Source organism: Panthera pardus, unplaced genomic scaffold (genome assembly GCF_024362965.1).
Source record: "Panthera pardus isolate Hobbes unplaced genomic scaffold, ASM2436296v1 HiC_scaffold_4, whole genome shotgun sequence".
Classification (NCBI taxonomy): domain Eukaryota; kingdom Metazoa; phylum Chordata; class Mammalia; order Carnivora; family Felidae; genus Panthera; species Panthera pardus.
The window spans coordinates 19412558-19533793 of record NW_026526969.1 but is presented as its reverse complement, the minus strand read 5'-3'; the positions used below and the strand labels follow the sequence as shown (position 1 = coordinate 19533793).

The 121236-nt window shown below is 49.6% G+C and overlaps 6 protein-coding genes, 3 long non-coding RNA genes and 1 pseudogene across 17 annotated transcripts; 6 read left to right on the top strand and 4 right to left on the bottom strand.

Moving 5' to 3' along the window:
• Window positions 1-3456: 3456 nt before the first annotated feature.
• Window positions 3457-5864, top strand: CUNH16orf90 (chromosome unknown C16orf90 homolog). Of its 5 annotated transcripts, none has more exons than XM_019468414.2 (3): window positions 3461-4263; window positions 4777-5127; window positions 5532-5864. In XM_019468414.2, the coding sequence occupies exons 1-3, from the start codon at window positions 3924-3926 to the stop codon at window positions 5687-5689; spliced, it is 849 nt and encodes a 282-aa protein (XP_019323959.2). In that variant the 5' UTR covers window positions 3461-3923; the 3' UTR covers window positions 5690-5864. The 5 variants fall into 5 exon arrangements, with proteins under 5 accessions (XP_019323958.2, XP_019323955.2, XP_019323959.2 ...); XM_019468415.2 differs by having other exon boundaries at window positions 3461-4293; window positions 5391-5648; XM_019468412.2 differs by having other exon boundaries at window positions 3464-4293.
• A 3201-nt stretch (window positions 5865-9065) lies between these two features.
• On the bottom strand, window positions 9066-34688 carry NAA60 (N-alpha-acetyltransferase 60, NatF catalytic subunit). 2 transcript variants are annotated; one of them, XM_019468403.2, is made up of 8 exons: window positions 34565-34688; window positions 17331-17446; window positions 15284-15413; window positions 13843-13939; window positions 12571-12805; window positions 11162-11511; window positions 10311-10419; window positions 9066-10223 (listed from the first exon to the last, which is right to left on the bottom strand). In XM_019468403.2, the coding sequence occupies exons 2-6, from the start codon at window positions 17438-17440 to the stop codon at window positions 11355-11357; spliced, it is 729 nt and encodes a 242-aa protein (XP_019323948.1). In that variant the 5' UTR covers window positions 17441-17446; window positions 34565-34688; the 3' UTR covers window positions 9066-10223; window positions 10311-10419; window positions 11162-11354. The 2 variants fall into 2 exon arrangements, with proteins under 2 accessions (XP_019323948.1, XP_019323946.1); XM_019468401.2 differs by having other exon boundaries at window positions 9066-10419.
• Window positions 34689-34845: 157 nt separating this feature from the next.
• LOC109278237 (uncharacterized) lies at window positions 34846-39035 on the top strand. Its single transcript, XR_002085555.2, has 2 exons — window positions 34846-35320; window positions 38749-39035. It is a non-coding gene; the product is annotated as an uncharacterized LOC109278237 (long non-coding RNA).
• Window positions 39036-40272: 1237 nt separating this feature from the next.
• On the bottom strand, window positions 40273-41757 carry LOC128774733 (uncharacterized). The gene is made up of 2 exons (XR_008419164.1): window positions 41528-41757; window positions 40273-40920 (listed from the first exon to the last, which is right to left on the bottom strand). It is a non-coding gene; the product is annotated as an uncharacterized LOC128774733 (long non-coding RNA).
• Window positions 41707-50440, top strand: ZNF597 (zinc finger protein 597). Of its 3 annotated transcripts, none has more exons than XM_019468386.2 (4): window positions 41707-41868; window positions 42056-42152; window positions 42929-43055; window positions 45343-50440. In XM_019468386.2, exons 1-4 carry the CDS (start codon window positions 41708-41710, stop codon window positions 46422-46424), a joined length of 1467 nt encoding a protein of 488 aa, XP_019323931.1. In that variant the 5' UTR covers window position 41707; the 3' UTR covers window positions 46425-50440. The 3 variants fall into 3 exon arrangements, with proteins under 3 accessions (XP_019323931.1, XP_019323933.1, XP_019323932.1); XM_019468387.2 differs by having other exon boundaries at window positions 41794-41905; XM_019468388.2 differs by lacking the exon at window positions 42056-42152 and having other exon boundaries at window positions 41772-41868.
• Window positions 50441-52398: 1958 nt separating this feature from the next.
• LOC128774732 (uncharacterized) lies at window positions 52399-56260 on the top strand. The gene is made up of 2 exons (XR_008419163.1): window positions 52399-54242; window positions 54786-56260. It is a non-coding gene; the product is annotated as an uncharacterized LOC128774732 (long non-coding RNA).
• Window positions 56261-64319: 8059 nt separating this feature from the next.
• On the bottom strand, window positions 64320-71094 carry ZNF174 (zinc finger protein 174). 2 transcript variants are annotated; one of them, XM_019468393.2, is made up of 3 exons: window positions 69951-71091; window positions 68723-68945; window positions 64320-65457 (listed from the first exon to the last, which is right to left on the bottom strand). In XM_019468393.2, the coding sequence occupies exons 1-3, from the start codon at window positions 70356-70358 to the stop codon at window positions 64856-64858; spliced, it is 1233 nt and encodes a 410-aa protein (XP_019323938.2). In that variant the 5' UTR covers window positions 70359-71091; the 3' UTR covers window positions 64320-64855. The 2 variants fall into 2 exon arrangements, with proteins under 2 accessions (XP_019323938.2, XP_019323940.1); XM_019468395.2 differs by lacking the exon at window positions 64320-65457 and adding an exon at window positions 68025-68465 and having other exon boundaries at window positions 69951-71094.
• Window positions 71095-72836: 1742 nt separating this feature from the next.
• Window positions 72837-84475, top strand: ZSCAN32 (zinc finger and SCAN domain containing 32). Its single transcript, XM_053894269.1, is given in 14 exon segments — window positions 72837-73414; window positions 73417-73586; window positions 75750-75915; window positions 78184-78278; window positions 78565-78688; window positions 81161-81163; window positions 81723-81924; window positions 81926-82100; window positions 82103-82285; window positions 82372-82424; window positions 82905-83137; window positions 83140-83208; window positions 83211-83679; window positions 83681-84475. Coding segments are annotated over 14 exon segments (2265 nt in total). The 5' UTR covers window positions 72837-73224; the 3' UTR covers window positions 83814-84475.
• A 10363-nt stretch (window positions 84476-94838) lies between these two features.
• LOC109278222 (olfactory receptor 2C1) lies at window positions 94839-117820 on the bottom strand. The gene is made up of 3 exons (XM_019468397.2): window positions 117646-117820; window positions 112156-112273; window positions 94839-96147 (listed from the first exon to the last, which is right to left on the bottom strand). The coding sequence occupies exon 3, from the start codon at window positions 96096-96098 to the stop codon at window positions 95160-95162; it is 939 nt and encodes a 312-aa protein (XP_019323942.2). The 5' UTR covers window positions 96099-96147; window positions 112156-112273; window positions 117646-117820; the 3' UTR covers window positions 94839-95159.
• On the top strand, window positions 103316-103639 carry LOC128774730 (60S ribosomal protein L36a-like; annotated as a pseudogene).
• Window positions 117821-121236: the final 3416 nt, after the last annotated feature.

The window sequence follows — 121236 nt, the reverse complement described above, 5'->3', positions numbered from 1 at the left end:
CTAGGCGCTCTACGTACTGCTTCACATTTCTTCCTCAACTCCCCTAGACAGAATGTACGGTAATGTTACGAAGCCGGGTCTCCCGTGCCCAGCACATTTCTCTCTGCCATGGGTAAACTTGCTGGCTTCACCGGCGACCGAAGGCCCAGAGAAGCGCCAACAGCATGAAGGGGCGAGGCCCGGGATGTAGCTGAGCGAAAACCCAGGCTGACCACCAGGCGGCGACAGGCGGCTCTGGCGCGACCGCGCCTGCGCAGCTGGCTCGGGCTTCACAACAGGCCGGAAATCGGCCCCGGTCCTTGCAGGCCGGGGATTGTCCTGGCAACCGTGGCTTTTGGGGCGTGGGTGTGGGCGTGAGCCCGTGGAGGGAGTGTGGGGCTGCTAGGTGAGGGATGCGCGTGACACGTGGCCTGGCCGCCGGGAGATCCCGTGGGAGTCCTCCCTGCCTGGCTGCCAAGGTGGGAGGCAGGCGACCGAGAGGGGCTGGGGGCGTGAATGAAGTGTGCCGAGTCCGGAAGGGCGGGCCAAGAGGAGGTAGTGCCACCCTCTGGCCACCCTCCTCCCTGTTGGTGTGGGCGAGGGAACCGACGCACAAAGGCTCGGCCCGAAATAGAGAGTCCCGAAATAGAGAAATAGAGAGTCCGGAAATAGAGCCCACACACCTGGTCGCGCTTCCGTGAAGAGTTTTGTTTTTCCCTAAACGTAAAGCTTAAAATCTATAGTTTTCTAGAAGAAAACTTAGGGGAAACGGGTTGTGACTGTGTTGAGCAAGATCTCTTAGATACACCAGAAGTATGAGCCCTTTAAAAAAAAAAGTTTAAAAAAAAAATACATTGGACTGCAGCAGAATTTAAAACTGCTCTTCAAGACACTTTTAAGAAAATGAAAAGATAGCCCACAGTCTAGAAAAAAATATCCACGAAACACACGTGATAGGAAGATTTGTATCCAGAATACATAATGAACTCTCCAAATCAGTAAGAAAGCAAATCAGTTAGAAAGCAGACAAAAAGGGGGCGCCTGGGTGGCTCAGTCTGTTGAGCCTCCGATTTAGGCTCAGGTCATGACACGTGGTTGAGGAGTTCAAAAACCCTGACAGTGCGACGCTTTCAAAGAATGTGGAGCAACTTGAACTTTTGTATATTATTGGTGAGAATCTGAAACAGTGCGGCCACTTTGCAAAACCGGTAATTTTTTATAAAATTAAATATATATTTAACATATGGCTGGGGCGCCTGGGTGGCTCAGTCCGTTAGGCCGCCAACTTTGGCTCAGGTCGTGATCTCAGGGTCTGTGAGTTTGAGCCCCGCCATGGACTCTGTGCTGACAGCGCAGAGCCTGGAGCCGGCTTCCAGTTCTGTGTCTCCCTCTCTCTGCCCCTCCCCTACTCATGCTCTGTCTCTGTCTCAAAGATAAATATTAAATATATATATATATGGCTGAGCAATCCTACTCCTAAGTATTTGCCCAAGAGAAACAAACAGACAAAAACTTAGGTTCACACAAAAACCTGTACACAAACATTGATCCCAAAACTTGAAAGCATTCAAACGGACATCCCTCAATTTATGAATAGATAAACTGTGATACATCCATATAATGGATTACCACTCAGCTGTAAAAAAAGAAACGAACTGCTATATATATAGGAGGACAGCGCTGAAACTCCAATGCCTTATGCTAACTGGAAGAAGCCGGACTCAAAAGGCTACATAGTGTATGATTCCATTTACATGACAGTCTGGATAAGAAGACAAATCAATAGTTGCCAGGAGAAGGTAGATGCAAAAGAATATTTGGAGGGTGATGGAACTGTTCTGTATCTTTTTTTTAAATTTTTTTTAACGTTTATTTATTTTTGAGACAGAGAGAGACAGAGCATGAATGGGGGAGGGTCAGAGAGAGGGAGACACAGAATCTGAAACAGGCTCCAGGCTCTGAGCTGTCAGCACAGAGCCTGACGCGGGACTCGAACTCACGGACCACGAGATCATGACCTGAGCCAAAGTCAGCCGCTTAACCGACTGAGCCACCCAGGCGCCTCATGAACTGTTCTATATCTTGATCGTGGTGCTAACTATATGACAGTAGGTGTTTATAAATACTTACAGAACTATGCACAAAAAAAGGTCAGTTTTACCATATCTAAAATTGTGTCTCAGTAAGCATGACTAAAATCAAAAAAGCTTTAAAAAAGCAAAACTAGAGTGCCTGAGTGGCCCAGTTAGTTAAGTGTCCGATTCGATTTCAGCTCAGGTCATGATCTCACGATTTGTAAGAACCTGCTTGGGATTCTCTCTCTCCTTCTCTCTCTGCCCCTCCCCCACTCTCGAAATAAAGAAATAACCTATTGTCAATTCTTTGGGGTATATACCTAGGAGCGGAATTACTGGGTTGTATGGCAATTCTATGTTTAACTTGTAGAGGAACTGCTAAACTGTTTTCCCACAGTGGTTGCACCATTTTACATCCCCACCAGCAGTGTAAGAAGGTTCTAACTTCTCCCACATTTTCATTGTCATTTTTTTTTTCTTCTAGCCATCCTCATGGGTAAGAAGTGGTATCTCACGATCATTTAAATTTATAATTCCCTAATGACTAATGATGTTCAACATCTTTTCATGTGCTTACTAACCATTTGTGTATCTTCTTCGGGAAAAATGTCCATTCAAGTTCTTCATCCATTTTCAGATTGGGTTTTTGTTGAGTTTTTAAGAGCTCTTTATATATTCTGGATACTGTGCTTATCAGAGATATAATTCATAAGGTTATCCCATTCTGTAGTCTTTTCACTTCTTGATAGTGTCTTTTGTAGCACACAAATTTTCAATTTTGACGAGGTCCAATTTATCTATTTTTTCTTTTGTTGCTTGTGCTTTTGTTATTATATCTAAGAAACCACTGCCAAATCCAGGGTCATGAAGGTTTACCCCTGTGTTTTGTTTAAATAGTTTTACAGTTTTAGCTCCTACAGGTAGGTCTTTGTTGTATTTTGAGGTAATGTTTGTAAATGATGTGAGGTAGGGGTCCAAGTCCATTCTTTGGGATCTGGCTGTCCAGTTGTCCCAGCACCATTGTTGAAGAGACTATTTTTCTCCTATTGAATAATCTTGGCACCCTTGTTGAAAATCAATTGACCAGAGATGCATAGGTTTATTTCTGGGCTCTCTTTTCTATTCTATTGGTTGGGACATCTATCACTTATGCCAGTTCCACACTCTGGATTACTGTAGGATTATAGTAAGTGTTGCAAACAGCGGTAAGGAATTTTCAAACTTTTTCTTTTTTGGAGAGTGTTGCTGTCTCAACCAGGTTAAACCTTCAGTCCATGAACAAGGATATATATATACATATATATATACACACATATATCCATACACACACACACACACACGTGTGTGTGTGTGTGTATGTTTCCCTTTTTTTCTAGCACTTTTGTAGTTTTCAGTATGTCTTCCACCTCCTTGGTTAAATTTATTCCTGTTTTATTTTTTCTTTGCTACTATGTAAAAATACAATTAATTTTGTGTGTTGATCTTGTGTCCTGTAACTAATGAGCTGAACTTTTTATCTCTAATGGTTTTATCCAAATAGGTTTTGTTTTTACATGTGACTTCATGTTTTCCCTATATGAGAACAGGTATCTGTGTATGAGAAGTTTAACTTTTGAAGAAACTGTCTCCCAAAGCAGTCATATCACTTTACATGCCCCCCAGCAGTGCACAGAGCCCCAGTTCCTCCACATCCGTCCTTACACTTGGTACGGCCCACATGATACCCCATCATCAACTTACAGGGCAATGGACGGTTAGAAAAATTAAGTGACTTTCGCAGCCACCCCAAACCACCTTCTCAGCAGGCTCAAAGCACTGGCTCAGATCTCACCAAGTCTGTGCCCTTAGAGCCTCATTTCCCACCCACGGATGAGCAAACTGACACCCCAAGAGGTCACTGAGGGAGTGACTCTCCGGCCTTCAAGACCTGAGTCTGTTTTGTGTGGCCTGTCCCAAACCAGAAGATCAGGGACCTCCTCTAGGATTCCACCCCCTTCCCTTGCCCTCCACCCACCCTTCCCCTACCCCGGGGCATCACGCTCTCCCAAACTTGGGGGTCCAGGAAGGCTGGGAGTGTTCCGTTTGACATCACAGAGCCGGTTGCCACGGGAGACGTGCAGACCCAGGCAGGGGAGAGCAGAGCCCTGCTGCACAGGAGGCCCAGCAGCTCCTCCCCCACCACGCTGGCCCTCCATGGAAGCCTTGGTCTGTGCGTTCTCTGAGCTGCGCATAAGAGAAGGTGCCAGGCTGCAGGGAGGAGTGGCAGGAGGAGAGATGCCCTCCTGTCCCGACCTGGGCCCAAAGCCACCGGAGTGGCCTCAGGGACATGCATGCTTGGGAGAGGGGAATGGCCAAGGGTCTAGGCTGTGTGATCCTGGACCCACTGTGCAATTTCTATGCTGACACCGGAATGCTCTTTCTAGGCTAGGGGGGCAAAAATGGGTGGTAGAAAGGGCTTGAAAATCCTGAAAAAAATCTTTGTGCCACGGTCTCGGATTTCTCAGACCTCCCTGTCGGATGGGAAAGGGAAGAGGAGTAACATATTGGGTGAGGGTTGGCAGGAGGCAGGGGACTGAGCCTGTTTGGCGGACAGGCAGGTCGAAGCTCGGCAAGCCACGGGTGGTGTCCATTACGCGAGCTGGCCTTAAAGCACGTGACTATGTTCTCCCCTCGTGGCTGCCGTGGCCTGCCAGCCACCACCCTCTTGCTCTTCCCTCTGCAGATGCAGTGAGCTGGGCCCGAGGACATCCCAGCCACCCCGACACGCCACCCAACATCTACGAGGGGGGCCTGGGGGCCCAGCAGCAGTGCCCTGGTGCCCAGGGAAGCAAGCCCAAGAACTTCCGGCTGCGCCACCTCCGGGGCCTGGGTCTCTACCTGCCGAGCCACATGCAGCCCGCCGGCCAGGGTGAGAGCCACTGGCTGGGCCAGCTCATGGCCAGGGGCTGCCTCCCACCGCCCGAGGGTATGGCTTGGCCCCTAGACCTGCCACACGGGACTCTGGGCCCAGGGGACAGCCACCGCTCAGTTCTTCTGGAAACTCAAGTGCCCGGGGACAGCCTGGAAAATCCAGGTGAGGCAGGGCTGGGACAGGAGGGTAAGACCCAGAGAAGGGTTTGTTGGGGACTCAGATGGACCCAGATGGGCCCTTCTTCACTCCCGAGGTTCCTGGGTTCCTGTCCCAGCTCTGCCTTCAATGAGGGACCTTGGACAACTTCGTCCCCACCACCCCACCCCCAACTTCAGTTTGCCTGTTTGTAAAATGAGGGGGCTGAGTTAGACAAGGGTCCTTCTGGCTTGAACCATCCATTTCCTTCTTTCTCCTCCCTTCCTTAGGGCTCTCTTTATGGAGAACTGCTCCTCCTTTCCTATTCTGAAGAATGCCAGGTTCGGGGTGGGGGGTGCGGTGGTCATAGGATGGGCTAGCAGCCTCCCTTCAGTCCCTCCGAGTGATTCCTCTCTGTCCACTTTCTTCAGCTTCCAGTTCCAGCGTGGACCCGGCCAAGGGTGCCCCCTCCCAGCCTGGTCCGCCAGAAGGCTCGGGGCTCAGGCCGAAGAGGTCCTGGGGGGCCTCAGAGGAGTCCACATGTCCCTTGTGCAAGAGAACCCGCTCTGGGGCTCTGGAGAGACCATAGGGATCTGATGGCAGGACTGGCTGTCCCAGCTCGGGACGGGAAAGGAAAGGATGGCTCAGGAGAGGGAGGCAGGTCCAGAGAGGAAGGGCGCAGCCCCCACCAGGAGTCACCCCACAGAGACACCCCAGCAGCTGCCCAGCACCAGAGCCTGGGCCTCAGGAAAACTCAAGGGGGGGGGGGGGAGGGAGGAGGAGGTCCCGAGGGAGGAACAGAAAAAAAATAGAAGCCCTTGCAGCCTGCTCCAACTCAGGTCAGCCACCTGTACCTGGGAGGCCAGGCTGATGGGAGACTTGGGCTCCCAAGAGGCTGAGAAGCCCACAGGTCTAATTTTAATAAAAGCCAAGGCCTGCACCTTCTTGTCCCTGGGTCGGTCTGTGGGGAGGTCAATGCACAGAGTCTCTCAGAGAAGTTGCCAGCTGCACTGAGAGCAAAGTTCTGGGTTGATGCCAGGGAGGATCCAAGGTGCTCCCACCCTTGGTTGAGGAGTGAACACCTTCTTCTGGGTGAGACTCCCAGAAGGCTTCCCGGATGGGCAAGGTCTCGACAGACCTAAACGCGAGGCGTGGGATTCTGGCCGAGGCAGCAGAGTACAAACGAAAGCAGGCCATGTGTAGGGAGCGTGCCAGGAAGAGAGCAAGCTCCCAACCTGGGCAGAGATGCTGGTCTGAACCCCACGCCGCCGCTCACCCAGGCCTTGGTTGAGTTCACTGCTCCGTGGGGAACCCTGGCCGTCCTGTCCCTCCAGGCAGGATGGGCACAGCCCTTCTCCCTGCTGGGCTGGACTCCAGGCACCTCGGCTTGGACCTCTGTACCAACGTGTGTCAGCATCAGCCCCGTTGACATTGGGGCCGGATCTTTGTCGCAGCAGCCATCCCTGCATCGTAGGATGTCTAGCAGCCTCCACCCACTGGATTCCCATAGGACTCTCCTCCCAATGTGTCAACCAAGTGTCTCCAGGGTCCAGTGTCCCCTGGGAGAGACAGAATCACTCTGGTTGAGACCCTCTGCTCTACATCACTAGAACTCAGCCCAGTAGGGACAGGATGGGAGGACCTGGGTTCGTCTCAATGCCCCCCGTGTGGCTGACTTCCAGTCCTGGCAACCCTGCTCGGGCTAGGGCTGAGCTCGTCCCACCATGGGCTCCTGGGTGATGACCCAGGACCAGACCACATGTGATGATGTCAAGGACACTATGGATACCTGGGTTCCTTCCAGATGCAGGGAAATAATCCCTCAGAGCCCCTCCCTGCCCCTGTACCCCGGTCCCACCCTTGGACATTTTGTAGGCCCCTGGTCAGCAGATTCTGGAGACTCAGGTCCCTGGGTGGATGTGCACTTGGGCAGTGGGAGCCTGAGGTGGCAGCAGCGACAGCAGCCCCAGGAGGACTGAAGAGAGTAGGTGTTTGAATCCTCCAGCCGGACTGCGACAGGGACACGGCCGCCTGGCGGACCTACCAGATGAGCCACTGGGCAGTGGCAAAAAGGGCGGCTCCCTGCTGCCCCAGAAGGCCAAGGCCAGGTGGACTGCTGAAGACAGATGTTAGGGAGACTGTCCTGAGCACTGGGCAGAAGTGAGACCTTGCCAGAATCCACGGTATATGGTCCTTGGAGGCAGGGCCCCAATCCCTGCACTTTTGGATGAAGCTGTTGGGCTCAGGGAGGAGCACAGGCTGCCCCGGGGTCCAACTCTTGGGATGTGGTCAGTGGCCACCGTGGCCTCTGATGCACGTGTCCTGGTATTCTCACTCGTGTAGTCCCCACCTGGAATTGGGACTGGCTCTGGGTCTTGCTTCACCAGCAGAATGTGGCAGAAGGGACGTGGTGTCACTTGTGGCCTGAAGGAGGCCTGGCAGCTTCTGGTGTGTGCCCCGGAGGAGCCCCCCATATGATGGGTAACGAAGTCGGCCCGGGGGAGGCCACGTGGAGGGAACCGCGGCCACAGGCACGGCCAAGCTCTGGGCCTCCTGGAGCGGGTCCCTTGGCCCCAGTCGAGCCGCCCCACTTGAGGTCACGGAGACCAGACAACCTGCAGTCCCAGCTCTTCCCTGGGAGAGACATTTGCTGCAATGACAAGCTGGCTCCAAAGAAAAGTCGCTTAGCTCACCTCTCAACGGCTCTTGCCTAAACCTCCCGAGGTTTTCTTGAAAAACACACGGAATAGGCCAAAAACAGCGAAGACACAGTCCTAGCGTCCTGGGGACTCAGAGTTGATGTGAAGGCACATCCCAAACAAGTCGACACTCGTGGAAACGTGCACTGAGTGCCCTGGGGCGCCCCCACCCCATTCCCTGAACAGCTAGGAGGCACCCAACTTGGCCGCCAGGAGTCCCTTCCGGCCCTTTGGACACGCGGTGTCCTCGACACCTGATGTGGGAAGGCCAGCCTGGGAAGGCACAGCTGTTCTTAGGGAAAGGCTCGACCAGAACCCCCACGCCACAAGGAACAGTGATACTCAGCCACACAACTGGGCAGGGACCCCAGGGAGTCGCCTCCCTACTGCTGAAGCTGACCCATCAGAGGAAAGCAGCCGGACCCGCTGGCAAAAATGACCCGGATGTGACCTACCAGCAGCAGGTGCTGCTCAGAGCTCCCCGTGGGAGCATCGACCCCCGTCCCCATCCCAGAGGCTCCCACCCACCCAGCTGTGCAGGCGCCGCAGGCCCTGGCCCCCAGGGACGGCCGTCTGGATGATGCCCACCCCTTGGGGAGCAGTGCACATGTGCTCTGGAGAGTCCACACCTGGGCTGGGCTCCAGGGCCACCGTTCACTTGCTGTGCAGCCCCAGGGTACTTCCCAGGCCCTGAACCACTCTTCCTCATCTGTCTAGTGGAGTGACAAACATGACCCCCTACCCCGGGGTGGGCAGAAGCCCCAAGGAGAGGCTGGTGGGAGCACCTGGTCCTGGGCTTGGCCCATTAGGGACGGGGACACGCTGGCACCCTGCCGCAGGCTGCCACGGTGGGGTGTCCCGGCCCAAGGCTCCCACGAGGCTCCTGTGGCGGGGGCACCGGCCCAGAGTCCCCACCTGACAACCGTGTTGAGTCACCTGCGGAACCTTCTCTCAGCCAGGACAGTGCCTCCCGAGAGGACCGGGCCCAGCTCAAGGCCAAGAGCCGCTCAGAGACCCCAGAACAACAGGCAGCTGCTGAGGACCTTCTGATTGTGCTGAAGCCGGCTGTGCCCCTCAGCTCTAGAACCTCTGCCTCAGGACCGCATTCTCTGGCAGATTACACAAAACAAGTGGCCCTTTCAGCTGGGAGCCATCCTTGGGACAGGGCAGTGCACACGCAGTCTCTGAGCTGTGCTCAGCCACGGGAGCTGAGACCACAGAGGTAGGGCCAAAAGTGCAGCAGGCTGGCACTGGAGAAACAGGATGTGACCAATTAAAGTCTGTTTATTTGTTTGTAATGAGACAAAACACTACAATCTGTTCAACACTGGGCTGGACACTGCAGTGATTGGGGGCAGGGAGGGAGGGGGCAGGGCAAGGCCTCTGAGCTCAATTATGAAAGTCCAAGGCAAAACCTTCCAGAAGACTCTGCCCTTACCCCTCGGGGCAGAAATAAAAATCATACAATCACCGTTGGTTCAGATTAGAGAGGACACTAAACTGGGCCTCAGCATGAAGCCAAGGTCAGTGCACAGGCGGGGATCTCACCCCGAGAGGCACCACCAGTCACGAGGTGGGGAGGGGGGAGAGCGTGTCTCCCGCCCACGGCTTCTCCTCGTCTCGAGGATCCCTCTCTCCTACCTCATGAGTGGAGGTGGCCCCAGACTGTGCAGTTCTGAGGGAAGGAAGCGTGACTGCCCCGGAGGCCCCCCCGGTCTGGCTGTTCCTCCTTCTCCTCTCAGGCCGGCGCGCTGTGGCCACGCCGGGCCTGGCCCTGCTACCCCCTCTCCTCTGGAGAGGAGCTTTGGGGAGCAAGCAGCTTTGGGGAATGGGGGTGAGAGTGACGCCAGAAGCAAGTGATGTTTGCGCGCACCTCCTGGCGCTGATAGCCTCTCCTGTCGCTGCCCCCAGGGGCTGAGGGACCACAAGGCACACGACAACCCCCAGCCCCGAAGGCCAGGTCCCTTTCGACAGACATCCTTTCGGAGCTGCAGCTGGTGGACTTGGGGGACTGGGGAGAAGACCCCCAGGAACCTCCCTGGCACCTGTCCTCAGCCCAGCTCCCTGGGGCAGCCCTGTGCCCTCCGCGACAGTATGAAGCCCCCCGCAGGATGCTGCCAGAGGGCCCGACCTCCCAGCTGAGCAGTGGGGAATTGTTGCGTTATCTGACCTCTCCTGTCAGGGTCTGAGCCCCAGAGCTCTGTGCCTGGGGGAAAAGCCTCCCTGGCCCCGCCCACCGTGAGCCAGCCCTCCATGGACAGGCAGGGGCTGCTCCCCGTACCCCGGGCTTCTGGGAGCCGGTGTTGGACAAGGGTCTGGCACTCCCTTTATCTCACGCCCTCGTTGTTCTGAGGCTCCTCTGTCTTCAGGGTCAAGTCTGTCCACAACACTTGGGTTCCTGCCGTCCATTAGTTCATTCCGGCTCTGGAGGAAGGAACTGGAAGGAATGGGCATCGGAGGGGAAGGGAGCAGTGGAAGGAACAGACCACAGTGGATGCTGCCGCACCTCACCTGGCCAGCGGGGCCGGTGCACGCTCATGGGGGCAGGACCAGGACAGAGGCAGAGGCAGAGGCGGCGGTTTCCACAGGTTACCAGAAAAGAAAGGAGGACTGGAAAAGCCTGTGGAAAAGAAGAGGGGAGCTGGGGTGAAGGCCTCCAGGGAGAGGGCCTGCTCAAGCCTGCATGCCCCGGCCTGGGGCTCCCAGCTCCCCTTGGTCCCTGCACAGATCAGGGCACCGATGAGGACTCAGCCTAGGTGGCCACGGCCCATGTGAATTGGCCCAAACCACCCAAATGCCCTGGGCTGTGTCTGTGGTAAGGGGTGGGTCTTGGGAGTCCCCATGACTCCTGGCTCTGTGGTCGGAGAGGCCAGCTCTCCCTAGCACACATGGCACTCAGGAGTGGCCGTGTATGAGCAGAGCCCTGGTCACGAGGCCCCGCCACCAGGTCCTGTTAGCACGGGCCTGGAAGCACGGCCATGACACTGAAACACTGGATGCTCCTCAGAAGGGGAGCTGAGTGGTTGGGGGAGGGGTAGGAGGGGCCTCATCTGGTACCTTTTTAATTACTGGAACCACATGAACACGTTCTCTTTTTGTAATCGGAGCTCAGAAGTGAAAAGACAGAAGTCCTGGCCAAGGGCTCAAGGACCCTTCTTTCCTTCCTGAAGTTTCTGAAAGTCAGTCAGACTACTTCAGCTCTTGCCACTACTCCCCAACATCCCTGTGCAGCAGGCGCCCACTCAGGCCCTTCTGTTTTTGTTGCGGAAAGAGCCACGGGCTTAATGTCCTGGCACCGCCATCCCCCCATCCCACCGGGTTCGGCTCCCCTGTCCCCACCCCCCCCACGTGCTCCAGCATACCTGTCCAAGACCAGGCATGCCCCACGACGCTCTGCTCCGAGCCCGCGTAGCACCGGGCCTGCAGCTGGGGCAGGCCGACGGGCCCGGCGAGCGGCCACCAGCTCTGTTGCAGAGGACGGAAGTCGGACGGCCAGGAAGGCGGGTTCTGCGGGGTGCCGAAGGGTGGGGCCTGGCGGAGGCCGCCCAGCCGGCGTCACATGGTCCGGCTATACTCGAGGCCACCCTTGGTGGAGATGCTGGACCACGGCAGGAAGCTGCAGAGCAGGCTGTGGGCCTGGCGGTAGAGCCTGTGCGGGATGGAGCAGGGGCTGAGGTTCGCTAGAGCGGAGCCCAGGTGCTGAATGTAGTCCGTGCGGCTCTGTTAAGGAAGATCGACTCGCCCTGCGTGCCCACGCACCCCTGGCGGCACGGTCAGCAGGCCCACGCGGTAAGCCGCAGGCCTGCATGCAGACGCCGCCATTCAGGAAGGAGGCCAAAAGCCCGCTAAGCCGCTGTAGGGTGCTGGAAAGCCTCGTGAGCCGAGCGGCTCCACCGTGCAAAGAAATAAAGGGTGGCACTGGGTCGGAGAGCACCTCCTGGGTGAGCAGAGCTCAGGCACGTGGAAAGGGACGGGGCGCCAGGGGGAGAGGTCTGGCAGGAGAGTGAGTGTCCCAACTTGACCCCGTACTCAGGCATCGGAACGGCAGGGCCCTGGGACAAGGAGGGGGTCACGGTGCCGACCTCCCGGACAGCTGCAAGAGGCCCACGTGCACATGCACGGGGAGCCTGCAGGCCAGGCTTCTCCCTCCTGTTTACGTCCCCGTAAAACGGATAAACCCTAGCCTCGCTCGCCTCATCAGCTTCTTGCTGGCTCACCCTCACACAGCATTCTGGAGCCACATCCTGAACTATTAGGAAGCCTCCTGGCCTCCCAACTGCCCATTCTGCCCAGAGAGGGCGAAAGAGGAGGGAGCGGCGTGTGGGGGTGAGGGGGGACACAGCTCTGGGTGACACGCCTCAGGAAAGGGAGGTCCGAACCCCAGGGCTGCAAACAGCCAGCAATTCTTTTCACCTTGTTTGTTTCCTCCCCTGACTGACAGCACACGGGCCGGGCCCCCTGACGGCAGGGGACCCGCTGTTGTGTTGACAGCTGTGTGCATCTCCTGTGCACCTGGAAAAGGAGGCTCCCAATCGGCATCTGTTGGAAGCATGGATCGTTGGCCAAGGGGGTTAAAACCCACACCTCGTGACGGGTGAAGTCTGAGAAACACTCGAGTACAACCAGATCTAGCCACGGCACGTCCCGTGAGCTTGGCCTCCTGAGTCATGGGAAGGCAACGGCGGCTCCATCTGGTGCATGGGCCCTGGCCCTGCGAGCCACCCTTGTGGCTAGGAAGCCATATCCCTCACCCCTGAGAAGTAAAGGATATAGGATTGTCCAGGGAGGGTGGCCACCATTGATGTAGAGGACGTAGGTGAAGCCATCTTTGAGGACCCCTCGGATGGAGTAGTAATAGGGGAGATAGTGATGCTGCTTAAAGTCTCTGTTTTCGTAGAAGTTTATTGCTGTGTTGTTGGTGGTGAGGACGTGCAGGTAGATGGCTTTGCAGTGGTCCTGGGCGGTGGTTGATATGTGATCCTTTAAGCTCTCGAGTAAGAGGGAACCTGCAGGAGGAGGGACGACAGTCACGCACGGCAGGGCAGGCAGGGAGCAGGAGGCAGATGAGGAAGCGAGACTGCCAGAGATCTCTACAGATCTACAGAGATCTCTGCCACGGTATCACAGACGGAACTCCCGCAACCGCTGTGTCAAAGCCCCTAGAATGCCACGGCCAGATGGGGCTCGTTAGGGGCAGACCATCAGGCATCCGGAACTGCAGATGGGGGTCAGGCAGTTCCCTCAGTGGGGCCGGGCCCATGGCGGAGACTCACTAAGCTTCCAGACATCACCAAGTGCGAACCTGAGTGGAGGGAAAAGGTAGAACGGACAGGCCTGAGTCACAAAGGGAGACTGCTGCCTGCGGGCTTGGGGCAGAGCAGGGGCTTGGAGCGGCACCTGGGGCACAGGCCCCTGCACGTGACGGGCACCTGGCACAGGGCAGCTCGGACTGGCTGTCAATCGTTTTCTACTCTTAATCAGCAACACCTCATGACCTGACATAAACTGTGTGTGTGGTGACCCATTCCCCGACGAGGACATCTGGGAGTGTTGTGAATCTGATCGTTTGGGGGGCGCCTGATGGCTCAGTCGGTTGAGCTTCTGACTTGGGCTCAGGTCATGATCTCGCGGTTCCTGAGTTTGAGCCCCGCATCAGGCTCTGCGCTGACATCGCACAGCTTGCTTGGGATTCTCTCTCCCTCTCTCTGCTGCCACCCCCCACCCCCGCACGCTCTGTCCCTCTCTCAAAATAAATAAATAAACTTTTAAAAAAAGGTCATATTTGGGAATGAAGCCATCACCCAGACGGCCTTTGCTGTTTGCACCTGGCAAGTGGGTGCTAGAAGCAGGGGTCGAAGGCCAATGGGGTGGAGGGAGGTGGGGCCGGGGACCTGCTGGGAGGGGTGGGAGGCCGGAAGTCCACGCAGGACGGGGGGAAGAGCGGGACGAGGGACATTTACAGGCACGTCACCAGCGCATGGGACGTGACTGGACACGGTGGCTGGAGCACACGCCAAACACCGTGAGCACGGCTGTGCCTTACCGATGCCGTGCTTCCTGAACTCCTTGACCACTCCCAGACTCAGAATGTATGCGACCTGTGTGTCAACAGAGAAGTTGGAGGCTAGAATATCTCCATCCTGAAGAAAAAGTCAGAAAGAAAATCAGGTTAACGGCTGAGGGGCCTGGTCCTGGTGCTGGCACATCCCACGGGCCGACTCTCCCACCACAACCCCTGTGGGGTGCTGGGGTAGGAGGGGACAGAGCAAAGATGATGGACAGGCTCCCCCCCCCCCACACACACACAGAGACAAGAGGGTGCAAGGCTTTGCGGCGCAAATGGCTAAACTGAGGACACACACAAAAAGCCGCTCCTCTCGGGGACGTGTGGGGGTGGCAGGACCATAGGGTGTGAGGTTACAGCGGTAACAAGGGAACAACTGCGCGGTGTGGGCACGTACTGGGCACTTGGGACAAGACAGCTGGATGAGGTCTGAAAAGGTTTGTCTCAAGGACCTTACACTGCCCCCAGGTGGTCTCTGAGTAAAGGCGGTGGGGGCTCGAGTGCCCCCCCCCAGCACCCCGTGCGGCCCACACCGGGCAGAGTGACATGGCAGGCCAACCCATGGGTGCTCCTTGGTTCCGGGGATGGCATTTGGAGCCAGGAGAGTCATGAATCCGGCCACCGTGCAAGACGAACCGGAAGCAAAAAGCCCAGGAGGAAGCTGGGATAGAAAGTCACTCCTAACAGAAACTACCTTTGCCACAATCTAGTCACAAGCAAGATGGGGTCCGCTCGAGTGGGTCGGGTCTGTAAAAGGGAGCTGTCCCTCTTCTACTTTTAAAGAAGTAACCGAAGCTGAACAGACAGAACCAATGCAGGTTGTCAGCGGGTTCCTTCCTGTCCTTGGAGTAAATACCCATGTGGGAAACACAGCTCAGTCGCTAAGATGACCAAAATCATTACGCACAATCTTGATCCAACGTGACGACGTGCAACAACGTATTTGTGGCTGTGGCCTCGCACTGTGCGTTCAGAGCAGAGCTTGTGGACACGGGGCCCACAGACCCTCCAGTTCTCAGATCGGGGAGGGGTCTGTGAATCCGGATGAAAGGAAATTCTCCATGTTCCCTAACCTCTTACTGGAACTGACCGTGTCCTTCAACCAACCACAGCAGAGGTGGCAGTTCCATGACACTGCTGCCAGTACAAGTCACAGATCTTTCCAGAGCCCCTGACAACTCCGGGGATTCTCAGGGCATCGCTTACACCCGCCCCCACTTTGAAATGACAGTTGTTAGGAGGCCTGCGGTAGGTCCTTCATTTAACGCGTGGGTGACGGTGCCACGTACACCCCCGAGGCTCATACTCAGTCTGGGCTCCCGGGAGAAAGGGCCACAGAGCAGGGCGCGTGCTTCGGTCACCACCCCCAGCAGGCCCGGCCGGCGACGGGGACCACCAGCTCCTCACCACACATACTCACCTCCTTGTGTATCTTGGTCCTACTTTTTATTTCAGCTACTATCATTCCCACGATGGCGCCCCGGTAGGTGGCGGCGAGGGAAAAGAACTTCTTATTGGAGGTGATATCACGATACCATGAGTCTGGGTACCTGAGGGGGAGGACAAGGTCAGGTGAACACGCTGATGCTGGGCTTCTGGCTGCGGAACCACGGGGGACCCGGGGCCGCTCTGCCCACTGCTCCATGACTGAGAAGGAGTCTGTCTGTCCACCACTCCGTCTACACCAAATGGTCTTCTTAAAGCAGGAATCTGTCTAGACGGCACTGGGGATTTCTGACGGGAAAAATGATTTTTCTATCCTCACGTAAGAGAGGAGAGGAAAAAAACTCCCAATGACGTTCTCTCCACGAGAGCATGACGTGCAGGGGCAGCTGGAAGAGATGACCCTCAGACACTTGGGTCATTTCCAAGAATTCTACGAGACCCCTTCAAGACTGGGGGTGTGGGCCAAGTTCACAGCCAAGTGCATCTGGGTTCACTGCACCTCCCAGGTAGCGATGGGGACGAGCCCTCAAGGGCAGAGTGTGGCCAGGGTTGCCGGGGGCTGTTCACAAGACTCCCCGCCCGGGGGAGCAGGAAAGAGAACATTTTGTGCAAAGGCCCTGGGAGCAGTAATGAAAAGGCAGACTCAGCCACAGCCAGGAGACACAGTCGGGAGGGCTGATGGGGGTGTACATTCGTTTTTTAACTTGGGACAGACAACAAGTAACCCTGAGACGCCTTTCTTGAGACCCAGAGCTGGAAAAGGGTGCCCTACCCTCGCGGTGACATAGCAGAGAGGCCACTGACCACCCACTGGAACGTTCGATGAGACCTGAGCATCGCCCACACCCCTCCCCTGGTCCTCCCCGCACCGTCATCTTCTGACCCCAGAACCCTCGGCTGGTGTGGCAGCTGGGACACGCTGCCACACCACACAGCCCATGGGACTGAAGCTCGCTTCACCGTCATTGGAACCTGAGGCCTAGGGCGCAGGAAGCTGTGAGGAGAGGCAGAGGCTCCAGCCCAGCACGGCTCCACCTGGTGCAGGGTCTGACCCACGCAGGGGACCGCGGGGTGAAAGGACGGCACCCCCGGTGACCCCTGAAGCCGCTGCGCCCACACCCCGAGAAGGCTGACGCTCGCCCTTCCCCTCCCTCCCCGCGCGCGCGGCCGGTGACACAACCCATCAGAGGGCGGGACTCAAGGAAATGCAAGATCTAGTTCGTTTTTAATTTTTAAAAGTTTTTTTTTTAAATGATAAATCCTTGCGATGAGAACCGAGGATTTACTGTCGGCACAGCTCCCCGCACAGTGCTCGCTGCGAGTTCACCCCTGGCACTTACCCAGCTCCCAGCCGGGAGCCTGTAAAATACGAAGTTGCACCTATCTCTCCCACCGCAACCGCTGCACGAGCAGTTAGAGGAGGACAGACTGACGGACAGACGAAGCTGCAGCTGCAACCACCTCCCCACAAACCACTGACAACACCCCGTGACGTGCTGTATGACCTCGCAGGCTTTTATCGTGTACAGGTCTTTAAACAGCAGCAGGATGGGCACAGGGCTGTCTCCTACTCTACTTTTCTCATCTGCCGGCTCATTTGAAAAACAAACACAAAAAAACCCTCATCGACCAACACACCTCTTCTCTTCCACAGGGTTTTCCCCGGCTGAATACTACAGTACTTGCAGGCCCAGAGCCCGACGTGTGCAACCGAGGCCTCACGTTACACTTAAGCTGCTTCTCCGTTTTCTGAATCGTCACCGGCACTGCGCTCGGCAGCTTTTCGGCTAAAGATTCTCCGTAAAGCCCAGGGCGGAACTCTCCGCACAAGGGACACGGTGAGGTGGAGGGAGCCCGATGGCAGGCAGGGCCCGAGGCCTAGCGACAGGCAACGTGACCCCGGGCCGCCACGGCGCTGCCAGGCCGTCCTGGCCTTCGCAGCAAATCTTCGTGCGCGTCCCCCTGCCCGCTCCCCACCCCGACCCTCTGCAGCGCGGGGCAACCGGCGCCGCTCGACTTACTCGATGGGGAACCAGTCGCCGCACAGATGCTTCACGGTGTCTATGTCATCGTGGCAGAGGAGGCGCAGGCTGACCTCGCTGAGGGCGCTGGACGGCACCACCTCTGTCATTCACACCTGCAGGGCGGGAGGCAGCGTCAGGAGGGCGGCCGCACCCCTTCACCGGCCGGCCGGCCCCACCTGTCACCTGTGAGGCAGCAAGACGGGAAAACTAGTCTCATCCCCCGTGGGCGGACGTCTCCTCGTAACCGCACCGAGCGTTTCTGTCCCTCACGACAGTCCCAGCACAGGTGCCAGTTGCCCCCAGGTTGCAGACCAGGACCCGGAGTGCCCACACTTGCCTGCTTCTCCCCAGTTCCTCTTGCCTGTCACCGCCACCCCCCCACCCCCAACCCCAGCCAGCCGTTGCTGAGTCTCTACCACGGAGAGCTCAGGGGCTCACACCCGACTTCTCCTGCCCCTGGCCCCCTCTGGGGCTGCATGGCTAGGTTTCCAGGGGAAGTGGCGCTTGCTGGCTGAGCTGTTCCCCACCCCCCCCACCCCCGCCCCCGCAGACAAAGACTGGGCAGGAAGAGAGCCCGTGAGACAGGCTGAAGTTCAGATCAGGGGTCATGAATTGCTAACAACTCTTTTTATTTTTGTAAGTGTTTTATTTAAGAAAGTTTTAAGTTTATTTTGAGGGACAGCTCATGTTCCCGAGCAGTGGAGGGACAGAGAGAAAGGGAGAAAGAGAATCCCGAGTAGGCTCCACACTATCAGCACAGAGCCCGACGCAGGGATCCATCTCAGGACCTGTGAGATCATGACCTGAGCCGAAATCAAGAGTCAGACACTTAACCGACTGAGCCATCGAGGTCACCCAGGTGCCCCTATTTATTTTACAAAGGATCTTCCATTCCTATTAAAAAAAAAAATTGTTTTGTAAGTAACCTCCACACCCAATGTGACGCCTGAACTCACCACCCTGTGATTAAGACCTGAGCTGAGATCAAAAGTCAGATGCTTAACTGACTGAGCTACCCAGGCGCCTTTAAAAAAAATTTTTTTTTAAGTAATCTCCACACCCAACATGGCCCTTGAACTCACAATCCCGAGATGAAGAGTCACATGTGCTCCACTGACTGAGCCAGCCTGGCGCCTTGCGAACAACCCTTTTAAAAGACCAGGAAAGGGGCACCTGGGTGGCTCAGTCAGTTGAGTGTCTGACTTCGGCTCAGGTCATGATCTTACGGTCCCTGAGTTCGAGCCCCGCGTCGGGCTCTGTGCTCACAGCTCGGAGCCTGGAGCCTGCTTCAGATTGTGTGTCTCCCTCTCTCTGCCCCTCCTCCGCTCACACTCTGTCTCACTCTGTCTCTCTCTCTCTCTCAAAAATAAATAAAACAGTGAAAAAATTTTTCTTAAGTCAGGAAAGTACGTTCAGTCCAGGCTGCTGATGGAGCGGCCTCTTTGTGTCAATTAACGGAAGGGGGGCAGGAAGGCTGGATTCTGACAAAGCGCCTGCATCTCCAGGATTTGCTGACCCCCGGAAAAAGCCTAACCTGCCAACCCAGGTCCAGCAGCCCCACGTGCCCCCAGTGACAGAGCCCGCCCTGTAACCACGAGGTAGAATACACTGACCACTCAGGGTTCTGCCCAAAACGCTGGGCCTGAACTCAGCACACAGGCTTCAGTTTAACGGCACCACGACAGCCAACAAACACGGAATGTGGGGCATCTTACAAGACAACTGGCCCGGTCTCTTCCAGAGATCAGTGTTGTGGAAAGAGAGAGTGTGTGTGTGAGAGAGAGAGAGGGAGAGGGTGAGAGGGAGGAAGGGAAAGAAAGAAAGAAAGAAAAAAAGAAAGAAAGGAAGAAAGAGAAAGAAAGAAAGGGAAGGAACGAAAGTAGACTAAAAAAGACAAGGAGACCCACTACCAAATGCAACGTGTAAACCCCCACTGGGAAAAGAGAACAAATCAAAAGTAACCTGGGGAAATATAAACAGGGGCTGGAGAGCAGACGGTATTGCGAAGCTGCTACTGGCTGTCCCGGACGTGAAAGGGCGTAACTACGTAGGAAGTCTTGGGAGATGCGCACTGAAATACGCTGGACGGAGGCATCGTGGGGTGTGAAACGAACTTGAAGTGGTTCGAGAGACTTCACTACTCAGGAGGCAAACATGGACACGGTGCTAGGAACCACGGGACACGGGCGGCAGATAAGAGACAGTGTGGGAACTTACCGCCCACACATTCCGTTTCTCGACGTGTTCCAACTTTTTCATAATAAATGTTGGGGGACGGGACCCCGGAGAGGACTGTCATTCCCTACCGGCCCCAACTGACTCTAGCAACCGTTCTGTGAGTGTGCACCCAGACAGTCCTGGTGATGCTCAAAGGTCTCGGGGACCCGGAAGTTCAGCCCTCGCCACTCAGCCAGCCCAAGTGAGGGCCTGTGACAATGCTTCAAGGTCACCTGCTCCTGTTGCCCTGACATTGTTAGGGCCCGGTTCCCATGAGACTTCAGGCGTTCCCGTGTGGGTCTCCGGGAAGGACATGTCCTAATGTGCCAACTGCCAGGGCTGATTTCCACTGCCAGGCTTGACCACTGGGACGGTGGGGGTGCCGCTCACCCTCTAAGCCCCGGACACATAACCCCAGCACGCTCTGCTCAGCAACACGGGCCCCTCTGAAGGCCGGCCATGGGACCAGGTGCTGCTAAATAGGCCAAGCGCCAGCCAAGGGCTGGTTGAGGGCAGGAGCCCCTCCGGCTGGGAACGGCAGGGGCTGTGGGGTGGTCTGCAGGGCTGCAGGAGGCAGGGGTACTGTGGCCACACTGGGTTCCAACTTTCCGGCACACGCCAAACTCCCAGGGGTGGGGACCACGCCACCCGACGTGTCCCTCTCGGAGCACTGGCTCGAGTTGAAATGAGAGGGGACTTGCTTTCTCCTCCTCCCTCCGTGTCTTCAACCAGTGCCTGCACACTGCCCGTGTGGGGTCTGCAGGGTGGGGACCCCTCCTGTGGCCCTCCCGGCAGCACCGGGTGCCCTGACGCAGGGATCTGAGGGGGACAGAATGGGACACCCCCTGGGACAAGGAACGGGTTTGTCCCTGCTTGAGGCCTGGTGGACCCCGATAGGTCGTGGGTCAGGCGACAGTCAAGGTAGCACCTGCACCTTAGAAACTGGCGTCTACGGCAGGAGCCCTGCTGGAGACCTGTCACTCAGAAGGGGACAGAGCTGGTCCCTGGATACAAGAGCTTGACGGAGCCCCCAAGAGCTAAGCTGACCCAGAAAAAACCCTCCTTCCGGGCAGGGCACGGACAGCCATTTGTGCTGACATAACAAGGGACACGAACCGTCACCACAGTTAACTTGGGAGGCCTGCTGGGACGAGGCAGCCCCATCTGTGGGTCGGCATGTATCTGAGTTCTCAGAACCAAACACAAAACGAAACCCAAGCACGGGGCGCCCGGACGCCTGGCTGGTTCAGCCGGTAAAGCACACTACCCTTGATCTCAGGGTTGTGAGTTCAAGCCCCACACTGGGCATGGAGCCTACTTAAAACAAAACAAACAAAAAAAACACAAACCAATACAGCAACCAAGCAACAAAAAATATCACCAGACTAAGCAAATCTGACCTTCCCACACTGCTTGCTTTTTTTCTTTCTTGGAATGCGCCTTCAGAAACAAAACTCTGTCCAGCCCGATCTCGGGGTCAACAACAGATCCACTGTTTGTTTGGTTCCTAAACAGTGGGGCTGTTCCAGTCCTCCGCTCGTCCGTGGCCGTCCGCTCCAACCCGTCCTCAATGGTATCCAGGATGCGGCCTGTGGCCCAGAACGTTCCAGTGTGACACCAGGAACCTCATGCCTCTCAACTGGCCAGCCACCTCTTGGGAAATGGACCGGTCAACCGAAAGTGTCAAATCCTGAGTTTTATGAGTCATCCCCGTCCAAAATATAGACTAGCGGTCACTGGATAGGCTGTGGTTCCCCAGTCATCCCAAGCAAAGGGCCGTTTTGTCCCAAAGAACCTGAGTGTACGGGCTTGAGGGGTCCGCCCACCAACGGCAGGATGGACCCCCGCAGTCAGAGTCGGGTACAAACTGCCACTCCCCTGCAGGTTTCTGTACAACCCGCAAAGCAGGGGTAACTCTCCCTTGTCCCACAAAAGGATGGATTCGGACATTGAGCCTGGACTTGTCTCTGGCTTGGCCTTAGCCAGCCAGTCTGAGTTGCCTCTAAAATAGAAAGGGTGAGGCCCCAGAGGGCAGGGCTGACGCTGGAACGAGCCACTGACGCCAACGGGCTGGGAGCTGAAGAGGAAGAGCCCATTAACGTGGGCTGCTGGTGACCACCAGCCGCTAACTAGCACCGTCTGGCCGGTCCAGAGACGTTCCCTTGAACTTTATTGAACATCAATCCTGGTTCAGGGCTGGAGGCACCACACCAGTTCAGGCTCACCTGAACTGGAAAGAGGCTTTCACCTGCTGACCCCCCATTCCCCTTAGCTGGATTCTGAATCCATGCGGTATACCTGTGACACTTAATTTTCTTTAATGTTTTATGTTTGTTTATTTTTGAGAGAGAGAAGGGGGGAGGGGCAGAGAGAGAGAGAGAGAGAGAGAGACGCAGAAACTTAAGCAGGCTCCAGGTTCCGAGCTGTCAGCACAGAGCCTGACACAGGGCTCTAAACCACAAACCGTGAGATCACGACCTGAGCCGAAGTTGGACACTTAACCAACTGAGCCACCCAGGTGCCCCTACCTCTGACACTTTAAAAAAAAAAAAATTCTCCGGCACAACACACAACACACACACACACACACACAAAGTCTCTAAAACAACAACTGAAGGTGCCATTAACCTTGTAAGGTATAAAAATAGTGTTGTACAGAAAATGTCTATATTCATGTTTTATATTTTTTAAATACTTATTTATTTTTGAGAAAGAAAGAGACAGAGTACAGTGGGGGAGGGGCAGAGAGAGACACACACACACAGAATCCGAAGCAGGCTCTAGGCTCTGAGCTGTCAGCACAGAGCCCGACACGGGGCTCGAACTCACGGATTGTGAGATCATGACCTCCCGAGAATGTCCATATTCTTTAAGGCCTCCCGAGAATGTCCACATTCTTTAAGAGATGCATACTGGATATGCAGAGGCAAAACGACAGACTATCCTGTAACTTAATTTAGTTGGAGCAAAGTTAGGGTTAGGGCTAAATGTTAGTAACCGTCCAATTGGATGAGAGTACACGAAGGGACTGTTTGAAAATGTTCCTAATCGAGTAAACGACTTTCCCACAGAGGCGGAGTGTCAGATATAGATGGCAGGTGTGCCAGGCGACGGATTTAAACGCCTCTGGCACCTGGAAAAGCAGCACCACACCCCGCAGGGACGCCCGCCGCCTCTGTGCACCTCCTCCCCCGAAGAGCGAGTTCTCTCAAACCAGGGCTGGTTCACTGACCCACACTCTGGATCCCAGGTGGGTGTGGCGGCCGGTCCAGGGGGTTATGGGCTCAGTGAATACTGCCGAGGACCCGAGTTAAGCAGCCCTCAAACTCCTCTGATGTTTTAAAGAGCGACAGGACACTCACCATGTAGTCCTAGGACACAGGGCACTGTTTTAGGAGCTGGCTTGAAGCTGCCCAAGATGCTATGCATGTGCCACAGGGTCAGTTCAGGGCAACTCCTTCCCCTTCCGGCCAAGAGAACTGGGAAGTGCAGGAAGCCCCGGCCCAAACCCGGAGCCTCTGAGTCACAGGTCAACAGCCCCACATCATCCAAGGCCAACGACAAGCCCTGTCCCTCAGTGCAGTCTTTCCAGAGAAGGCTCCTGAGACGAGGGGCACCCCCCTCTCCCTGCTGCAACAATCTCAGGGGAAAATCCCGGTGGACAAACCCCAACACGTCACCAGCTGCCAATCCAAGTGGCCAAACAGGATGATCTATAAATATCAACACCCCAACAAGGACACAACTCCTCCCCTAAATTGAGCAAAGGAGGGAGGGTGAGTGGGAGTCCAGTACGGACTCACCGAAAACAGCCCTGAAGTGGAAGCAACCCAAACACCTGTCAATGGATGACCACACCAATAAAATGTGGTCTGTCCACACACTGGACATTTATACTGACCCCGGCTACGACAGGGATGAACACTGAAGACCCGATGCTGAGCAGAAGCCAGACACAAAAGGCCACCTATCTCAGGATTCTAGTTACAAGAAATGTCTAGAACAGGCAAATCCAGAGAGACAGGAAGTAGAAGTGTGGTTGCAGAGGCTGGCAGCGCTGGAGGGTGGTGGCTACGGGGATACGATTTCTTTCGGGAGCGGTGAAAATGTCCTGAAGCCGAACGTGGTGACGGATACACAGCTCTGTGAGCGCACTGTAGACACTGAACGGCACTCTCTCAGCAGGTGGAGTGGACAGCATGTGGAGGAGATCTCCATCAAGCGGTTCAAAACAAAACCGAACTAATCCTGACAGGGAATGCTAGAGTCTTTCTGAAGGCAGTCACAGGAGATTCTGGAGACCATCAGAAGCTTTCCAGCCCGCAAGTCAAACTGCAGGGACCCACACCAGTGCCCACTGGAGGGGGCGAGGGGGGACCCAGACCTTGCCACCGTCTGTGCCAGCCCGGTAGGGTGGGGACCCCTGGGAAGACAAAGCTGAAGACCAGGGAGCCCGGCAGGAGATACAGACTTAGAGACGGGGAAGAGCTGCCAGTGCGCCAAGGCCAACCTGGTAGCTTACCCCCGATTTGGGCCGATCCTAATTAGTTCACACTGGAAGGAAAAAAAGTCGGTCATTGTGCAAGAAGCGATCACAGGAAGCTACTGAGTCTCAGCCAAGAATATCTGTGCTGTCTGTGAGTTTTCACAGGGTAGCAGCTTAAACGCTTTTGAGAAAGGAAACATCACACGCACACCCCATCCCACCCCCCAGTGAGAAATCAACACAAACCACAAATCACCAGATGAATCTAAAAATCAACCCTCAGCTCCAACATTTGGCCTGTGCCAGGAAAGTTCACGTCCTCCTCTTTCCAGGAACAGCTCTCTAGACAGTTCATCTGGTGCTGGATGGGCTCGAGCCAGCCCGAAACGGGGTGCCGTGACTGCCTGCCCTCACTGCCCTTGGCAGAGCCCCAGGGATCTCACTGGCCGTGCCCCACTGTGCTCTTGGTCCCCGGCAAACGTGCTCTGAGCTCCCACGGAAAGGAGGTGCGGGACAGGACGCAGTCGGCACACTCCCACCAGACCCTCCAGCACAGCGAACGGAATGAGCGGAGCAAGGGCAGCCAGCAGCCGGCGATCAGGATGGCCACAGCCAGGAAGCCAGGCCTCGACTTGTCAGGTTGCCTGAGGCTGGGGACCTGGGAGGCTGGGGGCGGGGCACTTCCTGAGGGGACAGGATGTGGTCTTTCTAGGTGGCGGTGGTGGTTACACACACAGATGCGCGTACATACACACACGCTGAAACTCATCAGGTGCATTCTGTCGTGTGTGTAGTGAACTTCGATAGAACTGATTTTATTTTATTTATTTATAAAATTTTTTTTTAATGTTTATTTATTTTTGAGACAGAGACAGAGCATGAGCAGGGAGGGGGCAGCGAGAGAGGGAGACACAATGTGAAGCAGGCTCCAAGCTCTGAGCTGTCAGCACAGAGCCCGATGCGGGGCTCGAACTCTCGAACCATGAGATCATGACGTCCGAAGTCGGACGCTTAACCGACCGAGCCACCCAGGCGCCCCCGATAGAACTGATTTTAAAAGATTTTTTAAAAACCCCCTACCGTGAGGCCTGATAGCAAAGGATGACATTCACAATACACGAGCATCTCTCATATCCTGGGATTTGTCAATCTTTCCCTAGTACCCTTGGGACAAGGCTCTTGACCAAAGTGGCAGGATTTGTTCCCAGTCTGACTTTCAAGAAAACCACTGGGCTCCAAGATACACACCGATTTGTGGATTCTCATGTCCTGTTAAAAGTACTTCCATGTTTTCATAAGCCTTCATCTAAAAATAGAAAGTCACTTTCAACTAGGGGAAAATGCAGCATTTATAGTGCCTAGTGTGTCCCAGCCCAACTGACAGCGGGTGGAGAAAAGGACAGGAAGGCAGCGAAAGGGAGAACGCGGCTCACGGTTGTCGGACAGGAAGGAAGGGAGTCGGAGGACGAGCGTAGAGATGGCAGCGGTGCATGCGAGATGCCGGGGTGGCAAGTGGGTGATTCACAGACAGAGAGCAGGACAGGGAACCCACCTCTGGCACCTGAAGGAACCCCCACTTATTCTTCCAGAACCTTCCACCATGCGCCAGTCTCCTATTGCTATGGGCTCCTCTTGGGGCTTATGGAGCAAGGATCCTGGTGATTCACTAGAGAACAGGGGCCCACGGGTGAAGCCAGAGCAGAGGCCCCCGAATCGGGCCTCCATCTAAGCCCTGGGATGCTGGTGGATGTGACACTGAAGCCACAGACACAAAGGCCACATTTCAGCACGCCTCCCTACAAGACACAGGCACATCTACACTACAACAGCAGGGACCCCTTATGCAAGGAACCCAAAGTTCGCTCGGATCGTGAAGCTAAAACATGAAGCTGCGAAGGTCCAGGCTTGTGTGACGATTCTTGCCCAGATTTCCGGGGTCTGCATTCTGCCCCTGACCTCTGGGGGGCAGGGTGGCTGAGTGAAGCAACTCAAGGAGGGACAGAAACCAGATTCTCCAAGATGCAAATGAAGGGCCTGCCTGCTCACCTGCTCTGTCCTTTCTCGGTCCCCGACCACATCCTCAGGAGGCTGTCTGCAAACCCTGTCCTCCTTCTCTGCTGAAATGACCTCCCTGGTCCCTGTACGAAAGGCCACTTTTCCCTGAGGACTCCCAGGTTGTAGGAGAGGGTAGTGTCTGGACACCTGGGCACCGCCTCTGAGTGCTCAGCCAGAGGGACAGAGTGAAAGTGGAGGAAAGGCCACCAAGATGTCCCCAACGTCCGCCGGGGCACTTTCCATCTCCCTTCCACTGCCAAGTGCTGGGAACTCAGAACCTGCGGGCTGAGAACGAACTGTTCCACTTCCCAGAGGGGTTCCAGGCCATCACGAGGTCCACAGGGCACTCCACTCCCGCTCCAGGCAAGGAGGCTGGGACAACCCTGTTTCTGGATGCCCCTTGCCTCGTGCCCCAATGCCCCAGGTCCACAGGGCTTCTGCCTTCTTCAGAGGCACTGCCTCTCGGTCTCACACAAGCCACATTCAACTTGTAAAAACCACCCCATTCTCTTAATGCCTTGGCAGGTACTCTGGCCTCTCCCCTTGCCCTTAGCCGGATATTCGGGCCAGCCATGACCACACTGCACCCATTAGCACTCCTAGAACCTTCCCTTCCTTCTCTTCTTTTACTCCCACTGGTTCAAAAGGGTCCTTCCTCCTTGCCGAGGCTAGACCACCCTCCACTTATGCTCTGGATGCTATGCCCTGTGCTCTCAGACCCTGCAAGGAGGCTGGGGTCACTGTGACCCCAAGACAGCTGTCCTGTATGTGCCTCTGCTTTCTTACCTGCAGCTGCGAAGATGAAATGAGACGGCCCCTTCCCAAGGGCCACCCCACATTCCCGTCCCTGGCCCAGCTCCACATCCCCTCCTGCCCTGCCCACCCACCCCCTACTCTGGGGACTGTGTGTACCTGCTCTTGGACAGGCCTTCCCGCCACCAGCTTCCCTTCAACATAACCCGCGCCGCCACCTTCCTGCTTTATTCCTGACCGTCTCAGGCCGGCTTCTACCCCAGCACACGCGCACAGGGCACAGGCAGCTCCCCCTCTCTGGAAGCCAGCAGCCTCCTTGAGAATCTCCTCTCTAAACCCTCTAAAGCTCACGACTTGGTCCATCCCTTTTCTGAACCCTCAGTCCGTCACCCACGACGAAGTACCACCATGGCCTTTCCTGGAACTCCAGGCATCTTCTCAAGTGAGGCTCGAGGGAAGATTAGCACAAGCTCGCCCACAGCGCGAGCGTTAGACACAGGGCCCTCAGGAATGTGAAATTCTGCAGACGCCAGGGTTATAGGCTTGAAAAACCCAACAGTAATGAGCTAACCTCTCGCCTTTAGGATGGGTAGGGGGACGGAAACTAAGGCAGGGATGGATTCAGGACCCTGCCTTGCAGCACAGCAGTAAAATGGGCTACAGGGTTCAAAGGAGCCCCAAGGGGCAAAGGGAGCACGCTTCACAGCCCAGCTGTTCACACGGGCAGCTGCTCCGGCAGGCTGGGCTCCTCCCAAAACCTCAGTGCAGGAGCAACGTGAATAATTTACAAGGGGACGCAAACAGGCAGCTGGCGTTCCGGTTCCAAACAGCCGCCCTCTAAGAACCCACCTCCTCACGCTGAGGGGAGCCCACAACTCTCACATACAATTTTCTCCAAACGCAAAGTCACGATACTGGAGGATTCCACTTGTAGAACATTCTAAAACCAGCTAAAGGGATCGATGGTGACAGAAATCAGAAAGTGGATGGGATGGGGGAACTGAGAAGGGGCAGAAGGCAACTAGCTGGGGGGATGGTGATGTTCTGTGCCTCCTTCCACTACGTCAAACACATGGCTCTGCTTAAGATCTGGGCAGGGGGTGGGGCATGTGGGTGGCTCAGTCGGTTAAGCATCCGACTTCGGCTCAGGTCACAATCTCACGGTTCCTGAGTTCGAGCCCCACATCGGGCTGTGTGCTGACAGCTGGGAGCCTAGAGCCTGCCTTGGATTCTGCGTCTCCCTCTCTCTCTGCCCCTCCCCTGCTTGCATGTGCACGCTCTCTCTCAAAAATAAACGTTAAAAAAAAAAAAAAAGATCTGGGCGGGGGGCTACACATTAATTATAAGCTAGTGGTAAACATTACAGTCAGGTGCCAAGTTCTCAGCCAGGGGCCAGAGAACTTGGGGTACAGGCACTTGACAGCTGGGACCTCCTCCAGATTCTCAAGGATGAGAAAGCAAAGACAAAAGCCTCTGTCAAGTTCAGAGGACCTCTTGCATTTTGGAGCTTTGCTCTTTAGTTTTACTTTGTGCCTCAAGACGACATAGATCTTATTTTGTCTTAAATTTATTTTTCCATTTTGTTTTCCCTCATGTCCAGATGTGGAGGGCATACGCTCAGACCACCCGAGCCCCCTTGGGAAGGCTACGTTGCTCAAGACAGTCGGAGAGAACCCTCTGGCTGTTCCAAGGGCCTGCATCACAGCAGTCGGGCCAGCGAACTTCCACAAAGGTGGCAGACAGGCAGCCAAAGGACTATTTGCCTTTTGTGTCCCTACTTGGTCGGTGTCAAATCCGGAGAACAAAAGCCCAGATCTACGGTGAGACAATGATGAAGAGGAAGATGAGACAAGACTATGAGCTGGGAGAAAAGGGGACACTGGAACAGGGGGCCAGAGATGTGGAGCCATGAGCAGACCCCATGGTCGCCTCACGGGAAAGCTCCAGATGTGTTTCATCTTCCCAGAACAGAAAATGAGCGTGGAGATGAGCCTCTGCTGCCAGCTCGTACGTTCTCCAAGACCGAGCTCAAGGCTGGAGACAGCAGGCCCAAAGGATGGCCTGGTAAAGAAGCGCTTTTGCCCCGAGGCTTTTTCAGCTGGGATCACGGTAAGAGGCCGCTTGACAAGGTGCACCCAGAGTGTAATTCCCAGTTCTGATCCAGTGAGTGGTCAACTAGTTTGGTTTAACAACAAAAACACCTGTAAATACCACATTTGGGGGGAGAGGAGAAATCAAAGGGTAACGTATTTAAGAATGTATTTAATCTACGTTCTTTTTTTTTTTTTTTTTAAGTTCACTGATTTTGAGAGAGACAGAGCATGAGTGGGGGGCGGGGGAGAGCAGGGGCAGAGAGAGAGACAGGGGAAAAAGAATCGCAAGCAGGCTCAGTGCTGTCTGCGCAGAGCCTGACACGGGGCTTGAACTCACAAAACTGAGATCGTAACCTGAGCCAAAATCAAGAGTCAGATGCTTAATGGACTGAGCCACCCAGACGCCCCCTAATCTGCATTCTTGACTATCACCCAAGACTGGACCCTGTCTAGGGCTCAAACCCAACCAAGACTGTTTGTTTCCCCGCAGGCCACCAGCAATTCTCAATTCTCAGCACTGCCAGGGGCAGTGGTGACACAGACCCAGGTGGTAGCTATTCACTCTGAAAGGAAAAAGTACTCCAATGGGGGAGTCAGGTATCAGTAACCCTGCCCGCCCCCCTCCCCACTGCCCCCAGCAAGCCAGGCCTCCCTGTCTTCCTTCAGCATTTCCACCTCTGCTGGGTTTTGTTGTTGCATGGGGGTTTTTAATCTCCGCTTCTCTGGCTTTGAGTCTAGGATCCTCCAGAATCAAAGAGACGTTAATTATGAAAGTGGGTCAAATTTGGTATAAGTTAACACTTGATCATGAGGTTAACTTATTATTTTTTAAAAGTAATTCGACCTCCTGTCAGCATTTGCCTCTGGAATTATGGCAGACGTCTGTGTTCCACATCACTCATTTCTGCATTACTTGAGCTTTTTTTTTTTTTAATGAGCTTGAACTATTTTTATTTTCAGAAAAAAAACAACTGTCAGATGGTATGTGAAAATCGTGAATATGCTTTTATTAAAATTATCTCATGGGCTTTTTTTTAATTAGCAACAACTGGGAAGTTTTACAGTGTCTCTTCAAATTATAAGGCGAATGGTTACCCATTTTGCTCCAAAATACTATCTCTTAGTGCCAACTTTTAAACCCTAGACCCTCGAAATAGCAGGGCATTTTGTGCACCGATACCAAGAACAAATGTTCTAAACACACACTCAAAGCTGTAATGGAGCAGAGAAGGTAGTTGTGGATGAGGATGCCAAACAGAATTATAAACATATTTTAAAAAGTACACCTGAAAAACAATTTTAGTGGCTATAAAAAATCCAAATAAAAAAATTATAAGTTTTAGATGACCATTTTTTAAAAAGGTTAAAAAAAGAAAAAAAAAAGAAAAAAAAAACATTCCCCGAGCACTGAATGGCTGGCTCAGTCAGTAGAGTGTGCAGCTCTTGATCTCAGGGTCATGAGTTCGAATCCCACGTTGGGCATGGAGCTTACTTAAAATAAAATGAAAATAAAAAAATAAAAACATTCCCCTTTTCTTGAGGGAAGGAAATGCTCTTATAAACCTTTTTGTTTTACTAAGAACACACGTTCACAGTAAAGAAATTCACGTGCCATGTAAAGCACAACTAAGAATCCCCTATATACCCCATGGTTTCTGCTGTTTCCTACAAGATAATGATTCTCCCCCTCCCCCCAACGGAAAGGGCTTGGCTGATAAGGGACCAAGGGGCCTTTTGGGGCCCTATGTACACAGGTACATTTATGCCGTGACCATTTATCAAGCAGTGTGCTTTTCTGCAGACACACATCAACGAAGGTGTTAAAAATGGGAGGCCAGAGGAGAAACCAAGCACTGTAATGTGAAACTAAGAATAGAACCGGCAGGGGCTCTCTGACCAGCAAGCCCTGCCGAAGAGTTCAAAGAAAGTCAGGAGTGGCTCCAAAAAGAAACAAGTCTGAAAGAACTATCCAACAGCCCTCCCATGAACACAACAGAAAAGATGTAAATACTGCTGCATTAACATTTTCCAACTTTCTTTCCAGTACCTAAAGGACAATTACCCACAGGCTATTTTATATGATGAAACTGCTTTCTTTTTGGTTCTTTTCAAGATGGGCTCAAATTTCAATATGCTGCTGCCCAAATAGATCACGTTTCAGGAATTCAGGAAATAAAAAAGAGGGACAGGATTTGATTTTTAACAACAGTAACTATTCGACAAGAAATAGAACCGGTGTAACGTGGTTTGTCGCAGATGACAAAATACTTTTCTCTGGTCTTCCTGTGGAAGCAGAGGGAACAAAGACTTCCTCAGACCGTTGTACTGTGTCCCCTTCCACAACCACCTCCTCTGCTTCTCTACAACTGTGAATCTGTGTTTACAAGGTTCATTTCTCGCATCAGTACACAAAATGCCACACTATTCTGAGGCCACGGGGTTAAAAGCTGGCACTAAGAGTCCATTTTGGGGCAAAATGGGTAATCATTCTTACAAGTTGAAGAGACATTTAAAAGTCTCTGCGCTGTCGCATTCACAGGTGGCTTCCCCCCCCCCCCCCCCCCCACCGGCCACATGGGCCCTGCCGGAGCTGGAAGTCAGTCTCAGGTGAAGACATGAGGAATCTGAGATGCTGACAGGATGCAACCAGGGAACTGGCCCCCACTCGCTGTTACTCCTTCTCTACCCGACCATCTATCTCAGCTCAGTGCTGTGGCCACCGCGGGTGACTGTGCATGCCGGCCAGCCTTTTCGGCACGCAGGCTCCATCGGGGCACCGGTTCGATGGTTGACTTGGACCCCAAACCACTTCATGCAGAAAGCCTGCCTCCGTGTTCACACTTCCTTCCTATCGTTCCACAAGCACTGAGCAGACGCCTTAAGGTCCACACCAGAATGCTAACTACCGTATGCTCGCTGGGGTTCCCAATGCATGGGTCTCTCTTTAATCAGCTGTGTGAGATAGCTGGGCTTCAGCTAATCCTGAACTGGCCTGCCAGCCAGCTCCTATCAAAAGTCACGCTAATAAAGGATGAGATTTAGGGAAGGAGGCCCGATCCTGGCATTATCAAAGACACTTACAGACATTTGCTGGGGGGAAAAAAATCAGCATTTAAGCTTAGCCAGAAAGAAGTCCAGCATCACTTTGCAGATTGAAAGCAACGCGCACGGACGTAAGCAAGACCAGCCTTGACACAGAGTCGATCGCCCAAGCTCCCTTTCTGCAAACAAGGGATGGACATCAAAAAATCTCGAGGGCTTTGTGGATTCCTTCTAGAAACAGATGTCGAGGGAAGATAGTGGAGGTAAAACGTAAACATGGAGCCACCACTTCAGAGAAGACGCTGCCTCGGAGGCAGCCAGCTTTCTATCCAGGTAGGAGAACTGTCACCAAGAGCTGAGGACCTCTGGGCTATCTCAGCACTGCAAAGGCACGTGCCACCCTAAATGCAGAGCTCTGAGGACTCTGAGCTGTGTCACCAGCAGCGGCTGCACCGTCAGCGTTCTGGGTCCCCTCTAAACACACCTCAGGGTGCCAGAAACCAAAATGCTGCTAATGGTACACCGAGGCTCAGGCAGTCTCAGGGCCGAGTCCCCAGGGAGCAGTGAGAGCATCACCTCGTAGGTATCTTTTATCTCTCAAATCTCCTAGCATCCAGGAATTTTTTTACATCCCAGCCGAAGGCACGCTGTCGCTAAGTAACTTCAGGTCAGATCTGAAGTTTGCGAGGTGGGTCTGGTTGACGTAAACAGGTGACAAAGTCACCGCAACTTATAACCAGAAGAGGTAAAAGCTACAAACAGACCTTTTAAAAACGCGTCAGTACTTTTAGCAGTGCCTGGGTGGCTCAGTCAGTTGAACATCCGACTCTTGATTTCGGCTCAGGTCAGGATCCCAGGGTTGTGGGATCAGACTCTGTGTCAGGCTCCGTACTGAGTGTGAAGCCTGCTTGGGATTTTCTCTCTGTCTGTCCCTCTGTTCTGTCCTTCTGCCCCTCTCCCCGCTCATGTGCTCTCTCTCAAAAATAAATACACTTAAAACAAAACATGTCTACACTTTTTATTCTGGCCTGTTAACACTACACCACGCCTAGACTTAGTTTTGTACAAGTTTTAACAGTCTACATAGAATCCCAGGGTGTCTCCAAGCTCAGGGGGATGGAGTTGTAGCAAACTATGGCCCGACGAGGAGGCCGCTCAGGCACGCTGCATTTTCAAGGGCCGATCTGCACGCTGATTCTAAACAAAATCCCTAAACAAGGTGAGTGAAGACCTATGTGCTCTGCCATGACTGATCCGTCCATCTGGAAAGATGACCCTTGAGTTTCGCCACCTGTGAATTTCGTCTAGTGTGTAATCCCTTCTCTTCTAAACTTAAAGCAATTCAGAGACTTTCATGAGAGAATATGTTTTTGCTCCAGCCCCTTTTAGTTCAATGTTGCTCAGAACTCCCCTTCTTCGTGCCTCACGGGGCAAACAAATAACTTCTCACACTTATCTCTACATCACAAGATGCCACAGGGATTGTGGTATTTCTGTAGATGACCCGGAGTCACAGAACTTTCCTGGATCAGTTAATCATTAACTAGAAGTTTTCTGCCTTCAGCCCTCTGGTGAGACTTCTGCAACCAGCAATGTTCTCTCCAGTTCTGAGGCTCCAATTAACCACCACCTGGGGACACAGGGAGCTACTGTGTGGGGCTGCTATCCTTCCATCAGGACCACTGACTAACAAAATCTTATGGCTCAGGACTTGGCAGAATTTAACAGATCGATGAAGCTGCCAATGCCCACGTTTATTGCAGAGTAACTCCGGGTCCTGGGCTCTGTCACCCGCGGGGCACACAGATACGTGTGTGCTGTCAGTGGTCCAGAGAAGGCTCACAGCCTCCCTCACAACTTTCCCACCGGGCCACATCACAGGGGCTACAGACCCCCACCCTTCCTTGAGAAGTGCCCGATCTGGCGGAGAAGGTCGGGGCTGTCCTACGATCTGCGTGCCGGTCTGTAAACTACCAGAAACGAAAGAAATTGATTTGTCTTAAAAACAAAAGGTACAGCTGAGGACGAAAGAGTCGGGAGATGAGGAAGACAGAGCCCCAGGCTTTCAAGAGTTCACAGGAGGGCAAACAAGTCAGCAAAAAACTACAATCCGTGCAACAAGTACCAAAGCGAAGGTAGAGCAGGCCAGGCGGCGGCAAACCGCCGAACTGTGAAAAGGCCAGGCCCTTCACCAGGAGGGAGACCCGGCGGGTCTGCCCTCTGGTCCCAAATTTCCCCCACGAACTCGTCCAGGGCCCTGGCCCGGAGGCGCCCCGGGAAGGGGTGCTGGGGGCACGCGGGGAAGCGCGCCGGGCACTCTACAGGCCCTCTTTACCCCGGGCCGGCGCGAGCCCCGCGGGCCCCTCGGCACCCCGCGGACACGCCTGGGCACCCAGCGGTGTGGGCCGCGCGCGCCCCGGCCGTCCCACGCCCCGCCACAGCCGACTCGCGTCCCCACCTCCCCCAGCCGGCTCCCCAACTCCCCCGCCCGCCCGCCCGGTGCGCGCTGCCCCTTCCTCCCTCACGACCCCAGCCCCCGGCCGGGCCCAGCGCTCCCACCGCAGACCCGAGCCGGGGGACCTCACCTCTGGCAGGAGCCGGCGGCAGCGGACGCCGTCGTGGGGCTCAGCGCATCCTGGGGTCACAGGCAGCCGAAAAGTGAGGCCGCGCGAAGCCCGCAACGAGTTATGTAACCGGCAGGGGCCGCAAGCCCGGACGGAGGCGGCGGCCCGCGGCACTTCCGCCTCCCGCGCCCGGCCGGCGACGCAGGCCGGAAGCCCATTGGCCACCGGCCCCCACGTGGGGGCGCCTCCGCCCGACGCTGCAGCTGCCCGAAGCCGCCGCCGTCATCTTAGGAGCTGGCAGCCTTCCCGTGAGGCCCGGCGGCCGGCGCAGGCGCAGACGAGCCGGATTCCGACCGGTGCGCCTCTGAGTTGGCTGGAATGGTGGAACGCGGGTGGGAGCCCACCGGCTCGGACCTTTTAGGGCCGACTGAGCACCCCGCGCGCACATACCCGGGCTCCGGAGACCAGGATTGCCCTCTGCCCTTCAGTCCTGGGCTAACGCTCCCCCTCGGCTGGGCTTGGGGCTCGGGCTTTTCCGCGTCGAGCCGGGGAAGCGTGGGTGACGACCCGGCCGGCGGGCAGCAGCTTCCTGCCGGGGGACACGGCCTGCAGCCAGTCCGTCTGTTCACAAAGGCTGTTGTTGAGAACTGTCGCCGTGCCAATGGGCAGGGGTCGGTCGCACTCAAGGGACTGGAGGCTCTGTATCACAAGATCGAACTCAAGTTCTGTTCCTAGGGAACCCGTGCCGAGCAAAATCTTACAGTAATTTTAAGTCAGGTATTTATTCTTGCCTTCAAGTAAAAATGGTCCACAGAGCCAAAGGATGAAATAAGAAGGATGTGCTTAAAGCCAAAGGCTAAAATGATTCACCCTAAAAGAATTTAATTTATATCCAAATGAATAAACGTTATGACAGATTAAAAGTCTAAATAAAAGTAACACTATCTTAGAAAAAAGTTAAAAGCATATTCTTTTAACATTTTGAAAAGCAAAAGGTATCTAAAGTTTTAAAGGTAATTGGTATAAATAGATCAAGAGTAGAACAATGCAATGTAAAACAACAAGGAATAATCCGTTGTCGACATAATATGCGTAGTGTCTGGTAGAATCTTGACTTATGTAAAGCAACCTTATTTATATTTCCTTTTTTTAACGTTTATTTATTTTTGAGACAAAGCGCGAGCAGGGGAGAGGCAGAAAGAGAGACACAGAATCTGAAGGAGGCTCCAGGCTCTGAGGTGACAGCACAGAGCCTGAGGCCAGGCTCAAACTCACAAGCCACGAGATCATGAGATCTCGACCTGTGCCAAAGTTGGATGCTTAACCCAGGCGCCCCTAAAAACACTCTCTAAACACAAATGAGAAAGTAACTATTTTCCTAAGGCTTACTATTTGCCAAACACTGTGCTAAGCTTCTAACACAGGATCTCTTTTATTCTCAGGACAAGGATACCACCTATTGCTACAAGGGTTATGCAAGGTAGTTGTCCTCTGAACAAAAACATTCCACCCTCCAATCGGACCCTAATTGGTGTAATGACTTAAGCTCGGCCCCTTCTCTCCTGGCTCAGTGATTTGGGTAGTGTGGTTATCTGTCTCCTGTAGTTGTGTTTCACCAGGAGCAGTTATCTGTCTGAGAATCCAGTCTGTTCTCCTCCCTTGGGCTGCAAGGCCTCTTCGGGTGTACTGTTTTCTCTTGCCTCCGCGTGGCTCTTTTCACCCCCTGGCCATGGATCAAGCAGAGAGATTTCTAGAGGCACTACCCTTGAGGAGAGCCAGCTACTCCTGTAGATTAGCCACATTCCAAGCTGCCAAGCACAGGCAGTACTCCAGGGAGTACATGAAGGGAAACCCTCAATTCCTGCTTCCTCTGCTCCAGAACTCTTTTCCAGCCTTGGAGATAGGAGGTAATCAGGCTTCTCTGGGCCAGAGTGAGCAGCAAAGTACCATCTACATGGGCTGGCTCTGCCCTCCCCGAGCCCTGGCTTCGTCACTCTGCTAATTTTGGAAGTAATACATACTTATTGTTCTATGAATCTCCAAGGTCAAGGTCTCTCCAGAAATCAAGGCATTTAAATTTTCACCTCTCCCCTCTGGTCCCCAGGCTGTCATCTGGCCCATAGAGGAACAAAGTTGGGTACTACTCTCTTACACCAATCCTGAGTGATACTACCTACGTAGGGCCCTATTCGCTACTCAAATGGACTAGGGTTGGGGAGGGGGATAGCAGAGGCCGGCGATCAGGTTTCCCCAGCAATACACACACGTTCAGGTTATAAACAATATTACTACTGCAACTAACAACTTTGTACAGAAACATGCACACACTGCAGATTATTCCTTTTATTTTTTTTGTTTAGAGAGAGAGAGAGAATGAGCCAGAGAGAGGGGCAGAGAGAGAGAATGAGCCAGAGAGAGGGGCAGAGAGGGAGAGAGAGAGAGAGAGAGAGAGAGAGAGAGTGAATCCCAAACCCACTCCATGCTCAGAGAAGAACTTGACATGTGGCTCCATCCCGTGACCCTAGGATCATGACCAGAGCCAAAATCAAGAATCAAATGCTCAACTAACTGAGCCACCCAGGTGCCCCATTTTATTTCTTTAGGAAAAATTCCTAGAACATTGGTTAAAATTATTTTTTTTAAGTTTATGTATTTATTTTGAGAGAGACAGTGCAAGTGGGGAAGGGGCAGAGAGAAAGAAGGAGACAGAGAATCCCAAGCAGGCTTCACATTCACAGTGGCGCTTGAACCCACAAAACTGTTGAGATCGTGACCTGAGCTGAAACCAAGAGTCAGACGCTTAACTGATTGAGCCACCCAGGCACCCCAAACTTATTTTTAATTGGCCACATTTCAATTTGGAAACAAACTCCTGCCAGAACAGTTTTACTGGTTTATTCTGACACCAAGCCTGAGAACGCTCCTGTCCCACACAGCATCACCAACATGGGGTATTATCATTCCTTACCTCTCTGCATCTAAGTGATAAGATCTCATTTTAATGTGTATTTCTTAGTAAGTGTGATCACTTTCTCCTATTTTTATTAACCATTTATATCTCTTTATCTGATTTTCACTAATGTGTCCAGCATGTGATTTTGGTTTTCGTTTAACAGGCGGATGGGCGATCTTCTGACATAAAACATTTGTTGAGAAGTATGCGTGCCATGCCCATGGTACATTCTCAGAAGCACAAACCAAAGGAGATATGGTGACAAGCAGGTTTCCCTCTCTCTGACTCTGAGTGCCAGGGTCTCATTCTCCATTTATATCATCGGTGTACCCTAAGACTGGGATTACGGCTCGGATTCACAAAGACTGAGGCTGAAGCCAAATGCTGGTCCCCCTGTTTATGGTTAAGGGTCACTGGAGCACTCCTATCCCCACTCGACACCAATTCCTCTCTAGTATTCCTGGAAGCTACGTTGAGAATCAGAACGTTCTTGGTAAACAGGGTATGCAAGGAACGGAAACAGAGTCTTAAGGGAGACCTTGTCTAGTGTAGGAATGTTTGCCCCACACGTTCAACGTTCCTTTGTCTGAGCAATGCCAGAGGGTGCCGGACTCTTGCTGACTCTTCTTCCACTTGGTTCCACTCTGACTAGACCCCTCTGTAAATACATCCCTTTTCAGACCCTTAAATCAGAACTTGATTAACTTTCCAGGCTTTGCTTGAGGTTACTTTTTTTTTTTGTACAGAAATGTGATTTCATTTTCATTTTCTCAGTGTAATTCTCAAAGTTCAGCCTTAATTCTCCTTCTTCCAAGCTCCCGGGAAACACATCACTACAGGAAGCTCTGTGTGGAGTACAACAACGTATCTAATTGCTAAAGAACCAATGTATCGTCGTCTTATTTAAAAACCTTTTCAGGGGCGCCTGGGTGGCTCAGTTGGTCAAGCGTCCTACTCTTGGTTTCAGTTCAGGTCATGATCTCGTGGTTTTATGAGTTTGGGCCCCATGTTGTGCTCTGTGCTGGCAGCACAGAGCCCGCTTGGGATTCTCTCTCTCCCTGCCCCTCGCCACTTGCGCGGTCTCTGTCTCTCTCAAAATAGACACATAAACTTAAAAAAAAAACCTTTTCAATTATGAAGCACATACTTTCTGAGCACTTCTATTACGCTCAGGTGTTGTATGACATAGTATCTCATTTAATCGTCCTAATAATGACATGAGGTAGTTATGCTCATTGTTCCTATTTTGCAGCAATGGAAACTGAGGCCTTGAGAGGTTAAATAAGGAATCCAAGATGTTAGGGCTGTTAAGGTGTTGGGAGCAATTTCAGCCCACACCGCCCAACTCCACACTCCTGCCTTAACTGCCGTGCTAATTTTGGAAGAAATGCACACCCACTGGAATAAGAAAAATATAGAAGAGCATAAAGAGGAAAAAATTACCCTTGGCTCACCAACCCAAGATGAACACTCAAAATGTGCACGTGTCCTTATTGCTCTCTTCGGTATGTTTTTAATAATGACATTGTCTTACATATAGTTTTGTATCCTGTTTTCATTTTATTTGTTATTTTTATTTTATTTTGGGGAGAGAGAGAGCACGAGCGGGAAAGGGGCAGAGAGAGAGGGAGACACGGAATCTGAAGCAGGCTCCAGGCTCTGCACTATTGGCACAAAGCCTGACGCAGGACTCGAACTCACAGATGGTGAGATCATGACCTGAGCTGAAATTGGACACTCAACCGCCTGAGCCACCCAGGCGCCCCTGTATCCCTATTTTCAAAAAAATGTTTATTTATTGGGACACCTGGGTGGCTCAGTTGGTTGAGCATTTTGACTTCGGCTCAGGTCATAATCTCATGGTTCGTGAGTTTAAGCCCCACATTGGTCTTGCTGCCATCAGCTTAGAGTCTGCTTCGGATCCTCTGTCCCCCTCTCTCTGCCCCTACCCTGCTTGTGCTCTACCAAAAAAAAAATTTTTTTATGTTTATTTATTTAATGGGGGGTGGGAGGCTCATGAGCGAGGGAGGGGCAGAGAGAGAAAGGGAGAGAGAGAATCCCAAGCAGGCTCTGCACTGTCAGTGCAGAGCCAAACACGGGGCTCAATCCATGAACCGTGACATCATGACCTGAGCTGAAATCAAGAGTCCGACACTTAACTCACTGAGCCACAGAGCTGCCCCGCAAGCTTTCAAGCTCCCTTCTTGATCTACTTGCATAGTTCTGGTAGTTAGAAGGTCTAGGGAAGATTTTGTTTCCTCTCCCACTTCAGAGGTAGCCCTCTCTCTCTGGTTATTCATTGAGTTAATTCCACAGTTTCACTTCTGGTCATTGGAAACTGTGCTTGTATCTTTGTAATGAGACCAAAGTTCAAAGGAAAGGGCCAGGAGGGCCTCTTATTCTTGGTGAAAGGGCCAGAAATCAAAATCAAGAGAATGTGAGCCCCGAATGAGATATCCCTGATATAAGAATAGCGTTAAATAAAAGCCCAAAGGAAGAGGGGGAAAGACGACTGCTCGAGCACTACCATGATTCTATGATGAATGTGCTTTGAGTCTAGACCTCCGCGTACCAGGCTGTCAGCTGTTCTTGCACATCTCTGCCTTGACTCCGTCTGGCGAGTCGCTGAGTTTGTCCTTCTCATTCTTCCACCTCTGCTTTCGCAACCTTTCTCCTTCCTCCCGGGATCCCCAGATACCTCTTTTGTAACCCATTCCCAGAAGGCCTAGCTCTTTGCTGTCCACAGATGTCATTTGTGGCGGACGCTCTTAGTTATCTATTCGACATCTGTTCTACTGCTTTCTCTTTCTTTTCCGACGGAGCCATGATTTTGTGAGGGTCAAAGGCCAGGGGAAGGTGGGTCCTTCCACCAGTGCTAGGCGGTGAGCCACGGTTGATCAAAATCAATTACGGTAGCTATAGTCTTTTTGCTCTTGAGAATGACTGGTTTGGGATGGGTAGGTACCTGGTACACTGCACATCTGCATGTATTATGTGGATTCCATTGTCACCTCCGCCAACATGCTAAGAATGGCAGAGGAGAAACATGGAAGCATTGGGACCTTGGTGTCACCGAGAAACTGGATTAACCAACCTTTACCTGCCCTACTCTTGAACATAGTTTTCTTGGGTTTTCTGCTACTTGCAACTGAAACCATACTAGCTGATATTCCTCCCATTCCCACTACTTATTTTGTCAATTCCAATGACACTGTTGCGGTAACCATGCAACCATTTCTTGAGGAACCCTTTAGCTACACGCACATGCTTGGCACCAGAATAAGAAAACATACTGAGACTTACCCAGAATTTTCTATTACTTATTATCTCAATTGTTTTTTCACCTTTGTATATCGACACCTTTGTAAACGGACAACTTACTTGAAACCACTCTCTGAGGAGAAGCATCCGGAGCTCTTCGAAGCTGAGAAAAGCAAAGTTGTATATTAACCAAGGTAACCCAAGCAATTAGTGGCAAAGCGTGGGAAGGAGCTCAATTTTAAATTCCAAATCCCTACACCACGGCACCCAGTCCGTCAAGTGTAAACTATGTGGCGATGGGGCCGGACGAATGTGAGGTATTCGGAGGTATACGTGTCTCACGAAGCAAGCCTATTGCTCTATTCCCGCTTGAGCTTCGCTGTGGCTGAGCTTGATCTGGCTCAGCTGGGCTGCAGCCACAGGTCACGAGAAAACATCGCATGCGAGACTAGTAACCGGCCGAAGCTGATCTGAACTTTGTCCACGCAGAAGACACCCCTTTTCATTCCACCGCCCCACAGTCCGTCCCAGATCCAGCGGACTTTATTGCACAGGCCGAGACTAGGACGTGCACTCCTGGCCACTCCCTCACCTCACCCCGTCCGCACCGACGTTTCGGATCCACAGGGGACACTTGCCGCTCGAACCCACATTTCACGGCCGACAGTCTTTCGGGTTCTGGAGTCTCCCGGTCTTGCTTTCTTTATTCCCTGAAACGTTACGTCGCTCTGGGATCACCCTATCTCTTCACACCCTACCTATTCACTTACCTGCCTGCAGGTAAGCGGGCAGGAGCTCACCCCGGAGACTCAGGAAGCGGATCCGGAAATATTTGCTTCGAGAGATGGATGAAAAACCACATTTCCCAGCACGCTCCGTGAGAGAGCTGTCCTCCCTTAGCGGGCTCGATTGGTCAACACACGAGAAGGACTGCCCCTTCGGAGGCAGCGATGGCCAATCACAGGGCAGGGTTTCGAAAACGCAAGGGGGCGTGCCGTTTCCGGAGGCTTTCCCGGCAGCTCCCACGTAAAGGAGCGTGGGAATCTAGCAGTGCCTCGGGCTCTAGGTCTGGAGAGTCAGTGGGGCGTCGGCCTCGGCTCCTTCTCTCCGGGTACGGGAGATTTTCTAGGATCGTTAGTCTCACAGCGGTAGGTGGCACCTGGCCGGCCCGGGATCGGCCCCTCCGAGGCTGAGCCACGAAGAGCGGTCGGCTCAGGTTTTAAAGGGGTTGGAAAAGCGAGGGAGCCCTGGGAGTGCAGCCAGTTGGCCCCTCGGGGGGTTATTCTCTCTCCTCCCAGATCTGTCCCGAAGTCAGTGTGTCGACTTGAGGAAGGCATTCCCCTCCCCCACCCCCACCCCGAGATGGAGTCCACGCTCCCGACAACCGGGGCCCAGGTAAGACTAGGTCCCTTCTCGGGGTCCCCGTTCCTCTCGATATTTTCCAGCCTCTACCTGCCCTTCTTTGGAAGAGGGTTAGGAACGCCCCTTTCTGTGGGAGGGCTCCTCATCCCCCAAAAGCCCTTTGACCAAGCTGTCTTTGTTCCTAGACCAGGCGCTTGGGAGAAATGGCTCCTCAAAACCTTTCTGAACCACCAACCGGGAGCAGGGCCCATTGGTGAAGGCTATGAGTATCTCAAAGTGCCTTTCTGGAATGTTGCTCCAACTGAAGATTTCTAGGGTCACCCCACACCTTTTGAATAAATACAAAAACAAACAAACAAACACAACAAACAAAACCCCAGGTGATTCTTAATCACATCGAGGCTCTATTGGTTTAGAACACTGGTAAACTGAACGAAGGAGGACAAGGCCTGGATGTGATTCTAAAGAGAGCTTAGCAGTGAGTGTCATGTGTAAGGAGAGAGACTAGCAAGGAGAAGAAATCTCTTCTAGAACTTCTCACAGTTCACCGTCTTGGTCCTTATACCACTGCCTCAAAAATTATGTCTATTTTCACTCCTTTGCGATTTACACCACTCTTCCCCTCCTCCCCCCTCCCCCCCCCCCCCCCCCCCAGAACCCATTTATACATCATCCTCAGCACTCAGGAACCTTTGACACCAAGCCCATTTCTTCCTTGGTCTGATGTTTCTAGCTCTTCCCCGCCTACACTGAGTGAGGGGGTGGCCTTAGGGCCTTTTGTCCTGAGATGGGCTCTAATGTTGTTTCAGGGACCGATGCTGTTTGAGGATCTGGCTGTGTTTTTTTCTCAAGAGGAGTGTGTGTGTCAGCACTCTGTCCAGAGGTCCCTCAGCAGAGACACTACACAGGAGGGTTTCGAGGAGATGGCCTTGATGGGTAAGGCAGTTATTTTTCCTGCATTTTGGAACTTTGGTCAGTTCTAGGAGCAGGATCTCATGTCTCGTTGACATGTTGGTATGGGGCAGTGGGACCTATCTCTGGGTGATCTATGTGGATATGATAAGAACTTGCATGACAGAACTTTGCGGTTTTCAAAGGACGAGATGATTTCTTAAGACAAAAAATCCAATCTAATACAGTGACTATGGTTTTGGATGAAACCTGGCAGTACCTACTAATCTTCCCAAATATTTGTTATAGTGAGTTTACAGATTTACTTGCAAAACCTCATGAGTGTAGGTTACTATCATTTGTTAAAGATTCAAAATTAATTTACTTTTTTTTTTAACGTTTATTTATTTTTCAGACAGAGACAGAGCATGAACGGGGGAGGGTCAGAGAGAGAGGGAGACACAGAATCCAAAACAGGCTCCAGGCTCCAAGCGGTCAGCACAGAGCCCGATGCGGGGCTCGAACCCACGGACCGCAAGATCATGACCTGAGCCGAAGTCGGCCGCCCAACCGACTGAGCCACCCAGGTGCCCCAAAATTAATTTACTCTTAAAGGGGTGCTATGCCTTTTTCACCTAAGGGGAGCTGTATGCAGAAATGTTCCCATGCCGGAGTGGTGTTTGTCTCTGACTAGGATTGACTTTTGGAACTATATCATATCAGAGTTACAGGTATTCTAACATTCTTTCTATTTTTACCATCTGTGTCATTTCTAGATCTGTTTCTGTTAATTGGTTGTGCTCCTACTTGTGGGTCATAGTTTTCTGCTTCTTTACCTGTCTAATAATTTTTTTTTTCAACGTTTTTATTTTTATTTTTGGGACAGAGAGAGACAGAGCATGAACGGGGGAGGGGCAGAGAGAGAGGGAGACACAGAATCAGAAACAGGCTCCGAGACATCAGCCCAGAGCCTGACGCGGGGCTCGAACTCACGGACCGCGAGATCATGACCTGGCTGAAGTCGGACGCTTAACCGACTGAGCCACCCAGGCGCCCCAACCTGTCTAATAATTTTTGATTGGATGCTGGACATTGTCAGTTTCACGTTGTTGGATGTTGGCTTTTGTTGTACTTTTTAAAATATTTTTGGACTTTGCATTTAAGTTATTTGGGATCAGTGTGATCCTTTCAGGGCTTGCTTTTTGCTTTGTTGGGGTGTATTCAGAGCAGCCTTTAGTCTAGGGCTGATCTGACCTGCTGCTCACGCAGTCTTTCTGAGGATACTGCCCGACGCCTTGTGTGTTCCACTTTGGCTGGTGGGGAACATGAACTATTGAACTATTGTGTGAACTCTGAAGCTTGTTCTGTCCCTTTTTGATGATTCTTTTTCCAGTCTGGGGTAGTTTTCTCACATGCACTTAAAGACTAATACTCAGCCAAAGTCTTAAGGGGACCCTAGCTAGATGCCCAGAGCTCTGCCTGGGCACCTGTCTCGTCCCCAGTATTTTGCTGTCAAATCCTAGCCGTCTCGGCATCCCTGAATTTGGTCTCCTCGAGTCAGTAAAACCATTGGGTATCATTTGAATTCCTACACTGCACTGCAACCCAGAAACCCTTTCTGGGCAGTGCACTGGGGCAATCATAGGGCTGTTTCTCCAGAAGGACAGACTCTTTTTGCATTGACATGTTGGCTTTATAAATTAAGAATATTTGGACAGATGTTAAAAAGGAATGCTTTTTGGCAGGCCCAAGGTCTGTTAGCCATCCTAGGAGCGAGACTGGTTCTTATTTGGCTGCTGCATGCGTGGCACTCTACATTGATCTTTCCTCGGGGAGAGGTAAAGAAATTTTGAAGAACTCTCCTAGTGACAATAAAACTATTTGTAATAAGCACAGTGTTTCTCTGCTAGATAGAACAATCCTTACTTGCTCTCTCTTTTTCTCTCTTCAATATGAACCCCAGTCTCTCTTCCAGTTGTGGTCGCTCAGCTGTCACTTGAGATCGCATAAATGATGAAAAGTTCTGGAGACATAGGAGACTAACTGGAAACCCCCTGTAGGCAGTGTGTACCAAGAGCGCCCTTAGTTCCTATCCCACTGGACCCTGACTTAGTTACAGCTCTTTTCTCCTTCCACCCCTCACAGGCTCACCTACCACCGGATCCGTGGGGAAGCCAGTAGAGCCTGCTGGCCTGATTTTGTACAGTGCATCAGTGTCTGGGTTCTAGGATAAGCCGTCCACAGTTTCTCGGTCCTCTGTGTAACTAGCTTCTTTCCCAGTACCACCTGAGGGTGCTGTCTATGTTTTGCTTTCTTTTGTTTTTATCTGCAGGAGGGAAAGGCAAGACTGAGATTACTCAGCAGTTAAATCTAGACTCTATGGGAGTTGAGGAACTGGCCCCAGAAAACTCCTCCATTGCTGTGCCCCTTGTCTATTACCCAGAAAAATCTTCTGAGACCGGAGGTGGAGACCCTGAAAGGAAAGTATCAGGTGGAACTCCTGCTTGCAAGAAAAGGTTCAAAAGCCTATTAGTTACCATCAAAAACCATACTCCATTAATAGACCCACCTCAATGTCTAGAAACTACAGCACTTTCTGAAATTCTTGAATTTTCTGGGGAAGAAGCCAAAAATTTGTATAAGTGTCCTGAATGTGACCAAAGCTTCAGTGATAATTCATACCTTGTTTTGCATCAGAGAACTCATTCAGGAGAGAAGAAGTATAAACGTGGTGACTGTGGGAAGGTTTTCAATCACAGAGCTGACCTGAGGACACACAGGAGAAGCCACGCTGGCGAGAAGCCTTGTAAGTGTGCTGAGTGCGGCAGCAGCTTCCGCCAGCACTCACATCTGTCTCGGCACATGAATAGCCACATAAAGGAGACGCCCCACACATGTGGCATCTGTGGGAGAGGTTCTTTGTGGCCCCCAGGGTTGGCACAGCATCAGAAAACCCACGCTGCCAAAAAAGCCTATGAATGTACCGACTGTTGTAAAGGTTTCGGTCAGAAGACAAATCTTGCTTCGCGTGAGGAAACGCACACGTCAGCCACCCGGTACCCGTGCACTCAGTGTGTGAAGTGCTTTGGACAGCCCTCACACTCTGTCCTCCCCGAGCAGGGCCACGAGGACGACTGTGAGGACGACGCTGAACACTGCGGTGACTGCAGAGAAAATTTGCTTTTGTTCTCAAAATTCAAACCCTTAAAATGTCCCGAGTGCGCAGTGACCTTCCTCCGTGTCTCTGAGCTTATTTCCCATCAGAGCATTCACAGAGGGGAAAAGCCCCATAAATGTAAAACATGTACAAAGAGCTCTATTTTGGACTCAGAGCTCGCATGCCACCAGAAGAGCCACACAGGAGAGGAGCCTTTTAAACGTACCACGTGTGGGAAAAAGTTTCAGGTTGAATAGACATCTCGTTATTCATCAGCAAACCCATAAGAAAACCACCATGTAAATATAGCCAGTTTGCATTCCTACTCTGCTTTTCCGTATCTGTACTCAAAACCAGGGAGGAGTTGTCCTTTATATGCCAGACGCGTGACACGCATTCCGTGCCCTGCACCCCAACCTTGCTTTGGGCACTGTGATTTCTACTTTATAACCGAGGAAGCATAATCATTGTCACAGCCAGTGAATGAAGCCAGGATTCAGTAACTCACTCGCTGTTCAGGTACCATTTGGATGAGCCAGATAATGATACAGAACTTTTTTTTAATTCAGTTTTCATTAAACTGAAAGTTTTGCTGGAGTTGTTTTAATTTTGTTACATGGTTTGTAAGTTCACTTCTGGAAGGAGAAGAATTTTGTTTTATTTTTTGCCAGTTCTGCAGATCTCGTGTCTAGGAAAGTAACGCATCTCTGTGTTACGCTTTTTTTGACTATAACTCTCTGAATGTAACATTTGTTCTGAGAGCTGATATTTCACGTGCTAGTTTCTGAAGTGGTTTGGAAGCTTGTATTTCTGGTGTGGAAAGTTCCCAAATAGGTGGACAGGTTGGTGTTATGATGCCGATTAGTATCTTTGGAGTTCCCATTCTGAGATCTGATGCCACTGGCCTTTCTGACTCATTTGCAAGGAGTTTTGACAGTCTGACTGTAGTCCTTTCTGGTGCCTGGCCTTGAGTGAAAGTTACTTGCTTCTCTCTGAAAGGATTTACCTCTAAGTCTCTACCAAAGCACATTACCTGCCTTTCTATGAGTAATAGTAACTGGTGTTTAGTGAACCTGGTATATGATCTAATTTAATCTTCAGGATAAATCTGACAGAGAAAGGGCTATCCTTGTTTCATAAATGAGGAAACTGAAGCCCACAGAGGGTAAAGTCAAAGTCAGTACGTTGCCCAAGACGAAAATAGCAATGTACTGAAGCCGGCACTTAACCTTGGGTCCCTCTGACGGTAAAGGTTGTGCATTCTTCAGTATTGTTGTGTGTTGGCTTTGTGTTGGGGCCGCAAGCCACCGGGGAGGCTGAGCTGGGTGGATGAGAGCGGTCATCATGGAGGCTACCCTGTGCACATGCATCCTAGAACCCCTCCACTGCCCTGTGCTCTATCCCAAGCCTGACTTACATGTATGGTTATAAAGCAAAAGAAAGATTCCCCAAGACTTCCGGTTCAAATTCCCATCCCTGTGATCAGATCAGAGACTGCAGACTCTACAGAGTACAGTCCTTATGGTTTTAGTTGGGTTTTGGTTTAAAAAACAAAATGTCCTCTTCATCTCCAAAGAAAAATACGTACAGAGAACGCTTAAGAGTTTCACCAAACTACCTGACACCACGTAAGTCTTTAGATACTGCCGTTAACATATAAATATTGGAGCAAGATATTCTTAAATGGGTTGGTCATTCATGTTCAAGAATCAGGGAATCTTGTAAAGATACATTCATACACGATTTCGCTTTAAAGAAAAACTGTGTACCTATCAGCAAAACTGTTTTTAAATGGCCTTTTGATCAGGATGTGAGAATGGTCTTACTCTACTTAAACACTATAGAAGTATGGCATTGACTAAAATGGGGTTGTCACTGGGAAACCGCGTGAGCAATAGTACGCCTCTTGAGGCAAGTAGTACTTGGAAGATGTGGTTTTTCTACAGGACAGCAGGTTGAGAACTGAATATACAAAATGATGGAGGCTGCTGCTCTAAGCTCTTAACACTGTGCAGAGGCAAGAAAGTATTCCTGGGGAGTAAGGGAAATGGAGACCCCAACCCAGCTCACTCCTAACTCCCTTTTTGTCGGTCTTGTTTCTTGTTTGCAGCTCCACAGTTGAGACCCTGTGATCTGAATGTCAGGGTCACGTTTGACTCTCTGTTTTGGATGTCTCCACTCAATACGAGACACCAGTCCGCTGGGGCTTTCGGATCTTAAATTAAAAAGTGAAGTTATCTGCAGGTTTTTCTTCAGCAAGTCTCTGGGGAGCTTAGAATTGTGTAGAAAGATGGTCTCTAGTTGGATTTCTTATCAGCCAACTTTGGGATGTACTTTGCTAAACACCAGAAAGTAATATCTGCCAGCTCCCCTGCTTCCGCCTTTGGTGGGAGCATTATCACGTATTAGGGGCTCTCCTGTTTCAGCCGAATGAACAGGGTTGCGGGGTGGGGAATGAAACTGGGAAAGGAGCCCCTGCTTGCAGAGTTGCTGCAGAAAGAAGTAGGGAAGGCTATCTTAGAAGGCGCTTGTGCAGAATGGGGCTGACATAAGACATGGAAGCTGTCGTCCTTTCCTTTGCTCCTAAGACAGTATGGGGGAGGGTGAGCCTTTATGCTGTAAGTGCTGTTCTGCACCTCACTGTGGGAAGTCCCCTTTCCAGATGAGGCTTCCTTCACCATTAATTTCAGGTTTTACATTTTTGTTTATTCTCTAGACTTTGTAAGATTATGTCAAGCCTCCATAATTGATAAGAAAAATAGCATTTTTATAAAGACATTAACACACACAGAAGTGTAATTAAAATGCCTTTGTGGTGTAGTAACCATTGCTAACGACCAGTATGTAGGAAAAAAAAAAAAAAAAAGAAAAAGAAAAACCAGTTTGAGTGTCAGTTACTGTGAAAGAGGCATATTTTCAATTGTTGCCTTATTGTGCATTTGCACGTAAACACACTTGCTGGATGTAATTCACGCTGCTCTGAGCCCAAGGAGTTGGAAGGAAGGGTGAGTTCACCAATGAAATCCATGCTGTTTTTACGATGATGGCTTTTTTACCCTTCCGTTTACAGTCTCAACTGATGGAGATAGATTTCGCAGTTTGTCATTAAGTCAGAGACATTAGCCAACTATGTTAGTATTAACAAACACTGGATAAAATAATATATGCAGGAGTTCATCGTTAGGAGTGGTCGGTTCACTACCTTTTGCGGCATGGACGTTGACATACTAGGCAGGGTGAGAACTTCGTACGAAGAAATTGACTTTTGAACAAATTTGATTTCTGTTGATGGATAAAAAAAATGTGTATCAAACATGTCTTTAACGTGATCGCCTGAATATCATGGCACATTAACAACCATCATTGCTACAGACAGCATTATTCCAGTAGAATTCAGAGGTCCAGTTTATATTTTATAACTAAAGAAGTGGTGGAATTTAGTTGTTAATCCCAAAGGAGTTGGACTCAAAATAGTTCTGTTTAGAGCTTCGTTACAGTAGTTGATAGGCTATTCACATCTCCCCATTTAACACAGAAAATGACTAACCCAGTATAAAGGGAGTTACAACTAAAAACAAGTTACATTTCACAGTAAATGGTGTTTTGAGTCTTTGACTTCTGAGATTTCATGTAATTACGTGGCATTGTTCTGATGACTGCAGCGTGTTATAGGGTCTAATACCCCAGATTTTGCTTAATCTGCCAGTGCTGCACATGTGTACAAAGCAGATTATAGTTTATCTAAATAGTCTATTTTGAATTGTTCATTAAGCTTGTTGTCTTTATAGGATTTCAGTAGTAAAGTGTTTTTGCTTTGGCCATCTGTTTAAAAAGTAAAAGTAACTAAATGGTCTTATTTGAAGTATGCCTACTCATCTGTTTTCGTTTTGTAGACTGAGAGAACTAATATCAGGATGATCACTACCCATATCTTTTCACTGCCCATCTGACTACAGGTTTTTTGTCTTTTAGTTTTCAACATCCCTCCTTCATGAACACTCTCGGGGGTGGGGGTGGGGGGAGTGGGGGGGTGGAGGTACTATAACATATATGTACATTTGTATAACCCTGAGAAAATGCTGCAATCTCTAGTTCCTCTGAATACCTCAGAAGTATGTTTGTTGTATGCACTTGTACTGTCTAATGTTTTGATTTTACAGATTTTGGTATATTCTCATCACTCTTAGCTCCAGAATGCACGCTGTCACTAGGCTGTGATTGTCTATCTGACACGCGATTTGGCATCTAATAAATGCTGTTCTTGATGATGCAATGAAGTGAACTTTTTCTTTTACACTGCAGTGGTTTTACATGGCAGCGAATTTTGAAAACTGGCGGGATTGTGGTTTGGAGTGTGAACGAGTGACTTCGAGCCGCGTAATAATGGGGGTAAAAATCGCAAAGGAAAATTCCAGCGCGAACCGTGGGACCGCCCAGGACTTCGATGTCCCCTCCCGCCGCGGCGGTCCGGAGTCCGGCACCTCCGACCGCGCATCCAGGGGAGTGCCCTCGTGCTGGCCGCCCAGCGCCGGGGGTACGAGCCGCCCTCCCGCGGTTCCGCTCCCAGGGCCTCTCCGCGGTCAAGGAGCGCAGGCCGGCGGGAATGGCAGCCAGATGAGACGCGCTAGAGCGGCCCGCCGGGCTGGGAACAGGAAGTCGCGCGCTCACTTCCGGTGCCCTCTTCGGGTGGCGCGGCTGCGCGCTCCCGGGGCGGCCGTGGCGCGAATTGTGGCGGTCGTGCGGCGGCTGTCCTGGCGGGGCCCCTGACCCACCCCCCGGGACTCACCGCGGGGTGGTCTTCGCAGAAATTGGGCCGCGGCCCGGGAGAGTTTGCTACGGGTCCCTCAGGTCTTGCCCTCCGCGCCACGGGTGTGACTGTCTGGGACCGAACGATTCTCTGCCCCGCGACTCTAGGCACCGACCGCCCCGAGGGCGGGAGGAGCCCGCGCTACCTCCCCGGCCCGAGCCCTGCTTTGACAGCGCGAAGCTGCGGGCACGCCTTGCTCGCGTGCCCTTGGCTTGTAGAAAGGGACGCTTTGTGCTTCTCGCTAGACCCGGCGCCAGTCTCCGTCTGCTTTCTGTGTGTCCCGCAGCCGAATTCTAACGTGCTTCTTTAGAGTATCCTGGGCTCACCTGACTGCAGGGTCCCCCCGCCGCCAAGCGAGCTTCGCCACTCCTATGACTGCGAAGACGTCGCTTTATGTGTGGCCCAGATTTCTTCTCTCCCTGCGCTCCAGATCCCTATATTCAAGTGTCTGTGAGACATCTTCCTTTGGATGTCCCCGACACATCAAAGCACATGCCCTACCCCGAACTCACGCTTTTTAGTCCTTGATCTGTTTGCCTCCAGTATGTGGCGCCACACACACACAATTGCTCACGCTACCAACACACTCCCTTTCTCCACTCGGGCATTCCATCATCAAGTTCTGGGGATTCTACCTCAGAAATGTTTCTCAGACCTGACTGATTCTCTGTGTTTCCACTGGCTCCACCTTTAACCACTGGCTGAGGTCGACGGAAACAGCCCTCCGACCTCTCACATCACTCGGTCTCTGCCAGCACAGCCAACACCTCCGATCATGTCACCATCCGACTTGACATCTTCCACTGGCTTCTCGTCGTCCTTAGGGTAACATCCAAAATAGTCAATGCAACCTTCCTAACCATTACTGCCCTGCCAACTCCAGCCACTTTCTTTATTCTCTCTCTCTCCCTCCAACTGCACTTTCAGTTCAAATACACCAAGCTCTTTACTTAAGAATTGTTAACACACTTTTTCTTTTAGCAGTAACCACCCCCCGCATCCCTACCTACCATTACCAAATTGAATAGTAATTATAAAACGGATGTTTTGGGGCGCCTGGGTGGCGCAGTCGGTTAAGCGTCCGACTTCAGCCAGGTCACGATCTCGCGGTCCGTGAGTTCGAGCCCCGCGTCAGGCTCTGGGCCGATGGCTCGGAGCCTGGAGCCTGTTTCCGATTCTGTGTCTCCCTCTCTCTCTGACCCTCCCCCGTTCATGCTCTGTCTCTCTCTGTCCCAAAAATAAATAAAAAACGTTGAAAAAAAAAAAACAAAAAACGGATGTTTTAATGTCTGTGGGCGCAGGGACCAGACACGTGGCAAGTGCTTAAAATTGTGCATAAAGAAGGACATTTCTGTGGCTCTGTTACTTTTACGCTGTTGGATACAGCTACAAGACTGACTGGAAGAAAGGGAATAGGCAGTGGTGTTGTCAGTTCAAGTAGGCAGGAGGTTTAACAGTGGCCGAGAAAAGCTGTAAGGAATTTAGCAAAAAGCTTGACTAAGCCAGTTCTCAGGATAAAATGTTAAAGATGTTCTATTGCCTGGCAAGAATAATTCAGCAAAGATGCACAACTGCTACGAGCCACATTTGAAGGAAGTGAGGTAAATGTGGTTTGAATTTCAAATAGAATTGTGTTCGGCACAAACAGAGAGGGAGACACGAAAGAGCTGGGTCTGTGTCCTACCGCCTTGAACCTTTCGGGACTAAAGCATTAGTGATTAAAATAGCTCAGATCACAGGCACAGAGGGATCCGGCTGATAACATTTCATTTCCTGTACCGTTCCCATCCTGGAAGAGCCCCTGAGTTGGGGAGGAGTAAGCACCCAAGTTGGCAGGCAGAATGGTCCTACACTTGCAGGCTAGGCTGCCCAGGAAATTACCAGAAGGGGAACTGCTGTCACCCTGACAACCCTGGAACAAAAAGGAACTTGGCCAGCAGTTCCACATTCCTCTTAGAAGTTAAGTTTCACTTGACTGAACTGGCTCATGAGCCCATCCCTGGACCAACCACTGTGGCTGGGAGGATGGAGCACACTGGCCAGGCCTGGTTCTCATGCACTGTCCTGGAGCTGTGGTTGGGGTCAGCCCCACCAGTATCCCGTGTCCAAAGTGGGAGAGAAGAGGTGACTCCAAAGGATACCAGGATACTGTAGGAAGAAGAGAGGCTGCGGGCTGGGGTCAAAAATAACAGGCAAGTCAGAGTAGACAGGCAATTGGAGTAGTGATGAAAACGGCCAACACTAACCAAAGACTCGTTTCTGTGCCTGGTCCTCCGATGCTAAGCACTTTTCCTAGATTATTTCACCATTGTTATGTACATTTTCCGCATGCAGAAAACAGGGCCGGATTGCAGGGTGTGTTATGAAGTAGGAGGAGACAGGAAGGAATTCTCAGGCTCGTTGTGGAAGGTTGGAAGGTGTGCTGTTAAAGCCCAGCTACCTATGATTGGTGCAAAATTCAGAAAAAGATTCTCAATCTCCTCGAAGGGCCAGAGAATAATCATGAAGTCTACCTTAAAGTACACTTAAACGTGTGTAACGGTTAAGGGAGATGTTTGAGGTATCTAAGGAATCACTGCCATCAAATGACAGCAGGAGAAAGCTGGGAGAACCTGACCTTCCTCTCTCAGGTAGAGCCTTCCCCAGTCACTTCCCATCACGCGATTCCTGCTCAGTTTTGTTTTGTTTTTCTAAGTAGTTATAGTTGCAGTTTTACATTTGTTGGTGCAATTACTTGATTCATGTCCGTTTCCACCAATACACTGGGCTTTCTAAGACCGCAGATGGTCTGGGTTCACAACAGTACTTCCAGCACCTCGTGATGCCTGGCGTGTAGAAGGCATTCAATAAGGATTTGTCACAAGAGTGAATGAGCCTCCAGGACAGTCCTTCAGTTTGAGGCTAACGGTCCCACGCAAGCACGCGCGTTACGCCTCCCGTCGTGCGCTAGAGGCGGAGCCGTCTGGAACTACATTTCCCAGAGGGCTTCGCGGCGGCCGGCCCCGGGAACAGAGGACGTATGTCCTGTCGGGGTGCCCCCCCCCCACCATTCTCGCCCACTTATGCCGAGGTTGCCAGTGGCAGCTGGGTCCGGCTGGGAAGTGTCGACCGGGGTCGCTCGGCAAAAGGAGCCTGCCCGGGCGTCCTAGGGGGCGCTGGGGAAACACCCCTTACGCCAGGCAAATCCCTGGCCCCGCAGAGAAGACACCGCTCCCGGCTCCCCGCTCCGTCTTCTGCGCCACCGCGGCGAAGGGCCCCCGGTGCAGTGGTGAGGACGGAGGGACGGGGCGGGGCTCGGCGTGACCTGCTTTGTGGGTGCAGATTAGGACAGGGGGGTGCAGTGGTGTGAGAGGGCAGGGCCTGGAGTAGGCAGGGGTCCGGGAAACGAGGAAGACGGGGTGGCCTCCAAACAGATTCAGGAGGCAAAAGTAACGATTTCGTGGGGTGAGAGCAGAGAGGCAGAGAGGACTTGGAAGTTTCTGGGTTGGGAGACTGGGTGGCCAGCAGCTTTGTGGAGAGAAGATGTCTTGCCTCCTCTCGCATCTACAGTTTTTCTAAACTTTCTAGGGAGATAGGTTAATCACAAGTGTGACAGCGCAGCTGTGGTAAACGCTTCAGAGAAGAGGTGTGTCAAGCTACGAGAGGGATTTCACCAGGCCAGGAAACTGAGGGAGGACACTTCTGAGAGCTCAACAGTGACGTGGGAGTTTAGGGGTTGGAAACCTCTGGAAAGGGCATAGGGCGGTGGGCTGCTGTCTCTAATGGAGAACCTCAGGCAGGCCTCTGATAGGTCGGCTGACTCCCTGTATAGCAAGCTTTTCCTGCTCCAGAGAAACACAGCCAGAAACTGGAGAACCCAGATGCCTGACCACACCCTGCAGAGACAAGGTGTGACGTTTCCAGGTCCAGTCCCACCTGGTATGAGACTGTCCCTGGAGCCATGAGATGGCTGCAAACTTGAGTGCCCTGGACCTCCCCGTCCCCTAGAACTAGAAAGCCTCCTGATAAAAGATGCCACGTGGGGGTGGGAATCTCACCTGCAGACCCATGATCTTGGTCCCCAAACACTGTTGTCACTGTTGGTCCTGAAACTCTGCCACGAGGAGGTGGCTGGGCCAGAGAGGCTCTTGGTCATCGTTGGGGATTGTGCCATCAGTCGCTAAGGCCAGAGATGCCTCCCAAGGAGCGGATCCTTAAGCTACTGGAGTGCTCGTAACCGTCCTGTCCAAGAGACCCACATTAGGTTCAGCATGAGCACCCAGAGGGTGACAAGGGGTGGCAGTCCTGACGGAGGATTTGCAGAGAGAGCCTAGGAAGCCAGGATGCTGGGTGGGAAGGGCCAGAAGAAGCCTAGAGAGTCTCTCGTGTGATGGCTGATAAGCTCCTCTCCTTGGTGGGGGCGGGGGGTACCCTGAACAGATGTTACCCCTCTGCTTCCTCTTCCCCCCGGAGGTCCTGTCCAAGGCTTCCAACAAGAATCTGCAACATTGAGTTCTGGGGGGGTCACCTTTACTTTGCCAGAACCACACTTGCCAGGTATACAAGGACAGCTCGGAGGAGAACTGAGAACTAGAGAGCATTTTGTCTAAGCACCTGATTTTCTCACAAGGAAACTGAGGTGTAGGCCTGTTAGAGCTCAGTAACTGGCTAGCTGAACACTGGAAACGGAACCAGGGTCTTCAGGCTCTTGGCTCAGTGCCTCTTCCGTGGTCCCGAGCCGTCTCCTGGTCAAGTTGTGCTGCAGCAGCGTTGCTAGCTGTGTGATCAGCTAACTCCTCGTGAAAAAGGAACTTGTGTGTCTCTCAGAAAGGTATCTGTGAACACACTAAAAACCAATGGAACTGTATCTACTTTAAAAGGATGTCGCAACGTGGTGAATGCCCTAAAAACCACTGAGCTGTATATACTTTAAAAGGATGAATTTTATAGTATTTGAATTGTATCGCAATGTAAAAAATAACCTTCGTAGTAAAAAAAGTTGAAATATGTATTTTAAAGCTGTAATAGATGTTTAAATGTAGTACAGAAAATAACATATCAGAGACATGAAAATGATTTATGTGACCAGCTTATTTATGTGCAGACCGGATGGCAAAGCTGCTTTTGTCTTTTCTGTGCAAAATAGTAGAGTATCTTGTAAGATGAACTGTTAAAACTCTTAGCATTTGCAATAATCTGTGTGGGTTAGAATTTGCTCAACACTGTAAATCAAAGTGAAAACCAAATAAGCTGGATGTTAATATAAGAATGCAGTTCCCAAGAAGATAAATAAACCATAGAAAGATGGGTGTCCTGGTTTAGGGGCTATTTCTTTCCACAGAACTCACCTGTTGCAAAGGGAACAGCGGTCCCACAGTTTCACAGAACAGCGTGGGAGGGTTCTCGCTGGGGCGTGGGGGTAGAGTCTGGCCCTGAGTGGAAAATCCAGATGAAAAGGGGAGCAGGTGCACATCGGCCTCGGGAGGGGCACTTCCCACTCAGCACCTCAGCCCACTCAGGGTGAGTAGTCCTCTGGGACAGAACTAGACACCCCGTCCCCTCCGCCTGCCTCACGAGGTCCCTTACTGGAGGAGCAAACTTCTCTGTCAGAGAACTTCCTTCTCAGCTCCGATTTCTTCCTGAGGGCAGGTATCTCATTCCGCTGTCATCGTGACCTCTGATTCCTCCACATCCTGGATCGGACGGCACTCTTGTGCCCTCTTCTAGAACAGAACCCCTTTCCCAGGGAAGTATCTGCCTGGTGCCGTATATGCCTCGGAAGTGAGCATACAGGGGCGTGCTCTCCAGAGGTGTCTCTCGCCTTCACCCTGAAAACACCATCCCCGGTGGGCTCCTTCCCCGCATTAGAAGAGTTCAGATGAACAGATGGTTACCAAGCCTTCGTGTGGGGCACTTGAGAGGCGACGGCATGATCCCTCATCCCTGGTCCCCCTCATCGGCCCATCCCTCTCCAGGGTATTCGCGGAAGCAACCAGGACTCCAGGGGCGAAGACCGCATGGCGCGAAACCCAGCATCTTAGAACCGAAGAGCACTGGAGGCATACAACTTGGGTCCTGTCGTTTAAACCTTACCGAGCCAAAGAAACACATTTCAAAGCGGACCCAGAGCCACGACTGGATGTAGGTGTGTCCAAAGCCAAAGTTTATGCACACTTGGTGCTGTGGTCTGAATGCCTGAGGCCCTCCCAAAGTTTGTATGTTGAAATCTGAACCCCCAAATACAACGGTATTAGGACGTGGGGCCTTTGGGAGGTTCGAGGTTCATGAGGGCGGAGCCTCATGAACAGGATTATTGTCCTAAAAGAATCCCCAGAGAGCTCCCTGGCCCCTTCCACCACGTGAGGACACAGTGAGGGGAGGGCCGACTGCGAACCAGGAAGAGGGCGATCACTGGAACACGACCTGCAGGCGAGGGCACCCACATCTCCATCCTCCAGCCTCCAGGACAGTGAGAGGTAATGTCTGTTGTGTGTAAGCCACGGGGTCTGGTACTTGGTTGCAGCATCCTGAACAGACCAAAACACGGCTACACCCAAGGGTCTCCCGTCACGCCTTTCTTAGAGTTTTCCAAAAGGCAAGGCAAGTGCTTTAAAACTCCTCCTGCGAGCACTGTCTTTGGCCTGAACATCCACGTGCCCCATGAACCACGCTTCTCTCCAGCGTCCCTTCCTGGGCTCTGCCATTTCCTGAGACCGTGTCACTCTCTGAATCCATCAACTCAGCCCTCCCCCGCCCCCCACTGGTGAACACACGGCTCCTGTCCTGTCCCAGACAAAGCTGAGTCCCAGTGCAGGTGTCCTCCCCAACACACACCACCCCCAGACATGACATCACTCCTCCCAGTGGGACACGAGTAGCCCCAAATTTTCAACATTCGTCTCGGATGTTCGAAAGGTGCTTAAAGCCGCTCCTGTTGGGGACACCCTCTCTCTGCCACCCCAGTCTCTCTCCTTGCCCCTAACCCTGGGCTCCACCTTCAGAGCAAGCCCTTCCCTAGACCTCGGCCCCATTCCTGCGTGCGGGCACTCCGGGAACACTACTGCGGGTGGCCTCCCGCACGAGGCTCCGTGGCCCAGTGGCAAACTTTTCATCGGATTTCTGAGAATGACGTATTTACAAAAAATCAGGAACACATTATTCACGACAGCCAAAAGGTGGAAACAACCCCAGTGTCCACTGACAGGTGAGTGGATACACAAAGTGTGGTCTCTCCATACGGTGGAATATCACTCAGCCTTTAAAAGGGAGGACATTCTGACAGCTGCCGTGACATGGATGACCTCTGAGGACACTGCACTCAGTGAAAGAAGCCAGTCACGAAAGGACAAATACTGTGTGAGTTCACTTACATTAGGTCCCCGGAACAGACAAATTCCCAGAGGCACAAAGCAGGAGGGCGGGTGCGGAGGGAGGGGGAAAGGCGAGTGGGTGTTTAATGGGGACAGAGTATCGGGTGTGGGAAGACGAAGTAGTTCTGGGGAGGGGTGGCGGTAAGGGCTGCAGGACAGCGTGAACGCGCTAAATGCCACGGGACTGTACCATCGCAAATGGTAAACCTGTGTAAATTTTCTGTACATTTCACCATAATGAAATAAATTTAAAAGACAAAGAGCAGCATGAAGGGCCACGGTAGAACGGGGTGCCTCAGCTTTTGGGGCCCCTCTCTCTGGGACACACCCATTTTTATTCATAAACAGCCCTTTGGAGAAACTCTTCTTTCAGGACGTGATCTGTGACTGTGGATTAAAAAATGCTAAATTCAGGGGCACCCGGGTGGCTCGGTTGGTTAAGCGTCCCACTTCAGCTCAGGTCATGATCTCACGATTTGTGAGTTCGAGCCCCGTGTTGGGCTCTGCGCTGACAGCTCGGAGCCTGGAGCCTGCTTCGGATTCTGTGTCTCTCTCTCTTTCTGCCACCACCCCCCCCCCCCCCCCGCCAACATGCTCATGCTCTGTCTCTTGCTCTCTCAGTAATAAACGTTTAAAAAAATTAAAAATACATAAAAATCTTAACAAATGCTGAGTCCAGGAAATAGGACCTCTCCTCCCTCGAATTGCTACGGCCTCTCTGCCCTTTCTAGGATCTGAGGGGCTGATGGGAGGAGAATTTAAAAAGCTACATTTTACTTGACACCTAGTTCGTCTTCCTTTCATAGGACGCTGGCCAGCAGACAAAATGCTTTCACTGACACGTGTTCACTTCACTGATCATGTGAGGTTATCAGGGCAGGCCTTCCCATTACCAGTGGAGAAAAGAGGGTGGGATGTTTTATGTTTATTTTTTGAATTTCTAAGTAGGCTACACACCCAGTGAGGAGCCCAGCGTGGGGGCTTGAACTCATGACCCTGAGATCAAGACCTGACCTGAGATCTAGAGTCGACGCTTAACCAGCTGAGTCACCCAGGTGGCCCAGGTCTGGATGTTTTAAATACTTTTTAGTTTTGTTTTTTTTGTTTGTTTTTAAGAGAGAGAGAGAGAGTGCATGAGCGGGGAAGGGGCAGAGAGGGATACAGCATCCGAAGTAGGCTCTGTGCTGACAGCAGAGAGCCTGACCTCGGGCTCAAACTCTCGAACCATGAGATCATGACCTGGGCTGGACCCAGATGCTTAACCGGCTGAGCCACCCAGGTGCCCCTTAAATTGTTTTTTTTTTAAATTTTAATGTTTGTTTATTTTTGAGCAAGAGAGAGACAGAGACAGAGTGCAAGCAGGGGAGGGGCAGAGAGAGAGGGAGACACAGAATCCGAAGCAGGCTCCAGGCTCCGAGCTGTCAGCACAGAGCCTGACACGGGGCTCGAACTCATGAACCACGAGATCGTGACCTGAGCTGAAGCCGGACACCTGACGGGGCTGAGCCACCCAGGAGCCCCAGTGTGGATGTTTTAAATGACGTATCCAGGCCACCAAGTGGGAGAATGACAGAGCTGGGTGCAAGGCTGTTCCTCGGTCTCAACCTGGCACTAAGGCCACTCCTCTGGCTTGTTTACTAAGCTGCCTCAGGTCCGACTACGGCCAAATCACTCCCAAGACAAGGAAGGTTCTTCTGGGTTTGCCTAGTGGGCTCTGCCCTTATCTGGCCCCAGAGGAGTTTCTAGAGCCAGGAGTGACATTTGGAGTGGTTTGTCTCCATTTGTTTCACCAGTAATTCAGGAATTGGGACCATACTGGTCACCAGTATTTCAGCTTGTGACAGCTGCGTTAAAAGATATACTGCAGGGGCACGTAGGTGGCTTAGTTAAGTGTCCAACTCTTGATTGTGGCTCAGGTCATGATGTCACAGTTCGTGAGTTCGAGCCCCGCATCAGGCTCTGGGCTGACAGCTCAGAGCCTCCTAGGGACTGTCTCCCTCTCTGTCTCTGCCCCTCTGCCGCTTGTTCTCTCTCTCTCGAAATAAGCAAACTTTAAAAAAATATTTGAAAAAAGGTACATCGCAATTGTGCAAAAGTATATTACAAAAGAACGGGAGAAGATACTTGCGAGTCATGTACCTGCGAAGGACTTGACTCCAGGACCTATAAAGGACTCTTACAACTCAACGATGAGAGCGACAACCCGATTTGAAAAGAGCAGAGGTTGTGAATAGCCGTCTCTCCAACGAAGATACACAAGTGGGCAGTAAACATCTGAGAAGACGCGCAGCATGAGGGAAATGCCAACCCAAACCACAAGCGACACGGCACTTCACGTCCACTACACGGCCACACTCGGAGAGGCGGTGACAGGTGTTGGCAAATATGTGGAGGAGCCGAGACCCTCACCCACCGCAGGGGGGGACGTGAGGTGCGGTGTGAAAAAGTCTGGCAGCTCCTCAGAAACACTTCGGTGTCAAGTCAGCATTCGACCTGGCAATTCCGCTCGTAGGTATATACGCACAAGAAACGAAAACACATGCGCACAGAAGGCCTCGGGCGTGCGTTCACAGCGGCACTACTCACAAGAGCCCCACAGTGGAAACAACCCAAACGTCCCGCACTGGATGGACGGAAAAACAAAAGCGGTCCACGCACACAGAGGAATATTACTCGGTCACGAAAAGGATAAAGTTCTGATGCCTGCTAGGATGTGAATGGACCTGGAAGCCACTGTTCACGGGGGACACAGGGATGGGGAGCGACCGCTCAACATGATGGGGTTCCTTCTTAGCTGCTGGAAATATTCTCAATTAGATTGTGGCGAGGGCTGCACACCTCCATGAAGATCCCGTAGTTATTGAACTATATACTTTAAAGGGACGAATGTTATATTGAAGTAGATCTCAAAAGAGCTCTAAAAAAAAAAAAAAAAGCATTTTTCTTTTAGAAACGTTGGGGGAAACGTCAACTCTGTGTACTGGATGGTATTTGGGAGTTGTTGACTCTGTCGGGAACGGTAATGGTATGAAGGGAAGAGTTTTACAAGTCCTCATCTGCTGTAGATGGAAAATGCTTTTTCAGGGAAATCCATGAGGTCCAGATCCCCAACATGTGCACGAATGCTTCCTTCTCTGACTCCCTGGGGGCAACCGGGGAACAGAATACCTCGAGGAGGAGTCACCCCCACCCATGGCTAAGTACAAGCCAAACCCACAGAAAATAGTAAACCGTTCAGGTTGCTCATGGGTGAGGGATGCACACAAGAGGAGAAATATTATCACTTAAATGGGGTCACTAACTGCGAGCCAGCAGGTGGGTGGTCCGTGCGGAAGCCTCCGGTGCATCCACACAAGGGCAGGGGGGTGGGGAGAACCCCACATCTGCAGAACTGAGCACACCTGCAAATGTGGCTGTGCGTCTTCTTCCACCCTTCGGACTCTCCTCACTGGAGTTGAGCCTTACCTGCCGGAGGAAAACTGGGCTGGGAGAGACAAGGGAGCATCACAGGTTTGAAAGCCTTCTGGGAAGGAGTGAGATTCAGATTGGCAATTGTGCCACATTTATCCAAGGACCGCATTTGACTTTACGATTCAGCAATTATTTTTTTAAATGTTTACTTATTTTTGAGAGAGACAGGGAGAGGGTGAGCGAGAGGCAGAGACAGAGAATCCCAAGCAGGCTCCACGTTGTCAGCACAGAGCCCGACACGGGGCTCGAACCCACGAACCAGAAGATCACAACCTGAGCCGAAACCAAGAGTCAGACGCTTAACTGACTGAGCCATCCAGGCACTCCTAAGATTCAGCAATCACTGATTGTGTGCAGGAGAGAGAGAGCACATACACAAAGTTCTCCAAAACATACCAAACAAACAAAGCTCTTATTTAAAGAAGTCTTCCTGTTCCAACTCTTAATAAATAAGAAGACTGGAAATCTAGCTCATTAGCTTTCAGGAGAGATCTTTGACTAACCAAGTTGATTCAACACATGGGTATGGTTGGGCCAAATCCGCCGCCCCCCCCCCCCCCCCCGAAGATGCCCACATCCTTATCCCTGGAGCCGTGAATGTTACCTTATAGGGCAAAAGGGATTTTTGCAGATATGATTAAGAATCTTGAGACGGGGAGATTATCTTGGATTATCTGGGTGAGCCCAAATATAAACATTACAGCAGTTTCAAGAGGGAGGCCGGAGGGTAAGAGTCAGAGGACAAGGGGATGTGGTGTCAGAGAACGGAGACATGCACTTTGAAGATGGAGGAGGGGGCCACAAGCCACAGAATACAACGGCCACTAGAAGCTCAGAAAGGCAAGGAAACAGATTCACCCATTCGGACACCTTAATTTTGGCTCTGTGAACCTGATGTTGGGCTTCTGACCCTTGGAACTCTAAGAGACTGTGTTGTTTTAAGCCACTAAGTTTGTGATCATCTGTTACAGTGCCGATGAGAAACTGATACAGACATAACTATGATTAAGGGGGTCTTACGACGGCAAAATTGGCCTGGGAAAAGGAGATGGATGAGGTGGGGACAAAGGAGGAATCAAGAGGTCCTGACCGGTGAGAGGCAACAGACAGGGGTGATGTAAGGAGCAGGAGTAATGAGGGCAAACTCCTCTAAAACCTTTTTTTTTTTTTTAAGTTTTTTATTTTTGAGAGAGAGAGAGACAGGGCGAGTGGGGAAGGAGCAAAGTGAGGGAGACACAGAATCCGAAGCAGGCTCCAGACTGAGCTGTCGGCACAGCGCCTGAGGCGGGGCTCGAACTCACGGACGGTGAGATCATGACCTGAGCCGAAGTCAGATGCTTAAGTGACAGAGCCACCCAGGCACCCCAAACTCCTCTCAAATCTAACGTGGTTGCCGGGAAGGGGACTGTGAATCAGTCTAAAGGTCCGCTAAAAACGACGAGAAAGGCCAATGAGCTTCCATTAAGTCTCTCTCTGCCCAGAAGACAAGAGGCTTTGTCCACTGCATTCAACACATCGTCACCAGGATCTCTGACTCAGGACTTGGCCCTGACAGAACAACACCTATTTCTCTTGGCGGGGCGTGGGCTCAGTCCAAAAGCTAACATGATGGGAAAATAGGGTTCCTGTCCCTAAAGAGCCTTTACCGTGAACAGTACAGCTCCCGACCTCGGCACTACTGCCACTCTGGGCCAGGTGACCCCGTGGTGGGGCTGTCCTGTGCACTGTGGCGCGCTCGGCTGCATCCTGGTCTCCACCCACTAGAGGTCAGGAGCTCCGCTCCCTGCCCCCCAGTCATAAGCACCAAAAGCATTTCCAGACACTGCCAAACGTCCTCTGGGGGGCAAATCTGCTCCCAGGGTGCTCCCAGCACCGGCGCGTGGTGTGAGGCAGGGAGTGACACAACAAAAGTGCCCAGAGAAGGCCTTGCTGGGCAGGCCACTCCTGTGAGGCGGGAGAGGGAGGAAGTGGTGGGGGCGGCAGGTCCTAAGGTCAAAGGGAACAGTGGGCGCAGAGCCCCCTGGGGGTGGAGGGTGCAGCTCGGTAGAGGGCCTGGAGGAGGCCGGCAGGGACCTGCGGATATTCGGGTATCCTCGCTGTAGGAGGAACGCCGCACGGCCGCTTCCCGCCGGAGGCACCCATCCACCAGCGGTCTTCTCGGAAGTCCGAGATCCACTCGTTTGCTGCGGGCGACTAAGGACCACACCGACCGGGTTCGGATTCTTACTCCGAAAGAATATGGGGACGGACCGAGATCGACTCTGGCCTCGTTCCAGGACCTGAACACTTCGTGCAGATATCTTTTGTGTTTTCTTTTCTAGAAACTTCACTGAGAGAGAATTTACACATCCTAAAATTAACCCATTTCAGTGGTTCTTAGTAAATGTCTGAAAGAATCCAGTTTTCTAACATTTCATCACCGGCCTGAGGAAGGAGAGCAGTGAGGGCTCCCCTCACTGTGTGTGCGCACGCGTGTGGAGAACTACTTACTTGGGAATCCCGTCCTCACACAAACACGCTGACGCTCTCGCTTCATGTGTCCTTTATTATGAACAGCCAGCAACGACAGAAAGAGTATTAGGGGATTTATATTCCAATGAGCTTTTGCCTTGAAATCACTGATCGTTATACCGAAGTGCGTGTGCGGTAAAGACTGTCGGGCATGACAGCAAGCACATCAGGTATATACATATGGAATTTCCCCTTGGACGTATTTAGAGAATAAATAAAGCGGCAGGGGGAAGACTGCACACCAAGGGGGGGGGAGGGGCACCTGCGGGATGGGCCGGGTTCTCTCAGCGGTCACTCCCTGCTCTCCAGCAGAGACCCCGGTTCTCTCTGACCCAACGCCCAGACCTGCCACTTCTTCACCCTGTCACCGACACGGTCCCGTCCCCCTCGGCATCTTCTGGAACTCCTCACGGGCCAAACGTGCACCGCATCCCTCAGGGACTTCTTGCTTTCCTTGTAAGTCACACAGACCCCCTGGGATTTACATGCAAGTAAGGGAAGGCGAAATTCGGATGCCTTCCTTCTGAACGGAGAGACCGAAGCCCCGCTTTCAGTCCCCGTGGTGGAGTCTGTGGTGCTGGTGGAGGTTTGAGCTCTGGCGAAAGCTTTTCCCACACTGGCCGCACTGGTAGGGCTTCTCCCCGGTGTGGATCCTCTGGTGCAGTTTCAGCGTTGACTGGCGCCCAAAGCAGTTCCCACACTCTCCGCACGTGTAGGGCCTCTCCCCTGTGTGCACCCGCTTGTGTCTTTTCAGCTCCGAATTCCACGTGAAGCTTTTCCCACAGTCATCACATTTGTAAGGCTTCTTTGCCGAGCGGGCCGCCTGGTGACCAAGGCGCTGCAGGCGACTGCTCAGGCTCCTTCTGCCCCCTTTGCTTTTCTTCAGCTCTCTCAACGGGTGGCTTTTCAGGGGGCTGCTGATGTACTCCAGTTCCCTGCAATGTCTCTGGTAGTGAGCGAATGGCTTCTGAGCATTCGGGGGGCTGACCTGCCTCCGTGACAACCGGGGTTCATTCCTATTCGCCCCTCTCGGTTCGGGACTCTGCAGACCGTTACCTTTGGGTCTGCCAGGGGACAGGGCACATGGCTTCCCTCCTTTAGCCCCCTCTGGCTGCGGATTTTCCTTGTTGTCACTTTTCATTCTGGGGGCCTCTACAATTAGAAAGAATAGGTTTCATTTCCTGGGCTCTGAAGAAAGGACCTCAGCAAAAGAGCTAAGAAACATTCTCGAAGTGTGGTCCTCTCCTGGCAACTTGCATTCGACTCATCTGGGCCACCTGTTACGCAAGCAGGCTGTCCCTGCATCCCCACAGCTGTGGAGTCAGGATCTCTGGGGGGGTGGGACCTGGAAATCTGCATGGTTAACAGGTTCCTGGGGTGATTCTAATTCGTATTAGAGTTAGGAACCAAGTTCCCCAACCCCATGTCTTCTTCCGACCTTTAGGGAAAGGTTAGGGAAAGAAAAAATATGGAAAAGCAAACCCATCAGCCCTAGCATTAATTAACAAATGGAAAAAAGGGAGAGAGTTGGAATTTCAACACTGCAACACACTCACTCACATGGACACTGAGCGATCGCCACGGTTTCTTTAAATAATGGGAAATGCAGCAAACGTGGCATGTTCGTTCATTAGAAACGTGACAGCATTAGGGTTAAAAACCGTAACACAGGCTAGATATGTATCCTGACTTCAGAAACTCCACAGTTTGTGACCATCACGATTGAGGATTGGGATGGAAACGAGCTGGAATGTCTGTGGGCAGGTAGAAGGATCTGGAGTTGTGCTACCCTGTAGGATTCCTGCCAGGTGGGAAGGATACACGTGTATGGGTACCTGTGCACGTGCTATTCAACAGGGTAGCCACTAGCCACCTAGAGCTACTGAGTCCCTGAAATGTGGCTAGTGTGACTGAGAAACCCCATTTTACATTTCATTTAATTTTCATTAATTTAAGTCCAGATTTAAATGAGCAGCCTATACAATTATGGTCAACTGCTTTTCAACAAGGTTGTCGACACAATTCAATAGGGAGAGAGTACTTCTTTCAATAAAAGCGGCTGGGACAACTGGATATCCACTTGGAAAAGAATGAGGGTGGACCCTTGCCTCGTAACACAACAAACAACAACCCCAAATGGATCAAAGGCCTAAATATGAGAGCTAAACCAATGTCCCTTTGAACAAAACACTGGCGTAAATCTCTGTGACTCTGGATTAGACAATGGTATTTTAGATATGTCACCAAGAACACAAGCAAGCTAACAAAAAAATAAATTGGACTTGATCAAAATTAGAAACATTTGTGCTTCAAAGTATACTATTAAGGAAGTGAAAGGACAACCCGAAGTGGGAAAAAATACTTGTAAATTATATATATAAGACTCTAGTATCCAAGATATACAGAGAACTCTTAAAACAAAAAGACTAATGCAAATGAGAGATGGGCAAAGGATCTGAATGGATACTTCTCCAAAGAAGATACACGACTGATCAGTAAGCACATGGAAAAATGCTCAACGTCATTGGCCATGAGGGAAATAAAATCTCCATGAGATACCACTTCACCCCTAATGGGACTGCTGTAACCCAAAAGACTGACAAGTGCCGACAAGGACGTGGGGAAATCAGAATCCTCCCAGGGACTGCTGGCGGGAACGTAAGATGGCGCAGCCGTTCTGGAAAACAGTCTGGCATTTCCTCGAAAGGTTAAGCATAGTTACCGTATGACCCAGCTATGCCACTCCGAGGTATACGGCCAACAGAAATGACAACATGACCACACAAAAACGTGTACACAAATGTTCACAGCAGCATGATTTATAATAGCCAAAAAATGGAAATACCCCAAATGCCCATCAACTGACGCATAAACACCGTGTCTGTATAATGGAAAATCCACCATAAAAGGAACAAAGTAGTGAATGATACGTGTTACAACATGGATGAACCGTGAAAACATTACGCTCAGGGAAAGAAGCCAGTCACAAAACAGCACAACAAATGTGATTCTGAAATATCCAGAACAGGCAAATCCAGAGACAGAAAGTACACAGTGGTTGCCAGGGGCTGGAAGAAGGGGCAACGGAGAGTGACTGCCAATGGGTCTGGGTTTCTTTTTGAGGCTACAAAAATATCCAAGAATTAGAGGGGATGGTCGCACAAGTGCACAAATACACTAAAAACCACTGAACTGTACACTTTGAAGGGGTGAATCTTAGAGCATGTGAATTCTATCTCCATAAATAAAATTTAAATAGCCACCTGTGGCCAGCAGCAACTACACTGAGCAGTGCAGCTCTGACGGAAGGCACTGCTGATGTTCGGGGTGAAGAACGTGAGAATGTACCTGCAGCGATCAAATAAAAGAAGATGGAGCCCGAATGCACACCGAGCTGCCTGTGATGAGGCAGGAGAAGGGAGTGTGCAGGCCCAGGACCACGAAGTCCATAGGTTATGGGTCAGGACCTCAGCCAGGATCACAGTACTTTTCCACTGGATGCCCCAGGTCTTCTCCATTATTATTTATTTTTTATGGTTATTTATTTTGAGAGAGAACGTGAGCAGGGGAGAGACACAGAGACAGGAAGAGAGAGAATCCCAAGCAGGCTCTGCACTGTCAGCATAGAGCCCAGCGCAGGGCTCGACCCCATGAACAGTGAGATCATGACCTGAGTAGAAATCAAGAGTTGACGCTCAACTGACTGAGCACCCCGCCCCCCCCGCCCCCGCCCAGCGCCTTGGTCTTCTCCATTCTTAAGTTCCAAGAATAACCAAATTCAAGTATTTCACCGAATGTAGCAAATCTTAGAAAATCAATGCGTTCTAGCTTTCTGGTAACTTTTTGCTCTAACTTGCTGACCAGCCTCTGTATTCACATCACTAAGATTGGCCAAAGTGTCACTGTCATTTGGTCTTCGAGTACAGCAGGGCTAACAAATACTGGCATTGTACCAGAGACAGGTGGGGAAATAGACATAAGACATCACAGGGAGAGGAAGAGGCTGAAGATATTATGGAGCGGGACATTTCCTTTAATGAGCCTAACATTCTTTAGGCGCTTTCTAAACATGGGACCATCTTAAGTGATGAAACTCAGCCAAGGTTTGCATGGATGTTCATCAGTGGCCATATGTGGATCTATCTTCACTGTAAAAAGCTCTGAAAGGAACAGAAAAGTAGGACCTAGATAATCCTATTGTGTACTGCAGTGTTAGAGTCATTAAGAGACACTGAAAGAAACGTACTTCTTGTGTACAGTATTGCTACCATTCTAATCTGTGAAATTTGTTAGGGAATAAAGCTCTCCTGTTATATAAAACATTAAACAAACTCAACGCAAGGTCTATGGCTTTTCAGAACGAGATAATCTGCTGGAGGTAAAGGACTTAGGGAGAGAAGAGGCATCAAGTGTTTACCTGTACCAGCCAATCTGGGGCTTGGTTCCTGGAGGAGTGTGGATTTTTCCCAATGATGAGAGCTCAGCTGGTCCGGAGATCCCGCCTGGGAAGGCTCCTCCAGAGCACTCTCCCGGGGAAACCTCCTAGGAGTTTGCAGTTGAAAGTCTGGTAGTTCCTGTTCTCCAAGCTGAGATCCAGTTTTCTCCAAGAGCACTTTCTGCCCCTGCATACACACGGCCACCTAGGAACAAGCCCTATGCATTAGAGTGCAGCCAGAGGACTCAGTAGAGAGGAGCATGACCTCTCTCACTGCTCTGTGATGACCCCTTTACCCCGGGAATTCCTGATAACAGCCTGGAGGTCAACTTGGAAAGACTTCGGAGACTCTCAAAGGAAGCAAAGGGAAGGACATGCAGAATGATTAGAGAGGCTGCTTCACATCAGCCAGTATTTCTCGAGTGGGTGCCCCTAAAGCATGAGTCTTTCTCGAGACCTCAGAGTCAACACAGAGAAGGCACAAATATCAGGGTTAGTCATGACACTGGCCCAGCAGATGGTCACCCTATGTCCATGTGCCTCCCTACTTCTACTGGAAACAGGTCCTGCTGGATGGGGATGCAGGATGGTGAGGACATTAAAAACAAAACAAAACAAAACAAAACAAAAACCTAATCAATTGTTCTGCCCCAGGCTTCCCTGGGAAGGAGATCCCAGTAGTAACAGGGCTCTGAGTGCACTGCTCACCCTGCTCTCTGACTGCCTCCATTCCCCAAAACACATGGTTGTTTGCTTCCTGCCTCGCCTCTGACTGGAGTCTGACTTGGGGGTGGGGGCTGGAAGAAACACTGGCCAACTGAGCTGCAACTTCCTGATCCAAAAGCAAGACACTTCACCCAAACAAGGTCCACCAGGAAATTCCCCCCCAAATCAAGTTCCTACACGACAACATGATCCTTTCTACTAAGAGTCCTGATTGTAGGAAACCTTCAGGAGGAATGGGTGTGGGGAGATCTGGCAGCCAAAAAGCAAGAACCTTACTTGATCCTCTACTTCCTCACTGGAGTGCCAGTGCCTGAGTTTTCTGACAACCAGTTATCTCTCTCAGGGGGTGTTCCCAAACAGAAGCCAGAAGCACCCTTTGAAGCCATCCGATCCATTTCTGGACTAACTAGGGAGGGAGCCAAAGACCAGAAACTATCCAGATGAAAACGAAATTCTGGGGACCACGAGAGAGGGCCCTCCTTACCCACTGCTTTGGTCTCTTGGCTGCTCTTTGAAAATCTTCCACCAGGGTCACAATCTCCCTGCAGCTCATTGGACATCGATGCCTGACGCGAGCCTGAATCTCCGAGGGCAGGATGTTCAGGAACTGCTCCAGCACCAGCAGCTCCAATATCTGCTCTTTGGTGTGCAGCTCGGGCTGCAGCCACTGACGGCAGAGCTGCTGCAGCCGGGCGAGTGCCTCTTGGGGTCCAGTCACCTCTTGATAACAAAACCGTCGGAAGCTCTGGCGGGAGAGCTCGGGATCGGGGCGGTCCTTTTGCAGAGCGGGTCCCCGTTTCTCTTCCAGCTTTGTTATTATGTGTCTCTCTGGCTTGGAGGAGGCCTGAATGTGGGACTGCGAGCTCAAAGTTATCTCCATCTTAGCCGCCATCTTGGGGCTCAGGAGACAGCCTCTCTCTCCCGGCAAGCGGCTCAAGCCTTCAAGATCATGACTCTGGACAAGTGTCTCTAAGCGCTGGAAAGATGTCAGCGAGGGCGGGGCACATACAGGCCCCAAGCTCCCGAAGACAACGCAGGGCCCGACGGAGAGGAGCTGTCTGTCCCTCTGGCAGTTTCTTGAGCTGTCTCCAAATGGAGAAAAGTCATAACGTTCTAAAAGGAACTGGGGAAAATCTTACTTTTTATTTCATCGATAAACGCGCGAGGTCTCAGAGGAACTGCGCAAGGTGATCCATCTGGCGGTCGGGAAATCCTAGGAAAAGTTCAAGTTGTCACACAGGTGGCCTGCGCCAGCTCCGCGGCACCCGGGCTGCACCGACCTCGAGCACGTCGCCCGGAGCCGCGGGGCTGCGCGTGCCGGAGGGGAGGGATCGGAACCCCCACGCGCAGCAAGGCAGGCTGAGCACGGCGGCGGCTTGCTCCCGACGCCCGGCAGGCCCACTCGCTCCGGCCTCTGAGGGCGCCCCGGCTGCCCCTGGCGAGGCGGAGCTGCGGGCTCTCCGGCGCGCGGCTCAGCTTCGTGGCTGCGTGCGGGCCGGGGCTGGCGCCTGAGGCGGCAGCTCCGCCGACGGCCCCACAACCCGCGCCCACCGGCCGCGGACTCACCTCTCTGGGGACCTGGGACCCAGAACCTGGGAGCCAGCGACGGGGGCGGGGCCGCTCGTCGCGGACACTTCCACTGGCTGAGAAGGAATGACGCGCGAACTGCGCCGCAGGAGGGCCCGCCCCCTCCCCTGGGGGATTGGCTCCCAGAAGGCGTTCTCTCGTGTCTATTTGCTGCTGAGTCTGTCGATGCTGGCGAGGGACGACGCCCGGCCTTCGCAGTGCACGCCGGGAGTTGTAGTCCAAAGGCGCTGCTCGCGAGCATGCGTAGCCGGCGGACTAGCGCCGGGGCTCCTAGCGCACTCTTCCGGCCCGGCGGCTGAGCGAGTCCGGTGAGTGTTCCCTTTCCTCGCGGCCGCGGGCTCGCGGCGGGGTCCGACGCTCGCCTGTGAGCCCCTTGCCGCTGGGAATCTTTTCAGGACGGTGGGGACAGGCGCGGTCCTCCTTCCGGGCCTTGCCCGTGCGGATGTTTCCCCACACCTCGCACCCGGCGCAGCGGGAGTCCTCAGAGCGTCCCTGCCGAGCGCGAAGTGAATCAGCCCTGCTCCCGTCTTCGTCCTGCTTCCCGCCAAGCGCCAGCGTCTTCGTCGGAGTGGAACACATTTCCGATACCGGCGTTTTACAACAAACTATGGGGGGGATGGCAGGGGTCATGAAGAGCACCGGCTCCGTCTTCCGCATGAAACTAGGATAGCATTTATTAAATTATTCCTCATCCAGAGAAGGTGCAGGAAGTAGAAAATCTGTGAGGCATGGGATACTTCTTCGAGTCCGTGACCTTGTGCTGAGGAGCTATGCCATGTGATGCTCCTGTGTTTGTTAAAAAGATCTATAATGCCTTCCATTTCTCTCCTTCTAGCATCTTGGGCCGCATTACATGTAAAGTGATTATAAGTGAAGGCAGTTTAACTTCTTTGGAAGAAGAGTAACTTGAGTCCGGTTTTTATTTTCTTTTTAATATTTTTTAATGTTTATTTATTTTGGGAAGAGAGAGACAGAGTGCAAGTGGGGGAGGGGCAGAGAGAGAGAGGGAGACAGAATCTAAAGTAGGCTCCAGGCTCTGAGCTGTCAGCACAGAGCTGGTCGAGCAGCTCAAACTCATGAACCGTGAGATCATGACTCCAGCCAAAGTCCCATGCTCAAGTCTTACACCCACCCAATTCAGCAATTCCTAGGAAATTTGGAACTTCTACCCCACCTAAAATCTCAAGAGAATTTTGACAGGCTCTGTTTTTATTTATTTATTTATTTATTTATTTATTTATTTATTTTTAACGTTTAATTTATTTTTGAGACAGAGAGAGACAAAGCATGAACAGGGGAGGGTCAGAGAGAGAGGGAGACACAGAATCTGAAACAGGCTCCAGGCTCTGAGCAGTCAGCACAGAGCCCGACGTGGGGCTCGAACCCACAAGCTGTGAGATCATGACCTGAGCCGAAGTCGGACACTTAACCGACTGAGCCACCCAGGTGCCCCGACAGGCTCTGTTTATGTCACATGCCTGCTCCCCAAGGCGGGTGGTGTGGGGTACTGTAACGAATAGCACCGAGAGATCCACTGGGCTAGAGAGGGACTCTTTTACAAAGGAAGAAGAGACTGCATTCAAAAATAGAAAGGAATACTGGAGAATAAGAGCATACAGCAAACCAGTCATTTCTCATCCACACCGTGTGTGTGCATGTGTGTGTGGTGGTGGCAGGGGGGAGGGTGAAAGTGATGAAGAAGTTAATCTAGAGACACCTTAAGAGAAGGTGGCAATTGGGAAGGTGGCTCCTGGCTTCCGGAGGGGAGGGAGGACAGGGACAAGATCCCGATCTATGGGAAACAAAAGAAAGTAGTTTGGAGAATTCATTAGCAAACACCATCTGAACGTAATGAAAACTATTTTGGTATTTCCAGTGCTTTAGATCCTTGGCTTGGATTGTGGAGGAAGCAAAGGGAAAGGACATAAAATGCATCACAAGAGGCAGAGGAAAAGAATAGGAGATAAATTTACCCTGTCTTTTCCCTTTTCTGCAGCCTCCCTTCAAAGCCTAGTCTTTCTCAACTGTGCATCTGCACCACTCTGGTATTCTCATGTGTCTCTTCTTTCACTGGTCTCCAGGAGAATGGCTTCCTAGTGATCTGAGAAGAAATGGAATCTGCTCTCTAGAGTAGAAGCGGCTACCAGTGAGCCAGTTTGCTGAAGCCAGTCATGGCTGCAACAATGAGTCCCCAGGCATACCCATCCCCAAGTGAGGACTCCACAGAGGGACAGAAGTCAGCCCTTCCCAGCAATGGCTCTGACTCTGAAACTTCCCGCCAACGCTTCAGGCACTAATGCTCCCAGGAGGTAGCTGGCCCCCATGAAGGATTTAGCAAGCTCTGGGAACTCTGCTGTCAGTGGCAGAGCCCAAGACACACTCGAAAGAGCAAATACTGGAGCTGCTGGTTTTGGAGCAGTTTCTCACCATCTTGCCACAGGAGATCCAGACCTGGGTGAGGGAGCAACATCCAGAAAATGGTGAGGAAGCTGTGGCTCTAGTTGAGGATGTACAGAGTGCGTCTGGGCAACAGGTGAGAACAGGCAACTTAGAACCTGGTGAGTTTAATTATGAAGTAGGGTGAGGAGCACAGCAATCCCATTGCTGGAGACGTGTTGAGAAATGCACAGTAGCCCCCCGCCACTCACCACAAACTCTTAGCTATCTTGGGTTGGTCCCATGCCCTTCGTCTATGGAGAGGATTTTGTCATTTGGTGAAATAATGTACACACTGATACAGTCAGTGGATGTTTAGGGTCCCTAATACAAAAGTTAAAGCTCAGAACAGTTCTCCAAAAGGCCAGGGAAAGGACACTGTCCCTCACTCAGGAGATCAGGAAAATTAGAGTTGGTGAAATAACATCCAGTCTCTCTTGCCGAAAGGTTCCTCGAGTGCAGATGCTATTGTTATGCAGTAAACAAAGTTGTATCAGAGCCGCTGCCGCCGGGATTAAGGGGTCAGTGTGGGATAGCGATGAGTTTCACACAGTGTGCGCTTGTCCAGGTAGGACTAGGTGTGAGATCCGGTCAGTGTCACGATCTTGTACATTTCGGGAGAAGGGAGCCGTGAAAGGCACAGCACAACGGGAACGTGGCTTTGGTTGTGGGAGACTTGTGGGAAGAAGGCAACTGAGATCGCAACCAGAGGTCCAGGAGAGGCACAGCCTGAAGGAGGCGTGTGGGTCAGAGGAACGCCGTAGCCTGAGCACCTCTGTGCTCAACAGGAAGCAGCTGGCTGGGTGCAGAGACGGCATGGCTGGAACTGGAGGTACCAGTGTCCCCGGTGAGGAGGCAGACGTGTCCTTGGGCTGTGGGAGGGGGACCGGCGAGGGGCGCAGCATTTCACAGGACCAAGGATTGAGTGGTGTTGACATAATGTGTGGAGGGCAGAGAGCTTGGTGGGGACGCATCAGGGACAAAGCTGAGGAAGTTCATGAAGGATCCATGGCGTCGGGACAGTAACACCTGGGACGGCGCGGAGAAGGGCGAGCAGTAGCACGTGTGTGGAGTCAGAGCTGGGACAGGTGAATGGCAGGAACCCCTACAGGTGAGAAGTCATCCTGCTCCAGTTCCCCTTGCCCTCTCCCTGTGGGGACAGTCTCTGTCTCTTGCGGCCCCTGGTGTTTCAGAGCCAAGCTCTGCACAGGAATGCGGACAGGACAGGAACGTGAGGGATAACACAGCCATGTGAAGCCTGTCTGGGGCGCGAAGGGCACCGTGAGCGGAGGGGAGGGAGAGCGGAAGCTGACGGCACTTGCCAGGACGCAGAGGCCTCTCCGCGCCACGCTCCTCACTCACTCAACGGACAGGACACGTCATACACGGCGGACTTAATGAATGAAGGTGGCTCTGAAAGACACAAGTGGCTTTGAGGTGCCTGCCAGACGGCAGACACTGGGGATTGTGCAGTGAACGGGACAGGCGTGGTCCGTGGCCTGCTGCAGGCTACACTCCAGGAGGGACACAGACCACAAGCAAAGGAAGAAAGAGCCAGGAACGAACGAGCCGGCTGATGTGATAGAGAATGACTGTGGGGCAGACGGAGAGTGGGCACCGCCTCTCCGGGCCGTGACAGAGGAGTGGCTGTCAGGAGCCTCAGGTGGCAGAGGGTGTGGCATGTTTGGCAGAGAAGGGAGGGTGGGAGAAAGGGGCTAGGCAAGAAGTGGGGGGACTCTGCAGAGTGTGGACAGAGCACGTGAGCACGTGCTTTCCAAGACCTGCTGGATTCCGTGTAGGCAGAGGGTGGATGGAGGGCCGGCAGCAGAGGAACGTGGCCCGAAGCAGGCTCATGGGTGCAGCCGGAAAGGGCTGGGGCGAGGGACTTTGCGGCTGGCAGAAATGACCGGACTTGGTGCTCCGCTGGATGGGGGGTGGGGAGAGGGCAGGAGTGCTGAGGCCACGGCTTCCTACGCTGCAGGCTGACCTCACTTCGCACAGGTGTGCACCACGGTTAGCACATCGGCCACGTCACCTCTGTGCTAGGCGCTTCCATTAACTCTGAATCGCTAGAGACCAGGGGATTGAGACCAACTTGTAATCTTTTTTTTTTTTTTTTTTTTTCTTTTAATTACAGGGCCCTGAGAGTATTTTTCTTCTGCCTCCTCGGGTCTCACATTGTTTCCTAATGTCCCTGTTAGGGCTTTTAAAGTCTCTTAGGCAGGAATTTGTAGTGACAGATGATGGGGTCTGTTCTCAGGTCCCAGATTCAGGGAAGGACTGGAAAGTGCTCAATGAGGAGACAGACCCTTGGGGACCAGCCAGAGAGTCACAGAGGTCCCACCTGAAACGGCGGGTTCATCCAGAGAGAAGCACTTTGACGGGGTCACGGAGCTCACAACAAAGATCAGGGAAACAGCCAGAAGGTAAGCAGAACTCTGCCCTCACCTGGGGCTGCGGAAGAACTCATTTTTTAGAATGAGCAGGTCTGAGCTGGAGTCTGCCCCAGTGTTCTAGATTAAATACCTTTGAAATGTACCCACAACACAAGATTTCAAATGTTAGCTGATGGTAATAGCACTTAGGGGTGGAGAATTTTTATGTGTCACCCTAATTCTCCCTTATTACAACTGATTCTGCTGCTTCTGAACCAGGAATATTAAAATCTGCACATGTGCCTTCACCTGCATAGCAGCTCTTTGTATATTTGAAAACAAAAGCCCTTTTCTCATCCAGCTTAACTTCATCCAAAATACATTTCCCCTGATTATTTTTGCCTTTCTTCCAAAGCTCTATTTTGGTTTCTACTTCTCTTAAACTTTTTAATCAAAAAACTGTTAAGGTGAAGTGAAATTCATGTAACAAAATTAGCCATGTTCAAGTGAACAATCCAGGTGTATTTAGCACACACATTCAATTATACAATCATCACGTTTATCCAGTTCCAAACATTTTCACCCCCTACAAGGAAACCATCTACCCATTTGGGAGTTACTCCTCTTTCTCTCTACAGATCTGCCTGTTCTGGAGATTTCATAGAAAGGGTATGACCCTCCGTGCCTGCCCCTCTCATCTAGCAGGTTTAAGCCTGTCTCACTAGTTCCATCCTTTTCGTGGCTAAATAATACTCCAGTGCATGGACAGACCAGGGCTCTGTCTTTCTGTATCTTGGAGTGAACCACTGTGGCTGCATACATTGAGACAGTCCACGGCCACTGCTGCCTCTCTGCTTAATTGAAAGCTGCCATTGTAGCGTGCTCAGTAATTTGTAAAAGCCAGCTCTTTATTTAACCCACACCCTAGAAGAAAACATTACATCTTGACCCAGTTTCCACTGGCTACTTTCTGTTGAAACAGAAAATTGTCTTAAGAGGAGTATTTGCTTTTGTGTTTTTTAAGCAAATGGAACACTCAGTATCTTTGTAAACTCTACCATTTAGCAGTGATTTCTTTTTAATCCTTGGGAACATCACTGCTCTCTAGGATGTGGTTCCCGAGGCTGGGGGTTCTGAGTGTGAAGAGGGTAAAAACTCACCCTGTGCCAGGTTCCACTCCCCCTGTTCACCCGTCTTCATGCTGTTCCTATCTCTAGTTCGGTGACTTCCTCAGGGCCACAAGCCTCTGCGTCTCCTCTGAAGTTCTGTTCTAAAGTGAAAATAAACCATTTGTTTAATAGAATTCTTTTTTTTCTTTAACATTTATTTTTGATAGGGGCAGAGAGAGGGAGGGAAGCACAGAATACAAAGCAGGCTGCAGGCTCTGACCTGTCAGCACAGAGCCCAACATGGGGCTGGAACCCATGAACGGAGAGATAATGACTTAGGCCAAAGTCAGCCGCTTAACTGAGCCACCCAGGCGTCCCTGAAGTAGAATTCTTAAAGGTGGATTTCTGAGAAATATATTATGTTGGCCTGAAAAAAGTAAAAGGCTTCAATTGCCATGGTATTTTTAGGAGTTCTAGGGTCATCTCTTGATGGTGGGGATCAGAGCTTCCCCCCTCCATTAAACTTTTTTTTTAATGTTTTTTATTTATTTTGAGAGAGAATCCCAAGCAGGCTCCACCTTTCAGTGCAGAGCCTGACATGGGGCTCAATTTCACACCGTGAGAGCATGACCTGAGCCAAAATCAAGAGTCGTCCACTTAACCGACTTAGCCACCCAGGTGCCCCTAAACATTTTTTTGGCATAACATGCACACAGCGCTTTAAAATTTATTGATTTTTATTTTTGAGACTGAGTGTGTGCCCAAGAGAGTGGGGGAGGGGCGGGGGGAATATCAAGCAGGCTCCAAGCTCAGCACAGAGCCTGATGTGGGGCTAGATACCACGACCCTGGGATCATAACCTTAGATGAAATCAAGAGTCGGATGCTCAACCAACTGAGCAACCCAGGCGCCCCCACAGCGCTTTAGAATGAAGAAAACCTTTTTGATAAAAGCCGTTATGCCAAGAATCTGCTGAAAGGAGCTTCTCGACACACAGAGGCCACTGGCAATGGCAGTGGCCCTCAAACTCTAGTGTGCTCAGACTCACCCGGGGGCCGTGTCCAGGCACAGTGATTGGGGGCGGGCCCCAGGAATAGGCATTTGTGACGGGTTCCCAGTGCTGCTGCTGCTGACCCGGGAACCCCACTCAAGCCCCGGCTCTGGCTGCTCTGTGGCAGCCACCCTCCAACTGAGGCTGTTTTCTTGCCAGCCTGGCTGACGGCACAGCCTCCCAGGAACCTTCCCCAGGAGAGGGGTCTTGGAGACCAGGAGACAGGCGCTGCGCATGGGACAGCTGGGGCCCAGGTGAGCTGTGCTTGACCCCCGTTGTCTCTTGAGGTTCCCATTTCGCTCACTCTTACCCCACGCCCCTTCACGTCGAGATGTCAGAGAGATCACGAGGTCCTTCCACTGGCCTTCCTTGCGTCTGTCCACCTGTCGTCTTCACAAAGCTCTTTCCTCACCCTGATGCTTCCCTCAGAGGCCTGACGTCCCCTGCCTCGCTTTGTGAGGCCTGTGGCCACGTCTCTGCCCCGCACCAGGCTACAGCGGTGCTACTTAACGGTAGCAGCAGCCCCCAGTGTCGTTACAGGGAGCAGCCACGTGTGAGGACAGAGCTGCACTCCTCGGTCAGGAAGGACGGATGCACCTCGGCCCGGCACAGAGGGCCCTCCACAGGGACATTTCACAGAGGAATGACAAAAACGACTCTCTGGGTAAGGATGCCTGTTCCCTCAGGCCCAGAGCGGAGGTGTTCATTTGTTCAGAGAGAGAGAGACTGGGAGACCGGAGAAAGGAGACAGAGGCAGACCACTGGGTCGAGGCAAGAAGGAAATAAACAGGAAGAGCCTGAGAGCAGGTATGAGACACAGAGACTGGAAGAAAGGGAAGGACAGGCCAGAGGGCTGACGACAGGGTGGACAGCATGCAAGTGGGAACGAGGGAGGGCGGGACGTGAGAGCAGTGGGGGTGGAAGTGGGAGGCAGAGCAAGGGGCTGGGGAGTGAGAGACAGCAGGGGACAGCCAGCAGCGAGGAGGCACCGCCTGTGGGAGCAGCAGGCCGACCTGAGTGCACGTGTGCTCACACACACACCCGAGGGCTGTCCTGAGCGGCTGAGGGGAAACTCAAGAGCGCCCACGTCTGACCGCGTGCTTCTGCGCCCGGGCCTTCAGGAGGCAGCCGGGCCCTTCGGAGAGTCTCAGGACCATCGGTTGCTGTTCTCAAATCGGCTCTGCCCGCGCCCCCCGCGCCGGGCTCTGTGCCGACAGCTCAGGGCCTGGGGCCTGCTGCGGATTCTGTGTCTCTCTCTGCCCCTCCCCCCCGCTCACACTCAGTCCCTCTGTCTCTCAAAAATAAATACAACATTAAAAACAGTAAATCAGCTCTGCCCCTTCCGGGCTGCTCCTCAGAGCATCAGATTCAGGGAAGGGACAGATGCTCCGCGGCTGGCTCGGCCACGATGTCTCCTCCCTGCATGCTCCGGATCACGGAGAACACGCAGGGACCCTAGACACTCACCGCTGAGCAAGGAACAATTCTAAGAGTTCCACAAGTGACGATGGCTTGGAAGCCCGTGAGACACCGCCGAAAGGGGAAGGATAAGGGCGGGGTGACGCCCAGCAGCCAGAGGAAAGACAGGCAGGGCCCGGGCTGCTGAGGAAACCAGGACGTTCCTGTCCATTCTCAATGAACCTGAATGTTATTGGAAACTCCACGCGCACCAGCCAAGCAGCCGGCTGTGTGGGGAAGTTGCCCAGCTGTTGTGTGAACGTGGTCCCCACGGCCTCTGGATCAACGTGGAAGGAAGTTCCAAAGCCTCGGGGCTGTGCAAGGCCGCAGCCCAGAACCTGTGCCTTTCAGGAGATGAAAGCTTTGCTGGCCTCACGTGGCTCCCGTGGTTCTCCCAGGAGTAGGGCACGTAGGGCGGGTGAGGCCCAGGGACCAAGCCAAGACTCGTGAAGTGCAAAGACACAGTGGAGAATGCAGGCAGCTACACATCTGACCGCAAGCAGCCAGCCCAGGACACCCACAGCCTCTTCCAGAGCCCCTTGCTGAGGACCTGTCTGCACCGCTCCCAGTACTGATCACCTGTAGGAGAGAAGTCCCCCGCTCTGGGCCTTGTCTTCTGGCTATAAACTGAAGATGGTTCCTATTCCCGCCCAGGTGGGGGCAGTCGGAGTAAACACCTTATTGGCTAACCATTAATGCCATTCGTTGGACCGCGTGCAGCTTACGCACAAGGAAAGGAGCACCTGAACCTTTATGCTGATGGCTGGGTAGCCCAGGGCATTTTCTTTGGAGTTGTGAACTTGGGAAGCCAAAGCCAGGTGTGTCTCTGTCACCGAGGTAGTGAATTTTCTGCCTAGCTGTTATCTGTGGACTTCGTCTATACGATGCTAAGACAGTAGGAGCCTGGGAATGAGTGCTGTATTCTCTGTGAAAGGGGGTGAGGTCCTAGCAGGTGTGGCTGGTGGAGGAGTCCAGAAGTTGGTCATAGTGGCTGGGAATGAGGTTCCATTGCAGCTGCAGGACAGTGGAGAAGAAGGGTGATCAAAGGTGTGGGGACGCAGTGGGTTAGACAGTGGCTTTGGGTTTCACTGAGAAGATGACATTTGAACAAAGACGTGAGGAGAAGCCACGAGCCATATGGCTGTTCTGGGGGGAGAGTGTAACCGAGGGAACAGGCCAGCACACAGGCCGAGGCTGCAGTGAGTCTGGGGAGGCGGCCATTGTGACCAGCACAGACCAGGAGAGGGTGAGCCTGATAAATGGTATCCGGCGCCACATCACGTGGGGCAGTGCTACTGAAAATGACCTGAACTGAGGGCATTTACAGACCCGCCAAGCTCACATCGCTGCTGTGTCCAAGTGCACTTCTGTATCATTAACAACAAACCACCTGGCTTTTCACAGATAATTGACAAGCTCTAATGTAGGAGCTGGGACCCTACGTAAAGGACTTCGTAAGCACTTGATGTTTTCTCAGTGAAACGGGGTGGCCTTGCAGGGCTCTAAGCACACACGGAGTCATTTTTAAATGGATCATGTTGACTCTTTCCATTTTTTTGGCTCAAGGAGGAGTAATAGGGGTGAAGAGAAGGGCGTGCCCCTCAGAGCACCAGACCAGAGGTTAGAACGCACTTGCTGGGGCAGCTTGAGACACACACAGGAGCCCTCACCGAACCAGCCAGTGAGCAGCATGTGCTGGGACCTCCCGAGGAACTGGCCGGCCTCATGCCCTTCTCAGCGGAGCACTGCTTCTTCCCACCTTGGGATGGGACATGCTGTGGTTTAGTTTCTCGCACCTACAGGGATGACAGGAGATCCTCGAGACAGGGACGGGCCAGTCAGGGCTACTCAACATCAGAGGCGGCAGTCGACAGAAGTGGTCTACAAGTGGCCACGTCCTCTCACGAGCCACAAGCCCTCACAGATTCTCCCAACCACGGAGACAGGCATTACACTTACAGTGACATCACTCAGGAGAAATGAGTGGCATTCAGGATAAAGAACAAGAGTGCAGCTTTGGTAAATACTCCACAACCCCTTCTCCGTTAGAGAGGATGCCCTTTCCAGGATGCTGAACGTGTCTGTTTTAGGAAAGACGCACACAGTGAGGTGGTTCCCAGGGATGACAGCAGACGGTGGCAGAGCTGGACAAACCAGTGTGGAACTTGTGGGGAAGTTACCCTTGCCCTGTGGGGTCCAGGCCTCCGTGATCTCATCGTGTGTCCCTTGTCCCCTGGCAGCAGGTGTGTGCTGGGGTGGAGAGACAGAGACTCCCCTGGCCATTCTCTGTAAAACTCAACTTCATGAGAAATTCCAGACTCATCAGAACAGCCAGACCCACAGGGCGGTGGCAAAAGGACTCTGGGAACAGGGCTTTCTGTGGACCCCAGAACAGTGTCGCACCAAGTTCAACTGCCTATAGTTGAGATACCATAAAGTGAGGGGAGACTGTTGCTGAGCCTTATGTCCTTGATGAGGAAATGGATACCCTGTCAAGCTCCTGGGCCTCTGCACCCACGGTGGCAAGCAGTGCTATTCTTGGCCAAGAGGGAAGGGTTACGGAGTTTGTGGGGATAAGTCAGCAGAACGGGGAGCCCACAGAGGTCAGAGAAGGGGCTATGTGGATGGTGCAGCCAGAGATGAAAAGGACTTCTGGAATCCTGGCCAGGGAGGTAGGAGACATGACCTGCCAGTTCTGTTCCCACACAGTGCTGGTAGGAGTCTTGGCTCTGACGCACAAAGGACACAGGTCCACCCAGAAGGCCTTAGCCTACCATTCAAGTGGGAGCTGCCCCTGCTACTGGTGTGGTTACTGCCTTGATGGATGACTTTCCACGGGCCAGGGAGTCTGGCTCTCTCAGTATTGAGGCTGTTTCCTCTGCCCTTCAGGGCCCAAGTCCGTACCTGCCAGCCTCTTTCACAGAGCACGTGTCATTTTTCCTGTACAACTCCTTGCGTCGGCTTCCTCAGGTGGCCAGTCAGGCCTCCAGCCCAGACTTTCCTCTTCCCTCCTCCTCTAGCATGATCCTCCTTTCCTGACAAAGTGTCTGCTGGTCAGGTGCTCGCAACACACTTTCTTCTCATTTGGGCCAAACTCGGGAAGGCCTTTGGTTAGGCTGTCAAGAATTCAGATCAAACCTGCAGACAGACTGGCAGGTGACATAGAGCTGGCCTCCCTGCCTCAGTTTTGTCACTGTGTCCAAACATCCAAAAAGGGATAGAACAAGAGAAAAGTAGGTGGAATTTAGGGGTATTTATTTACCTGTGAACCCAGGGTTTGGAGCTTGAAAATATTCCAACTGGAAAATGAAATTAGACTATTAATTAGTAGAAGACTGAATCCTATGACGCCTTCCATTTAGGTATTTTTCTTGATGGTGCTTTAATTGTAACTTTCCTCATTCCTGCATGTCACTTTCCAGAGTCCAGCATGTTTCTGTTCTCTCAGGTCTTGAGATCACGAATGGAACTAAAAATGAGAATCGAAAATGGGAAGATCCAGAGCAGGCAGAAGTGAAGAAGGCCCTTTGGAGAAAGTCTAGTGGCCTTTTTTGCCACCCTGAGACCAAGAGAGACAGGAAGGGTGAGCCTATGCCGAGAGAGCCACATAGACATTCTCCAGATGAGCGTGAGGGGACGGCCCCGTCCCAGGACGGGGGGGTCAGCAGACACTCCGTGCTGGAGAGAAGGCCCGAGCAAATCTGAGCAGAGAAACCTGCTCTCAGGGATCTGTCGCCACCAGCCAGGCGCCAAACTGGAAAAAGCTCCTAAGTGTCAGGAATGTGGGAAAAGCTTTAGCCGAGGTCCTTACCTTGTTCGGGATCGGAGAATCCACACGGGAGAAAAGCCGGACAAGTGCGGCGAATGCGGGAAAGGCTTCAGCGAGGGCTCCGACCTCACTGCCCACCTAAGGCTGCACACGGGGGAGAGACCCTACCGCCGTGGGCAGCGTGGGAAAAGCTTCAACCAGAGGTCCGGCCTCGGTGTCCACCGGAGGACCCACACCGGGGAGAAGCCTTACCGGGGCACCGTCTGTGGGAAGAGCTTCAACAACAGCTCCCGGCTCAGCGCTCACGGGCGAGCCCACGCCCGGCGGAGCCCCCACCCGTGTGCGCAGCGTGGGAGAAGCTTCGGCAGCGGCTCCCGCTCCAGTGGCCACCGGAAAACGCACACCGGGGAGAAGCCTCACAACTGCTCTGTGTGAGAGAAGCTTCGCTAAGCTCCGTGCCCCCATCTGCCATCAGGGGGCACACGAGGACGACACCTCACATCGCCAGGAAGGGACACACGGTACGGGGCTGGAGAGCCAACAGGCCAATTCCGGACGTTGACGGGTCTCCTGGAGGTTCTGTCTGCTCGCGGAGGCTTCTGATAGCCAGTCCCAGGCTCCCAGGCGCAGCAAGAGACTCACATGTGGACCTCGAGAACCTCGGGCAGGAGTAGCAATCAGTGTGAGAACGCTGAGCTTGCTTTCCCGGTCTGCCTGTGACCCACAGTCCCGTGCCACCATGGACTTCCATCTGCTCTCAAGAAAGGGGGCTGCGGGGTCCAAAGTCCTGCCAGAAATCGAGGGTAACCGTGTTCCGAACAGAGGATAGGTGGCTAGGGGCCTGGGAAGTATTCCTGGGGCAGGTCGGGGGAGAAATTTTCCCTCATGGGAAGCACATCTCGAAGTTAACCGCCTACATGTTTCCTAACCCAATAATGACCTGTAGGCATCTGCCTGCAGGAACGTCTACCTCCGAGTCGATCACTGCTGTGTATCCCAGTCACCCAGAGAAGACGGCAGAGCTGGAGGGATGGCTCAGGCCACCAGGGACTACTACTCTAAGTGACTTAATCTCAGAGCAAGTGTGACATCTGGGTTCCTCTAAGATTTCTCCCATGTATGGCCCCGGCCCAGGTTCCTGCTTTCTGGTCTGGTACAGTTAACGGGTACCGCAGGTTCATACGCATCACTGTTTCTGAAGAAAATAAAGGTGTTTCTCTCTCCACTCTTGGCCTTTGGTCTGAATTTTCGCCATCAGAAACTTCATCCTCCTGCAGATCCCACAGGGGGATCCAAGGGCGGCGCCCGCTTTGATGCAGTAGGACGTGCAGAGAAGCAGGGGAACTGGGTTGGCAGGGTTTGCACGGTCACCGAGACGGACAGCAGAGCAGTACAGAAAACGGGCACAGGAGAAGGAACGTGGGGTGTGAGGAGCACTAGGAACCAACCGAAAACACTACTTCTGAACAGGCCTAGATCATGAAGCTTCTGTCAAATTTCATGGATAAAACACGGAAAAGACGGGCACGTTGTCCTGCTTCTTGCCTGTGCACATGAGGCGTTAAGACCTTGTCTAATTATGGTGACTAGGGTCCCGGTCACGGATTCAGACTCTGGGGCATTGAACAGGAGAAAGAAGGAATATTCTGTCAAAGCCAAAAAGCTGACCTGTATTTTTAATTTTAGTGAACAAGGATGAGGAAAGCAACGCGTAAAAATGTACGTCATGCTCCCTCCAGTTGAGCCTGGCCTGGGCACCCCACATGTCCTGCACACACTGTCCTCGAGCATGGCCCTTGCGACAGGCCACGCAGGCCAGTTTCCAGAGTCACAGGCTTCGCTCTGGAAGGAAAAACCAAAAACGTCTTCCGAGAGCCTGGGTGAAGGCAAAGAGATGGGCTTCGGTGTGACCCGTTGGACTTGACCAGAGACGCATGGTGGGGAGGGGGAGACAGGCCGAGGCGGATCGTTCACAGAGGAGCTTTAGCTGCCCACTCAACTTGGGTCTGGTTAAGGAGGAAAGTAGTTAAGGTCCATGGAAACAATGGTGGAGGGCCCAGTGAGGCCTCACAGGCTCCTCCCACTGCAGGGTGTGCTGGGGCCAAGGCATCGGGGGCAACTGCTGACTCCTTGAATTGTCAGAGGTAGAGGTCACCCCCTCCCTCCAACGGTCTCATGCTCCAGTCCGCCGGGCACAGGAAGGAAGACAGTGCGAGAGTTCCAGACCCTGGCCTGTCAGCTACCCCACACAGTCTGGAGGAGACCGTAAGAAGCGGAGAATACATTCACTTATTCATTCATTCGGGAAACATCCGATTCCCTATAACATACCAGGGTATGTAGCAGCAAGACACAAAGCAGTCAGTGGAGCAGACACTGTTTCTTCCAGAATCTCCTCATGAGATCCCTCCAAAGTACCAGCACCAGTGGGCAGCACCACCTAACTCCAACACCCCCACGATGTGACCCAGCTCGGCCGGGCCTGTCTTCCGAGTTGTCATTAATCCAACCTCCTCCCTATGTTCCCCCAACCCCACGTGGAGCGGCTGTTTCCCTCCCTTCCTTCCTTTCACTTCCTACGTCTCACACCTTACTGCCCACCTCCACGGACTAACACGGCCTGATCGCTGCACTCCCACAGGAGAATGAATTTGAAGTAGGTGTACACGAGGTAACACCTCCAAGGCTACAGATCTGCTCTCAGGTGTAGATGACCCTCCTGGTTTGGCTCAGCCCCTCCTAAGACCATGAAGAAGCCGCTGTTCCCCCCTGTGTAGGAAATACTGGGACTCTCCACATGGTTCCTATATCCCTCACTGAAACATCTTAACCCCTGACCTCATTTCCTAACGGACAGGATTCTTTTTGCGAGGACTGCTGACCATTCCCATACAGAGGACCCAGTCTTCTCACACCCAGAGAAGCAGGCCAAAGCCCACAGATGCCCTGCTTCCCACTCACCTGCTGTGGTTCCTCAGCTTAAGGAGCCCGATGGGTGGCCAGAGCCAAAGCTGAGCTGGGCCTCTCCGCCTCCTTGCCCCACTTGCCTTTCCTCTTGCCACCTCTTCTGGGCCTCTCCCGTGAGGGCGGTGCCTTTCGAGCCAGTGTGGGAACAGCGGGGGACTCCGGGGACCCCGGGTTGGAGCGTGCCCATTTCACCGCTGACCTCATCACACGCAAACCCTCGGCTTTGCCCATCGTCAGCTCCTGCCTCACAGTCCTGCCGCTCACCCCGGGCCCTGCTCCCTGGTGGACAGAGGGGACCGAGCGTTCTTTACTCGTGGAGAACACAGGACTCTAGCAGGTCGCCTCACCTGTCCCCGTGGTAGGGGAGTGCGCCTCAGAGAAGGAACTCTGTGACGCCCTGCTCTGGCAGAGGAGGAAGTTGTGCTCCTGAAGCGGCTCAGGCGTGTTCCATGTACCTGGCCGTTCTAGTGGCACCTCTGGAGTTTCTCCAGTAGTTTGACATTTACTGAATATCGCAAGTAATGCCTGGGTTTCCTGGGAGGCCCCATGCACGCTATCCTAGGTTAGATGTGCATGGAAATTGAGATCACAAGGCTGGACTGTGAATGGGGGTCAAGTCAATTCCAAAACCTTTACTTACACACATCTTTCATTCTGAGCGATCTTTCTGGTCAACACTTTGTGTGGAACCTCAGGACACAGACCTTCTACTGCACGTTAGCACCGGCATGCTTGTCTTGAGGTGCCAGGGGCCAGAGGCCTGGGCCCCCAAGTGGGCAGGCACAGCCGAGGCTTCATTTCACACCCACTACCGCCAACGCTCCCAGATGTGTCCCCGTACTGGCACCAGAGGAAGAGCTAGGTATTCTGGTAGAGGTTAGATACGGTGCCTAAGAAGCTTTTACAGCTGAAGAAGGTAAGGTGATTGAAGCAAAAAGAGCCACCAGAGACCTCATGCGTAACAGAGCATGCTCACACTCGCCCCCTACCGTCGAGGTATTATCCACTGGGGGCCATCCATGGGTAGCATCGGGCACTGTCCACCGGAATCCCCAGGCGGGATTGTTTTTATGAGTCAAGCCTTGACCCAGATACAGGACACAGTTGCAGAAGCTGACACATCCCACATACGGTTGCTAAACTCTGGTTTCTGAGGTGGGCCGGGCACAATGGGGCCTCACCCATGCACCCGGTCTCCCTCACCCTCTCATTCTGGCTTCTTAGCTGCTGCCTCAAAGCTGGGCTCTGGAGCATTTCACATGCATTTCCATTCCTTCTCAACTGACAAGCCACCTGACATGTCCAAATGTGTTTTTTTTGTTTTTTTGTTTTTTTTTTTTTGAGAGAGCTCGCTCGCTCGCTCGCATGTGCCCATGGGGGAAGAGCAGAGGGAGGGGAGAGTCTCTGCAGGCTGATCCTGCCAAAGCTGCCACGGAATGAGCCTTTGTGAGGGGAAGAGCACACGAAACTGTGAAGCCTACATTCGCAACCGGACATCTGCACCCCAAGCCGCCAGTTTCCCGGTCCCGATTCTGGTCATGACACAATTACAGGGTCATGTCTAGGATGTCACAGGCACTGATAAACTCTCGTCCCTGATCCTTCCTGCCTCTCCCCTTCCGGCCTGAGACTCTGTATCTCACCGTTTTCTTCAAAGAGTTGGGCTCCCTTTGAAGGCCCCATGGCCCGCGCAGTCTGAGAGGAGTTGTGTCTGGTTCTTCTCTTGGGAAAGCCCCTGGCCGTGGGCTTCACGGGCTCTCCTTATGGGAGAAGCTTTGCGACTCCCCACACAACCACAGGGCTGCCGGCCCTTCTCGGAGCACACACACCATCACCTGGACAAAACCCCATCACTGCCACCTTCCCGTCCCGAGAGAGATCATCCACGGGCCCAGGGAAGAAAGGTGTAGTGTAGATTCCTGGACGGCCAGAGCTACATTAAAGACGAAAATCAGGAGGCGGTCTGGGTGGCCGGGTAGAACAGAAGGTCAGGAACCCAGAGCCACATCTGGCAGTGGCAGAGAGCACTTCAGAGGCCCATCTGCTCAGGGCGGTGCAGGGAAGTCGGTGGCAGCCCCACGCAGAGCCCCGCAGCTGACACCCGGCCGTGCTGCCCTCAGCCCCCAGCTGGCCTCGCTCTGGCCCTCTCCCGACCAGAAATCCAGTCACATCCGTCTGCTTCGGGGAGGACACTGAGGACGCAGCCCAAGTTCTCACAGCCTCCCGGGCATGCAGTCCCTGCATCCGAGGGCAGAGGGTTCTCATTCACAGAGCCTGCTCAGTCAACATAACCTGCAGGGCAGAACCGGTTCCGTTTACAGGGGACAACTACCTCCCTTTCTTCATCCTTGGGAACAGAGACCTACTGAAAGCTCAGCGACTGTGAAGGTCCAAACTGGCTGTCCACCCACCACCCTGCCCGCAAAGGGGAAAGACAGCCTGAGCTCTTGGGAAAACTAGCACCAATGCCAATCAGGAAATAAACAAGCATGTAAGCAGCAAAGGGGAGACCGAGTGGCTCAGTTGGTTAAGTGTCCGACTTTGACTCAGGTCATGATCTTGCGGTTTGTGAGTTAAGGCCCCAAGTTGGGCTCTGTGCTGCCAGCTTGGAGCTTGGAGTTGCTTCAGATTCTCTGTCTCCCTCTCTCTCTGCCCATCACCCGCTCATGCTCTCTCTCTCTCTCTCTCTCTCTCTCTCAAAAATAAACAACATAAAAAAAAGAAGAATTAGAAATGCTATTTGTAAAGCATCTAACTCCATACTTGGCACATAAAAGGTGCAGAGTAAATGGTCTGTGGTGGTTAGAGAATCTCCATCTTACAGGAGTTTCTTCATCACATTCACCAACTGACATGTATTTAGATTTGAATTCTGTCATTCTCTTGCAAGAATGTAAGGTTCTTAGAGAGCAGGGAATCGGTCTGGTCATTGCTGAATCACATCACCCCCGGTATTTTGCTTGGTGTGTATTATTATATTGCAAATGAATGAATGGGTGAGAAATACAAGACTGGGGTCAGTCAGTCTTGATTAACTGCCTAGGTGTCAAGTACTTAAGCATTTATGAAGAATATAAAAGGAGATGAAAACTGGGCAGAGATGTCTCTGACATCTGACTCTCCCCCACTTCCAGTACTAACGCTCGAAGCAGGATTTCTGTACCTCAGCACTACAGACATCTTGGGCCACACAGGTCTTTACTGTGGGTGAGTGGGTGGGAGCGTCCTGTGCACTAGAGGATGGGTAGCTGCATCCCTAGCCTTCACCAACTAGAGGACACGGAGGTCCCCCTGAGCTGTAACTCGACAAATCGACCTCACTGTTACCAAATGCCGTTTTGGGGCAAATCGTCTCTGGTTAGGAACCCCTGTAGGGACAATCATTAAACCACGTTGGCGTAAGAGTCTTTATCTGTCCACCTGGTCTTTCTACAAAGCAGATCTGAACTCTCCTTTCTACAAACTGAGCCTAACTGTATAACAACTCTGTCCCAAAGCCCTGGAGACTTCCTGTTGCCGCTGACATAGGCCAAGAGATACAAGCTTGCAAGGCTGTCCTCGGGACTCAAGGCCCAGTCTACCCCTCCAGCCTCACTGTCCACTCGCCTATATACATTTTCCAACCAGCACAGGTGAACCACTCTCGGTCCTAAAACAAACTGGCTCTGGGCTTTCTGGCCGTAGTGCCTTGGCCTGCGAAACTTCTGCCTAGAACACTTTTCGCAAGTTCCAATGCACTCTTTCCACAGCAACTGAACACAAGGGGTTGCAGGTCTCCAGCCGTCCCAACCGGGGAAAGAAGGGCAGCTGAGCCTAGAAACATAGAAAATGCCCTCAAGGAGAGCACCACCAAAAGGCAGGAAGTCCACAGGATGAGTACCCGCACCGGCACCACCACCCCCACCTTCTTGAACCCTCCTCATGCTTTCAACTCTTCGGCCCTGTCTCCGACTCTCTCTCTCCAGGCGCCTTATCTAACTCCACCTAATACCACGATGTTTCTGGCGGGTTTGTCTTCTCCACGAGGTCGAGAGCTGAGGGCAAGGAGTGTGCCTGAGTGGCCTTCTGAGGCAGTAGGGCCTCGGGGAACGAATGTTTTCTCAGCGTAAATCGCAAGGACAAGAGGCTCAGGGCCTTTCAAAGGCCTCTCCCCTGGGAAACGTAGGGACGGGGACCCCGAAGGGAGACGCGCTGGCACGCCGGCTACCTCGTCCCCACGCCTCCCCAGAGGGGCGAGGTCCCGGAACACGGCCAGTCGGCGTCTTCGCGTCCCGACACCCGGGTCGGGAGATGACAGCTATGGGGAGACGCAGGAGCAGCAGCGCCGGGGACCAGAGGAACAGGAAAAGTCAGCTTCACAGGAGCCACTCACCGGCCGCACCACCTTTTCCCCGAGCGCTGACCCAGAAGCTGCCGCGGGGCATGCCGGGACTCCCTGAAGCCGGGACGCAGGCGCAGGGGCTCAACCCGAAAAGAGCGGGACAGAACACACAAGCGCGGCCTAAAGGACATTTCCGTTTCTCTGGTTCCACCTCCCGCTAATCGACAGCAGTCTTCACCAGTGAATGGACAGGATCCTCTTGACGTCACGCCCTGGGACCATTCACGATGTTGGAGAGGACGCGCGGTGGGGGCGGGATTTGGGCGCTTGTTAACGCTCTCCTATTGGTTACTGCTGTTATGTTGGCCAGGTGGTTCTGCTTGTTGACTTTGACGGGTTCTCTTTCTAACCTTGGTGTTGCTCGCTGGGTTTTTCACATGTGACAGCGACAGTGATCAAAAACCGTCACGCTAGCGGTATGCTAAGCCCCGTTGTAAACACGTTCATGCTAAGTCATCCTAACAACCAACCTATTGAGTCGGAAATGTTAACTTTGGGCAGGGAGACCTAAAGGACCTTCAGGGAGGCAGGATGCACCTACAAGTGGGAGGCTGAAGAAGCAGCAGCAGCGGAATTTGGGGGGTGGGTGGGAAAGGATGAGATAAATGTATTCTGGACCTGCTGGCCTAGATGCCATGCGTGCAGTCTCACAAACTTTCTGATAAGGTCTCAATAAAAAGCCAGGGACAAAAATCCTCAGCGGCTACCTAGTCGGGACCCCTCTCACTCTCGAGAGCTTCATACTTTCCTTCAATAAACTCTATCACTCTGTGTCTTTGCCCACTCTGTTGTCCACGAGATTCATTCTTCGACTCTAGGAGACAAGGACCAGCGTCTCTCCCACCCTCCTGTAACACTATGAAGTCAATAGTATTACTATTTTCATTCTCTAGAAGGGGAAACCAAGACAGTTTTCAAGTGACTGCCTAAAGACAGAAGTAGGGCTAGAACTCTCTTCCAACCCAGTGTTTTCTTCCCTGTTTCATTTTTTAATATTCCATGAGTACCAAATCATTGTCATATTAAAAGGAAATCTCTCTGTTCCTTTTTTCACAAGCAACACTCTCTCTATATATAGAGGAAATAACTGTTACTTGTGTGTTTATCTTCCTGTACCTGCATACACAACTTTGCCCATTTACTTTATCTTGAAGTTTTCCTATTTCAATATATCCACTGCATTTTCATTTTTAGGCTGCTGTGTTTAGTCATGTACCATAATATAATCAATCTTCAATCATTTCCATTTTGGTGGACATTGAAATACTTTCTTGATTAAAAAAAATGTTTATTTATTTTTGAGAGAGAGAGAGTATGCGAGTGGGGTGGGGGGCAGAGAGAGAGGGAGGCAGAGGATCTGAAGCCGGCTCTGTGCTGAGCGCAGCCAGCCAGATGCAGGGCTCGAACTCACAACCATGGAATCATGACCTGAGCTGCAGTGAGAGGCTTAACTGACTGAGCCACCCAGGGGCCCAACTTTCCTAATTTTTTTTATATGTATGTGTTATCCTCGATTGGGATATTCTGGATATATTTTGAAGAGGGAGCTGATAGATTGGGATGTGGAGTTTGAGGGAAGTGACGGTGGAGTCTTCTCTACGGTCTCTGCCTTTACTCTGGCCTCTCCATCCTTCCATCATTTATGAAGACACTGGTAGCTCACTGAAGGAGTTTTCCGGATCAGGATATAAATGAAAAGAGGTGGGTTGTGAAATAGACTGATAAACCTCCCTAGGAAACAATTACACTTTGATTAAATATGACGCTGAGCAGTTTTCACTAATCGTTCTCCCACATATATTATCTGTTCGGTCCTTACAATGTTGCTCCTGGCTATTGTATTCATTTTATAGATGATGAAAGGGAGGGCTGGAGACATCATATCCACTAGCTACCATAGCTCATCAATTTCAGAGTACACCAAAATGCCTCTTAGCTCCTATTATTATGAATTTTCTGAGTTATCTGCTGCCTCCTATTCCAAGGGCAGAGTAACTAGACAGCTACATTGTTACGAGTGAGAGAGCGCATGCACAGAGTGATTGTGGGAAGAAACCCAGCATGGCAGTTAGCTTTTTCTCCTCCAATCCCCTGTGTTTTATTAGCCTAACATCAAGTTAGATTCAAAATATTCTGTATTTTTGATAGGGATACCTGAATTGCTCCAAAGTGTTTAAGGAATCCCTATTTTCCTCTTGTTTTCTCCCAAGTTTTTTAGTAATTAAGAATATGACTGCACAGTCTATTTGGCGGTTGAAGTTCTCATAAATGAATCCACTGGCATTCTAGTTTATAAATTACCTTAGGAGCTTAGTTATTGTGATTGTATCTTCTGAGAACGTCATCTACTCTAAGTGTGCTGATAAATAAAAACTGTGAACTTGCCAGTCTCAAGACTCTGATAAATGACCAGGATAATGCCAGTAGAGACACACTTCAAATATTACTGAGTGGAAAATTGAGAATATAGGTCATGGCTCCCGTCTACAACTGGAAAAACCAATTCACGATGGGATAATATAACTAGAGGTCTTTGAGGGCAGGCATTTTAGATATGTGGAAAGGGGGACATTTGTCATTATTTATTTGGCATTGTCCAAGGGACAGGATAACTCCAAAGTGGTAAACCTAAAAGTGGTTCATTTCACAAGTTTAACTTGTAGTGTGAAAACGGGATACTTGTGAAACTTGTTAATTAATTCATTTCACTAAATGTTTATTGAGCATCTACCATGTATGAGGCATATGTTCAGGTGCTGTGGGGGACACAAAGTCCAAGACTCTTAATTATGTTTTAATGTTTATTTATTTTTGAGAGAGACACACAGAGCACGAGTGGGGGAGGGGCAGAGAGAGAGGGAGACCCAGAATCTGAAGCCGGCTCCAGGCTCTGAGCTGTCAGCACAGGGCCCAACGTGGGGCTCGAACTCGGGAACGGTGAAATCACGACCTAAGCCGGTTGCTTAATCGACTGAGCCACCCAGGTTCCCCAAGACTCTTTTAAAAACAGCCTTGGGGCGCCTGGGTGGCGCAGTCGGTTAAGCGTCCGACTTCAGCCAGGTCACGATCTCGCGGTCCGTGAGTTCGAGCCCCGCGTCAGGCTCTGGGCTGATGGCTCGGAGCCTGGAGCCTGCTTCCGATTCTGTGTCTCCCTCTCTCTCTGCCCCTCCCCCGTTCATGCTCTGTCTCTCTCTGTCCCAAAAATAAATAATAAAAAAAAAAACGTTGAAAAACAGCCTTAAGATCTATTAATTTCCTTTTCTCTGGAAATGTAGTTGCTAGGCAACTTTCTCATATGAACCCAGTTCCTGTGTCTATGGAAAGAGTACATGGGCTGTGGTGGCAGGTGTGCATGCCTATGGCAATTCTAGTGATGTGCCGTTGTACATACTGGCTTTCTAATTCCAATACCTGAGCTCCTCAAGATGAGTGGTGGTGTGCTGGACTGACTGCTGAGTTCCAGGAATTTTAAGGCTGCAAAACTAGATCTGGAGGCGGAGGACATGCTTTATAGATAGATGATTTTTTTTTTTTTTTTTTTTTTTTTTTTTTTTTTTTGTGCTCAAACTTGCTTAAGGAATCTCAGAGCCTCTCATAATCCAGCAACCATACTAACGTATCCAAATGCTGGTAGCAAGTCTCAGGGTTGGGTCTTAGGAGGAGGCAATTTAAAGAAATAGGTTTATTTGAGAGAAAAATAGTCTTTCTTTATTCACATTAAATATTAGATGAAGCAGAAGGTGGGAGGTAGACATAAAGGACAGGGTAAGTAGGATGACAAAGGAACATATAGGTAGGAAGTATGGGTAGACAGACAGGCATACTGGGAAGAGAGAAGGAGAGATGAGAAAAGTGATGAATGGATATGGTACAAAGACGAACTGTTTGAACTTTCACTTGGGGTGAATCATATCTGGCTTGATTTTATCGAAGTATAGCATCATGATATATAGATATTGCAAGTGGCAGTGCTTTTTAAAGAAAAGTACAGTGGGGCGCCTGGGTGACTCAGGCTCAGGTAGTTAAGCATCTGATTTTGGTTCAGGTCACGTTCTCGCGGTCTGTGAGTTCGAGCCCCGCGTCGGGTTCTGTGCTGACAGCTCGGAGCCTGGAGCCTGCTTCGGATTCTGTGTCTCCCTCTCTCTCTGCCCCTCCCCTGCTCGCTCTCTCTCCCTTTCTCTCTCTCAAAATTAGATAAACATTAAAATTTTTTAAATAAAGCACAGAAATCTCTAGAAATATAAAAATATGTAATATTTTATTACATGTAACAAATAGTACGTGGACCATAGAGACAGTGAGCCAGGTCTGTACTAAATCAACAACCCGTGAGCTGTTGATGGGACACATCTACTCCGTTACCTGTAGTCCACGGGATTTTTCGTGACCAAGTGTAGAGCATTAGAAACAACACTAGCCATGCCTTAACAGCTTAGGGCTACTGGGAACACGTCTTGGCCGTAGTAGGGTTAGTCCTCCTCATGTTCATCTGGCCAGAGCGAGAATGAGAAAAAGTGTGTAGAGGAGAAGAAGGGATGCATGATGGAGCTTTCCCTCCTCTCAGCCGAGTTCTCTTCCCTTTCCCAGCAGCCTCCTCAGTGCCGCCTTTACCTCCTTGTTTCTCAGAGTGTAGATGAGAGGGTTCACCATTGGCGTGACCACAGAGTAGAAGAGGGAAATGAATTTGCCCCGGCCCTGGTGGCTGGTCTTAGCCGGAAGGAGGTACCCGTAGATAGCTGACCCATAGAAGAGGAGCACCACCACCAGATGGGAAAGGCAAGTATTAAAGGCCTTTCTCTGTCCCTCAGCTGAGCGGATCTTCAGCACTGCCCGAGCTATGGAGCAGTAGGAGATCAGGATGATGCTCAGCGGGACGGCAGTGAAGAAGGCGCAGACACCATTGAGCACGGCCTCGTTGAGACTTGTGTCTCCACAGGCCAGTTTGATCATGGCAGGCACCTCACACAGGAAGTTGTCCACCCTCCGGTGCCCGCACAATGGGAGCTGCAGCGTGAACGTTGACTGGATCACGGAGTTGCTCAAGCCGCCCAGCCATGCAATGGCAGCCAGCAGCCAGCAGAGCCGAGGGCTCACGATGACGGTGTAGCGCAGGGGCTGGCAAACTGCCACGTGGCGGTCGAATGCCATCACCACGAGCAGGAGGCACTCGGTGGCCCCTAGCCAGAGGAAAACATAGAGCTGGATCACACAGCCAGCGTAGCTTATGGTCTTATCTGGTCCCCGTAAGTTGGTCAGCATCTGGGGGACCGAGCTGGTAGCAAAAGCGAGGTCCAGGGAGGAGAGGTTGCTGAGGAAGAAGTACATGGGGGTGTGGAGCCGGGCATCCAGGCGGGAGAGCAGGATGATGGTCGAATTCCCAACTAGGGTCAGCGAGTAAGAGAAGAGAATGACTACGAAAAAGACGATCTCCAGCTGGGGATGGTCAGATATACCCATCAGGATGAAGCCCTCTGAAAAGCTGTTGTTGGCCTCTGCCATTCTGCTTGTCCAGTCACTTGAAGAGTCTGTCCGGGGAGACGGCCACTTGCTGAGAGAAAAGCAAGTGAACAAGAAGGATAAGGCTGCTCTGCATGAGAGAGGGTCCAATAGTTTTCTGGGCATCAGATTTAAGTACCAATTTAATTTTTATGACCGCAAACGTTCGTGCAACCCCCACCCTCTATCGGTATCACATGAATGGAAATGTTGTGTCACCCAGATGGCGAACACGAGCTATTGCTGTAATGAAAGACGTGCCTTATGAAGAAGCAGAGGATTAGGGATCTTCAGTTCAGCACAGTGGTTACAAGGATGGAGGGAACTGACCTTAGAATTACATGTAGAAATTCTTTAAATACACATTTCCCTAGCCAAGGTTTTGATATGCTCAGGGGAGGGGGAAGCAGACCCGCTGTCTTCGGAAAAGCCCTCCAGAAGTTTCTGATGAACGTTTCTCCCTCTCCTACATCTCCCCCCCTCCATGGTGAAAACTCCCGATCCAGAAAGATGAAGTGTGAAGAAGAACATGATGAGTCTATAAAATCATGAAAAAAAAAAAAAAAGGTGGAAGAGTGAATACAGACTTATTCACCAAACACAGAAGATACAAACATGTAAGTTAAGAGGAGCTAAAAGTAGGACTTCAAATAAACAAAGCTTCACATAAGCCTAAGTAAGTTTAGGTGGAACAGACTAAAGAAATAAACAGCACTTATCCAAAATGGGGTTATTTCGGCTAATCGGAACCCATTATTAGTAAAGGAAACTAGAAGATCTCAGAGGATATCCTTGACCCTTTGAGGTATAGGACCCCATGCCCATGTCTAAACTATGGAGTAAGTCTTACCATCTCACACACAAAAAATAGCTCTTGTTAATAATGGGCCCATTAGCATCTCCTTTCATTGGGTACGACCTAGGCTTTGTTGAAAATCATGAGCCAAAAGCCCTTTTACCTTCTTTAGTAAATAAAGCAAACCTGGGGTGCCTGGGTGGCTCAGTCGGTTAAGCGCCGACTTTGGCTCCGGTCATGATCACACGGTTCGTGGGTTCGAACCTCACGTCGGGCTCTGGGCTAACAGCTCAGAGCCAGGAGCCTGCTTCGGATCCTGTGTCTCCCTCTCTCCCTGCCCCTTCCCTGCTTGCTCTCTCTCTCTCTCTCTCTCTCTCTCTCTCTCAAAAATAGAATAAACATTTAAATATTTTTAAAAACTAAATAAAACAAACTCGAGAAGAAAGCAGTCTTTGAGGCAGCTGTCCTCATCTGGACACTGAAGACTGGGAGCAAATTCTCTTCCTCTTTCTCTGGACCAAGATGTGTTCCACAGGAACCCTGGTTGCCACACCCAAAGAGCAAGCTTGCTGGGAGACGCTACTCAAGGGAAGTGTGCTGGTGTGTTTGCTACTTCCGGTGCACCAGGTGGTGGCCAGTTGGCCACATCTCTTGGCTAAAGACCCCGATAACTGTCCTTTCCGTCAATTAGTTGCCAAAATACTGGCAATCCGGATGATAGCTTCCGCCTAGAAGTCAGAAGGGACATCGCTTCTAATTGTAGGTTTAAGTCAGCAATAGCATCCCTCTAGTGAGTCAGGGATGGTAAGCATTTCGGAGGACTTTTCAACCCACCTCCATGCCTCTATGTTATACCTCAAGTGGAGGTGACTACTTATCTTTTTCATTTAAGGCTTAAGGTAGCTGGGGCGCCTGGGTGGCTCAGTCAGTTGAGGGTCCAACTTTGGCTCAGGTCATGATCTCGCGGTTGGTGAGGTCAAGCCCCGCATCGGGCACACTGCTGTCCCCGCAGAGTCTGCTCCAGATCCTCTCTCCCAACCTTTCTGTACCCCTCCCCCGCCCACTCTCACCCTCCCCAAAATAAATAAACATTTAAAAAAAGAAGAATTTAAGGTAGCTGAGGAACTGAGCGACCATCTGAGGGCCAGCTCATCTTTCTCTTCGTAAGTTCTTCCTGAAGCCCATCTCACTACCTCTGGATAGAAGTGCCTCCCTCTTGTATCCCTCTAGGGGAAAGAAACAGACAGACACTGCTCATCTCCTTCCACAAACTGTCCGGTCTTTGGGTGTCTGGTGCTTTGTGGAAGCTCAGAGATGCCAAAATTTCTTCCAGACTGTGCTCTGTGCCTATGGAGTTTTTATCCCAAGAAGAAATCAGCCAAAATAGAAAAGAAAAAGCTGTACCGAGAGTGGGAAGCTATCAGCCTCAGCCCCCAGAAAGTGCAGAAGGAAATGCAAGACCAGCTAGACTCTTGGCCTGAGCTTGACAAACTCCCCAAGCCAACGTGACTGTAACTTCCAGTCTGAATTCAGCAACTCAACTGCTCTTCAGGGCACTTTCCTCCCTCGAAGGTCTCTTCCCTTGTTCCTATTTCTGTCATAATTTGGGAACGTTAAACTGATCCAGAACTACTGGCATTTTAAGAGAAGCCCAGAGAGGACAATATTGAACGCAAAGGGTACACCATTTATGGGGCAATTTAGGCGGGGGGTGGGGGGCACCCAGATGGAGGTTGCTTGCGTACGGAATGATTTCCAAGAATGGCTCCTATGATACATAGATGGTTACCATCCTGGCCTGCCTGTGGATTTGGACTGAATGTTCAGGATATTGAGAAAAGGAGCCAAGATCTGTGTCTCAAAAAGAATGCTGGATATTGTAATTTCCCACCTTTACCCAGTTTTCTGCCTGCTCTAAATCCCACAACTCTTCACTGACCACTTGTGGATTAGGTGCCGCATCTGGGATCGGGGTTGGCTGCCTCCTGTCATGGAAACTTGCTCCCGAGCTGCTGGCACTCCCCATTGGTGACTGTGTGTTCTGAGAATCCAAGCCTTGCTTTAATGTGAGCCCGAGCAATAAAGTGAAAGTGAGTCATCATCAACAAACAAACCCAATTGTAAATTCCCAATCCTGGTAGAGAGGTTTTTAGACATGTTTTCGGTATTTCATTTATTTGGGAGGTCGTTGGCAGTGCTACTCCGGAGAGCCCGGTTTATGCCTGACTATCTTGCATGGAAGTTCTCAGTGAATCTTTCTCGACGACCTGCTCAGAACGGGAAACAGGGTTTTCTGTGGAGAATGACACTGAGGCAGAATGGCCCGCAAGAACCCAAAACAAAACACACTTTGTGTAGAAGGGTGAAGTCTAAGGTGAAATACAATCAAAATCTCTCCAGTCAGAAGGTCTAAGGTATTTGATCAGATTAACAGGAATTTTATCCCCAAATCTTAGAATCCGAGAATTAGAGATGAGGGAGTTGGAATCTTAAACGAAGTAAGATAGGACCAATAAGTGAGAAAGGTGACAGTTCAAAACTAAACTTGTGGGATGTGTAATGCCTAAGGGGCACCGCAGTTTAAAAATACTGAAATCTAAGAAATCAGTTATAAAGAGGAGTGAAGGGGGAAAATGCCGTCTGAAGGGGACTTTAACTTTTGACGTTCACATCAGGGAAGACAACCAAGTTTCCTTAAAATTGGTTTCTGATGCTCCTGTTAGAACAATCGTGGCTGCAGGGACCATGAGCCTGGCTCGGGTGGCAGTTCTAATGAGCATAGGATCTCACCAAATAGAACAAGGGCTAAACGCATGGCCACATATCACCCAGGTATACAAACTGAACACCTCAGACTGAGAATGGAACCGGCGGGATAAGCAGGGGGTTCCGGGAATAGCTCTCTAGGTTACGCGTCTCTGCAAGCTGGTGACAGTTCCTTGTAACGGGTGTCGTCAAAGGAAACCCAGAATGTTTGATGCGAGGGCCAGGGGGAGAGTGCTCTGCCTTGTGCTGCCTGGGCAGTTCCTTAGGGGAAGTTCTTACCTGATTTGCCTGACGGTTTAAAAGACACGGAACATGTGCAGAGTTCTACAGAGGAGGCGGCAGAAGGAACTAGATCCTATGGAGAACGGCTAAGAGGCTAACTCGTTTGAGAAGTGGGTGAAGGGAGGTTTGCTTTGGTTTTCCCTTCCAGTTAGTGTCTTCACGATAGTGAGGGGATTTTAAAGATGTGTGAGAGCAGGTGCTCTCCTTATGTGTGAAAAGCAAACTAGGCTTAAATTAAAAGCAAGAGATATTATGACTGGACATTTTTAGATTTCAGCACGATAACACATGGGAGAAAAAGATGGGCTTAGAGATTTGCCTGCCTGAGGGCACAGGACTGTACCGAAGCCTTCCATGACCTTCTTCTGCTGAGGATGCTGTTCTTAGGACACAGGTATGTATGCTAAAGTGTTTCATTTTGTTTTTTTAATCCTCATAGTTGAGAATTTCCCAGGTCCTCTCCTGGACCATTTTAGAAATGACTTTGTTAGGGGCACCTGGGTGGCTCGGTCGGTTAAGTGTCTGACTTCGGCTCAGGTCATGATCTCACGGTTTGTGAGTTCAAGCCCTGCGTCGGGATCTGTGCTGACAGCTCAGAGCCTGGAGCCTGCTTCGGATTCTGTGCCTCCCTCTCTCTGACCTCCCTCCCTTGCTCACGCTCTGTCTCTGTCTCTCTCTCAAAAATAAATAAACATTAAAAAAAAAAAAGAAGAAGGAAAAGAAATGACTTTGTCAAAGAGGTCCTCACGTGTAGTTTCAAAACTTCCCTTCACAGCTCGAATATTTCCCCCTCCCATCTCTTCTCTCAGCTGATGGACAAGGTCACAAACGGGCTCGGGGCTCTGTTACCATGTTACTTCCAACCTTTCTCCTGTGGGAAGATTCCAAGACCTGTGCCTTTAAAAAGCGATTCGTTCCATACTCTCTCTTTTCTCCTTCCTTTCCCCATCGTTTTTCCCTTTTCGCCTCTCTTCCATATACTCTGAAGTCTCTATTCATAAAAGCCTGCAGATTTTCATGGAAATATACCTTTGGCTTCAGGGCTCTCCCAAATCCCATCACGCTGTCCTTGGTGGATCAAATGAGAGGGTGATGATCAGAGAGGACGATGTGCCATGTGGCTGCTCCTTGCCCACGAGTTGGGAGCGCAGGCTTTTAACCCTGGGGCCGGCCTTGGCCATCTGAGAAGCACAGGCCCTGCTGCCTGGAAGCCTGGCTGGTTCTGGCTCCTTCTGCAGAGCCCAGGGGGGCACAAGCATCCCCCAAAGGCAATTAGCACCAAGCACCGGCGTGGCCAGCAAACGGGGCGGTGGGGGCAGGGGGGAGCTGTCCCTGAAGAACCCTCTCCATCTTTCACCTCAGGCCCGTCCCAAACACACATTACTAACTAATGAGTAATAAGAATTACCACACTCCTTAAATGGTTACTAAGGATATAATTTTGTCCCTTTTAAGGTACGTTCATATGATCTAGCTCAGTTGTTAAAATGCTTTCCTTTTTTTTTCTTTTTTTTAGTGTTTATCCACTTTTTTTAAAAATTTTTTTTAACATTTATTTATTTTTGAGACAGAGAGAGACAGAGCATGAACGGGGGAGGGGCAGAGAGAGAGGGAGACACAGAATCGGAAGCAGGCTCCAGGCTCTGACCACACAGCTAATACGAAGTGGAACTGGTGTATGAACCCAGGTAATCAAATTCCTGAGTCACTGCTCTGACTACCAAAAAATCCCACAATGAACACCAAACTCATGATAGTGGTTAAATTTGGAGAGAGAAGGAATGGAATAAGAATGGGAAGTGGTACACATGATCTTCAATTATACTTGTTAGATTTTATTTAATTGGGTAGTAGGTGCAAAGGTGTTCATTATATTATTCTACATAGATTTTTTTCTATGTATATTTTGTTATTTTCATAATTTAAATTAAAAAAAAATTTAACATTTATTTATTTTTGAGACAGAGAGAGACAGAGCATGAGTGGGGGAGGGGCAGAGAGAGAGGGAGACACAGAATCAGAAGCAGGCTCCAGGCTCTGAGCCATCAGCCCAGAGCCTGACACGGGGCTCGAACTCACGGACCGCGAGATCGTGACCTGAGCTGAAGTCGGACGCTCAACCGACTGAGCCACCCAGGCGCCCCCATAATTTAAATTTTTGAGAAAATATTAAGCATTTACTGCAACCAGTTGGAAAAGAGATACAAGAGAGAATCCAATTACTGGTGTGGCTCATATGAAACAGTAGAATATAAAAAATATAAAATACAAATTTTAAGAAGGAAAATAAAAGAGACATAGTAGAACTAATATAAAACAACTATATAGCAGTAAATCTGAAAATCTAGATGAAATTACTAAATTTCTGGAGGAAGATGAAATGCTGAAATTGGCACATGACAGAAAATAGAATTTAATCATTGAAGAAGTTGAAAGAGTAAACAGTAACGTCCTACCAAAAGAACTCTAGGCTTTGAATTCCCTCATTTGCTGGTCTTCAAAACTGTCTTGAGCATTCTTGACCTTTTGCTCTTTCACATACATTTTCAATTTTTTAAAGTTTGTTTATTAATTTTGAGAGAATGAGAACACGAGCAGGGGAGGGGAGAGGGAGGGAGAGACAGAATCCCAAGCAGGCTCTGCACTGACAGCACAGAGACCCTTGCAGGGCTTAGACTCATGAAACTGTAAGATCATGACCTGAGCCAGGTCAAGAGTCAGATGCTTAATGGACTGAGCCACCCAGGGGCCTCCAATTTTTTTTTTTTTAAGTAGGCTTTACACCCAGCATAGAGTCCAATGGAGAGCTTGAACTCAGGACCCCTAGGTCAAGACCTGAGCTGAGATCAAGAGTCAGTTGCTCAACTAACTGAGCCATCCAGGGGCCCCTCACATACATTTTTAAATCAGCCTTTTCAGATTTCAAAATAAGCCCTGTTGGTATTGTGAATAGAATTGTATTAAATTTGTAAATTAACTGAGAAGAATCAACTCTGCGAGTCTGAGTCATCCCATCTGTGATGAGAGTTTTTATAAGTCTTTAATGTGCTTTAATTATGACATCTTTTTTTCCATAAAGGTCTTGCACATCTTTTGTTAGATTAGTCACTGAATAATATCTTTTTTGCAATAATTGTATAAACGTTCTAACTTTGCTGGTATATAGGAAAGTAATTGATTTATACACTGATCCTCTATCCAGCAAGATGCTAACTTTAGCTGTTTATTCTCTTGGATTCCATATAACTGTAGGCAGTTACATAATCTGCTAATAAAAATAGCTTTATTTATTTTTACTTTCAGTGAGAGTGATTTTTTTCTTTTAAAAATTTTAACACATGTATAGTCTTTCTGTGCTGATAGTGCTCTCACAACCATGGTGAACGTTCCTAAAACCTGCCGGACTTTCTGAAAGAAACGTGGCAAGCACCAACCCCACAAAGTGACACAGTACAAGAAAGGCAGATTCTCTTTATGCCCAGGGGAAGCGGCGTTGTGACAGGAAACAGAGTGGCCATGGTGGGCAAACTTAGCTGATTTTCTGGAAAAAGGCTAAAACTACAAAGAAGAATGTGCTGAGGCTTGAATGTGTTGAACCCAACTGCAGATCTAAGAGAATGCTGGCTATTAAGAGATGCAAGCATTTTGCACTGGGAGGAGATAAGAAGACAAAGTCCCAAGTGATCCAGTTCTAAGCTTCATATTTTGTTACATTATGAAGATAATAAAATCTTGGGGCGCCTGGGTGGCGCAGTCGGTTAAGCGTCCGACTTCAGCCAGGTCATGATCTCGCGGTCCGTGAGTTCGAGCCCCGCGTCAGGCTCTGGGCTGATGGCTCGGAGCCTGGAGCCTGTTTCTGATTCTGTGTCTCCCTCTCTCTCTGCCCCTCCCCCGTTCATGCTCTGTCTCTCTCTGTCCCAAAAATAAATAAAAAACGTTGAAAAAAAAATTTAAAAAAAAAAAATCTTGAGGTTATGTTCACTTCAAAAAAAAAAAAAAAGATTTAACACATGTATAGATTTGGGTAATAATCACCATACCCAGGACACAGAATCGTTCAGTCACCCCCCAGAACTCCCTCCTGCTATCCCTTTGGAGTCACCCCCCACAACCCATTGACGCTGGCAGCCACTGATCTGCTCTCCAACCCTACAGAGATGAAAATATCATATAAATTGTCTTTTTTAATAATATCACCTAAGTGGAATTTTACTGTATGTAACCGTTTGAACTAGTACAATGCTCTTGAGATTCATCCAAGTTGTCATGTGTACCAAAAGTTTGTTCCTTTTTATTCCTGACTAACATTCTACTGTACAAATGTACCACAGTTTGTCCATTCATCTGTTGTGGTTGTTTTCAGTTTATGGTGATGATGAAGGGAAGTTCTATACGTATTTGTGTTCCGGTTTTTGTGGGAGCATGTTTTTATTCCCCTAGGGTAGGTACACAGGAGTGAGATTTCTGGGTCACACTGTAAGTGTATGTTTAACTTTATAGTAAATTGCCAAATGATTTTCCAGAATGGTTGTATCATTTTGCATTCCTAGCAGTGATGTATGACCTCTCCAGTTGCTCCACACGTTTGCTACTGCTTGGTATTTTATTTTTATTTTAGCCATTCTCATAGGTGTGTAGTGATAGCTTATCCTAGTTTTCATTTGCATTTCCCTGATAGCTAATGATGTCGAACATCCTTTTTTGTATCATTTGCTGTTCTTATATCCTCTTTGTGACTTTTGCCCATTTTTAAATTAAATTTCTGGTAAGATAATTGCAGATTCACACACAGTTATAAGAAATCATATAGAGAGACTCATGTACTCTTACCTAGTTTCTTTTAGTCATAACAGGATGCAGAACTATATATATATAGTACATTCTCACAAGTCAGAAGTTGCGGTACAACCCACCAATCTTATTCACAGTTCTCCCATTTTACTTGCAATTATGTGTGTGGTGTGTACGCATGTGTGTATGTATATTTAGTTCTCTACAATTACATCACATGTGTAGGTTAGTATGTCCTCCACTACAGTCAAGATAAAGAACAGTTCCATTAACATAAGGATTCCAGAGGTTGCCTTTTTATAACCATACCCACCTACCTCCTGTTCCCTTAACCCCTTGTAACCATCAATCTGTTCAGCATCTGTAAAATTTTGCCACTTCAAAAACTTAATATAAATGGAGACATATAGTATAGGACCTTTTGGGATTGGCTTTCACCACTCAGCATAATTTATTGGGGATTCATCCAACTCTTTGCAGGTTTGCAAGCATTGGTGGCTCATTCCTTTTCACTGCTGAATAGTAGTCCGTAGTATTTAAATAGTTAAACCATGATTTAACTATTCACCTGTTGAAAGACATGTGGACTGTTTCCAGTTTTTGGCTATATGAATATAGATGTTATTAGTATTTGCATATGTTTTTTGTCTAAATATAAGGGTTTTGTGTTGTGTTTACTTTTATTTACATTCATTTTATGCAGAATTTACTCCTGGGCTGTAAGTTTTTGTTTCTTCGGTTTCTTCTAGGGTATCTTTTACTTCTCAGTAACCTCCTTTCCTGGTTTCCAAAACTCTGCTCTTTTTCAGTAAGGATCATCTCAATATGCCAGGGAGAGTTTATGTATGGGTTAATCTGACCATCAGCCCTGTAAGTTCTATACTGTATCTTGGGGGCTTTGTTCACTAGGATGTGCTCAATGACCAGAGAATCTACATCTAAACACTTAAGTTCAGCATCACTCTATGAATTTGTACGCATGTGCAGTAAAAATTCAGCACTCTTTTTGGGCCACTGACCCTGTGTCCAGCCCCAGAGTTTGGCCTGGCTACACCTACCAATTCCACCACTGTAGTGATGGAATGGCACGCATCGTTTCTGCAAAGTGGCATCTTTCAGACACTTGGTGGCTTTTCGGGGATGTATGCCTTTGGTAGCCTAAGCAGTTTCACACGTGTTCTTAAAGTGAACAAAGATCTGAATCTCCTGGTTTGCATGATCTTGTAGGGTTTTCTGGGTCAAGTGAATAGCGAGACATTTTCAGAGATCACCTCAAGCCATTAAGGTTTTATTTTTCGGGATGAATGCCCAAGACTTTAACTGCTGGTTCTTACGGTAGTTGCATGTTTAGTTTCATAGCCAACTATCAAGATGTTTTCCAGAGTGGCTGTATCATTTTGTACTACCTTCACCAACATATGCGATCCAGTTCCTCCATATTATCGCCAGCATTTGATGTTGTCACTACTTCTTATTCTGGGCATTCTGACGTGTGTGCGGTGATATCACACTGTGGTTCTAATTTCATTTCCCTGATGGCTAACAATGGTGAACCTCTTTCAGTTGCTAACTTTCCATCTGCATATCCTGTCGTCTATGTCTTTTGCCCACTTTAAAATTGGACTGTTCGCTTATTGTTCAGTTTTGAGATTTCCTCATATATTCTAGATACAAGCCCTCTGTCAGATAGGTGGTCTGCAAATATTTTCTCCTGTCAATAGCTTGTCTTTTATTCTTATTTTTATTATTTAAAAATTGTTATTATTGTTATTACTATTATTATTATTATTAGAGAGAGAGAGTTTGTGAGTGGAGGAGGGGGGGCGGAAAGAGAGAGAGAAAAATCCCAAACGGGCTCCATGTTCAGCACAGAGCCCAATATAGGACTCGATCCCATGACCCTGGGATCACGACCAGAGCTGAAATCAAGAGTCGGATGCTCAATCGACGGAGCCACCCAGGCGTCCCTTATTCTTATTTTTTATAACACCTTTATCAATATAATTCACACATGATGCAATTTACCTATTTAAAGTGTGAGACTGATAGATTTTGGTATATTCACAGAGCTGGACAAACCATCTTCATAATCAATTTTAGCACATTTTCATAATCACGGAAAGAAACTTCATACCTATTGCCATTTTGACCCAACCTTCCCACCCACACCCAAGCTCTAGGCAACAACCAGTCTACTTTCTGTACAGATCTACTTATTTTGAACGTTTCATGTAAAAGGATTCGTATAATATGTGGTCCTTTGTGACCGGTTTCTTTCAATTGGCATAATGTTTTCAAGGTTTACCCATGTTATGACATAAATCAGTATTTCATTCCTGTTTTTTTTTTTTTTATTTTAGAAAGAGAGAGCGTGTTCATGCAAAAGTAGGGGGAGGGGAAGTGGGAAAGAGCAGGCTCCATGCCAGATCACAGCTTGACGCAGGGCTCAATCCCACGACCCTGGCATCCTGACCTGAGCCAAAATCAAGAGTTGGACGTTCAACTGACTGAGCCACCCAGGCACCCCCGTACTCCATTCCTTTTATTTCTGATTAACATTTACATTGTTTCCACTTCTGGCTGTTGTGAATAATACTGCTATGAACATTTGTGAATAGGTTCTTGTGTGGACATGTTTTCACTTCTTTTGGATACATACCTAGTTTTGGAATTATTGGGTCAGACAGATGTTTAACCTTTTGAGGAACTACCAGTTTCTTTTCCAAAGCAGTCTTCTCATTATTTTAACAGTGACTTTCATGTGAAATTTAAAAATTTTAACAGAATCCAATATATTTGTTTTTTTATTTTATGGACTGTGTTCTAACATCATGTCTAAGAATTCTTTGCTTAATTCCAAGGTCACAAGATTTCCTCCTATTTTCTTCTAGAAGTTGTAGAGTTTTAGATTTTACAGTTAGGACTGTAACCAATTTGGGGTTAACTTTTATATAAGCTATAAGGTTTACATGGAGGTTCTTTTTTTCCATAAGGATGTCCAATTCTTCCAAAATCATTCATTGAAAAGACTGTCCTTTATCTACTAAATTGTTTTTGCACCTTTGTCAAATATAATTTGGCCACAGACATAGAGATTCCAGGAAAAGAAAACTACCCACTAATGTTCCTTATGCATATAGATGCAAAAAATCCTCAACAAAATACTAACAAACTGGGGCGCCTGGGTGGCTCAGCTGGTTGAGCGTCCGACTTCAGCTCAGATCATGATCTCACAGTCCGTGAGTTTGAGCCCTGAGTCAGGCTCTGTGCTGACATCTCAGAGCCTGGAGCCTGCTTCGGATTCTGTGTCTCCCCTTCTTTCTGCCCCTCCCCTGCTCATGCTCTCTCTCTGTCTCAAAAATAAATAAAAACATTAAGCATTAAAAAAAAAATACTAACAAACTGAGTCCGACAGCATATTAACAAGATTATATAGCATAACTAAGTAGAACTTATTCCCTGAATGCAAGGGTGACTCAACATAATGTTGAATTACATATAATGCAATTCACTACATTATAAAGTAAAGGGAAGAAATGAATGATGCAGTAAAACCATTAGATAAAACCCAATACCCTTTCATGATAAAAACACTTAACAGACTAGGAATGGAAGGGAACTTCCTCAACATGATAAAGGGGTAATAATGATGATGATGATGATGATAATAATAATAATAATAATAATAATAATAATAATATCCCACAGCCAACATCATGCTCAATGGTAAAAGACTAAAAGCTTTCTGCCAAAAATAAGAATCAAAGTAAAGATGCACAGTTTCATCACTGATATTTAGCATTTTACTGAAAGTTCTATGGTAAATCAAGAGGCACGAAAAAGAAATAAAAAGCATTCATATTGGAAAGGAAGAAATAAATCTTTCTCTATTCATAGATGATAGGATCCTATATATAGAAAATCCCAAAGAATCCACATAGAAATCACTATAAATAATAAACAATCCAGCAAAGTTTCAGGATACAAGATCAACATAGAAAAATTAGTTGTGTTTGTATATACCAGCAATGAATAATATAAAAAATAAATTAAGAAAACAATTCAATTTACAATAACATCCTAAAGAATAAAATACCTAGGTATAAATTTAACAAAAGAGATGAAAGACTTCTATGCTAAAAACTATAAGGTATATATATAAATTAAATAGAATTTAATTAATAAAATAAGTTAAAGAAGATATAAATGAAACAGAAGACACCCTGTGTTCATGGATTAGAAAACTTTACACTGTTAATATGGCAGTACACCCCAAAGCTATCTACAGATTCAGTGCAATCCCTGTCAAAATTTCAATGGTCTTTTTGCAGAAATGGAGAAGCCAATCCTCAAATTCATATGGAATTGCAAGGGATCCTGATTAGCCAAAACAGCCTAAAAAAAAAGTTGGAGGATTCACACTTCCCAATTTCAAAACATACTATAATTCAAAATGATGTGGTACTGACATAAGCATAGACATGTAGACTGCTAGAATAGCATCGAGACTCCAGAAATACACCCCTTTATCTATGGTCAACTGATTTTCAATAAAGACCACAAGACCATTCAATGGGGGAAAGAACGGTTTCTTCAACAAATGGTGCTGGGACAACTGGATAGCCACATGCCAAACAAAAACAAAAACCCCTACTTCACATCATACACAAAAATTAATGAAAATGGATCCATGACCTAAATATAAGAGCTAACAGTATAAAACTTTTAGAAGAAAATATACGGGTAAATCTTTGTGACCTTGGATTTGTCAATGGGTTTTTAGACATGATACCAGAAGCAAAAGCAACAAAAGAAAAAATAAACTGGAACTTATAAAAATTCTTAAAATTTGTGTATCAAAGGACTTCATCATGAAAGTGAGAAGAAAACCTACATAAGGAAAGAAGATACTTGTAAATCATATATAGGGTATGGGTTTAATATCCAGACTATATAAGGAACTTCCACAACTCAAAAACAAAAAGATAACCCAAGTTTTTTTTTTTTTAAAGTTTATTTAAGAGAGAGAGAGGGAGACAGTGAGAATTCCAAGCAAGCTCTGCAATGTTAGTGTAGAGCCTCATGTGGGGTTCAAACCCACAAATCGTGAAATCATGACCTGAGCCAAAAATAAGAGCCAGATGCTTAAACAACTGAACCACGCTGGTGCCCTAAAAACCCAAGTTTTAAATGGCCCAAGGACTTGAATAGACATGTCTCCAAAGAAGAGAAATGGCTAACAAGCACATGACAAGATGCTCAACATCATTAGTCATTGGGAAAATGCAAATCAAACTACAGTGAAATATCACTTCACATTCATTCAGATGACAATAGTAATAATAATAATAATTAATAATAATAATATAAACTAGGTAAATAGTAAATGTTGGTAAGGATGTAGAGAAATTGGACTTGTATATGGCTGTATATGGCTGGTGAGAATGTAGAATAGTTCAGCCGCTATAGAAAAGTTTGTTCCCAATAATAAAACATCGAATTACCAAATGATCTGATAGTTCCACTCCTAGGTGTATAAGCCCCCCCTCAACTAAAACATTCAAACAAATGTTCACACATGCATGTTTATAGGAGCACTATTCACATTAACCAAGAAGTAGAAAAACTCAAATGTTCATCAGCAGCTGAAAAGATAAATTGTGGTATATAAATACTATGAAATATTATTCAGCCGAAAAAGCAAGGAAGTGCTGATATGCGCTACAATATGGATGAACTACAGAAACATTATGCTAAAGGGAAAAAAGCCAGACCCCAAAGGTCACATATCGTATGACTCCATTTACATTAAATAGTCAGGATAGATAAATCCACTAAGGCAAAAAGCAAGCTTATGGTTTCCAGGGACTGTGAGAAGGGAAGAACGGGGAGTAAGTACCTAATGGATACAGGGTTTTCTTTGGGGATGATTAAAATGCTTAGGAGCTAGATAGAGGTGGTAGGTGCACAACATTGTGAATGTTTAAAAAAAATGCTAACGTTCATTCATTTTTTGATAGAGAGAGACAGAGCATAAGTGGGGGAGGGGCAGAGAGCGGAGGAGACAGAATCTGCAGCAGGCTCCAGGCTCTGAACTGACAGCACAGAGCCCGATGCAGGGCTTGAACTCACAGACCGTGAGATCATGACCTGAGCTGAAGTCAGACACTTAACCAACTGAGCCACCCAGGCGCCCCGAGAATGTTTTAAATGCGACTCGGATGTTCAGTTTAAAATAGTTACTTTTGTTTAATGTGAATGTCACCTACTAAAAAGTTGCCTATACAAAAACTTGTCATGTTTATATGGGTCTATTTCTAGACTCTTTATTCTATTCCATTGATCTATGTGTCTATCCCTTGACAATACCACAGTGTTTTGATTAATGGGGCTTTAGAAAAAGTCTTATAATCAAGTGATGTGATTCCTTCAAATCTTTATTATTTTTCACAACTCTTTAGACTACTCTAGTTCCTTTACCTTTCCATCTTACGTTAAATCCATTGATCAGTCAGGGGAGAACTGACATCTTTACTATGTTGAGTCTTCCCAATTCATGAACATAGTATGTCTCTCTATTTATTTAGGACTTCTTTGATTTATTTCACCAATGGTTTGGAGTTCTCAACATACATATATGGTTTTTAAGAGTTATACATAAAGATTTCATTCTTTGAAGCTATTGTAAATGATACTGTTCCCAGTGCATAGAAATAGGATTTTTTTCATTAACTTTGCATCCTGTGATCTCACTGAATTTAATTATTCTAGAAATTTTTGTAAGGTCTTAGGATTTTCTACATTGACAATCACATCTTTTCTGAATAGACAGTGTATTGATTTTTCCTTTCCAATCTGGATGTTTTATATTTCCTTTCCTTTTTCCAAATAGATTTTGTCAATGTTTATTTATTTTTGAGAGGGGGCAGGGAGAGAGAGAGAAGAGGCAGAAAGAGGGAGAGAGAGAATCCCAAGCAAGCTCTGTGCTGTTAGCACAAAGCCTGATGTGGGGCTCAAAGTGACGAACTGTGATATCATGACCTGAGCCAAAATCAAGAGTCAGACACTTAACTGACTGAGCCCCCCATATTACCCTTTATATTTTCTTTTCTTTCATTATTGGACTGGCTAAGATTTCTGGTAGGACGCTGCATAGGAATAGTAGGAGTGGGGATTCTTGTCTTAGTCCTGATCTCAGGGAGAAAGCATTTAATTTCTGGCAATTCAGCATGATTAGGCATTGTTTTTTTAAAATAGATGCTTTTTTACACGTTGAAGAAGTTCCATTCCATTCCTAATTTGCTGATAGTTTTTATCATAAATAAATGTTTTATGTTTGTCTCTATCTTTACTACAGTGTTCACTTTCGGATTTCTAGTTGTGTTGAGATCAAGGGATATGAGAGAAAATAAATTGTAAACTCACAATCAATCCAGTGATACTTTGAATTCCGGTGCTTTTAGCCAAATCACCTCCTGCTGTTGGCTCTTTGTAGTCCTAAAACAGCGTCTTCAAGCATTTTATCCAAGTTTTATAGTTGTTTCTACGTGAGAGAAAAGAAGAGACATGCTCACTCCATCTTACCTAGAACTTGAACCCCAATACCGATAGTGTTGTTTCTGCCTTTCTAATCCTTAACATTTTGCTTCTTTTCTCTATTATTGGTTCTCCCTTCAGATTGGTTCTCCCTAGTCCCTGCCTCCACAGACTTCCTAAATTAGTTTCTTTTCAAAGCCTTTACTTTATCTTTCTTTCTGTCTACAATCTGCCCTGTTGCATCTGTTAGTTACCTAGAAGCCTACTTATCACTCTCCACTTTACTCCCCTTCTTAGTCAAGTTTTAAATTGAGCTATAAGTGACTTACTATAAAACTCACCATTGTAAAGGCTATAACTCAGTGGTTTTATTAGCATATTCACAATCCGTCCCCACTATTTAATTCCAGAACATTTGCTTCACCTCAAAAAGAAACGCTGTATCCGTTAGCCATCACCCTCCATTCTCTTCCAGTTCCCAGCCCCTATCAACAACTCGTCTGTCTTCTGTCTCCAAGGTTTTGCCTATACTGGATATTTCATAACACATGGGATCTTTTGTACCTGGATCCCTTCACTTAGTGCGGTTTCAAGGTCTCTATGTTGTATGATGCATCAGAACTTCATTTCTTTTTATTGATAAATAATGTTCCATTACACACACACACACACACACACACACACACACCACTTTATCCATTTACCCAATGATGGACATTTTGGGTTGCTTCTAGTTTGGGGCTACTGTGAATAATGCTGCTATGTATATTTGTATACAAGTTTTCGTGTGGACACAGGTTTCCATTTATCTTGTGTAGATACTTAGGAGTGTAATGATTGTGTCAAATGGCAATTCTATGATTAGCTTTTTGAAGGGTGGTCACAGTGTTTTCTATAGTGGTTGAAACATTTTACCTTCTCACCAGCAGTAAATGAGAGTTCCAATTTCTCCATATCCTCAATAACACTTGTTATTATCTGACTTCTTTATTATATAAGCCATGCTCATAGATAGGAGTTGTATCTCATTGTGCATTTGATTTGCATTTCCCGGATGTCTAATGATGTTCAGTGCCTTTTTGTGTGCTGATAGGCCATCTATATATCTTATTCTGAGAAATGTCTATTCATATTCTTTGCCTTTAGAAAAACTGGGCTGTCTTTCCATTATAAAGTTTCTTTCAGATAGTGGTAAATAATGTTGCTTAAGTTTCTGATAATTTTGGGGCTAATGGCTGTGAAAATTTCAGATGTAGACAAAAAAAAAAAAAAACCTTCTCATCTTGTGGCAAGTAGAATACAATTGCTTATATGCTAAAGTGCTTACAATTTTTAAAGTAGTTTCTTTTGTGTCTCAATGTATTATTAAGAGTATATCTACAGGGGCGCCTGGGTGGCTCAGTCGGTTAAGCGGCCGACTTCGGCTCAGGTCATGATCTCACGGTCCGTGAGTTCGAGCCCCGTGTCGGGCTCTGTGCTGACAGCTCAGAGCCTGGAGCCTGTTTCAGATTCTGTGTCTCCCTCTCTCTGACCCTCCCCTGTTCATGCTGTGTCTCTCCCTGTCTCAAAAATAAAATAAAAATGTTAAAAAAAAGAGAGTATACCTACAATTCTTTCCTCTGCCTTTAATATTCTAATCATTTCTAAATCCCTAAGATTAATTAATAAGTAAAAATATTGGATGTGCCCTTCAAATGTAGGTGTTAATGTCCACTCCCAAATTAGTAGAATGCCTAAGTCAATTCACATTAATTTTTTTTTTTTTTTTTTTTTAGAGAGAGAGCCAGCAGGGGAGGGGCAGAGAGAGAAGAAGACAAAGAATCTTAGGCAGGTTCCACGGTTAGCCTGGAGCACAACACGGGGATCGATTTCACAACCCTGAGATCATGGCCTGAGCCAAAATCAAGAGGTAGACACTTAACTGACTGAACCCACCCAGGCACTGCTCACATCTATTTTTAAAATTTAATATTAAGTTAGTCGAGGTATGTTTTTCCTATTCTGTCTTACAGGAGCTGAAGCTGGACTTGAAGATAAGGCAGAGTGGGAAACTGGCCTTGGAAAACCAATCAGCCAACCAAATGAAAATGACATAAACGTATACAAATTATGTACCTAAACAATGTAAAGAAATGTAGAAAATGCCCTCTTTATCCCCAATCCATCATTCTTTAGAAGGAAAAGACAAAACCAAAAAAAGTTTGCGAATATAAAATCCCAACATGTAAAACAATGACATATAGAAACTGCTCAGTAAATATTTGCCCAACGTTGAATGAATGAATGAACATTCACAGTGCATATCTTTCTAGAAGCTTCAGGGGGCAAACAACCCCATGCAGAAATAAGGAAAGAGCAAGTTTTCGAAGCAGGTCAATTTAAGTGTCAGTATGGGAGTTACAGGGGATAAACAGTAGGCTAACGTACCAGGAATTCTAGTAGCAATAACGGTTGGTTAAGTAGGTTTTATAAATGATAAACTATGACTTTCACAGAAGTGTATAGCTCAGGGGTACCTGGGTGGCTCAATTGGTTAGGCGTCTGACTTTGGTTCAGGTCATGATCTTATGGGTCGTGAGTTCGAGTCCTATATTGGTGCCAGGGCTGTGCGCCCACTTTGCGTCCTCTGTCCACCCCCATCTCTGCCCTTCCCCTGCTTGGTCGTTCCCTCTCTCTCTCTCCCTCTCTCAAAATAAATAAACTTAAAAAAAGAGAAGTGTGCAAAAAGAGAACAGGACACTTTTTGACTACCAGGGCCCTGGGTGTTGGAATATACAGCAGCTACTTTAGAATAGATCCAGAAAGAGGATCAAGGGATGGAATGGACACGAATGACAGAAAAGGAGAGAAAACTCCTCATTTAGAATAAGTATGATAATAAATGGAGAAGAAAATGGAATAGAAGTATTAAATTTCCAGGTCACTTTGCATCCTAGCAGTTACTGAAATGTGATGGTCAAATGCTAATTAAAAAATATACATTATCTAGGGTGCCTGGGTGGCTCAGTCGGTTAAGCGTCCGACTTCGGCTCAGGTCATGATCTCGCGGTTCGTGGGTTCGAGCCCCATGTCCGGCTCTGCAATGACAACCTGCAGCCTGCTTCAGATTCTGTGTCTCACTCTCTCTGTCCCTCCCACACTCCATCTCTCTGTCTCTCAAAAATGAATAAACATTAAAATACACACACACACACACACACACACACACACACACACACACACACATCATCACCATCATCATCATCATCAAGCAGGAATGCTGAGGGGGTGAATTATCACAAAATTCAAATGATTTTTAGTATTCATTTACACTTTACACATTATTCCAAGAACAAAAATGTAAAGCCAATGCAAGTAGGTAAATGAGGGCATTTTGAGCTCCCGGGGGAATGCTCTATACAAATACACTAGAGGATAATTAGTATTATTTTGTTTTTTAGTTGCTTCCAGGAAACTATCAATTAACTGTTGCCACCAAACTCTTAATGAGTGAATCACTTTGGGGCTTGTTAAAAGTGCAACAGTTGATTGCGTAGTTTCATCTTATTAATATATTGTTCTGTTAATTATTACAGGCATCTAGCGTCCCTCCTGGACCACCCTCATTATGATGCATTTGGATTGCCTGTTGTTCTCATAATTGGACACCACAGAGAGGAACCCGGGAGAGTCCTCTTACATAGCCATCTTGAAAAGTTGTTGGTCAAGTTCTGCCCTCAGAGAGAGTGAAAAGCAGCTCCCACGTGCTCAGTTGAACTTCCCTCCTGTGGGAGAGAAGGTCTCTGTCATGTGGGAATTTTTCCTCAAAGATGGTTCAGAATAGAGATTGTCAAGAACTGTTCATGTCTTACAAACTAAACTATTTACGGGTGAAATGTTATAACGTCTGAGATTTCCTTTAAAATACCCCCAAGGGGCACCTGGCTGGCTCGGTCAGTAGAGCATATGACTCTTGACCTCAGGGTCATCAGTTTGAGCCCCACACTAGGCACAGAGATTACTTTAAAAAATAATTTAAAAAATTAAAAAATAATAATTAAAAAATAAAATACTCCCAAACAAACAACCCCAACAAAACAAGCAAAATAAAAACAAAAAAACTGGAAAGGATAAGTGAAACAGGAGAGGTAAAGTGTTAAAGCCTACACAAATCTTCACCGTATCACTCGACTTTTATGTACGTTTAATGATTTCCATAATGGAAACTTTCAATAGGTGTATGTTAAAGGATGCTTCATCTCCTACATCTACATATTAGCTGTTTCTCTATGTATTAGGATTCTTTCAGTTATAATGAACAGAAACTCCAACTTACACTGGCTTAAACATAAAAGGAAACGTATAGATTCAGGTAGCTAAAAAGTCAAGGGCAGTTCTAGGTATCAGGTGACGCTTGATCCTACAGCTCAATGTGTCACCAAGACTGAGTATTTATCACTCTGCTCTGCCTTCTATGGTGGTTGGTTTCATTCTAAGATTCACACCTCTCCTAGTTTCAGGAAGACTGTCAACAACCAGTGGGTAACATGTATCATCCAATAAACGCTGGGTTTGTTCTACCATTTCAAACAGAAGTCCCCATGGGACCAACTTAAGGTCACATACCTAACACTGAGCCATCTTCCAATCACAGAGGTAGAATCCTCCTTTACTAACTTAGGTTAGGTCACATTCTTCATTTCGAGGAATGAGGGTAAAGAACCTCACAGACCTCCGAATGGAATCAGTGTTGTTGGGAAAGAGGAAAGGGAAAAAGGGTGCTAAGAGACAGTCAACAAATCTCTGCTAAACTCTCCACAGGTAAAGCTTCCAATACAAAAGAAGAGAGGGCAATGAAAGATCTCTTCTAACACAGAAATACAGGTATAAAGCTATGGTCAGATATCAGGGACCTGGATAGGCTGTAGAGATGAAAGATGACCGTAATGAAAGGACAAACAGTATCTGAGGCGGATGGGAATGCTGGTGAGGCGTTCTAGGAGGTAAGCATTACCATAATACCAGAAACTAGGAAAAAAAAAAAAAAACCTGCAAGAAAAAAATACCTATAGGTCAGCATCCCTCAATAATATGGATTCAAAAATACTCAACAAGATATTACCAAATCAAATCTAACAATGTATAATAAGAATTATACAGTGGGACTTATTCCAGGTATGCAAGGCTGGCTCAATATTCAAAAATATATTAATGCCATTCCTCACATCAACAGGCTAAAGAATAAAAATCATATGATCATATCAGTAGATGTAGAAAAAGCATTTGACAAAATCCAGCACCCATACATGATAAAAACTCAGCAAACTAGGAACAGAGGGGAATTGCCTCAATCTGATTTTAAAAACTGCCGAAACACCCTACAGCTAATATTATACTTACTTGTGAGAATCTAGAAGCTTTCCCATTAAGATCAGGAACAAGGTAAGAATTTCCCTTGCACCACTCCTCTTCAACATCATACTGGAAGCCCTATATAATTTAATAACGATAAGAAAATAAGAGATATACAGATTGAAAAAGAAGAAATGAAATGTTCTTTGTTTACAGAGGACAAGGTCGTGTATGTTAAAACTCCAAAGAATCAACAACAACAACAAAACTCCTGGAACTTATAAAGCACTTGTAGAAAAGTTGAAGGTTATTAGGTTAATACATAAAATTTAACCACTTTCCTATACACCAACAAGGAACAAGTGGAATTTGAAATTAAAAACAAAATACCATTTACATTAGTAAAATAATAAGCTGGCTGAACATCTAAATACCAAAGACATGTACAAGGTATACATGAATAAAACTACAAGATTAAAGAGATAAAAAAAAAATAAATGGAGAGACATTCCATGTTCATGGATAGGAAGAATCGATAATGGGATGTTACACAAATTAGGTGAAGAACCGTTAAAATTCAAAGATAAGAAAATGAACAACCCAATTAAAATAATGGGCCAAATATCTGAACAGACACCTCACCAGACAAGGTACACAGATACAAAGATGTTCCACATTACAATTCATTAGGGAATTGCAAATGAAAACAAAAACACTGGGGTGCCTGTGTGACTCAGTTGTTAAGAGTCTCACTTAGGCTCAGGTCATGATATCACAGTTCGTGAGTTCGAGCCCTGCATCAGGAGTTTCACTGACAGTGCAGAGCCTGCTTAGGATTCTCTACCCCACCCCAGCTCTCTCTCTCCCTCTCCTCCTATCCAGCTTGAGCACTATCTCTCTCAGAAATAAGTAAACTTTATTAAAAAATAAAAAAAATAACACCATGCAACCATCAAAATGGTGAAAACCCCAAAACACTGAACACAACTGTCGGCAAAGATGTGGAGGAACAGGAAGTCTCATTCATTGCTGATGGGAATGCAAAATGGCAGAGCTTTCCTGTTACTCTCCTGAAAATCTCAGACCCATTTGAGCCTGAGAATGGTTAGAAGAGAGGTTGTTTTCAGGTACTAGACTGTGCACAGGAACAAGAATGATTTTGGAGGGCACAGCATCCTGGTTAACTCTACAGAAAAAAACTGGGTTTCTTTCTGAAAACAAGACACCATCCCTAAGAAGGGATTTCTGGCCCTTGGGGAGATAGGCGAGATAGCAACATTTAGTCAAGAAAATACCACTTCCTGAGATGTAACTGCCCCACTCTCTCTTTCTCTTCCTTCTAAGACGGTGAGGCTGACGTGAGTGGTCAAGATAGTGTTGGAATGGAGCACCAGCAGAGTATCTCAGAGAGCTGAAGGGGAAGAATGCATAAGAAGTACTCAGGAGCCCTGACTCATAAATTCTGTTCCCTAACTGCATGGACAAGAATTTGATTTCTTCCTGGACATCTCATATTCAAAGGACCTTGTCATATCTGAACTAGGAACCAGAAATCTTCCATTGTCTTCATGCATCTTCTCCAACGTATCTTAAGACAATCACTTTCTGCCATTTGCTTTATATATCTGCTCTCAAATGGGACCCATGATCACTGTTCTTCACCCCTCCTGGCAAGTAGGGTAGATGAGATCCTGTAAGATGAGCTTTGAAGTTGAAAGATGTTATACAAGGTTGGCCCTTCACTAGAGCCTGGTATCACTGTCCTCTGTAAACCTGAAGTGCCCTTCTCTGATCCCGTTGGTAAAGCACTCTTCGCCATGTCAGATGTTGGAACCTACTGAGATTGTTCTTGGTAAAACGTTTGGATCCTTCAGTAACTATGGAAGATGCCAATCACAACTGCTCATTTGACCCTGAAGAAGTGAATTTTTCTGCCGGGCCCATGCAGAGGAATATTCTCTAAGTCATCTTCTTAAAGGAGAATGCACAGGTCCTAGTTCTACTGTCTGCAGTAGGTACCCATTGGACCTGAAGCTTCAGCTTCCAAGATTGTAATAGTGTAATAATCGTAATAATGATGCCTATCGCACTAACCAAGAAGCCACGTGGAATGGAGGAAAATGATATTAAATTGTTGAGTCAAGTGTTGCGGGAACTAGTTCTGTCCTATTGAACCGGTTATCCTCCCAGGTTCCGATAATGGTGAAAGGATTAACTAGATCTGTGCTCCCCAAACTGGTGTTCCACCAAACAAGCCTGGGAGTTGTTAGGTGGGACTTCCATACACGACAGCATCACCACAAGGGCCTCCAACTCAAACGGGGCTGGTATTCACTGCATGCTGACGCTCCTTTCCTTTGACCTACCCTCCGCCCCCCCCCAACACCTCCCGGCTTAGTTTCACACTACACTTAAATGTAAATGCTCGAAGTCTTCCTATAACAAAACACTCACTTTATTCTAACCCACTGTCCCTAAATTTACTTGGATGAATAATACTTTTTGTCATGGAACATCTCTGCACGTCTCAAAGTGTTCTCTGAGTACAAGTTTGAGGTTCACTGGTGGAGCTAGATTTGTAAGGGCCTTTCCACATCCTTCTGTATGCATCGTCCATGGCAGGAACAGCTCGAGGGCTTGCAAGACTGCCAGGTCTGTGTGAGCATCCGGGCCCTTGTTACCAGCAAGGCAAGTGGTGGAGAGCAGACATTGCAGGGGTTGGACCAGGAGGGGAGGCAACCTGAGTGGAGGTGATTTTCCTGCAGTGTACATGGAATGTGGTCTGCCTATTCCAGGGTGAAGATCCCTGAGCTTTGGGTTTGGGCATTCACGAGGATAAAATGATAACCTTGGATATTCATAGGTCCCCAACATATAAGTCTCTGTGTGATCCTTCAGAGCACTTCAGGCTTTCTTCCACCTCTTCTGGTCACGTGCAAGACCAGGACTCATGGCCATCACACATCAATGCAGCACTCGATACCTCAAGAAGAAAGATTACTGAGCCAGTGGATGCCCTGAGGAACCAAAGCTAATGGGCAGGTGGACATGGCAGTTTCTCCTCTTTGGTATACTTTCATTCTTGTGTTTGTTACATACGAGATTGTGTTAGTCTTATGCCTGAACTTAAGATTCAAGGTTGCCGAAGACAGACACAGCCCCTCCCCTCCCCATGCTTATATTTTTATGGGAGAAGACAGACAAAAACAAGTAAACAAACCAAATAACTCTCAGTGGTGATACATGCTATGATGGAAATAAACAGCGCTCAGAGTGGTAAGAGTAGATAGGACTGGTACATGAGTAAAAGGAACAGTGAGCCTTGTGTGAGTGTGGATTTGAAAATGTGGGAGTTTGGAGAGATCATAAAAGAGAATATCGTAGAAGTGCCTCTTTTAAAAAAAAAATGTTTAATGTATTTATTTTGAGAGACAGAGAGAAAACAAGGGGGGATGGGGACAGAGAGGGAGAGTGAGAATCCCAAGCAGGCTCTACGCCTTCAGCGCAGAGGCTGACGTGGGGCTCAGTCTCACGAACCATGATATTGAGACCTGAGCCGAGATCAACAGCCCAATGCTTAACTGACTGAGCCACCCAGGTGCCCCTGTAGAAGTTCCTCTTAAGTGAAAAAATAAGTTT

What these genes read in the sequence shown, in the direction of transcription:
- CUNH16orf90 (XM_019468410.2), top strand. Translation starts at nt 3,924, where the DNA reads ATGAGCAAACTGACACCCCAAGAGGTCACTGAGGGAGTGACTCTCCGG. An exon ending in TGAGCTGCGCATAAGAGAAG is followed by an intron (nt 4,294 to 4,776) that starts GTGCCAGGCTGC and finishes TTCCCTCTGCAG; the next exon opens with ATGCAGTGAGCTGGGCCCGA.
- NAA60 (XM_019468401.2), bottom strand. Translation starts at nt 17,440, where the DNA reads ATGACAGAGGTGGTGCCGTCCAGCGCCCTCAGCGAGGTCAGCCTGCGC. An exon ending in GGCGACTGGTTCCCCATCGA is followed by an intron (nt 15,414 to 17,330) that starts GTAAGTCGAGCG and finishes CCTCCCCCTCAG; the next exon opens with GTACCCAGACTCATGGTATC. An exon ending in GGACCAAGATACACAAGGAG is followed by an intron (nt 13,940 to 15,283) that starts GTGAGTATGTGT and finishes CTTTTTCTTCAG; the next exon opens with GATGGAGATATTCTAGCCTC.
- ZNF597 (XM_019468386.2), top strand. Translation starts at nt 41,708, where the DNA reads ATGGCCAATCACAGGGCAGGGTTTCGAAAACGCAAGGGGGCGTGCCGT. An exon ending in CCTCGGCTCCTTCTCTCCGG is followed by an intron (nt 41,869 to 42,055) that starts GTACGGGAGATT and finishes CTCTCCTCCCAG; the next exon opens with ATCTGTCCCGAAGTCAGTGT. An exon ending in TCCCGACAACCGGGGCCCAG is followed by an intron (nt 42,153 to 42,928) that starts GTAAGACTAGGT and finishes ATGTTGTTTCAG; the next exon opens with GGACCGATGCTGTTTGAGGA.
- ZNF174 (XM_019468393.2), bottom strand. Translation starts at nt 70,358, where the DNA reads ATGGCGGCTAAGATGGAGATAACTTTGAGCTCGCAGTCCCACATTCAG. An exon ending in CCAAGAGACCAAAGCAGTGG is followed by an intron (nt 68,946 to 69,950) that starts GTAAGGAGGGCC and finishes GCTTGTTCCTAG; the next exon opens with GTGGCCGTGTGTATGCAGGG. An exon ending in CCCCAGATTGGCTGGTACAG is followed by an intron (nt 65,458 to 68,722) that starts GTAAACACTTGA and finishes TTCTAATTGTAG; the next exon opens with AGGCCCCCAGAATGAAAAGT.
- LOC109278222 (XM_019468397.2), bottom strand. Translation starts at nt 96,098, where the DNA reads ATGGCAGAGGCCAACAACAGCTTTTCAGAGGGCTTCATCCTGATGGGT.